The sequence below is a fragment of the Nematostella vectensis genome, chromosome 5, assembly GCF_932526225.1.
Source record: "Nematostella vectensis chromosome 5, jaNemVect1.1, whole genome shotgun sequence".
Classification (NCBI taxonomy): Eukaryota; Metazoa; Cnidaria; class Anthozoa; order Actiniaria; family Edwardsiidae; genus Nematostella; species Nematostella vectensis.
In genome coordinates, this window is record NC_064038.1 from 17,825,911 (window position 1) to 17,938,497 (window position 112,587).

The 112,587-nt window shown below is 44.6% G+C and overlaps 2 protein-coding genes across 2 annotated transcripts; both read right to left on the minus strand.

Annotated features, from left to right (window-relative positions):
* Positions 1-25,379: 25,379 nt before the first annotated feature.
* On the minus strand, positions 25,380-91,450 carry LOC5503087 (laminin-like protein epi-1). The gene is made up of 55 exons (XM_048727682.1): positions 91,072-91,450; positions 89,612-89,857; positions 89,245-89,304; positions 88,455-88,532; positions 87,891-88,113; positions 87,208-87,417; positions 86,081-86,175; positions 85,523-85,628; positions 85,126-85,287; positions 84,017-84,116; positions 83,362-83,422; positions 81,709-82,174; positions 81,388-81,531; positions 80,179-80,315; positions 71,013-71,077; positions 69,204-69,354; positions 65,593-65,733; positions 63,763-63,840; positions 63,532-63,624; positions 63,339-63,431; positions 63,143-63,226; positions 62,179-62,309; positions 61,836-61,947; positions 61,467-61,586; positions 58,721-58,845; positions 57,465-57,542; positions 56,810-57,110; positions 55,960-56,137; positions 54,602-54,748; positions 54,371-54,525; positions 53,530-53,634; positions 50,301-50,412; positions 49,836-50,179; positions 49,393-49,509; positions 48,420-48,589; positions 46,983-47,121; positions 46,358-46,469; positions 45,384-45,707; positions 44,451-44,605; positions 44,086-44,244; positions 42,433-42,569; positions 42,154-42,307; positions 41,710-42,012; positions 35,571-35,842; positions 35,186-35,477; positions 33,943-34,091; positions 33,588-33,776; positions 33,174-33,413; positions 32,325-32,526; positions 30,967-31,125; positions 30,625-30,704; positions 30,303-30,403; positions 27,336-27,469; positions 26,110-26,350; positions 25,380-25,784 (listed from the first exon to the last, which is right to left on the minus strand). Exons 1-55 carry the CDS (start codon positions 91,411-91,413, stop codon positions 25,630-25,632), a joined length of 9,027 nt encoding a protein of 3,008 aa, XP_048583639.1. The 5' UTR covers positions 91,414-91,450; the 3' UTR covers positions 25,380-25,629.
* An 8,492-nt stretch (positions 91,451-99,942) lies between these two features.
* On the minus strand, positions 99,943-103,318 carry LOC5511801 (galanin receptor type 1). Its single transcript, XM_032381136.2, has one exon. It carries the CDS (start codon positions 102,177-102,179, stop codon positions 101,184-101,186), a length of 996 nt encoding a protein of 331 aa, XP_032237027.1. The 5' UTR covers positions 102,180-103,318; the 3' UTR covers positions 99,943-101,183.
* Positions 103,319-112,587: the final 9,269 nt, after the last annotated feature.

A 112,587-nucleotide genomic window follows, 5' to 3' on the forward strand; every position in this document is an offset into this window, starting at 1 on the left:
AGCGCTATTTAGTACCCCATCACGATAAATATTCTTTTGCTTTTGAATTCCTTTTGAATCCAGGCACTTGCTAGTTCGTTTGTAATGTTTGTATACTTCAAACGCGTCGTTTTGTCCCCTTTTTGCGAGTGTGCAAAGTATGACAATTTTATCCGGACTTTATTTCACTGTTTCGTATGCTTGATATAAATAGGGCTTTATTTAACTCAATCTCTATGATCTAAAGTCAACTCGCCACCAACAAACCATCCCGATAAAATAAAACAAATTTGGGTAACACCAATTTATAAAAGTAATCAGATAATTTTTAAACTTCTGCAGAACAATATAAAGCGAGATTTGACTGCATTTATTCAACAAAAAGAAGTCTTGAATCGAGAAGAGTTCGGCACAAATGTTGGCGTTTATTACTTCAATTCATAACAAACACTATCCGTAACGTACACAGAGTAGGTCCCTGAAGTATATAGACTAAGGATCTCGTAGTTATTTCCAAGAGATTTCTGCAAAGGGGCTGAGATAAGTGATTTTCTTGACGGCATATATATTCGTTTGTTGTTTTATAACAAGTTAAGGGAAAACAGAAGTCGAAAGATTCCAGCGTTTCGCACTTTACTTGCCTGCTGGCAGTCCTTCATCAGGGCGGCTACTAAAAGCCTTTTAATATGTTCTAAAAGTTTCAATTTGAGCCAATTCTTTTCTTTTTTTGTTTTATGGAATCAATGTGTTAACGTTGAAGACAGCGCGGATTACACTAAGGCAAACTGTAAAAGGATTACAACGCCTGGTCTTCTAAATCCCCGAAGGGATGCGTGTATACCATACACGCATTCCGAAGGGATCCCCGAAGGGATGCGTGTATACCATACACGCATTCCTTTCGGGTACTTACAGTTAAAGCCGCTCGCGTCTCGTCATGCTTTTATACGAACATTTCCCTTGAACTAATTTCGCGATTTTGAGATTGCGATATTTCGCGGCACTTTATTTTCGCGATTTCGCTTTTTTCGTAAAACTAGATCGTCGATTTCACGTGACCCAGTAAATCACAGATGGCCGCCAAGTCCCAATCCAAGATGGCCGCCAAGTCCCAATCCAAGATGGCCGCCATTGTATAATAATCTCCTAAACAGGACTTGGCTCTATGTTAACAAAATTTTCCTTTCAATTATAATTCATGATGTACGGTTGAAATAAAGAACTACATTCAAGCATACAATTTAAAACATGATATATCTAGGAAAAAATCCCTTCTGGTTTTCAGCTTGGTATACTTTTAATCTCACGATATAATCTGAAGTATTATATAAATCTTATCCAGCTTGTCCTACATCATCGAACTGCTAAAGCAATCAAGCGTTAACACAGTTAATTAGGTCTTTCTTTTCACGCTAGTTATTATATATAATAATATTTAACTTTTCAGGGTAATTATACAATAGAGGCCATCTTGGATTGGCGGCCATCTCGGATTTTCTGGGTCACGTAAAATCGACGGTTTGCTTGGGTGGATTAAGGCGAAACTCTTTATGTGTCATAAACTATTGTTAATAAACAAATCCCCGGTAACAAAACTCCGTTAAAATGTTTTCCAACCTCGCCATATGAAAAATCGTTTGCTTAATGAACATGCCTGTAAAACTGTAAGTAACCAAACTTGGGCGTGGCATCCTATCAAAAACTGTTCATGGCATAGATGTAAATCCATATACAACAGTAAAATCATTAACTAGCATATTTAGTGTGTTTTATATTCATTTTTATTATAGTAATCGCACCTCTATAACACTGGAAGTATTGTTGAGAGGGCGTTATCCTTGTACAGATTATATGAAATATATTAGCCTTGATCTACCTGAGAAAGTTTGGGCCAGTACATTACCATTAAGTGTATGTTTCCTTCATTTTTGTGATAATCGATTCCACCCCTATAAAACTGGTAGTACTTGTCTTTGCGCGTGGCATCTTATCTATAATTTATCGTGGTGCAAAGATCTATCACCCTGCCGAATTTCATAACCCTACTATTAATTTGAACAATTCTGCACAATTTCCCTGCACTACAATGCGTGGCGGGGGGTACTCGTCCACTAGCAATTAGGGGTTGACTGTGACCTTAAAGTTCTTAAAACCTTTCACTTATACCACTCTAGCCAAAACAAAGCATAGATAAACTTTCAAATTCTGAAAAGGGAATTAAATTTGATTAAAATTTGAATTCTCTACAGATCTTTGAAAATTTTCCTGGCCGCGCGAAAGGAGATTGAATCGAGTGAATAATTCCAAGTTTTGGCGGGAAAATCTAAAACAACGTGTTTTCCTTAAATCCGTTAAAATTCAGAGACGCACAAAATATTGGCGAATTGTTTTCCATTGCAATGCTACCCACAATAAAGCGAAGAATAATTTAACCCATTGACTCCTGGCTTTTTTTGGAGCTGAATTTACAAAAAAACAGACTGAAAACAGATACCTCCCCCCCTATTCTGGGTTTTATACAGCCCGTCAAAGTCAAACACAGCTGCACCTAGTCAGCGGTATCCAAGCTTTCCAACAGTGCTTTGCGGTCCCCACTTTAAATCCCTCGTCGTTGTGCGGAAGCCAGCACAAGTTGATGGTTGCTTGTATTTTTCATCAAAAATACAGCTATTAGCATATTAGGAGAGTGTCTCAGGACATCATGAAGTCTTTTGGGGCATAATTGAGTGCTTTATGGATATTTGCAAGCAAAGGTGGATTCATGATGATTTTTTCTTGTTTGGCTTTGCCCGGATGAGAAAATAATTTTATAATGAATCACCACAGCTCTCCTAAATGCTGTCTTTTCTGAAACCAAATTGATTCCAAAATTGTTTACACTGCTATTCTGGGTCTGTATGACCTGGAATTGATTTGTTTGGCTTCGGGGTGAAAAGACTTATAAAAAACCATCTGACTTTGGGGAGAGGAGTGTTGACTGGCCCTCCCCTCGTGAATTTTCCCCTGGATCTCCCAGAATGCTTTGCAATACGTAAATATATTTTCGTGGTTGTACAATCCTTCAAGGAATGGACATTGTGTTTTGAGGCCAAGGAAATGTACCTGGAGGATCAGAATAAAGGTATCTATTTTTGTCTTGAGCTGTGTTTGCTGATCTCTCTCCCTTGTGTGGTATTTTGAGCGTTTTATTGAGAGGGGTGACTCTGCTTTTCTCTCCTTGTTCGATTTGAGGTTTGTCAAAGAACCTGTGCTATTATTTGGCTTAAGAGTAGATGCCAACACCTTGGTTGGATGCATATCTGCAAGACCATTTATCCCTTACACTGATGCCTGAGTATCTTCATCTTGTTGTGTTTATTTTGAATTTATAAATTTTTTGGGTTGTGGGTACTTCCCAAAGCCGGTACAGGCCGGTTGAGGGGTCAATGTGCTAAAGTCGAGAATTGTATGCGAAAAAAGAAAATATCGTTTTGTTGTAGTTTTCAAAAACAGCGCGCGCTCGTGAGAATGTCGCCATTCTTGATTGCGAATGCAGCGCGCGCGCACAATGCAAAAACAATTCAAAGACTAAAAAATATCTGCTCTGTGCTAAATTTTGCAGATTTGTTTCCTAAAGTTAAATAAAGTTAAATAATCATTTGACTACCAGGTTGAGATATAAAGATGACGGTAAAAGTTGTAACCACACAACGTTCTTCATAGCAATAACTAAGAAGACATGAAGACGGGAACCGGTTTAGCGCGCTCATATGTTTTCTCATGTAATTTGGTTGACATCTCGACCTACGTCACAAATGACTGGATCCGGGCCTTTCAGTTCACGGCCTTTTTTACGAAGGTTGACCAAAATACCTCAATATTACAGATTTAAGTTATTCGCGCGAACGCGTGTTTTATAGGGTCCATAAGAACCACACACCATTTGGAAGATGAAAATATAAAGATTTGACAAAGTCTATCAACTCTGAAAGGTTATATGGACTTTAAAGTTCCCACAGACCCGCACCTCTCCATCCTTCTTGAATGGGGTCACAATTGGGGCCGCCCAGTCACAGTGGTCTACCTTCTTAGATATTCCTTGTGCTTCTAAAGCTTCCAAACCACGCTCCACAGCAGGCTTCCTGGTCAGGGGCCGGTTCCTGAAAGCTCAGTTAGGAGTTATCGGCAGATAAATCGAAACTTTATCCCCAGATAAATATATCCGTAGATAAATTGGATTTCTCAAACATGCGATATACTTATGCTCTGATAAAGTAGCAGATAAAATTAGCATAGGTCGGGAGGACCCGATAAGTCGCTATCTTCCGATAAGTCATGCAATTCAAGATGGCGGATGAGTTGTTGCCATGGTTATTGGAAGGACACAGGGCTCCCCAAGCCTGGAAATAAAACTCGGACGGACCATTGGGGTTTAAGAGATATAAAAACGTCAAATAACATTAGATTTTAAACCTTCCAATATTTATCTAGTCATTTTAGTCCTAGTGTGTCGCTCAAAGATAGTTATTAGCGCTTATAACATATTGGTTGCAAATGACGATATGGAAAGCCTGTGGTGATTCAAAATGGTGTTCAAGTTGGTGTTAATGGGAGACTGAAATTGCATGCAAGTCGAACGAGCGCTTTTGAAACCAGTTAAAAACAAATTTGGGACTGAATGTAGGCGATTGCAGACCACATAGAGATGTTATGAAGATTATCCAGTGAAATAAAACGAAAATTAAAGTAAAACTGGGCCCATATTTGCTGATTTAACCGGGTCTTTTGTGTACAATTTTCTCGTCAAACCAGTTTTCTTGTCGCTTATCTACCGCTAGCTGTCGGAGGGAAATTGCTTTCAGGAACCAGATTTTATCGGTCGGATAGCTATCCACCGCTAAGCAAATTTAACCTACGGATAAGTTCAATCGGCAGATAAAGTTATCTGACTTTTCAGGAACCGGCCTCAGCGCAACAGATAAAGTTATCTGACTTTTCAGGAACCGGCCTCAGCGCAACAGATAAAGTTATCTGACTTTTCAGGAACCGGCCTCAGCGCAACAGATAAAGTTATCTGACTTTTCAGGAACCGGCCTCAGCGCAACAGATAAAGTTATCTGACTTTTCAGGAACCGGCCTCAGTGCAACAGATAAAGTTATCTGACTTTTCAGGAACCGGCCTCAGCGCAACTGATAAAGTTATCTGACTTTTCAGGAACCGGCCTCAGCGCAACAGGGCGAGCCTTGAAAAACTTAGGGACAGCGTCGTCTTTCAACTGGATACTGGCCGTGATTCCCTTAAGTGTTCCAAGGTCTTCCTTGAAAACTGAAGCATGGCTGCTAAGTACACCCTGTAAATTCTTGCTTGCGGTTAGATTCAACAAAGGGCAGTTCAGGGTGATTGAATGTAACCACTCCCTGCCGAACGGGGTGGGTCCATTCCCGGGAATGACATATAAGGGAAGGGAAGTATCTTGGTTTCCGTAGCGCACTTTGACTGTTATGGCTCCCAGCGGAAGCAAGTTCTCTTCTGTGTAGGTATGTAGTTTTAGATCAGTATGTTCCAGGGGCACATGTAGCAAACACTCGCGGTATTTGGCCTCGCTTATAACTGAGACAGCAGCCCCAGTATTCAGTTCCATTTAGAACCCAATCCCTTCTGCCTCTATGTCGACACTGATGGGTTTCCTAGATTCCCCAATTCATACAATCCATGCCACCCGTCGTCACCCTCTGTTTCTCTCCTATAGTTTTTGTTCATAACCTTGACCCCTGTATAGGTTGCCTGTGGTTTCTCATTGGGCTTGACCTGCCGGCATGCTCTCTTAATGTGCCCTTTTTTTTACCACAGGAGAAACACTTGGATTGACTGAAAACGCAGGACCGTGGGTCGTGCTTTCAGTTCCGTTTGCCTGTTCGACCGCTTTGCCCTTTCTCACAGCATTTTCAATGTTCAAGTCGGCGAGTTTCTCTTTCAGTAGTTCTCTCAACATCTTGTCGTCTCGAATTCCAGACACTAACCTGTCTTGCAATCTTTCGCTTCTTACTTCATTGGAAAACTTGCAATCCCCAGCCAAGTGCTTGAGCGTAGCCACGTACTCGCTTACGGACTCCTCTGGTTTGCGATAACGGTTATCGAACTCGTATCGCACTACAAGGGCAGACTTCTCTGACTTCGTGTGTTCCTTTAGTGTTTTCACAATAACATCATACGAAAGGGGGGGGACTGGGGAGTTTCAGTGAGACCGACGGCGCCCGCCGCCCGGCTCGCCGAGTCTTCCAGCCCATTTTCGTAGTTTTTTTCTTGCCCCCGATACCACACTAACCATGAGGGCATAATGCCCGGTCCTATAACAGGGGTCATTCCAGTGAATCCGGGTACTGGCGCACGCAAAAAGGCCCCGCCCCAGCTGCAAAGGGCTTTTTCGCATAACCGGAATCTTTAGCAGAAGCCTAAAAAAAGCTATCGTATGGGGTCGTTCAGTGAAATCGACTGGCACGTACCGCCAAGCCCGCCGCACTCCCCAGCCCGTTTTCCTGCATTTTTTTTTCTCCCGTTGCTCGGTATACAATATAGTGTCTTTCAGTGAAATCGGGTAGCCTGCGCAAAAGGCTCCGCACCAGCCACAAAGGGTTTTCACATAATTAGAACCCGCAAAATAATACAGTGGAACCTCTATATAACGGACCTCTATTAAGCGGACACCATCCAAAGTCCCGATTTTTTTGCCACTTAAATTTAGTAAATGATACCTCCATTAAGCGGGCACCTCTATTAAGCGGACACATTTCACGGTCCTGTCTTAAACAATCTCTGTATTTTTTACCTCTATTTAGCGGACACCGTGGTTACCTTTTTCGAGAATTCTTATAATAATTTCATGGAACCGGCCAAACGACATAACCATTAACGATACACTTTGCTTAGAAACTTTATTTTACAAAAAGTAAGCAAAATACGCTGAGACTTGTAAAGCTCGAAGTGATGACAAAATGGTCATTAATGCTGCTTGGTTCTTGTGTTATGCAACCTCAAACCCTTCTTTTTGTAATTTATCTTGCAGCCATGTTGTTGAGAAATTGTCTCCCTTGAAAATAAACATGGCTGGAATCTCGAGGCCGTAACCGCCGCCTCTGTTGACACACTTGCCAGTTATTTTAAGTCTCGCCGTGTAATGTGATCGCTTCAAATATCTAGATAACCAAAGGGTCATAAATCTTGGTGCATGCCCAACAACCTCCATATCACTATCTCTTGTCTCATTTGGTGAGAATAAGGTTTGTTTTTGCGACTTCTACCCCGCCGGGATCTTTTTACGGACCACTGCTACAGCATTTGAATCTTGTTTGTTAAAAGGTTCACGTTTCAAATCGTACTCTTCGTCGATACTTGGCTCCCATAATTCTTTGTATTCGTGATACCCTCGGATGAATGACGGTACTTAAAAATCTTCATTAGACATATTAGAGGGGATTTAAGATTACCATACTCTGTCAAAGAAAGACACTAACGTGCTTCAACAAACGACGTGTGTTGTCCTCACGCGGTTCCTGGCATTGTATTTTAATAGCAACAATAATGCCGCGTGCTATCTGAGCTGTCAAAAAGGTGTTTGCAAAATTCCCAACGCCGGATGGCATTTCATGTGAGGTTTAACTTGTTATTTCTAGCCATGGCTAAACGAAATCGAACATGCATTGACTTGAATAGAAAAATCGAACTCTTAAACTATGCAAAGGACAACCATATGCATGGTGTTCGAGTTATTGCAGCTAAATATGGTATCGGGAAAACTCAGGTATCGAAAATTTTGCAGAATAAGGAAACGATTCTCGCGAGCTATGAAAACAACAATGGTCATATCAAAATTAAGAGAATCAGAACGGGAAAGTATGCCAATGTAAACGATGCTGTTTGGGATTGGTATCAAATGTGCCCGAGATAGGCAGCACGTATGTCGATATGCGGGTGAGTTTGCTTGCCGTAATCCTTTCCGCTGTTCCACACTTTCGACTCGACTTCGATTCTCGCGAGCTATGAAAACAACAATGGTCATATCAAAATTAAGAGAATCAGAACGGGAAAGTATGCCAATGTAAACGATGCTGTTTGGGATTGGTATCAAATGTGCCCGAGATAGGCAGCACGTATGTCGATATGCGGGTGAGTTTGCTTGCCGTAATCCTTTCCGCTGTTCCACACTTTCGACTCGACTTCGAAGCGCATGCTTCCAGACATCTCGATATTTGAGGGGTGTAGGCTTGATGTCTTCCCTGTGTAACCACTTCTTGAAACGACACCATATTGCCCCGCCCATCGAGTGCGTAGCTTCGGTGTACTCTTGGTAGACTAAGTGATCATCAGGGAGCCATTGAGGATCATGTCCCGTCTCGTCTATAAACGCCCGGTAGATAGCCACGTTGTTCCGTCTTGATCGGTACAGTTTGCCTTCGTGCGTGACTATCACGTGACCACAGAGCCACATGCGGGTGCTCCTTGGGTTTGTTCTATTTATGAAGCAGATAAGTACTTCCCGTATTTTTGCGTCGCGTGTTTTCATGGCCGCGTGACCTGTCCTCATAAAATTCTTGCAACTCTGTTTCGGCCTCGGGATCGATCCCATGCACGCTTGTGATGACAGGCGGGTCCGTCAAGAGCTCGGTCCATGCGTGGTTGTTGTGACATGGGATGTAGATTTGTGTGTATCCTCTCTTGTATTTTCAGGAATCCCAGAGAGTGTTACCAAGGGCATCTCAAGCTTTCTCTCCAGGCGAAAGAGATCTTCCTTTGTGCATCCCGTAGGCGCTAATTTCTCGTCGAAGGTTTCGAGTACCTTGGCTCGTTTAGTCGTTTCTTTGTCATCTATAAAGAACGCGCTGTGCACCGATTCCTCAGGTAGTCGGCCACGTAGGTGACAACACAGTTGACCATCTCTTTGTATTCCGCAGGCTCGAGCATGGGGCCCGGGCTCTCCCTTTTGCTCTGGCAAAGGACGAAGTTCGTAACGTACGTACACCAAGTACTTCCTGCATTTCTCCCATATGCCAGTGTCTATGCCCTCTAGAGCGCCAACTGTAATCTCGTCGCCCCTTTTCACCGAGGACCCGCCCATTCTGTGTTCTGAGCGTCCCTCCTCTTCTGATATTAGAGCTAGGGGCTCTGCGGGTGCCTTACCAACTACTGTGAAGAGTCTGTAACGATGATCCGGGTCAAGCATCTCCATCACTCCTGGCAGCAGAGCGTTCCCACGCAGTGCTTCTTGCTCGTGCGAAATCCACCAAACCGAGCCGTCGTCGCCGATATCGGGGCCGCGCACCATGGGCTTCGGCTCAACGACGCCTGCCTCACCGAGGTCACGGATCTCTTCATAGGTATGAGACGTAATGCTTCTTCCTAACTTTACAGCATTTCCGTCTGGATAGAAACGATGAACACAGCCGACAAACAGCGAGTAATACTCGTCGCCATCCAGCTTTTCTGGGCCCTTTTGCTGCAGCAAAGGGTTGAACTCGCTCCAGACTTCCTCCCTGGGTGCCTCTGGCTTTTGGCCTTTTACTGGCCGCGATTTTGCCGGTATGAGCGGCATGAACAGCGTGTGCTTGACATCCTCGGGGATATCCAAGTCGAGAATATTCTGCACCACCCCTGCTACTACATCAGGTGCCTTTTCATCAGGCATATCATTGAGAATCTCTTCTGTGTAAGCGCCCATATTATTGGGTATACTCTCTGGGTGGCATATCTCTAAAACGAAAATCTCGACGTAGCTAAAAACGGGGATGCGGATGCTACTGCCTAAAGCGACCTCTCAGCTCTGCTAGGACAAAGGGGAATATCCTTCCAGCCCGCTGTTCTTTGTAAACAAGCTTGTGTTTTACAGGGTTATTACCACAGGCCTCGCAAAGCCGAGCTTCGGACTGGGTCCCCACTCATTTTCTACAGGGATAAGACTCGATTGCGCCCTTCCTCAACCTAGTGCGATGTATCTTGCAACGCTCATAGATGCAACTTTTCCCGCAATGAGCTAAGCTCCCAATCGTGAGCCACTGACACAGGCTTTCACCTCTCATAGTTTGCTCACATATACCAATCCAAAAATAGGTCTAAATGGGCGTATGGTGTGTGAGAATTGACTGTATTGCGCGTGCGACACGCCCTGCTAAGCATAGCTGGGTTCCCACATGTTACCCATCAAGGGGGTATCCTTAGGTTATCCCGATTTTGTCATGTTACTTTGCGGAGCCCCCCTGATTCTTTCACTCTAACGGGCACATACGATAACACTTTCAGGTTTATTTCAAGCTATTGCTTTTGCGGATTCTAATTATGTGAAAACCCTTAGTGGCTGGTGCGGAGCCTTTTGCGCACGCTAACCGATTTCACTGAAAGACCCTATATTGTATACCCCGGTATTGCATTACCCATGGAGAGAGCATCGGGAGACAAAAAATGTAGGAAAACGGGCTGGGGAGTGCGGCGGGCTGGGCGGTGCGTGCCAGTCGATTTCACTGAACGACCCCATACGATAGCTCTCTTCAGGGAGAAAAAGCCCTTTGCAGCTGGGGCCTTTTTGCGCGCGCCAGTACCTGGCCTCACTGGAATGACCCCTGTTATAGGACCGGGCATTATGCTACTCATGGTTAGTGGGGCATCTGGGCAAGAAAAAACAAGGAAAATGGGCTGGGAGACTTGGCGAGCCGGGCGGCGGGCGCCAGTCGGTTTCACCGAAACTCCCCAGTCCCCCCCCCTCATACCTTTACCTTTGTCGTCCTTCGGTTTCGCAGGCTGTATCAAATCCTTCAAGAGTTGGAACGTATCGGGATTCAGATTAGCTAAAACAATTGCTTTCTTGGTCTTCTCTTCCGTTACGTTGTTCTCAATGAAATAAAAATCCAACTGTTCAGTGTACGACTCCCAGTCGCCACCCGGGTGAAAATTGTTTACTTTACCGAATGACGCCGTGTCTCCCATCTCTGACTCAATTTTTAGGGTGTCTCTTGCTCTTTTTTCACCAAATCCTTTTCCTCATCGCTTAAAAACAAGTCCCAGATGCTCGTCGCCAATTGTTATATCCTGAAGATACAATTCTGAGCGCTACTCTAAACACAACACTGAGCTTTTACTTCTCTGAGCAAGCACGCTCCATGGTAACATCAGTCAATGAACAATACATAACAACAATCAGATACGCTTATTCGAAAAACTTGTTGCTTTTAGCAGTAAGTGAACAATTCGACTAAAAAACTGCACATCTGCGCTTCGTGTTCTACAAACCAAGTCGCTAGCATGCGTGGGTCATCCAGACCAAAGATCGTACTAAAATACTTGTCGTCGCCGATTTTCAAGAAATTCCGTCTTTTTATTATGCTCGAAAGTTTTTCGAGCGAATTCATGAAATGTGAGCTTCAAAACATTGAGCAAAGCACAATGGGATTGGGAGTAACACCTAGTTCTTACTTCGTTATGTCCAGCAAACATCAAATTTCTTCAAGTTCATATGCAAATTTTCGTCATTCGCCTCGCCGCTCAAGTTTCACTCGAGCTTCTACAAGTATAGAACTCAAACCAAAGAAGGATTTTCGCTTTTATAGGTTCATTTGAAGCATATCACAGACCTTTCAACTTCACCACTCTGTGAAATAAACCCAATAAACAATCGAAACCCGCATCTTCCCGCTAGGAAGCTCAGAGGACAAGCCTTCCGAGCGTAGGTCGCTTTTCAGTTTGCGTGGTTCAAAGCCAAATCGTAATCCAGCCAAAACACCACAAACTGACGAAGCGAATTGCACAACCGTAATTCTATGTTTTGTTGCTTTGATCTGTCCGTTTGTTTACGATGTACAGGGGGGGACTGGGTGGTTTGAGACAAACATTCGGCGAAGTTAATGTAGGCCAAATCGATTTCACGTACATAAACAATCGGCAAAAGCTAATGTAGGCCAAACCGATTTCACGTACGTAAACAATCGGCAAAAGTTAATGTAGGCAAAATAGGTTTCGCGAACACGAATAATCGATTAGGGGCGGGTGTTTCGCGAACACGAATAACCAATCGGCTGCGGTGTTTCGCGTTCATGAATAATTAATTAGGCGTTGGGTTTTCAATTAGACATTCGTATGTCCTTAGTATACCGGGCGTTCGAAGGATGGGGCGCGGAAAAGATTACTGCGGGTGGCTAAGGATCGGCCGCGCAAACACGTGCGGCCGGAGGTGCTTGGACACCTACTGCAAGGTGCACCTCCAAAGGCTCCGTAAGGGCAGCCCCCTCCCCGTGCCGTGCAGGGGCTGCGGCATAGGGACTCAGTCGGAGACGCGGCTGTGTTGCCCCTGCGGAGCGAATCGTGAGGGGCAGAGGATGCGCGGCGTCGAGAGGCGCGCTCGGAAGTTGTTCGCACCCGTCTTATCTGACATCGCAGCCCGCGGTGTGGTCAATTAGAGATTGGGTGGCGCGGGGTATGCCCAACTCTCAGTTAGAGACTGGGGTGGCTCGTGGTGTGCCCGAACATGGACGCCTACATAGAGGAGATTCTCGATAGCATGCGCGGCAAAGAGGCGCCCGCCGTACTGGCAGGGCTGGTAAAAAACATCCTGGACGAGGGCATCCCCGACGATGTCAAACACAGGCTGCTTAAGCCGCTCGTACCGGAGAGGGTGTGGATGGAGGAGGTCCGGCGCGAGTTCGGCCCTCTGCTGCCGCCCCGGCAGCAGAAGGGTCCGGAGAGCTTAGACCCCGAGACGTACTACTCTCTCTTCGTCGGCGGCGCCCATCTTCGGTTCCCAAGTGTGGATGCCACTCTACGGGGCCGGGACATAAGCGCCGGTGTTTACCAGGAGATGCGAGATCTTGGTGGGGCAGGTGTGATTGCTCTAAAGCCGGTTGTGCGGGGGCCTGATATTAATGACGACGGCTCGGTGTGGTGGGTCTCGCACGAGCGAGAGTCTCTGCGGGCGAACGCAGTGCTTCCGCTGGTGCTCGAGATGGTAGACCCCGACCGGCGTTACAGACTCTTCACGGTCGTTGGTAAGGCCCCCGCAGAGCCATTGGCGCCAATCACAGAGGAGGAAGGGCGCTCGGAGCACAAGATCGGTGGGTTGTTAGTCAAAAGGGGGGGCCAAATCGCAGTCGGTGCCCTGGAAGGTATCGATGCGGGTATTTGGGAGAAGGGGCGAGAGTACCTCGTCTACGTGAGATACGAGCTGCGCCCTTTACCTGAGCAAAATGGTGAGCCTGGGCCAATGTTTGTGCGAGAGGGGGGTGACGTCTTCGCCAACTGTGTTGTGAGCTATGTTGCCGACTTCTTGAGGAATCGCGGCACCTCGCGCTCCCTTGGTCTAACCAAGACACGAGGCAAGATCCTCGAGCGATTTGACAAGAAGCTGGCCACCACGGGGTGCACCAAAGAAGACCTCTTTGAGATGGAAGGGAAGCTCAGGATAAAGCTGGTAGCCGTGGACGCCCTGGGCAATGTCCTGTGGGACTCGGGGAAGTACGAGAGGGGGTGCACACAAATCCGCATCCCTTGCCACAATAACCACGCCTGGGCGGAGCTTCCGACTGAACCACCTGCGATCGCGAGCGTCCACGGCCTAGACTTTGAGGCTGAGAGGGAGCTCCGGTCGCTATGTCAGGGAGAGGCGGCGCCTCGCGCTACCAGTGCCGCCGCAAAAACTCACGAGGCGAAGGTGCGGGAGGTGCTCATCCGCTTCATAAACAGGGCGATTCCCAAAAGCACGAGGGTCTGGCTGTGTGGGCGTGTAATAGTCACGCACGAAGGCAAACTGTACCGGTCGGGACAAGACGGATGGGCTATCGACAGGGCGTTTACAGACGAGACTGGACATGATCCTCAATGGCTCCCTGATGATCACCCAGCCTACCAAGAGTACGTCGAAGCTACGCACTCGATGGGCGGCGCAATAGGGTATCGCTTCAAGAAGTGGACCCAAAGAGAAAACATCAGGCCGACGCCTCCTAAATACAGGGACGTCTGGCGGGCGGCGCAGGTTGAGTCCAAGGTGTGGAACAGCAGGGAAAACTTAGGGGCGTGGCCTCATGAGCACATCGACATGCGTGCGGCGTACCTAGGATGCGAGGACAGTGTCTTCGGCGGCGCCTCGGACGCCATTGATCTGGTACGAAAATACGGCTTCCCTACGAACGTGTATCGTATCGCGGATGTTGCGGGACGGCCATTGAGCGAGGTTCTTCAACTGACCGGGGCCATTCAGTTGACCGAGTGGGGGTTCTCTGAGGCCTGCCACCCCTACACTTCCGGGAGGGTAGGGCAGCACTTGGAACAAAACGAGGGCTGGATCACCACGCCGGAGCTCAAGGACCTGCTAGACTCGGGTGACCTCGCCATGGCCGCGGCGAGGGAGGTGTTGTATACCGTCGGAAAAAAGGACTCCATCAAGTTCCCCCACTCCGGCCCCGGCGGCGAAGACTCGCAGGGTCGAGATCTCGCTGTGCGTTTCGTAGGCAAGTGCGCTCGCCATGGCGACGAGTCCTCGATCGTAGTCCGCGACCGTGAAGAGGCCGCGTATCTGACAAACCTCCTTGCGGGCACCGACCACTTACTCAACTTCGAGCATGCCGACGAGGTTCATCTGATCCAATACAAAGACGGACTCCGGCGCTCACAATGGTACCACATCAGGGCCTTCGTCTTGGCGTACACAAACATAGCGTTGCGACGCATGTTGAGGCGGTTCCCTCGCGAAGACGTCCTCCGTGTGTGCACAGATGCCATATACGCAAAGGCGGTGCCCAGTGGTGTGAAGCTCGTGGAGCGAAATCCGAGGTATGGAGAGTGGCGCCACAAGAGGCCTGGGTACGAGTGGCGGCCCGAGGCGGCTTGGGGTCCGAAGAGGTCGGGGTGCTTGGCTAGGGGGCCGAGCACTGCGCCGAGTCTGCCGTGCGATCTAGTGGCCGCGGCCTCTGCAAGGATGTATCTAGCCGGCCAGGGAGGATCGGGGAAGACCGAGTGGGCGGTGAGCATGTTCCGCGGCCGCAACGCTGTGGTGCTCACCCCCGAGAACGACCTTGCCCACGACCATCGCAACAACCCGCGCCTCGCGGTGAAGGCTCAAACCTACCACCACTACCTCTGCATACCAGCGGAGAAGCCGATAGAGGAGTGGAGACCTTCCGAGCTGGGGCACAAACTCGACCGTCTCGCAGAAGTGATCATCATTGACGAGTGCTGTAAGGTGCAGACTAAAGTGCTACGCGCCATCCTAGGGTATCTCGCCACGCGGCCGTGTCAGGTAGTGTGTTGTGGCGACTATGGACAGGTCCCGCCCTGGGGAGACAAAGAGGGGCCTCACGATATGCTCAAGGAGTGGGCACAAGGGAACATCCGCTGGTTCGAGTCCGACTACCGTTGCCTGTGTGAAGACTGCGGAAATCCGTACAGTACATGCGACTGCGGCTCTGCCGCCCCCTCCTCCAGGCTCCACGACATAAAGGGCCGGATTTGGTGTCAGCCAGACTCCCAACAGCTTGAGGTGTTTCGAGAGGAGTGGGGTGGGGTGGCGTTCGACGCGGCGATCGAGCGGGCCCACCCAAGCGATATGTGGGTGTGCTCGACCAACAAGATGGGGGCCCTTGTCCAGCAGCGATTGGTCGAGCACCACAGGAAAAACTACCCCCGACTGCCAGCAACCATCCGCTTTGACCCCGATCCTAGCGTCGCGCATCGTTATCGCAAACAAGGACGGCCGGTGCCCGTGCCAGGCAAAAGGGGCGAGAAGGTCGACGCGTACAAAGGCACGGTAGTCGAGGTCCCTCTCGGCGTGGTCCTCAACGGGCTTCCCCTCGAGTGGAAATACGCGGGTTGGGGGACAGTCCACCGGGTGCAGGGCAAGACCATCCAGAACCCAAGACGTCTGTTTATCATAGACCACAGCTTAGAGGGCTGGATCACGAATGCTGTGTACACCGGCATCTCCCGCGTGCGGCTCGCCGAACAGATAGTCCGCGTGATCCCCCCCGATGACACCCCAGGTGCCTTGGTTCCCACAGGACTGCAGGCTACGCCCAGTGAAAAGCTCATTATAGCGCGAATCAAGTGATACGCTATAGACGACAGGCAAAAGGGTCGCACAAAGTACACTGGATCGCAGCACGTTCTGACGGTAGACCACGGGCCATTACGTGCGTATCGCGACGGGGGAATCAGTCTCCAACAGGCGGATGCCGTCTGCTCAGCCTTCGGCGTACGTATACGCGCAGCATGGAAAAAGGCCGCCTAGACGCATACGCACGTATACGCGTTTCGGTGGCAGCTGCATCACAGCAAGCGGCTGGCTGCGTAGCCGATGGCGAGAGCGCCGGCGCCTATGTACGCCAACTCGGCGCTCTCCTGCGTTTTGCTGGGTACGTAGTAGTCGGACAGCTCGGGGGCCCGCATCGACTCCAGGGAGGTCTGGTTGTAGAGTTTGAGCGCGTAGTCGGTGTCGGTGAAGTTCTGCTTTGCGAGGGACCCTCTCTCGCGACTTTGAGCTTGCCAATCGAGGATTTTTTGTCGCCGCTGTTGGTAGCGTCCATAGTCTTGTTGGTATTTCTCTAGGGCCTTGTCGTGCCTCTCCTTCTCGGCTAAGGCGGGGCTCTCATCGTTCGACAGGAACTTTGCGAGGTAGTTGCCACCAACGAATGCAGTCGCGTTCAGGACGGCGCCACCAATCAAAATCGCGACAGAGGCCATGTTTATGCGAAGCACACTCCACGTGCTGTATGTATGCGCAGGGCGCGCACGAGTTTAATACACGGCCTACATGTACCACGGTACACTACACGGGCAGGATCTTCTGGTCCTCAAGGTAACCCTTCAAAGCGACAGCACCTGCGACGGCGGCAGTCATTTTTGCGTAGTTCATGGCGTTCGCGGAGGGATCTTTGGTGAAGTCCTCGCGTAAGACCTTGCGCCCAACCCAGCCGATACCGGCGACGAGGCCGGTTATGACTGCGGCGTCGGTGATGGTCTTTGTAATCTTGCTCTGCTGCGTCGTCGACATCGTGCGGATATGGGTGGAGTGCACTCTCGTGTCTAAATGTCTGCTTACTCCATGGATAGCAGCCGAGACCCGAGAGCGCGAAGCGCTGTCGCCGGAACGCGCTCCTTGGTCTGCTGTGCGGCCGCCAGCGGCGGCCTTGTGGGCGGAGTCCCGCCGTCGGCCACTGTGTGCGGATCGGCAGCTCGCTCGGCCCCGGGGCCACCAGCTGGTGTGCGCGTGAACGCGGCAGCTAGCTCCCGCCTACGTGGGTAGAGGCCGATCAATGACACTAGAAGACCAACGAGCCCGATGATCGAGCTGGCCGACCAGGCAGAGTTGCTCTCCGGGGCAGGTGTGTGTGCCGAAGGCATGCCAGCGCTTGCCGCATCGTCGGCGCGCAAGCGCCGTCCCGGCTGCGGCTCGCTCGGCCCCAGGGTCACCGGCAGCTGCTGCGCAGCGGCGACACGAAGCGCCTCTTTCTTCGCTCTGTTGATTCGGTTCCACTTTGCCAAGCGCCTTCCGGCTTCGACTCGTCCGGGGTGAGGTCGGGTCGCGGGCGGTTCGGGGCTCGTGACGCGCGCCGCTGCCGGGAGCGCAGCCACAGGCGTACGTGCAGGTTCTCGGCGCTGTTTGCCAGGTTCTTGGGCAAGTTCTTGAGCAAGTTGTTCGTCAGGCTGGGCACTGGTACTTCCTTGGGGTTCCCCCATCTGCGTCGACGTGCGAACACGCGGTGTCAACCACTTGGAACCAAGTACTTGGTACCATGTGGTAGGAGAAGTGGCGAGCTTTCAAATGAGCGTCTACTCTGGGATGGAGGGCTCGACACTGTCCGCGGCTGCTACCTCGCGTTGGCTCCGCGCGTCAGCGCTTGCCGTTCCGGTGTCGGCACGACAGTCCACATGACGCGCAATGTGTAACGCCCCGACGGCTAAAGCCATCAAATGGCCGCAGCGTAGAGCTAGGTTTCCGCACAAAGCGCGTAGCTCGTTGTTGATGATGTAGTCGGACACTAGGTCGTTGTGGAGATCGGCCACGCTGTCTATCGGCAGCGCCATGCCTACCAGCTTGGTCGTAAGCTTCAGAAAGCTGTCTGCCAGGGCGTCTGTAGTCCGGCTGGCTAGAGCGGTCTCGTATCGCCTCTCGTACTTCCTCACCTCCTCGGCGCTCATGCGTTTGACGTCGCCGTGGGTCAGGGCTTTGCCTACCATCTCTCCCGACTTCCCCGAGGCTACGAGGATCGCGAGTTTCTCCCTCGCGTCTGCTATCTCGGTTTGCTCACCGGCAGCCGGGACGGCTTGCGTCGGGCAGTCCAACGTCTCGACGGCCGAGAGGTCGGCAGGCTGCCCCCCCTCGAGAAGACTCTCAAAGCATTCGTCGCTCATCATCGTTCGACTAGGGCGATGGTATAAGGGCCACGCAAGCAAAACTCTAACTTCGAGAACTTTTTCGTCTTGAGGGCCTTCATGTACTCTTTCATCTTCTCTTCTGAAAGCTCAGCACCGTAGTCATGCAGGATAGCTTTCATGTCCGCCTTGCTCGGGGTATAGAAGACCACCAGGGCCGCGATGTTCTCGCGGAACGGCTTCGTGATGCTAGTGAGCTGCTGCGTGATCACCCACACGCTGATACCCACGTGGCGCGCGCTGAACGCCAAGTTGACGAGCTGGTCAGAGCGCCTCTTTACGTCTTTCGAGGCCGCACAGTCGTCGAGTATGATTAGCGTATTAGTGCCTTCGAAGAGAGTGGAGACAAACCTCAGCAGTATGTCGATCTGACCCGCCTCAGGTACGATGACAAACAGACGATTGTCGCCCTCGCCGAAGCCGTCGTATGTTTTGTTGTAGACAAAGGTGGGGCACACGAGTACGATGTAGTCAAACTTGCCCCGGAAAGGGCCGCGCAGTCGGTCCACTACGAATTGGGTCTTCCCGCATGACGTCGGGCCCACGATGAGAGCGTTAAATGGGACGTTTTTCGGGTCCATACCGCTCCAGCGTATGTGCTCAGTATTGTATGGACTCTAGTTGTCCGTTCATAAGGTTCATCTGGGCGTCGGCCACTACAAACACGTGACAGTTTACGCTACCCAAGCCGCCTACCGTGCGTTTTATCTCGAGGTGCACGCCGTCGCGGGTATTGACCAATCGGAGACCACCCCCATGGATGGCGCTGTCGTCCGTCGTTCGAAGGTCGATCCACAGAGCAAATTTGTTATCGCCATAGAACGACTCGGGGCCGATTGCCGGGGCGGCGGGCGCTCCGCTGTGCCCCCCCGGGGAGGGGCGGACGAACCGCCTTTTCGCCTCCCTCCAGAAATCCGTGGGGCGCAGGCCCTGGCTGAAGACTTTGTTTGGCGTGCCGTCGATTGTAACGCGAACGCTCTTGATGTCGGGGTACACGAACTTCTCAGAGTCGCGAGTCCCTGCCGTGTATGGCTCCACGAAGAGGAGCAGCAGACCACTCATAGACCTTCGCGGCAGGTTGACACTCTCGTTGATTATGCTGTCCGTCCCTTTGCTAATCACGAAGGTCTTGTGAAGGTTCACTTGCTCGTAGAAGAACGTTGTGCCGTTGTGGTAGGCGGCGGCTGCAGACCGGGCGAGGTTGTCGTCCCTCAGGCTTTTGTACTCCAGCTCTAGATTTTTGATGCCATAGGATAATTTGGTGGCATCGGTTCCGACTACTACCTGGTCAGCCGATGCGAACGTAATCTCGAAGAGCAGCGCCTCGGAGAGCGCCCTTGGGTATAGCACGCCGTGGTCCGTCAGCAGAGAATGGTCTAGCGGGATGGTGTACCTCGCCCCGTGGGTGGCGCTTAGAGCGTTCTCCTTGGCGTTACTGGTCGCCTTATCGCCAGCCTTGGAGCGAAGCTTGCGCATGTTTTCCGACTGTATGCCCTGCTCCAGGCGGTCCTCTCTCTCGACCTTGGACAGGTAAAGCTCCTCATACGTCTTGAAGACGTCGTAGCGGTTGGTGTCCTGGAGCATTTCTCCTGCAAACGTGATTTTCAGGCGGCTCACGAGATTTCGGCCGACGTTGTTCACGACGGTATTATTCGCATGGCCTGAGACGGAGAGTTCGAGGCCGACCCTCAAGGAACCAGGCACGAGCGTGACGCCTTCCGATAGCTTTGGGACCGCCACATATAGCGACTCCTCTGGGGAGGCCGTCGACGGGTTGAGAGTGACCCGGTGAACAGTTCTCTCGGCTTTCAACCCCAGAGGGATTCTGGGTGTTCGCTGGGGGTCGAGTTTATCGCTGACTGACATCGTGTTTATATGCACATAAAGTACGAAGTCGCGAGGCTATGGTGCGGACTGTTAGACATGTCTAACATAGCATAGCACGAGTTATGCGCGCGCATCATGGGTGATGTTGACGTTGACATTGACGATACCTTGCCGGGTGCGTCCGCCGATCGCGGGGTGGGGGACGACGAGACAACGCCCCTTATCCCGTTCGACCCCGACGATGGGGAGTCGATCCCAATGACGAGCACGTCGTCGCGTACGCATGCTGCGCATAGGACGGCTTCGCAAACCGCAGGAACGGCAAGCGCTGAAACCTCGTTCATCACAGAGGGTTCGGCGAGGAGACTCGGTCTCGAGTCCCTCAGGAAGGAATACCCAGACCTTGACGAGAATCTGTTACGGTTCCAGTTAAGCCGGAAGGGGAAGACGGAAATACAGGTTCACAACTACGGCAGAGGAGGAGGTTGGACCAAACCATATCCGCTGTTTAACAAGGATGGGAGCATCCAAGAGTACGTTAAAAATCTGAAAGGCTTCAAGCTGGCGATGGGGCCCGTGGCAGAGGTAGACGCGGTAATCCAGGAGAACGCAGAACGAGTACAAGAGCTGCAAGGGGCGGTAGCCACAGACAGGGAGACCATCGACGACCCTAACACGCCAGAGAGTCGCCGCCAAGAGGCCCGCGAGCGCAACGAGGAGAGGCTATCCGAGATTGACGAACTAGGACGCGAAAACCGAGAGCTCGAGAACCGAAAGCCGCTAAGGGAGCGCATCAAAGCCATCTTCAAAAAGTACGGCTTCACCGCCACCGCTATCGGGTTGGCCGTAGCGACGACGATCGCGGCCATTGTGACGCCGCTCGGCAAGTCGCTCTCCTCCGTGGCCAGAGGGGTCGGTAACGGGCTTAAGGCCATCGGGAAAAAGCTGGGCGAGCTTCTCCCCGGGCTAGTAGGCAGCATCGCGAACTTCGTGTTTAAGGCTGCGGGGGAAGCGGTGAAATTCCTTGGCGAAAACGCGTGGCTGCTCATTCTAGCCGCAGCCGCGTTCTTGGTTCGTCAAATGCAAAGCAGTCATCGGAACAAGTAATACGCCACGACCGCCACGAGCACCGACAACCCCACCTTGAGGGCGGTGTGGTCACTCTTTTCGCCCGACGTGCTATGCGCAGCCTGTCGTGCCGACGCCGGAACGGCACCGGCGCCGCCCAGGTCCGGAGCAGCCGCGCCCTCCGCGTGCACTTTCGCAGTGGCGCTTTGCCGCCGGGGCGGCACGTGGTCAGTCGCGTGATGCAACCTAGGATGCCCACCGGCCATGTTATGAGCACCGACTGGCTTTGTCTCGGTGTTGATCGCGTTTGCGCCGAGCTTCATGGAGTCCGTGGCTTTCTGCAGCTTATTGTTGTACCCCACGACGCTTTGCGTGTTTATCACCAGATCGCTCGGCATCAGCCACACTCCTGGTGCAACCGCAAGACTCAGTCTCACCTTGGCCTCCTGCACGGCTAACTGGTACCTTTGCACGCTTTGAGCGATGTCGTTTTCTATGATCGCGTCTTCGAGCAGCTGCGTGAACTCCGCCTGCGCCTCCATGGCCGGCCCACCGGCCCCTGCGATGGAGGAACGGACGTTTACCTGCGCGCCAAGCACTGTGTAGACGAACGCCTCGACCGAGCGGTCGAGTCTCCCTAGCCCTGCTTTTGTCAGCCCCTCGCCTTTGGGAGGCGCAAACCAGCTATATTGCACGCCCCCGTGGTCGTCGTTGCGTATGTAACCCACCTGCTTCCCACTATTGTACGTCCCACCTTCGTCGCGAAACAGATTGAGGTGGCTCGGGTACTCATCCGCCGCCGTGTCGTAGCCACGGATCGCGTGCACGTTGCGATACCCCTCCTCCGGGTAGAACACAAACACATCGCCTAGCCCATGGTTCCGCCCGCCTTTCCATCGGAAGTCCGGCTTACGCGGCAAACCGAACTCTATGCATAGACGCTCGAAAGCGGCCTTCTTGTAGGGGTTGCCTCTTTGCGCGAACGGGTTGTCGCCAGGCAGGGGGACGCCGAGCTCGTAGAGTATCCTCCGGGTGGTGAAGTAGACGTGAAACCTTAGAAATCCCCTGATGACAGAGGGGAGCGTGGTGAAAGTGGGGTCAGTTAGGGACACCCCACAACCGGCGGTTGCGCACCAGACCGCAAAGTTGAGTTGCTGTGGCCAGTACCCATAGGAAGGCTCCGATAGCCACCGGCGAGACTCCTTGGCGGACTTGTGCGTGACTACTGTCTCTTTGAATATGTCTCGGACCCTAGTCGTGAATGATTTGTCCTCAGCCACATGTATCTCCAGCTGCGTGAGTAGTGGGGTGATGTCTGAGGCCGTGCTCTCCACGGGGGTCGCGGGCACGGCGTAGAGCAGCTTTTGCGCGAGGGTCAGAGACCTAGGGAAACCTAGGGAAACCGGTTTTTTGGCTTGTTCGGCTATAGCGTGTTCGATATGTTCGGCTATAGAGGCTCCCGCCGCAACTGCCGCCTTCTTCGTCTCCTCCTCCTTCCTTTGGGGGACCTCGTTCAGCATCTGCCAGCCTTCCCAATCCATGCTCAACCCTATTAAACACGAAGGCGGGCTATGTTCAACACAATGGTGGTCCTACACGCTGAGTTCACCGGAGGTGAACTGACGCTCTTCTTCGGGCAGCCGATAAGACGCCCACGCTTTGTGGCGCTCCGGCAGTGCTCGCTGTTTAACAGCTGGTATAATCTCGAGCGGGAGCAGCAGATAACGACTATAGCCTCCCTCCCGCCCATCGCTACTCTGCCAGCCGGGCACCACACGGCCGAGTCCATCGTGGAAACGATCAACCACGCTAAAAGCCAGATTCTGACCGCGAAGCAGGACCCCCTCACCGGGAAGATCGTGCTCGTGTCCACAGGCGTTGTGTTCCTGAACATCGAGCTTTGCGCACTATTTGGCCTAGAGGCTAAAGACGATCAGATGGGGGAGCGGGGCCTCGCAATGCCCGTGGGGGCCCCCCCACTTGAGGTGGCTTTGCCGAAAATAGAGGCCATCTACGTCTTCTGCGACATCGTAGACCGCTCGCAGTGCCTCGCCTTAGACGAGAACTCAAACGTTCTCGCTTGGCTAGAAACCCGCGGGAGGCCGCACGAGAAAGTCGTCTATGGGCCCGACATCCCCATTTGCGTCGCAGCGTCTTCCTCTGAGTTTGTCTCGAGTATCCGAATATGGGTCAGGGATGACAGTGGTAGACGGGTGGACTTTAAGGGCAAGCCTGTTCGCCTCGTATTAGAGCTAACCTAGGTCCGACATAGCAGGCATGGCGGACAGCGACGTTAGCAGCGGTGGCATATCCATATATCCCCCGCTTCCCAGTGCCCATCCCCCGCAAACCCCTACCGCTCCGGCAAGCACCGGCGGCGACGCGCAAAGTTTCCGACTCCAGGTAATACGTGACACTCAGGCGGTTCTAGACAACGAGATAACGCATTATCGACAGGTGCGGAAGAAATATAAGCGCGCCTTCGCCGTTACCCATGCTGTGTCTGTGGCATCCGGCATCGCCGCAGGGGTGCTTTCCAGCGCCGGGCTGGGAGTCTCTTTGAGTGGGATAGGGGTTCTGACCGGCGCTCCGCTGGCAGGAGTCGCTGGGCTGGTCGGTGTCGTGGGCGCGGGCGCGAGGGTGGTCTCTAGGGGTCTTACGAGCAAGGTGGCTAAACACGAAGACACGATGGTTCTAGCGGAGAGTAAGAAAAACTCGATCAGCGAGCTGGTCTCTAAGGCTCTGCAAGACGGGCGTATCTCAGACGAAGAGTTCCGGCTGATACTTCAGGAACAAGAGAGATACAACGCACTCAAGACCACCATCAGAGCTCGACACGGCCTCGCACCGCATGATAAAAAAAGCGGGAAGGGGCCCTCCCTGGTGGCACGCGAAAGGATGAAAAAGAGACTGCAAAAAATCCGCGAGGAGTTCGGGAGCGGGGTGTTCGAGTAGAACTCAGGTTTAAACGCCACGCAGGCGGCTTCGAACTCACGGCCGAAAAACGATTATTCCACGCCCCGTAGGTTGGCGGCCCTCCTCGTTTTCGCGGCCCCACCACTATTTGCCCCAAAAGGTCGTGTACGCACAAGTCCTTGGGCTTGCACGCGCCCGGCCTACACCCTAATTATCTATGTATGCAGCCCTGGTTGGTTATTCATGCACGCGAAACACCGACCCCTAATCGATTATTCGTGTTCGCGAAACCTATTTTGCCTACATTAACTTTTGCCGATTGTTTACGTACGTGAAATCGGTTTGGCCTACATTAGCTTTTGCCGATTGTTTATGTACGTGAAATCGATTTGGCCTACATTAACTTCGCCGAATGTTTGTCTCAAACCACCCAGTCCCCCCCGTACAGTAATAAGAGGTCTTGTGTCACCCGATACATGTCTCATGCTGCGAACTGGGCAAACCATCCATTCGCACCTCAAGTCAGTTTCCCGCCAAACAAAGCATGCTGTAGCTCGACCATACAAGGTTTATAGGCCCATATAGAGCAAAAAATATCACAGCTCAAACTTGGTAAACAATTTCCGGGAAATAGCCTCCGGTAGAACCTTAAATTGGAGGTGAATAACGGGGTTTGTGGCAGTTAAAAGGATTTTTGGATACTTCAAAGGTCGGAGGGTAAATTGGGATCATTTTAAAGTAAGGAAAGTGTACATTGGCTCAGTTCACTAGATGCACACAAATAACGATCCGATTGGAATTCAAATTCAAATACAGAAATACTGGGACTATCCAAGCGCCCGTGCGCTAAATCACAACTTCTATTACTCTGAAATGTACCGATGATCGCTGAGGGCAGCACTGCTTGACTGAATACACCATGAAAATTGTAAATAAACAGGAGTTTTGGAATCGATACCGTCAAAAGGGTTATTGAATATATATATTGTATATATATATATAAAGTATATGGATGCTTGCGATTTTCATATCCTTTTATATATCAATACATAAAAAAAGATATATACCTTTTAGAGGGTCAACATGCCATTCCACTGCTTGCTTGGTTTGAGTTTTTTAAAGAGAGTTTTAAACGATCTGACTTCTCAATAGCAAAAGCAAATGCTATCAAATAAAATGTTAGGAAATAAAAAAAAAAGCACGCACATAATATCATAATTGAAACATTTATTATACAATGCTTGCAAAGTCTATATGCTCTAGTATAAAATAATCGTGTTTTTAAACAATGCTATTTCACCTGCGGATCTGACCATGTGGCTTTATCACGTGATATATCGCGTGATGTTGAAGGCAGTGATCACGTGCTCCCTATACCGGCGCACGGCAGCCCCGCGTGACCCCTTATCCTAGCACACGTGGTCTATCGCGTGATGTTGAAGGCAGTGATCACGTGCTGCCTATACCGGCGCACGGCAGCCTTGCGTGACCCCTTGTCCTAGCACAGCAGGCGCACGTAGCAATTCCACGAGCTTTGTGTCGATGCGCAGGCTCTCAACGCACCCATCCAGACGGACTTTGGAGAAGCCGATATGAGAATCGGCACCTGAATTATCTTCAATGGAAAACAAATTGTCAGAAAATGCAAGTCACGCCGCACAATATCGAGTGACACGAAGCATCCATTATTAACTATGAATTAACCATGTACAATTCTACTTATATACTATTAATGCCGTATCAAAATTCGTAAAAATGGTCACATCTTGTATCCTACAATATTCAACCAAATAGTGCCAACTCTATACTACAATATTCAACCAAATAGTGCCAACCCTATACTACAATATTCAAGCAAATAGTGCCAACTCTATACTACTTAACTCGAAATTATGCCCCCTTGCCACACAATACTCAACCAATGGTCCCATGTTTTGTACCTGGTACTCCGCCTATGTAGAACTTGCCAGTGAGTAGGAATAAGTCGGGTAGCGCGTACGTGAGAGGTGAATGCTTATCCACTGAGAGGGTGATGTTACGCTCAGCGCGCTGTAACCGAATCTCATGGAATTGATTGTCGCATAATTGATAAGAAGCGTTGTACTCTCTTTCTGGTGGGATCGCCGGGTCTGTCCATCTCATCACCGTAGGTTCGCTTTCTGACGTGAAGGACAGCACGATCTGGGATCAAATTACACAGTTAGAAAAACACAATATCATAAACAAGTTTAGAGGGGGGTCTGGGGCGCAGCTTTCAGAGCGATGAAGTTGGTTGGTTCTCGCCCTTGCTCCAGGGGTTTATCTCATAGTTCTCCGAGTTTTTCTCCCTCGACAAAAAAAATCTCGATCCTAGTCATCCTAAGCTGTGTTCCTGTGTTTCTGTTCAGTTCAGACATGTACCATGTTAAGACATGTTTCTGTTCAGTTTAGACATGTTCCTGTTCAGTTCGAACATGCTCCTTTTCAGTTCAGACGTGTTACTGTTCAGTTCAGACATGTTCCTGTTTAGTTCAGACATGTTCCTGTTCAGTTCAAACATGTTTCTGTTCAGTTCAGACATGTTTCTGTTTAGTTCAGACATGTTTCTGTTCAGTTCAGACATGCTCCTGTTCAGTTCAGACATGCTCCTGTTCACTTCAGACATGTTCCTGTTCAGTTCAGACATGTTCCTGTTCAGTTCAGACATGTTCCTGTTCAGTTCAGACATGTTTCTGTTCAGTTCAGGCATGTTTTTGCTCAGGTCAGACATGTTCCTGTTCAGTATGTTGACTCGACTACGTTGTATCTGCGCCATTGTTATTGAGTATTTCAGCTAGTGCATTTTTACCTAGTGCATTACGGTATAGACTTTTCAATCGTCTAATGTGATCGCTGCAAAATTATTTGCTCCGTTGGCGTGCACTTGAGCTCGATGGTTAAGACCCCTTTCTCGACAATTTTCGTACCCGTCCAACCAGTTCCCAGTTCCTGTTTGCCCTTAGGCCATTAAATACAACAAATAGGTTGACCATAGGTCCATTTAATACCCCTTATGGGCTGGCCAGAGGTCCATTTAATACCTCTTATTGGCTGACCACAGGTACATATCTCACAAGGTATACACGATGACTAAAGCAAGACGACTTTTATTAGCCAGGTGTTCCTGGAATGAAGTCACGTGACCCACCTGGCCCTCTAGTTGTTCTAGAGTGACAGCTCCCTTCCCTGTGTGGTTTGTGATGACCAATAGCAGCCCAGAACGCTTGACTGTGCGGAACTTCAGCGACATGTCAAATGTACTAGGAAGTGTGAAGTCATTATCTGAAATACAAAGGCGTTTGTCGAAATTTGAGTCATGTTATATTTATTAATTCAGTTGAGGCAAGTTTTTAAAGTTTGCTTTGCGCAACAAAATATTATTCCCTTTCTGACCAAACACGAGAACAAGATGACGACATGTGACCGTCAGTCAGGCATATTTTGAAATCATTAAAAAGCGGCAAATGACTGAGATTTTATTAATCAAATATCATTTAAACGATTCCCCGAGGTTGTATTTCCAAAACAATACCAGAGAGGTGTCTGATTGAGATGATTAATCAAATGACGTTAACAAAGTATAACACTTTAATCGAGGTTAGTTGAAGTATTCCACTCATATGTTGTATTTGTAGATGTAAAAAATGGACCAGGCTGCAAATTACTTACCAAAGTACAGTTTCTAAAAAGGCCTACATTTGAGTAGAAACTGTCGTACTTATAAAGTAGAATCTGTCGTACTTACAGAGTAGAATCTGTCGTACTTACAGAGTAGAATCTGTCGTACTTACAGAGTAGAATCTGTCGTACTTACAGAGTAGAATCTGTCGTACTTACAGAGTAGAATCTGTCGTACTTACAGAGTAGAATCTGTGGGTCGTACTTACAGAGTAGAATATGTCGTACTTACAAAGTAGAATATGTCGTACTAACAGAGTAGAATCTGTCGTACTTACAGAGTAGAATCTGTCGTACTTACAGAGTAGAATCTGCGGTACATACAGAGTAGAATCTGTCGTACTTACAGAGTAGAATCTGTCGTACTTACAGAGTAGAATCTGTCGTACTTACAGAGTAGAATCTGTCGTACTTACAGAGTAGAATCTGTCGTACTTACAGAGTAGAATCTATCGTACTTACAGAGTAGAATCTGTCGTACTTACAGAGTAGAATCTGCCGTACATACAGAGTAGAATCTGTCGTACTTACAGAGTAGAATCTGTCGTACTTACAGAGTAGAATCTGTCGTACTTACAGAGTAGAATATGTCGGTCGTACTTACAGAGTAGAATATGTCGGTCGTACTTACAGAGTAGAATCTGTCGTACTTACAGAGTAGAATCTGTCGTACTTGCAGAGTAGAATCTGTCGTACTTACAGAGTAGAATCTGTCGGTCGTACTTACAGAGTAGAATATGTCCTACTTACAGAGTAGAATCTGTCGTACTTACAGAGTAGAATCTGTCGTACTTACAGAGTAGAATCTGTCGTACTAACAGAGTAGAATCTGTCGTACTTACAGAGTAGAATCTGTCGTACTTACAGAGTAGAATCTGTCGTACTTACAGAGTAGAATCTGTCGTACTTACAGAGTAGAATCTGTCGTACTTACAGAGTAGAATCTGTCGTACTTACAGAGTAGAATATGTCGTACTTACAGAGTAGAATATGTCGTACTTACAGAGTAGAATCTGTCGTACTAACAGAGTAGAATCTGTCGTACTTACAGAGTAGAATCTGTCGTACTTGCAGAGTAGAATCTGTCGTACTTACAGAGTAGAATCTGTCGTACTAACAGAGTAGAATCTGTCGTACTTACAGAGTAGAATCTGTCGTACTAACAGAGTAGAATCTGTCGTACTTACAGAGTAGAATCTGTCGTACTAACAGAGTAGAATCTGTCGTACTTACAGAGTAGAATCTGTCGTACTAACAGAGTAGAATCTGTCGTACTTACAGAGTAGAATCTGTCGTACTTGCAGAGTAGAATCTGTCGTACTTACAAGGTAGAATCTGTCGTACTTGCAGAGTAGAATCTGTCGTACTTACAGAGTAGAATCTGTCGTACTTACAGAGTAGAATCTGTCGTACTAACAGAGTAGAATCTGTCGTACTTACAGAGTAGAATCTGTCGTACTAACAGAGTAGAATCTGTCGTACTTACAGAGTAGAATCTGTCGTACTTACAGAGTAGAATCTGTCGTACTTACAGAGTAGAATCTGTCGTACTTACAGAGTAGAATCTGTCGTACTTACAGAGTAGAATCTGTCGTACTTACAGAGTAGAATCTGTTGTACATACAGAGTAGAATCTGTCGTACTTACAGAGTAGAATCTGTCGTACTAACAGAGTAGAATCTGTCGTACTTACAGAGTAGAATCTGTCGTACTTACAGAGTAGAATCTGTCGTACTTACAGAGTAGAATATGTCGGTCGTACTTACAGAGTAGAATCTGTCGTACTTACAGGGTAGAATCTGTCGTACTTACAGAGTAGAATCTGTCGTACTTACAGAGTAGAATATGTCGTACTAACAGAGTAGAATCTGTCGTACTTACAGAGTAGAATATGTCGGTCGTACTTACAGAGTAGAATCTGTCGTACTTACAGAGTAGAATCTGTCGTACTTACAGAGTAGAATCTGTCGTACTTACAGAGTAGAATCTGTCGTACTTACAGAGTAGAATCTGTCGTACTTACAGAGTAGAATCTGTCGTACTTACAGAGTAGAATCTGTCGTACTTACAGAGTAGAATCTGTCGTACTTACAGAGTAGAATCTGTCGTACTTACAGAGTAGAATCTGTCGTACTAACAGAGTAGAATCTGTCGTATTTACAGAGTAGAATCTATCGTACATACAGAGTAGAATCTGTCGTACTTACAAAGTAGAATCTGTCGTACTTACAGAGTAGAATCTGTCGTACTTACAGAGTAGAATCTGTCGTACTTACAGAGTAGAATCTGTCGTACTTACAGAGTAGAATCTGTCGTACTTACAGAGTAGAATCTATCGTACTTACAGAGTAGAATATGTCATACTTACAGAGTAGAATGTGTCGTACTTACAGAGTAGAATCTGTCGTACTTACAAAGTAGAATATGTCGTACTTACAGAGTAGAATCTGTCCTTCACCATTGAAGGAAGCCTGGGCTTGTATCGTGGAATAGCATGTCTGATTCGTGACTGACGACAGGCTAATGTCTCGTTCAGTTCTAGAAAACAGAATATGGTTTAGATCAAGCCTGAAATAGGAATGACGTAATTAAATCGCTAAAGCATAAAATGATTCGTGTGAAGCGATATTTGTCAAGATGCTATTTTAATAAAGAAAATAAAACCAAAACAACAGTGTCATAGCAGAATAATTCTTGGACTGTTAGAATTGAATAGCTTAGCACAGCGACTACTAGCGCATCCGAACCGCTGGAAATACCTTGGGTTGAGGGTCTCGGTCTCGTTTGAGGACTGGATGGACATCGTCTTCATGCACCCGATAAAAGATACACCTCCGCTCTGTGACAAAAAAAATCACCGGGTTATTTAAGCCTATGACTACTAACTGTAAAGGAGTTTTTTTTATTAAAACTATATTAATCGTTAGCTATGTTAACTCCGCTAGCGTGTATTTAGTTGTAAGCAATGCTAGTGACTATGTTAGCGCCGCTAGCGTTTATTTAGTTGTAAGCAATGCTAGTGACTATGTTAGCGCCGCTAGCGTGTATTTAGTTGTAAGCAATGCTAGGGACTATGTTAGCGCCGCTATGTCAATCGGTACCTCTAACATGGAAGTGTTGACCCCTGGCGGAACTCCGCCCATGTAGATGGGTGTGTTTATGGTGAGGAGCTCCCTGGAGTCGCCCTGCCGAGCATTCTTGTAGTCTTTTGTATCAGGAACAAGGATCACACCAAACTGATTAATTCGTAGTAGATGCACCTGGAGGGCATGACAATAAATACAATACAATATATACGATAAACAACAACAACAACAATAATAATTATAATAATATTAACTATGATGCTAACATAAAGAGTCAAACTGATCAACTCACACATTGCAATAACAAGACAATAGACAAGTGGTCTTATGTTCATTGCCATAACAAGACAATAGACAAGTGGTCTTATGTTCATTGCCATAACAAGACAATAGACAAGTGGTCTTATGTTCATTGCCATAACAAGACAATAGACAAGTGGTCTTATGTTCATTGCCATAACAAGACAATAGACAAGTGGTCTTATGTTCATTGCCATAACAAGACAATAGACAAGTGGTCTTATGTTCATTGCCATAACAAGACAATAGACAAGTGGTCTTATGTTCATTGCCATAACAAGGCAATAGACAAGTGGTCTTATGTTCATTGCCATAACAAGGCAATAGACAAGTGGTCTTATGTTCATTGCCATAACAAGACAATAGACAAGTGGTCTTATGTTCATTGCCATAACAAGGCAATAGACAAGTGGTCTTATGTTCATTGCCATAACAAGACAATAGACAAGTGGTCTTATGTTCATTGCCATAACAAGACAATAGACAAGTGGTCTTATGTTCATTGCCATAACAAGACAATAGACAAGTGGTCTTATGTTCATTGCCATAACAAGACAATAGACAAGTGGTCTTATGTTCATTGCCATAACAAGGCAATAGACAAGTGCTCTTATGTTTACAAGGTTTGAATTTTTAAATAAGAGCAATGAGGAGCGGATCGATATATATTATATATATCTTAAATATTATACATATCTAATATATATTTAACAATTATACCATTTCCATTGAGGTGGATAGTGGCGAAATATCTACCAAGATCCGAAGGCTCGAGGTAGATATTTTTTCAAAGCCACTATCCGCCGAAATGGAAATGGTATAATTGTTTTAGTATATAAAACAAGCTCTATAGCAATTTCCTTTTCTGAAACACTTGCAAATCGGCTGTTACACCCGCCATTTTGCTTGATTTCGGGGCGCAGGAAAATATCCACCCCCAAGGAAGTGTATATTGCATTTTATCCCGAGTTTCCCAACCAATCAAATCGTTTGTTCTTGCGAGGTTCCCGAGTTTTATATACTAAATATATAGTATATATATATCTTATTCATATCTTATAGCTAAACATTACCTTGTACCACACACCCCCTGCGGAGTAATAGTTGAAGTTGCTTTCCACTCGTACCAGGCCCGCTCCTGTATCGTACTTGAATACGATTTTACCATTAACAAGCTCCACAGAGATGAACTCGTTGGGGTGGCTGACGTTATCGGCGCCGTACAGCATTACTCCGTTAGGCGACATAGAACGGAATTCCAGGGTCACTACCCCCCTAGGGAGAGAAAAATGTATTTTCACCGGATGTCCCCTTTAAACGTATGTTGAGGCCAGGCTGTGTTTCTGGGATATGATTATCTGGTACAGAAAAGGGACGACATTCACTATTGGTTAGTGCCGGATTGTATTTCTCGACGTTTTGGCAATGCTGCCTTCATCAGGAATAAAGTCGAAAAGTTCAGTCCCGATAAGGATCGAATCAGTCCCGATAAGGATCGAATAAGTCCAGATAAGGATCAAGTCAGTCCTGATAAGGATCGGATCAGTCATAAGGATCGAATCAGTCCCGACAAGGATAAAGTCAGTCCCGATAAGGATCAAGTCAGTCCCGATAAGGGTAAAGTCAGTCCCGATAAGGATCGAATCAGTATTGATAAGGATCAAGTCAGGTCGCGATAAAACAATCAAGCCAGTATCGATCATTAGGAAATCAAGTCAGTCGCAAATAGTGACGAGTCGTTCCCTATTATTAGTAGCCAGTAAATCGTATTATCAACCAAATCAGTTAAAGTCATTATATAATTTCGAGCATTATAAAACATTATTCATGTTCAAAGGACTCAATAAGGTGTCACTGAATTTTGGTAAAACATTCTTAGACCTTTCTAAATAGACGTTTATCATGCAGCAGGCAATACTTACTGTGATTTGATTAAGCGGAGCACTCGCTCTGACGGAGAGAAAGCAACATAGTTCCCAGGACCTAAATTGATCTCATCGGGCTCCTTTGACCGCGTGAGGCGTGGGTACCTATCTCCACAGGTAGGAGGGGGCTGAGTGGGGGGTGGTATGGTCGGGAGAGGCGTGGGCACGACGGATCGCTCCGGGCTACCGCCTGCGAGGGAGACCTGTTTTGAGTGACCGGAAAATATATTCTGCGAACTGAAACAACAACAGTGAGCGTGAGCGAAGATAGCCGAGGTATTTACTTAGCTGAACATCACTATCACCACCACAACCATCATGATAATCATTATCATCATTATCATCATTATCATCATCACCAACCATCACCAACCATCACCACCACCATCATATAATCATCGTCATCCTTACATGCCGTTGATGTTGATGTACTTCATGTCTCCCACAAAAGGCAGCACCACAGGCACCTGTAGCGGCAGGACGGCTCCTGGTCTGACTCCACCGACATACAGGGTCCCGTTCAGCCTGGCTGGCCCTGCTGCCACTGTGCTGAGGTCAACAGACCGCGTCCATCTTCCTTCGTCCAGATCGAGGCGAAGGCTGTACGACAAACAAACAAAGGCTTGATTAAGAGTGATTCAAGCGCTGTTTAAGCTTTAAAACGAAATTGTACGGAATTACCAAAATAACCATGAAGGTTCGTTTATTTGCATTCAATATATCAGAAAAATAACCATAAACAGAAGCGTGGTGCCATGGGACCCACCCTGCAGCAGTGAAGGTGATGACGACAGTGTGATATGCGCCGTCATTGAGGGTCTGTTGTGCCGTGGTCAGCGGCGTGTATGCTGATGGTGTCTTGGTGCTGGCCAGGAAGAGGTTACCGTGGAATAAGGCCAGGAAGAAGTAGTAGCCCTGCAACAGAACATGGTATCAGCAAGTGGGCCAGGCTGTCTGTCTGTCTGTCTGTCTGCCAGGCTGTCTGTCTGTCTGTCTGCCAGGCTGTCTGTCTGTCTGTCTGTCTGCCAGGCTGTCTGTCTGTCTGTCTGTCTGCCAGGCTGTCTGTCTGTCTGTCTGCCAGGCTGTCTGTCTGTCTGTCTGTCTGCCAGGCTGTCTGTCCGTCTGTCTGTCTGTCTGCCAGGCTGTCTGTCTGTCTGTCTGTCTGCCAGGCTGTCTGTCTGTCTGTCTGTCTGCCAGGCTGTCTGTCTGTCTGTCTGTCTGCCAGGCTGTCTGTCTGTCTGCCAGTCTGTCTGTCTGTCTGTCTGCCAGGCTGTCTGTCTGTCTGCCAGGCTGTCTGTCTGTCTGTCTGCCAGGCTGTCTGTCTGTCTGTCAGGCTGTCTGTCTGTCTGTCTGTCTGCCAGGCTGTCTGTCTGTCTGTCTGCCAGGCTGTCTGTCTGTCTGTCTGTCTGCCAGGCTGTCTGTCTGTCTGTCTGCCAGGCTGTCTGTCTGTCTGTCTGTCTGCCAGGCTGTCTGTCTGTCTGTCTGCCAGGCTGTCTGTCTGTCTGTCTGCCAGGCTGTCTGTCTGTCTGTCTGTCTGTCTGCCAGGCTGTCTGTCTGTCTGTCTGCCAGGCTGTCTGTCTGTCTGTCTGTCTGCCAGGCTGTCTGTCTGTCTGTCTGCCAGGCTGTCTGTCTGTCTGTCTGCCAGGCTGTCTGTCTGTCTGTCTGCCAGGCTGTCTGTCTGTCTGTCAGGCTGTCTGTCTGTCTGTCTGCCAGGCTGTCTGTCTGTCTGCCAGGCTGTCTGTCTGTCTGTCTGTCTGTCTGTCTGCCAGGCTGTCTGTCTGTCTGCCAGGCTGTCTGCCAGGCTGTCTGTCTGTCTGTCTGCCAGGCTGTCTGTCTGTCTGTCTGTCTGCCAGGCTGTCTGTCTGTCTGTCTGCCAGGCTGTCTGTCTGTCTGCCAGGCTGTCTGTCTGTCTGCCAGGCTGTCGGTCCATCTGGTTGTTTGTATGTCTACTTCTTTGTGTGCGCATACGCGTGTCTGTCTGTCTGTCTGCCTGCTGAGCTGTAGCTTACCGTGCTGACGTCGCCACTATAAACAAGGAGACCGCTGGGCTGAAGAGTCTTGAATTTCAGGCTCAAGGAGTTCATGTCTGTAATCCCGGATGACAAACCGGCATACCCGTCACCACGGAAACGGATGGCTTCCTCGACACTCGACAAGACGCCACAGAAATCAACTTGGCCCCAGGCCTGCGTGAGCGCCTTATCATCCAGAGACCTGGGCACTACACCCCCCGCACTGCTAGAGACGTTAAGGTGCCGAATGGAGCCCGCGAAATGTACGTTAAGCGGTGCTAGGAATGGGCTGCAGACACAAAACATGATCCATGATGAACGTACGGCGGCATGCAATAGGAAACGAGAATCAAAATTCACCACAAAGTGAAAAGCAACCCACCTCTGTGGTTCTTTGCCTCCAAATATCAGATACCTGCCAGTAGGCATCAATAGAGGGGACGGTAGATTAATTGACACGCTGTCAATCACTCCTTGTGAGTTCACAGGTGTTACGGTCAGGGTTGCGTTAGCGAGTCCACGTGTCAATCTCAAATTGTACCAGCGGCCATCGCTGTAAGAGGTCTTGTTTGTGGAGAGTGCGTAGGACTGGGCTCCACTCTTAAAGTAGAATGTCACTCCACTCATGTTTAAATATACTCCGTAGATATAGCCCTGCAGAGAACAGAACCAAGTCACTCACGATTAGCACTGAGTCACTCACGATTAGCACCGAGTCACTCACGATTAGCACCGAGTCACTCACGATTAGCACCGAGTCACTAACGACTGGCATCGAGTCATTCCCGTATGTCACCGAGTCACTCCCGAATAATACCGAGTAATTCCTTTACAGTCAGAGAGCCGCATTACGAGTATTCATCTTGCTCTTTTCATGTAAAGAGTTTGGTATGTAGCTCCAGGACCCCCCCCCCCCCCCTCGTAAAAATCACCGAATCAATAGAGTATATTCACTAGGTTATCAAAATGACACACGAATCAATAGAGTATATTCCCTAGGTAATCACAACGACACACGAATCAATAGAGTATATTCACTAGGTTATCAAAATGACACACGAATCAATAGCATATATTCCCTAGGTTATCAAAATGACACACGAATCAATAGGGTATATTTCCTAGGTTATCAAAATGACACACGAATCAATAGAGTATATTCCCTAGGTTATCACAATGACACACGAATCAATAGAGTATATTTCCTAGGTAATCACAATGACAAACGAATCAATAGAGTATATTCCCTAGGTTATCAAAATGACACACGAATCAATAGAGTATATTCCCTAGGTTATCAAAATGACACACGAATCAATAGAGTATATTCCCTAGGTTATCACAATGACACACGAATCAATAGAGTATATTCCCTAGGTTATCACAATGACACACGAATCAATAGAGTATATTCCCTAGGTTATCACAATGACACACGAATCAATAGAGTATATTTCCTAGGTTATCACAATGACACACGAATCAATAGAGTATATTCCCTAGGTTATCACAATGACAAACGAATCAATAGCATATATTCCCTAGGTTATCAAAATGACACACGAATCAATAGAGTATATTCCCTAGGTTATCACAATGACACACGAATCAATAGAGTATATTCCCTAGGTTATCACAATGACACACGAATCAATAGAGTATATTCCCTAGGTTATCACAATGACACACGAATCAATAGAGTATATTTCCTAGGTTATCACAATGACACACGAATCAATATAGTATATTCCCTAGGTTATCACAATGACAAACGAATCAATAGCATATATTCCCTAGGTTATCAAAATGACACACGAATCAATAGAGTATATTCCCTAGGTTATCAAAATGACACACGAATCAATAGAGTATATTTCCTAGGTAATCACAATGACACACGAATCAATAGAGTATATTCCCTAGGTAATCACAATGACACACGAATCAATAGAGTATATTTCCTAGGTAATCACAATGACACACGAATCAATAGCATATATTCCCTAGGTTATCAAAATGACACACGAATCAATAGAGTATATTCCCTAGGTAATCACAATGACACACGAATCAATAGAGTATATTCCCTAGGTTATCAAAATGACACACGAATCAATAGAGTATATTCCCTAGGTTATCAAAATGACACACGAATCAATAGAGTATATTCCCTAGGTTATCAAAATGACACACGAATCAATAGAGTATATTCCCTAGGTTATCAAAATGACACACAAATCAATAGAGTATATTTCCTAGGTTATCACAATGACACACGAATCAATAGAGTATATTCCCTAGGTTATCACAATGACACACGAATCAATAGAGTATATTCCCTAGGTTATCACAATGACAAACGAATCAATAGAGTATATTCCCTAGGTTATCAAAATGACACACGAATCAATAGAGTATATTCCCTAGGTTATCAAAATGACAAACGAATCAATAGAGTATATTTCCTAGGTTATCAAAATGACACACGAATCAATAGGGTATATTTCCTAGGTTATCAAAATGACACACGAATCAATAGCGTATATTCCCTAGGTTATCACAATGACACACGAATCAATAGAGTATATTTCCTAGGTTATCACAATGACACACGAATCAATAGAGTATATTCCCTAGGTTATCACAATGACAAACGAATCAATAGCATATATTCCCTAGGTTATCAAAATGACACACGAATCAATAGAGTATATTCCCTAGGTTATCAAAATGACACACGAATCAATAGAGTATATTTCCTAGGTAATCACAATGACACACGAATCAATAGAGTATATTCCCTAGGTAATCACAATGACACACGAATCAATAGGGTATATTTCCTAGGTTATCAAAATGACACACGAATCAATAGGGTATATTTCCTAGGTTATCAAAATGACACACGAATCAATAGAGTATATTCCCTAGGTTATCAAAATGACAAACGAATCAATAGAGTATATTTCCTAGGTTATCAAAATGACACACGAATCAATAGGGTATATTTCCTAGGTTATCAAAATGACACACGAATCAATAGCGTATATTCCCTAGGTTATCACAATGACACACGAATCAATAGAGTATATTCCCTAGGTTATCAAAATGACACACGAATCAATAGGGTATATTTCCTAGGTTATCAAAATGACACACGAATCAATAGCGTATATTCCCTAGGTTATCACAATGACACACGAATCAATAGAGTATATTTCCTAGGTTATCACAATGACACACGAATCAATAGAGTATATTCCCTAGGTTATCACAATGACAAACGAATCAATAGCATATATTCCCTAGGTTATCAAAATGACACACGAATCAATAGAGTATATTCCCTAGGTTATCAAAATGACACACGAATCAATAGAGTATATTTCCTAGGTAATCACAATGACACACGAATCAATAGAGTATATTCCCTAGGTAATCACAATGACACACGAATCAATAGAGTATATTTCCTAGGTAATCACAATGACACACGAATCAATAGCATATATTCCCTAGGTTATCAAAATGACACACGAATCAATAGAGTATATTCCCTAGGTAATCACAATGACACACGAATCAATAGAGTATATTCCCTAGGTTATCAAAATGACACACGAATCAATAGAGTATATTCCCTAGGTTATCAAAATGACACACGAATCAATAGAGTATATTTCCTAGGTTATCAAAATGACACACGAATCAATAGCGTATATTCCCTAGGTTATCACAATGACACACGAATCAATAGAGTATATTTCCTAGGTTATCAAAATGACACACGAATCAATAGCGTATATTCCCTAGGTTATCACAATGACACACGAATCAATAGAGTATATTCCCTAGGTTATCAAAATGACACACGAATCAATAGAGTATATTCCCTAGGTTATCACAATGACACACGAATCAATAGAGTATATTTCCTAGGTTATCACAATGACACACGAATCAATAGAGTATATTTCCTAGGTAATCACAATGACACACGAATCAATAGAGTATATTCCCTAGGTTATCACAATGACACACGAATCAATAGAGTATATTCCCTAGGTTATCAAAATGACACACGAATCAATAGCATATATTCCCTAGGTTATCACAATGACACACGAATCAATAGAGTATATTCCCTAGGTTATCAAAATGACACACGAATCAATAGAGTATATTCACTAGGTTATCACAATGACACACGAATCAATAGAGTATATTCCCTAGGTTATCAAAATGACACACGAATCAATAGAGTATATTCCCTAGGTTATCAAAATGACACACGAATCAATAGAGTATATTTCCTAGGTTATCACAATGACACACGAATCAATAGAGTATATTCCCTAGGTTATCAAAATGACACACGAATCAATAGAGTATATTCCCTAGGTTATCAAAATGACACACGAATCAATAGCGTATATTCCCTAGGTTATCACAATGACACACGAATCAATAGAGTATATTCCCTAGGTTATCAAAATGACACACGAATCAATAGAGTATATTCCCTAGGTTATCACAATGACACACGAATCAATAGAGTATATTCCCTAGGTTATCAAAATGACACACGAATCAATAGAGTATATTTCCTAGGTTATCACAATGACACACGAATCAATAGAGTATATTTCCTAGGTTATCACAATGACACACGAATCAATAGAGTATATTTCCTAGGTTATCAAAATGACACACGAATCAATAGAGTATATTCCCTAGGTTATCACAATGACACACGAATCAATAGAGTATATTCCCTAGGTTATCACAATGACACACGAATCAATAGAGTATATTTCCTAGGTTATCACAATGACACACGAATCAATAGAGTATATTCACTAGGTTATCACAATGACACACGAATCAATAGAGTATATTTCCTAGGTTATCAAAATGACACACGAATCAATAGAGTATATTCCCTAGGTTATCAAAATGACACACGAATCAATAGAGTATATTCCCTAGGTTATCAAAATGACACACGAATCAATAGAGTATATTTCCTAGGTTATCACAATGACACACGAATCAATAGAGTATATTCCCTAGGTTATCAAAATGACACACGAATCAATAGAGTATATTCCCTAGGTTATCAAAATGACACACGAATCAATAGCGTATATTCCCTAGGTTATCACAATGACACACGAATCAATAGAGTATATTCCCTAGGTTATCAAAATGACACACGAATCAATAGAGTATATTCCCTAGGTTATCACAATGACACACGAATCAATAGAGTATATTCCCTAGGTTATCAGAATGACACACGAATCAATAGAGTATATTTCCTAGGTTATCAAAATGACACACGAATCAATAGAGTATATTTCCTAGGTTATCACAATGACACACGAATCAATAGAGTATATTTCCTAGGTTATCACAATGACACACGAATCAATAGAGTATATTTCCTAGGTTATCAAAATGACACACGAATCAATAGAGTATATTCCCTAGGTTATCACAATGACACACGAATCAATAGAGTATATTCCCTAGGTTATCACAATGACACACGAATCAATAGAGTATATTTCCTAGGTTATCACAATGACACACGAATCAATAGAGTATATTCACTAGGTTATCACAATGACACACGAATCAATAGAGTATATTTCCTAGGTTATCAAAATGACACACGAATCAATAGAGTATATTCCCTAGGTTATCAAAATGACACACGAATCAATAGAGTATATTCCCTAGGTTATCACAATGACACACGAATCAATAGAGTATATTTCCTAGGTTATCACAATGACACACGAATCAATAGAGTATATTTCCTAGGTTATCAAAATGACACACGAATCAATAGAGTATATTCCCTAGGTTATCACAATGACACACGAATCAATAGAGTATATTCCCTAGGTTATCACAATGACACACGAATCAATAGAGTATATTTCCTAGGTTATCACAATGACACACGAATCAATAGAGTATATTCACTAGGTTATCACAATGACACACGAATCAATAGAGTATATTTCCTAGGTTATCAAAATGACACACGAATCAATAGAGTATATTCCCTAGGTTATCAAAATGACACACGAATCAATAGAGTATATTCCCTAGGTTATCACAATGACACACGAATCAATAGAGTATATTCCCTAGGTTATCACAATGACACACGAATCAATAGAGTATATTCCCTAGGTTATCAAAATGACACACGAATCAATAGAGTATATTCCCTAGGTTATCACAATGACACACGAATCAATAGAGTATATTTCCTAGGTAATCACAATGACACACTAATCAATAGAGTATATTTCCTAGGTAATCACAATGACACACGAATCAATAGAGTATATTCCCTAGGTTATCACAATGACACACGAATCAATAGAGTATATTCCCTAGGTTATCACAATGACACACGAATCAATAGGGTATATTCCCTAGGTTATCAAAATGACACACGAATCAATAGAGTATTTTCACTAGGTTATCACAATGACACATACCTCAGTACCAAGCACGTTGAACATGGACGAGATAGGCAGAAATGTTCTGAACTCCAAATTAATCTCCGAGTCACGTGATATGTCGAACGTTCCCATGTTTTGCTTGATGTAAGTATCCGGACTACCAAACAGGCTTGTGCCGGAAGTGACGTCATAGAACAGAGGAGTAGAGGCGGAAGTAATACATTTTGAGCAGGCATATCTGTTGCCATTGACTTGCTTGGGTTTCCATAGCGACAGAGGTTTTTGATTGACTACGACGTTATCGATACAGCCGCGGAAGAAGCGCTGAGTTTGGTTGGGCTGCGAAGGCAAGCGTTTGTTCATTACAAAAGTTTAGGATAGAACAACCTATAGATCCTCTGCTATTCGCCCTTTCTCGCTCATTCAACCCCTTTGTTTAACTTTTGCTCAAGATAAAACCCGCAACAGCTGTTATCTTACCATGACGCCCTCAGGCAGTCCTCCTATGTAAAGCGGACTTGCGGAAGTAAAGTTGATATTGGTATTAGGCACGATCTGGTTCGTGTTGCTCTCGTACGTTCTGCTGTAGTTCATAGAGTAATCAGTCACCGACAAGCGTCCATTTTTGTTGTATCTAAAATAATGATAGGTGGTATAAACAAACGATCAGACTCATTTTTACAGAACGATAAGAATCATTATTATAGAACAAACAATCAGACTCATTATCATAGAACAAACGATCTACTTCACACTCACCTGGAGGCATAGACTCGGTACCAGTTCCCCTGTCGGACCGTGACTTCCCAGTTGGTGATGGTGATTGGGCCCGGGCCGAGGTCGAAAGTGAACTGTACGTACTGATTGTATACCAAGGTCAACGCCAGGCTTTTCGCCTACGGAAATATAACCACACAGAGAATACTGTAAATCAACAGATGCGGATAAAGGATTTCTCGATAAGGGAAAAGGGGAGGGGGGGGGGGGGGGGGAGGTAAGTAAAACATGTCGGAAGGTAATTTTGAGAATTTTAGCTCCTATACATTGCTTTTCCAATTGCCAAAGGGTTCGCATGGCCCCCTGGGTCATCCACGGAGCATGGTAGCACGTGTCACGTGTCTTAAGAAACATGTTTTCATCTCTTACCGGTAACACATTCACGTGTCTAGCTTAAGTGTCATGTTTTTATCTCTTACCGGTAACACATTCACGTGTCTCAGTTAAGTGTCATGTTTTCATCTCTTACCGGTAACACATTCACGTGTCTCAGTTAAGTGTCATGTTTTCATCTCTTACCGGTAACACATTCACGTGTCTAGCTTAAGTGTCATGTTTTCATCTCTTACCGGTAACACATTCACGTGTCTAGCTTAACACATTGACCCCTGAACCGGCCTGTACCGGCTTTGGGAAGTACCCACAACCCAAAAAATTCATAAATTCAAAATAAACAAAGTCAGATGGTTTTTTAGAAGTCTTTTCACCCCGAAGCCAAACGAATCAATTCCAGGTCATACAGACCCAGAATAGCAGTGTAAACAATTTCGGAATCAATTTGGTTTCAGAAAAGACACCATTTAGGAGAGCTGTGGTGATTCATTAGAAAATTATTTTCTCATCTGGGCAAAGCCAAACAAGAAAAAATCATCATGAATCCACCTTTGCTTGCAAATATCCATAAGCAAAGCACTCAATTATGCCCCAAAAGACTTCATGATGTCCTGAGACACTCTCCTAATATGCTCATAGCTGTATTTTTTGATGAAAAATACAAGCAACCATCAACTTGTGCTGGCTTCAGCACATCGACGAGGGATTAAAAGTGGGGACCGCAAAGCACTGTTGGAAAGCTTGGATACCGCTGACTAGGTGCAGCTGTGTTTGACTTTGACGGGCTGTATAAAACTCAGAATAGGGGGGGAGGTATCTGTTTTCAGTCTGTTTTTTGTAAATTCAGCTCCAAAAAAGCCAGGAGTCAATGGGTTAAGTGTCATGTTTTCATCTCTTACCGGTAACACATCCACGTGTCTAGCTTAAGTGTCATGTTTTCATCTCTTACCGGTAACACATTCACGTCTCTCAGTTAAGTGTCATGTTTTCATCTCTTACCGGTAACACATTCACGTGTCTAGCTTAAGTGTCATGTTTTCATCTCTTACCGCTAACACATTCACGTGTCTAGCTTAAGTGTCATGTTTTTATCTCTTACCGGTAACACATTCACGTGTCTAGCTTAAGTGTCATGTTTTCATCTCTTACCGGTAACACATTCACGTGTCTACCTTAAGTGTCATGTTTTCATCTCTTACCGGTAACACATTCACGTGTCTACCTTAAGTGTCATGTTTTCATCTCTTACCAGTAACTCCTTCACGTGTCACGTGTCTTAAGTTGCATGTCTTTATCTCTTACCGAGTTCGCAACCCCGTCCGCGTAATATAATAGTGGTCCCATACTGCTGTCAGCTCTGAAGTCCAATGCGATGTCATTAAAAGGCGAGTCTTGTACTTGTCCGCCGACCGGTGTGTACTCTACTGAAGTATTACCCTTGAGGCTCAGCGCGTGCCTGATCTAAAATATACAAACTGTTAGACAAGACAAGTCCTTTCGATATTTGCGAAATAATATGATGTAAGCAATTTTAGTAAGGGACGGAAGATGAAGAAAGATAAGGTAAAGGTGAGGGGAGAGGATGCGGATGTTTCCCGTTGTGTTGTCTGTGGTGCATCAATGCAATGTGGTGAAATCTTCTGATGGCTTCCACATGACGCGCCCACCTTGGCCACTTTCTCTTTGACAAGTCTGAGTTTCTCTTGAACACGTGTCATATTCCCTTGCAGCTGTTGCTGTAAACTTGAGGTGATATTCCGCTGACCTTCAGCACTTCGTACAGCAGACACCACATTTGGCAACATAGCGCTCGCGTTTTGCACTGAACGAACAAAATCAATGTTAGTTACACTGCATAGATGCGACTCTGAAATATCGACGACAGTATTGACAGTGTTGAGGGAATGAGCGTGGAAATGTCATGACTTTACAATCAAAGAAAACCACTCACACCGGCATCATTCTACAGTCCCGCGGTGCCTGAGGGTAACTAAGCGATTCTCAGTCAAATAAAGGTAATAATAACTACTTACTAACCGAGAGTGAGGTCATGCCGGGAAATATCAAACTGAGGCTTGGCGTATCGACCGAGGCTTTGCGAGGTCGATGCGCCAAACCGAGGTTTAATATTTTCCGGTATGGCCGAACGGCCGAGATTTTTGGTGGCTTTGGTTTTTTGGTCGATTTTGTTTTAGCGAAATTCGTGCAACCGAACAAAGCAACACAAAAAAGCTCACAAAATGTCCCGCTCCGGATACGGAAAAAGACTGCCCGCCAACCAACCATTTCTGTTTATTCTGGGTGTTAGAATTCGCTACTCGAATGTTCGCTGTCGCTCATTTTGCAGTTTGAAGGTGGAAAAAATTCAACAAACAGAAGATTGTGAATTTTTTTTTTCGTAGGGCAACACGGAATTCCGTAATGCCCTCAGAGACGGGCAATACGGGAATGTCACGACTACCAATTAGCCAATCACAGCGTACTATCGTAGCCATATAATAAAGTATCAGACTTTACTCATTGATGGTTATCATTAAGTTTGCCTGCAAATGTAAACGAGAACAAAGCAGTGGCTGATCTCTAACAGGAGAGAAACGCACCATTCGCAAACGCCTTTTGCATCAGCTGCTGCGAGTGCTGGGCGGAGTGATTGATGTAAGCCATTGACGCATCAAGCCTGCTCACTTCCGCCTGGCATGCCTTTGCATCCGTCATGAGCGGGGAAGAGATCTTCTCTACGAATCCCTTGTATGTCCACACACTCTTGCTCGCGGTAACTACGGAGTGCTCCCGCCCAGGTTCCGAGGCTTCCAACAAAAGCGAGCTCCGCGCAAGGAGAACCTCGTGGTACGTTGCCACGCTCTGTCCCACGCGAGTTGCGACGACATAGGTCTGATTGGAGGACGTTAGGTTTGTCTGCAGGCCTAAAGGGTAGCATGAAAGGCATATACATTTAGCGTAAACAGGAACTAGAGAATGCAAACCCCTACACATACAGCATACAGTAAGGACAGTTGTGTATAATTAAGGCTAAGGCAAACTTGGGTTTAGAGGGGGCTAAGGCGAGCTTGTGTATAGAGAAGGCTAAGGCGAGCTTGTGTATAGAGAAGGCTAAGGCGAGCTTGTGTATAGAGAAGGCTAAGGCGAGCTTGTGTATAAAAAAGGCTAAGGCGAGCTTGTGTATAGAGAAGGCTAAGGCGAGCTTGTGTACAGAGAAGGCTAAGGCGAGCTTGTGTATAGAGAAGGCTAAGGCGAGCTTGTGTATAAAAAAGGCTAAGGCGAGCTTGTGTATAGAGAAGGCTAAGGCGAGCTTGTGTATAGAGAAGGCTAAGGCGAGCTTGTGTATAGAGAAGGCTAAGGCGAGCTTGTGTATAGAGAAGGCTAAGGCGAGCTTGTGTATAGAGAAGGCTAAGGCGAGCTTGTGTATAAAAAAGGCTAAGGCGAGCTTGTGTATAGAGAAGGCTAAGGCGAGCTTGTGTACAGAGAAGGCTAAGAGCTTGTGTATAGAGAAGGCTAAGGCGAGCATGAGTGCTAGCGTGTAAGAGGAGTTAAGTTCCAAGATAACGAACAATACCTGCAATGTCAATGTTTCTAGCTTTGGTTTTATCCAAAAGAGCTTTGCTGAGGTTGTATGTTCTCTGTGCTTGAGATTCCATCGCAGAAAATGTCAGAGTGAAGTTTTTCAGCTGTAGAAAAATGCAATCATCGTGATAGCTTAATCACAAGCAAAAAAATGCTTCGTCTCTGGTGACAAACTTTCAATTAAAACCCTTTCCACTGATTGGTAGACAATAAAATCTCACCGAAAGCCCAAATACAACTTTCGAGAAAATATTATCCAAAAAAAGATTTAAATGACGGAAGCCCGAAGACCGTTTAAATTGTTGGCAAAATATTAACCCAAAAAAGATTTAAATGACGGAAGCCCGAAGACCGTTTAAATTATTGGCAAAATATTATGCAAAAAAAGATTTAAATGACGGAAGCTTGAAGACCGTTTAAATTGTTGGCAAAATCAAATTGAAGTAAATCTCGGTAAAAACATAATCCAATCTAGACACATATATTAACCATGTTTCCTTTGAAGTTCGACCTTCAAAGTATACACCTGGTAATCTGGGGTTTACTCACCGAATTTGCACCTGGTAATCTGGGGTTTACTCACCGAGTATGCACCTGGTAATCTGGGGTTTACTCACCGAGTTCATGATGACGTGGAGAGAAGCGTTGACTTTGATTGACGTGTTCACCGACTTGCTGACAGTCTCGACAACATTCTCGTATTGTTTAATGGCCTGGACCGCCAGACGGCCGTGGTCACTGACAGATTCAAATTCCCTGGGTACGGGAGGAAAACTTGTTAGACTTATACAGAGCACATCAAAATCTTATCCACCTCGAATCTGTAGCTGTATGTTGGCCATCTTTTTCGACATTGTGGGCGTAGTAAAAAACACCCGATGAATTTCATTTAAATCCACCACTATTAAAAAGATTCCCCAACACTATCAAATAGATTCCCTATACTATTAAAAAGATTCCCCAACACTATCAAATAGATTACCCATACTATTAAAAAGATTCCCCAACACTATCAAATAGATTCCCTATACTATTAAAAAGATTCCCCAACACTATCAAATAGATTCCCCATACTATCAAAACGATTCCCCAACACTATCGAATAGATTCCCCATACTATCAAAACGATTCCCCAACACTATCGAATAGATTCCCCATACTATCAAAACGATTCCCCAACACTATCAAATAGATTCCCCATACTATCAAAACGATTCCCCAACACTATCGAATAGATTCCCCATACTATCAAAACGATTCCCCAACACTATCGAATAGATTCCCCATACTATTAAAAAGATTCTCCAACACTATCGAATAGATTCCCCATACTATTAAAAAGATTCCCCAACACTATCGAATAGATTCCCCATACTATCAAAACGATTCCCCAACACTATCGAATAGATTCCCCATACTATCAAAACGATTCCCCAACACTATCGAATAGATTCCCCATACTATTAAAAAGATTCTCCAACACTATCGAATAGATTCCCCATACTATCAAAACGATTCCCCAACACTATCGAATAGATTCCCCATACTATCAAAACGATTCCCCAACACTATCGAATAGATTCCCCATACTATTAAAAAGATTCTCCAACACTATCGAATAGATTCCCCATACTATTAAAAAGATTCCCCACCAATATCGAATAGATTCCCCATACTATTAAAAAGATTCCCCACCAATATCGAATAGATTCCCCATACTATTTAAAAGATTCCCCATCACTATCGGATAGATTCCCCATACTATTAAAAAGATTCCCAATCACTATTAAAAAGATTCCCCATCACTATTAAAAAGATTCCCCACCCTTATAAAAAAGATTCCCCATACTATTAAAAAGATTCCCAATCACTTAAAAAGATTCCCCATCACTATACAAAAAGGACGGGTCAAAAGGCCAAATCTACTTAATGATTTCCACCGAAATGCTTGTTTATATTTTAAAAGAGGATTAGCCAAAACTCACTTTTTAGAAAAGGAAAAAGACGTCACTACATAAGCTTACGAACAATGCCAGAAACGAGGAGCCACTCACGTTGTTCGTAGACGCGCCTCTCCCGTGAGGTCTGCCGCGTGCTTTGTACCATTAACAGCCACAGTGCGATTCGCTCGGCCTAGAAGTACTTGGGTCGGGGCGAAGCTGCTCGTTAAGTTCGTTGATAATTGCTGTAGCCCAATTGAGCCTTTAAGGATTTCGGTAGTTTCCTGGAAACATAATCGGATTTGCCCTTAACATTTAGTAGCTATGCTTGACCATAAGTATGAAGTAATAACAACAACAATAACAACAATAATAATAATAACAATAACAATTGAGCCTTTAACGATATAATAATAATAATAACAATAACAATAATAATAATAACAATAACAATAATAATGATCATAAAATAGATTCATTTAAAAAAGGCTACACGATTATCTAATACCGGCCAGTCCTTTCTGGAAATCTAAATTCAAGTCCTGTAAGTTATTTACTTTTCTGGCTTTACGTGACCTTTTAAGGCATAACAAGGCAGATCTGATAATAGCGAAGCAGACCTAAGCAGTTCTAATCCAAGAAGTGGTGGTAGCATAGTAACTAAAAGCTATTGGATTGCTGATTAACTTACAGTAATTAACTAAGGATAAGTTGAAAAATAAATATCGTATTATTGGTTACCTAACTGAAATACTTAATAAACTGTCTAATGGTTGCAGTCTGGATCATGCCAAGGTAAGTTCATTTGCCATCTCTTAAATGTATGTTTCTTGCTTCTACAATACACCAAAAACTGGAATTTGACTCTGGCAAATGTTCGTCTTTAATGTGAAACCTAATTAAAGACGAAAATTTGGCAGAGTCGAATTCCAGTTATTGTTGTATTGTATTCATTGTTCTGGTTCACAAACACGACTATTTCGGCTTTTTGTATTTTTTTTTTGTGCTTCTACTGTACATTAACCCCTTGGGGTTGTTACCACCCCCCCCCCCCCACCCCTTTGAGGTTTTATTTTAACCAGCTCACCTTGTATGACTGTTGACCTTGGCTTATTTGCGTCCACGTGTTGCTAAGTATGCTGGTGGTGTTGTCCAGGACGCGCTGCGCATGCGCAATTATACTCTTTCCCTGGTCTATCAAACTCTGGAACATAATTGCAGAAGAATTATGAATAAATCATAAATGGCAGCTAAGTCTTTTATAGGTTTCCTGTGCTGAAAAAAGATCAGCGAGGAACTGGGACGGGCCCACCCGTAGGGGAGATTCCCCTTTACTAGGTTGGCTCAATGCATGTAGTTATTTTTGATTCATGGTAGCTCGTATTCCAATAAGATGAGTTCTACAAGCAGAGCTATCTACCTACACAACTAAGCTGGCGCAAAATAGATTTCTGTACTTCCTTTGCTAAACGTCTGTAGTTAGCTGTGTTATCTGCTGTATTGTGAGCTACCTGTGGCGTTATGAGCTACCTGTGCATCGTTGACAACAAGTCTGACGCTCTCTGTAATCTTTGTGACGTCATCAGCGTGTTTAGCGTTATCCTGGATCTCCGTCTGTCTTCCATGGAATTCGTTCTGATTTCTTGTGATACTCGTGTTCAGTGCCTTCATTGTTTTCTGTTGTGATAGCGTGTCATTATTGCCCTGCTGAGCACGCGTTGACGCCTCGTTCGCACTGGACAGTTCTTGGTCCACACGTGTAAGTTCAGGGGCAAAGTTACGGGTTACAAAGCTGTAGCTTGCTAGCATGGTGTTCGCGGAGGTCTTTAGGTCGGCGAGCTGGGTCGAGATGCGAGTTACTTGTGAAGACACAGCTACAAAAACACGGAACGCATAAGAAGGCCACCTTCATGAGGTTTCGCTCTCGGAGGATGTTGTTATAGAAAGTGGACTTACTGTTGATAAGGTTTCGCTGGTTATGGAAAGTGGACTTACTGTCAATGAGGTTTTGCTCTCGGAGAGTGTTGTTATAGATGGGCAGGATCCGGTTCATTTCTTGTGACGTGTTGGTCTGCAGACTTTTTGCTTCTGTTGTTAGCGATGAGATCTGAAAAAAGACGACCCAATGGTAATATTTAGATAACTGAGCTTGCCTCTTGTAGAAGCATCCTCGTTATAAGTATAGTACGAGTAAGTGTTATAAGTATAGTACGATACAGAAAACGCATAATTCCTTGTAAAATTCATCATTTATGCGTAAGGGCGCAAGCCAATCCCAGCACAGTATTCAGGTCACATGTACACAGCTGTAAACCCCAACACAAGTCTACTGTATTCAGGTCACATGTACACAGCTGTAAACCCCAATACAAGTCTACTGTATTCAGGTCACATGTACACAGCTGTAAACCCCAAAACAAGTCTACTGTATTCAGGTCACATGTACACAGCTGTAAACCCCAAAACAAGTCTACAGTATTCAGGTCACATGTACACAGCTGTAAACCCCAACACAACTCTACTGTATTCAGGTCACATGTACACAGCTGTAAACCCCAATACAAGTCTACTGTATTCAGATCACATGTACACAGCTGTAAACCCCAAAACAAGTCTACTGTATTCAGGTCACATGTACACAGGTGTAAACCCCAACACAAGTCTACTGTATTCAGGTCACATATACACAGCTGTAAACCCCAACACAACTCTACTGTATTCAGGTCACATGTACACAGGTGTAAACCCCAACACAAGTCTACTGTATTCAGGTCACATGTACACAGCTGTAAACCCCAACACAAGTCTACTGTATTCAGGTCACATGTACACAGCTGTAAACCCGAACACAACTCTACTGTATTCAGGTCACATGTACACAGCTGTAAACCCCAACACAAGTCTACTGTATTCAGGTCACATGTACACAGCTGTAAACCCCAACACAAGTCTACTGTATTCAGGTCACATGTACACAGCTGCAAACCCCAACACAAGTCTACTGTATTCAGGTCACATGTACACAGCTGTAAACCCCAACACAAGTCTACTGTATTCAGGTCACATGTACACAGCTGTAAACCCCAAAACAAGTCTACTGTGTTCAGGTCACATGTACACAGCTGCAAACCCCAACACAAGTCTACTGTATTCAGGTCACATGTACACAGCTGTAAACCCCAACACAACTCTACTGTATTCAGGTCACATGTACACAGCTGTAAACCCCAAAACAAGTCTACTGTATTCAGGTCACATGTACACAGCTGTAAACCCCAAAACAAGTCTACTGTATTCAGGTCACATGTACACAGCTGTAAACCCCAACACAAGTCTACTGTATTCAGGTCACATGTACACAGCTGTAAACCCCAACACAAGACTACTGTATTCAGGTCACATGTACACAGCTGTAAACCCCAACACAACTCTACTGTATTCAGGTCACATGTACACAGCTGAAAACCCCAAAACAAGTCTACTGTATTCAGGTCACATGTACACAGCTGCAAACCCCAACACAAGTCTACTGTATTCAGGTCACATGTACACAGCTGTAAACCCTAACACAAGTCTACTGTATTCAGGTCACATGTACACAGCTGTAAACCCCAACACAAGTCTACTGTATTCAGGTCACATGTACACAGCTGTAAACCCCAACACAAGTCTACTGTATTCAGGTCACATGTACACAGCTGTAAACCCCAACACAACTCTACTGTATTCAGGTCACATGTACACAGCTGTAAACCCCAAAACAAGTCTACTGTATTCAGGTCACATGTACACAGCTGCAAACCCCAACACAACTCTACTGTATTCAGATCACATGTACACAGCTGTAAACCCCAATACAAGTCTACTGTATTCAGGTCACATATACACAGCTGTAAACCCCAACACAACTCTACTGTATTCAGGTCACATGTACACAGCTGTAAACCCGAACACAAGTCTACTGTATTCAGGTCACATGTACACAGCTGTAAACCCCAACACAACTCTACTGTATTCAGGTCACATGTACACAGCTGTAAACCCGAACACAACTCTACTGTATTCAGGTCACATGTACACAGCTGTAAACCCTAACACAAGTCTACTGTATTCAGGTCACATGTACACAGCTGTAAACCCCAACACAAGTCTACTGTATTCAGGTCACATGTACACAGCTGTAAACCCCAACACAACTCTACTGTATTCAGGTCACATGTACACAGCTGTAAACCCGAACACAACTCTACTGTATTCAGGTCACATGTACACAGCTGTAAACCCGAACACAAGTCTACTGTATTCAGGTCACATGTACACAGCTGTAAACCCCAACACAAGTCTACTGTATTCAGGTCACATGTACACAGCTGTAAACCCCAACACAACTCTACTGTATTCAGGTCACATGTACACAGCTGCAAACCCCAACACAACTCTACTGTATTCAGATCACATGTACACAGCTGTAAACCCCAACACAAGTCTACTGTATTCAGATCACATGTACACAGCTGTAAACCCCAACACAAGTCTACTGTATTCAGATCACATGTACACAGCTGTAAACCCCAACACAAGTCTACTGTATTCAGATCACATGTACACAGCTGTAAACCCCAACACAACTCTACTGTATTCAGGTCACATGTACACAGCTGTAAACCCCAACACAAGTCTACTGTATTCAGGTCACATGTACACAGCTGTAAACCCTAACACAAGTCTACTGTATTCAGGTCACATGTACACAGCTGTAAACCCCAAAACAAGTCTACTGTATTCAGGTCACATGTACACAGCTGTAAACCCCAATACAAGTCTACTGTATTCAGGTCACATGTACACAGCTGTAAACCCCAACACAACTCTACTGTATTCAGGTCACATGTACACAGCTGTAAACCCCAACACAACTCTACTGTATTCAGGTCACATGTACACAGCTGTAAACCCCAACACAACTCTACTGTATTCAGGTCACATGTACACAGCTGTAAACCCCAAAACAACTCTACTGTGCTCAAGCACGGGGTGGGTTTGAATAGATGGCAGGGAAAGACTGGGGTGGATGAATTATTAAACAGTACCATTAAGTTTTGATACAGATCCCTGCTCAGCTAATTAGTATGCTGATTAACATAGAAAACACAACGACATATGTCCGTCAAAGCATTTACTTTTATGTAACAACTAGCACAAATTGTACCTATTACTTATTTACCTGTCGCTCGAGATCACGGACACTGTTGTTCAGAGTGTTAGACTTCATCAACTCGAGGCCACTGCGAATCGTCTGAATCCGTTTATCGAACTTTTCAATCAGGGCCTGAAAAAAAAGACACGAAATTAGTTAACAAGTCGGCTACGAGTTTCCGATCACCTGCTGATCACGTGTTTCCGATCACTTGTTTCTATTCACTTGCTGATCACGTGTTTCTGATCACGTGTTTAAGGACACGTGCTCATTTTCAAGTGTATGTAGTTTCAAGTGTAGTTATGATCACGCATGTGCGATCACGTGACGGTTAAGGTTCCAGATCATATGCTGATCACGTGTTTCCCGCGTTTGAGACTTTCTTTTCAGACCACGTGTCCCAGACTACGTGCTTGAGAACACCACCAGTCCACACTATCTCACCCTGTGTTATACCACCAGTCCACACTATCTCATCATGTTATACCACCAGTCCACACTATCTCACCATGTGTTATACCGCCAGTCCACACTATCTCATCCTGTTTTACCACCAGTCCACACGATCTCACCATGTGTTATACCACCAATCACCACTATCTCACCCTGTGTTATACCACCAGTCCACACTATCTCACCCTGTGTTATACCACCAGTCCACACTATCTCACCCTGTGTTATACCACCAGTCCACACTATCTCACCCTGTGTTATACCACCAGTCCACACTTTCTCACCTTGTGTTATACCACCAGTCACACTATCTCATCATGTTATACCACCAGTCCACACTATCTCACCATGTTATACCACCAGTCCACACTATCTTATTATTAGTTATACCGCTTGCTAATCATGTATTGCATACCTGAGTGTTTTCAATCTTAGTGTTGAGTTTTTCAAGCTCTGGTTTCAACAGCTTGAGCTTCTCAACCTCTCGCCCCTTGTTGTCTGCCCCCTGGAGAGTGTCCTGGGTGCTATTGATGATCCCCTGGAGTCCAAGCCTCGTACAAATATCGCAAGCTGTGGCCCAAAATAAACAAAGGGTTTAACCATGCATTAAATGCTAATAAAAAGATGTAATCTTCGCATAGCTTACCAATACAGCCTGTGTCAGTGAAGTTGACGTGTTGCACACTGCAGCGGTCACAGTTTTGACCGGCCACGCCAGGTTTGCATTTGCACTGGCCTGTCTCGCGATCGCAGGTAGAGCTGTTGTACGATCCAGTCTTGTTACACGCGCATGCTGAAAAAGGATGAGTACGCCAATCAGGCACAAGAAGGAATCTATTTCCTTCCGACAGTTCAAGCAAGGAACCAGATATGTTAAATCAAATGTAGTTTATGAAGTATCTTAAAAAGTGAACTTAAAAAAAGTGCTGGGCTATTTTGAAGTTTTGAATAACTAAATATATCATTTTATATTCAAATTAATCAGATCGTGTTCATTAACCAGAGTATAAATATGATTCACCAAAACCTGGTAGTCAATTTTTTAATAATATTTAACAAATTTAATAAGACTACTTCAGGGCAATCTGTCAACGTGACATGGGAGACCGTTACACACTAATGCCAAAAGAAAATATGTACAAAGATGAGCCATCTGCTTTGCGCAGGGTACTGCGTGTTTTACTCACGTTGGCACTCCTCTTTTTGCAGTGTACTGCGTGTTTTATCCACGTTGGCACTACTCGTTGGGCAGTGTACTGTATGTTTTATCCACGTTGGCACCCCTCGTTGGGCAGTGTACTGCATGTTTTACTCACGTTGGCACTCCTCGTTGCGCAGTGTACTGCGTGTTTTACTCACGTTGGCACTCCTCGTTGGGCAGTGTACTGCGTGTTTTACTCACGTTGGCACTCCTCGTTGTGCAGTGTACTGCATGTTTTACTCACGTTGGCACTCCTCGTTGCGCAGTGTACTGCGTGTTTTACTCACGTTGGCACTCCTCGTTGGGCAGTGTACTGCGTGTTTTACTCACGTTGGCACTCCTCTTTGCGCAGTGTACTGCCTGTTTTACTCACGTTGGCACTCATCTTTGCGCAGTGTACTGCGTGTTTTACTCACGTTGGCACTCCTCGTTGGGCAGCGTACTGCATGTTTTACTCACGTTGGCACTCCTCGTTGGGCAGTGTACTGTGTGTTTTACTCACGTTGGCACTCCTCGTTGGGCAGCGTACTGCATGTTTTACTCATGTTAGCACTCCTCGTTGGGCAGTGTACTGTGTGTTTTACTCATGTTGGCACTCCTCGTTGGGCAGTGTACTGCGTGTTTTACTCACGTTGGCACTCCTCGTTGGGCAGTGTACTGCGTGTTTTACTCACGTTGGCACTCCTCGTTGGGCAGTGTACTGCGTGTTTTACTCACGTTGGCACTCCTCTTTGCGCAGTGTACTGCATGTTTTACTCACGTTGGCACTACTCGTCGGGCAGTGTACTGCGTGTTTTACTCACGTTGGCACTCCTTCTTGGGCAGGCCAAAAAAGCCCCATTCACACCACTCGCACTTTTCACCGGTTGTGTTGTTCTTGCATTTACACGTGCCGGATTCGTTACACTGTTGATGAATGGAGCCAAATTTGTTGCACTTGCATTCAGTGCAGCCGGCAGAGGTGAAGTTATAGCTGAATTCCTGTGCGAAACAAACAAGCGAAAATCAGAGCTGTCATGACTTGAGATGTTTTTGTCGTTGACTGTGATGATGATGATATTGGTGATATGATGGGGGCGATTTTGACAGTGGTTTTGGTAATGATTTATATGACTTGATGATGATGGTGATGATGATGGTGATGATGGCGATGATGATGATGATGGTGGTGATGATGATGGTCATGGTGATGATGACGGTGATTGTGATGCTGACGATGACGGTGGTGAAGATGATGATGATGATAATGGTGATGATGCTGGTGGCGATGATGGTGATGATGATGATGGTAATGATTGTGATGATGTTGACGATGATGATGATGATGGTGACGATGATGGTGATGATGATGGTGATGATTGTTATGACTTGTTATGATGATGATGATGACGATGGTGATGTTGGCGATGGCGATGGCGATGGTGATGATGACGATGGTGATGATGACGATGATGAAATTGGTAGTGGTGATGGTGATGATGATAGTGATGACGATGATGACGATGGTGGTGATGATGATGATGGTGATGATGATGATGGTGATGACCATGGTGATGCTGCTGCCCTTTTGGTCACAAACCGTATGACACGAGGGGCGGTAGTTCTCACACTTGCAGCAGCTCTTTCATTTTAAATTGGGTTTAACCAACTGACCTCACACTTGGAGCAGTTCCTCAATCCAACGTTGGGTTTACACTCGCACTGCCCAGTCTTGTAGTCACACACATTGTTATATGAACCAGTACTGTCGCACAAACAATCGACACACTGCTGTTTTTTGGCGTCCCCATAGGTTTCATTCTGGCACCTTTCGCAGTGGAAGCCCGTCGTGTTGTACTGACAGTTAGTGCACTGCCCGGTTGTCGTGTTACATATCTCTGTGTTATTGTTGCACTGACACAGCGAGCAGTTGCCACCGGGGTCTAAAGGCTTGCCGAAATATCGAGACTCACACCTGCAAACACAATGATAGAACCTTGATAAAGAGTATCTGTTACCCACCATTTTGCTGTCCAACCAAATAATTAAGGGTGAGAAAGGAACTATTTTCATCGGCTTATTTGGGGAAGCCTTGTGATTTTTCCGATTGAATTTCGTAAATACGTATTGTAAGTCATAGTAAGTATTGTTGATTTCTATAGCGCCTTCTAGCATGACAAGATGGTCAAAAGCGCTTCACCTTACTATTACGTATGCATTAGGAATGTCCCGTCTTGGAAGTGAGGAACACAAGAGGTATGGATGATAGGGCTTTAATAGAGGTGACTAGGGCTCTGTGAGCAGATATAGGAAAACAACGTCGACTTACCTTCCGCAGATATCTCCCTCGTATCCCTCAGAGCAATTGTGACAGACGGGTCTTCCAGCATCTTCCATACACATTGATCTAAATATAGCAGAGTGATCTGAATATAGCACAGTGATCTAAATATAGCACAGTGATGTGAATATAGCACTGTGATCCATATACAAGTCTGAGCAGTATTGTTCTTGTCGAAGGAGCAAACTATTTTATCTTAGAGAATCAAACCAACATTGTTTGTGAACATGTCCTTGTTTGAGTACATGTCCTTGTTTGTGTACATGTCATTCAATGACAGCAACTTCAGAGACTTGGCCGAAACATGACATGGACGACAGAAGGCAACCGGCATCCTCGGGAACCCAGGGCGTCGCGGTGATCAGGCACACAGGGAGCACGCGATAAAGAAAGGGCACTGAAAGACGCCCTGGGCAACTGCTCTGTAAAATCCATTTCTAAAAACCATTTCTAAAAACCCATTTCTAAAAACTACATTTCTAAATCAAACTCGCTCTCTGATTGGTCTTATTATATAATCAGAGCAATCCTTGTAAATTAGAAAAGCAGACAGACCTCACGCTCAGAAACACTTCACAAACACATGCTCGGTTCCGGATCGGATTCCACGATCAGATTTTGCCTGGAGTCTGCGTACATCGGAGAATGCCCTGTAATCGATAGGATTATCGACGAGTGGACCATAATTTTTGGTACCGAGATTCTTGTTAGAAATGAACGATTTTGTGCATCATTGCGATACGAAATGTGTAGCAGAAACGTCGTAGTACTTCTAGTCTGTGACGAGGCTAATACTCATTTCGAATGCGCTAGATTTCTCGATCGGAATTATTTTGTACATCAAAAGTTAATTAAATAAAGAGTTCAAGTAAACCCTTGAATTATGTCAAATAATTTAAGCCTTTTCATAAAAGCGTATAGTTTTTCTTTACCCTCTTGATATGTAAATTTCGAGACTGTTTTACAGGCGCTATGTGGAAAAAGGCGCCAGGTCTAGTCGGGCGACTAATTGGATTAGAAACCCTTTGAGAAATGGGTTTAAAAGAGCAGTCGCCCAGGGCGTCTTTCAGTGCTCTATCTTTCTCGCGCCCTCCCTGTTTGCCCGATTGGACATCAGGAGGAAAAGACGTCTTTTTCCCTTCTTTCCCCGAGGATGGTGTTTAAAATGAAATCTTCAAAATTCTGATTGCCATCCATGGCCCAGAGATGTGTTTGCAAGGTGCTCATAATGGAATCTGACTTACGTGGTGGTTCGTGGCGCATCACATGGGCATTGTTTACAGTCGCCAGGGGTTCCGTCTGCCGCGTTTCCATAGAAACCGTCATCACACAGCTCGCAGTGCTCCCCAGCCGTGTTATGCTTACAGTTCTGATAAAAGACAGGACAAGACACTATAAGGGATCTGATAAAAGGCAGAACAAGACACTATAAGGGATCTGATAAAAGGCACGACAAGACACTATAAGGGTTCTGATAAAAGACAGGACAAGACACTATAAGGGATCTGATAAAAGGCACGACAAGACACTATAAGGGTTCTGATAAAAGACACGACAAGACATTATAAGGGTTCTGATAAAAGACAGGACAAGACACTATAAGGGTTCTGATAAAAGACACGACAAGACATTATAAGGGATCTGATAAAAGACAGGACAAGACACTATAAGGGGTCTGATAAAAGACACGACAAGACACTATAAGGATCCTGATAAAAGACAGGACAAGACACTATAAGGGTCCTGATAAAAGACACGACAAGACACTATAAGGGTCCTGATAAAAGACAGGACAAGACACTATAAGGGGTCTGATAAAAGACACGACAAGACACTATAAGGGTCCTGATAAAAGACAGGACAAGACACTATAAGGGTTCTGATAAAAGACAGGACAAGACACTATAAGGGTTCTGATAAAAGACAGGACAAGACACTATAAGGGTTCTGATAAAAGACACGACAAGACATTATAAGGGATCTGATAAAAGACAGGACAAGACACTATAAGGGTTTTGATAAAAGACACGACAAGACATTATAAGGGATCTGATAAAAGACAGGACAAGACACTATAAGGGGTCTGATAAAAGACACGACAAGACACTATAAGGATCCTGATAAAAGACAGGACAAGACACTATAAGGGTCCTGATAAAAGACACGACAAGACACTATAAGGGTCCTGATAAAAGACAGGACAAGACACTATAAGGGGTCTGATAAAAGACACGACAAGACACTATAAGGGTCCTGATAAAAGACAGGACAAGACACTATAAGGGTTCTGATAAAAGACAGGACAAGACACGATAAGGGTTCTGATAAAAGACAGGACAAGACACTATAAGGGTCCTGATAAAAGACAGGACAAGACACTATAAGGGGTCTGATAAAAGACACGACAAGACACTATAAGGGTCCTGATAAAAGACAGGACAAGACACTATAAGGGTTCTGATAAAAGACACGACAAGACATTATAAGGGTCCTGATAAAAGACAGACAAGACACTATAAGGGTTCTGATAAAAGACACGACAAGACATTATAAGGGATCTGATAAAAGACAGGACAAGACACTATAAGGGGTCTGATAAAAGACACGACAAGACACTATAAGGGTCCTGATAAAAGACAGGCCAAGACACTATAAGAGTCCTGATAAAAGACAGGACAAGACACTATAAGGGATCTGATAATAGACAGGACAAGACACTATAAGGGTCCTGATAAAAGACACGACAAGACACTATACGGGATCTGATAAAAGACAGGACAAGACACTATAAGGGATCTGATAAAAGACAGGACAAGAAACTATAAGGGTCCTGATAAAAGACAGGACAAGACACTATAAGGGTCCTGATAAAAGACACGACAAGACACTATAAGGGATCTGATAAAAGACAGGACAAGACACTATAAGGGATCTGATAAAAGACAGGACAAGAAACTATAAGGGTCCTGATAAAAGACACGACAAGACACTATAAGAATCCTGATAAAAGACACGACAAGACACTATAAGGGTCCTGATAAAAGACAGGACAAGACACTATAAGGGTCCTGATAAAAGACACGACAAGACACTATAAGGGTCCTGATAAAAGACAGGCCAAGACACTATAAGAGTCCTGATAAAAGACAGGACAAGACACTATAAGGGATCTGATAAAAGACAGGACAAGACACTATAAGGGTCCTGATAAAAGACACGACAAGACACTATAAGGGTCCTGATAAAAGACAGGACAAGACACTATAAGGGTCCTGATAAAAGACACGACAAGACACTATAAGGGTCCTGATAAAAGACAGGACAAGACACTATAAGGGTCCTGATAAAAGACACGACAAGACACTATAAGGGATCTGATAAAAGACAGGACAAGACACTATAAGGGATCTGATAAAAGACAGGACAAGAAACTATAAGGGTCCTGATAAAAGACACGACAAGACACTATAAGAATCCTGATAAAAAACACGACAAGACACTATAAGGGTCCTGATAAAAGACAGGACAAGACACTATAAGGGTCCTGATAAAAGACACGACAAGACACTATAAGGGTCCTGATAAAAGACAGGCCAAGACACTATAAGAGTCCTGATAAAAGACAGGACAAGACACTATAAGAGTCCTGATAAAAGACAGGACAAGACACTATAAGGGTCCTGATAAAAGACACGACAAGACACTATAAGGGATCTGATAAAAGACAGGACAAGACACTATAAGGGTCCTGATAAAAGACACGACAAGACACTATAAGGGATCTGATAAAATACAGGACAAGACACTATAAGGGATCTGATAAAAGACACGACAAGACACTATAAGGGATCTGATAAAAGACACGACAAGACACTATAAGAGTCCTGATAAAAGACAGGACAAGACACTATAAGGGATCTGATAGAAGACAGGACAAGGCACACAGGAAACAAAAATCTGAAAGCAAAGCAAATAAGACGTAATACTCACGTAGCAGAGTCCAGTGTCTGCGTAACAATCATTTGTGTGATTGTTGCAGTTGCATGGAATACATTTGCCATAGAATGGGTCACCAGAAACATTCACCCGGTGGTGGCCTGGGGCACAGCGCTAAAAATAACACATTGGAGAAATCATTTAACAATGGAAATCCATAATTCAGTAAACACAGAAATCAGCATTGGAGGAAACCATGGTAAAAATATGGAATGGTGTCTGCTAAAAATAGTAATCTAGGTAAATTTTATTCTTATAAAGTGCCTGTGAGGTTGGGTTATAGACAATACCACACTAATAATGTTGAGTGATACCAAAACAAATTCAAGACTTCAGCAAATGTGAAGGGGATGTTTTTCTCACCTCGCACGAGAGGCCGCTGTACTCTGGCCCACAGGTGCACTGTTCTACTTCAAGTGCTCTGTCACCGACAGGTGGACTGGGACGAGTGGCAGAAACTTTGGCGCCGCCAAAACTAAATACACGGTAGTACAATGAGCAGAAATATTTTAGCGTCCAACTTATGCCGCCATTATGGATTTGGACTCTATCCAAATTAAGGAAAAGTGAGACAATACAAAATGTTACAAAACCTGAATAACTCTATTTAAGAATAAAATGAAACAAGCAAAGAACCTTCCGCTGACCTATTTTCTCTAATTCATTCCAATGCCTGTTCTGCAAAACAATTTGATGCAGTCTGTACCTGCTGAAGTAGTCCTGACCACCGCTGGTATAGAGCGACGCGGTCACGAGGATAGCACGTGGTGTAGCCAGTACTAGCATGAAGTGTGCACGTGATACAGGCTCCGATGACCCTCGGTACAACCAGGATATCTGCAACAAAAAGATGATTATGAGCCGTCGCAGGGGCAAACCAAAGACGGGGTTTAGGGGTTTTAGACGTCCTCCTTACTATAGCCACTGATATAGGAGGGTGTGGAGCAAAGTGGACCATATAGGAGGGTTTGGAGAGCAAAGTGGACCATATAGGAGGGTGGGAGAGCAAAGTGGACCATATAGGAGGGTGGGAGAGCAAAGTGGACCATATAGGAGGGTGGGAGAGCAAAGTGGACCATATAGGAGGGTGGGAAAACAAAGTGGACCATATAGGAGGGTGGGATAGCAAAGTGGACCATATAGGAGGGTGGGATAGCAAAGTGGACCATATAGGAGGGTGGGATAGCAAAGTGGACCATATAGGAGGGTGTGGAGCAAAGTGGACCATATAGGAGGGTGGGAGAGCAAAGTGGACCATATAGGAGGGTGGGATAGCAAAGTGGACCATATAGGAGGGTGGGAGAGCAAAGTGGACCATATAGGAGGGTGGGAGAGCAAAGTGGACCATATAGGAGGGTGGGAAAACAAAGTGGACCATATAGGAGGGTGGGATAGCAAAGTGGACCATATAGGAGGGTGGGAGAGCAAAGTGGACCATATAGGAGGGTGGGAGAGCAAAGTGGACCATATAGGAGGGTGGGATAGCAAAGTGGACCATATAGGAGGGTGGGAGAGCAAAGTGGACCATATAGGAGGGTGGGATAGCAAAGTGGACCATATAGGAGGGTGGGAGAGCAAAGTGGACCATATAGGAGGGTGGGATTTTGCATTTTTGTAGCTTCTTAGCTGAAGGCGGTGATTATGTAATTTGTTATGGTTTATTGTATCACCTCTCTCATAAACACACTTCTTGTGGTAGGTACGGCGACAGGAATGGATGCTACTGCTGCCTCAATAGTAACATTGTGCAATCCCTAAAGATTAAAAGAAAAACAAAAGTATAAATGTCGCTTTAATGTAGCTGGGTGCAATTTACTCTTTTTTCCACAGTTATGCATCTTTGGCAGAGGGAGACTGGGTACTCACCTTCATGATGATCTTGACATTGGGCCCTATAGTGTTCCCTGATTGGTTGGACATGTGGAGCGTGAATGACAGGTTTCCTCCGTATGCTCCGACCTGATGACAAACAATCAACAACATTGTAACAATTGGAAGTCATCCTCTCCCTTGGTATTCATGTGAATGATGTGGGGGGTGGGGTGAGGTAGGGACTCACCAGTGAGGTTTGAGTGAAGTTGGAATGAGCTTTCCAGTACAGCGTCTGGGAGGTGGAAACATTACCTCTTAGCATTTCCATCCCGCTACCAGGCTAAGAAAAGAGAAGGAAGATAAAATATCAAGTACAGTTAAGTTACGTGTGGGTTAGAGTGACATAAGACGTGATTGCTTGTCACAACATAGTGTGCCATACAGTAGGCAAGGACAAGTATGGGTATCTGTTACATACCATGCGATATTGCAAAACTTGTAGGCCTGCAACACTGTCTTCTTCCCCGAGTGTCCACAAATCAAGGCCCACAGAGCGCTATGACACAATAACAGGAAACAAGTAAGGTAACCTCTCTGGTTTGGTTTGCATGGTGAGAATGGTGGCATGGCGTGGTGTGGATGGTGGTATGGCATGGTGATATAGCATGGTATGGATGGTTTTGATGGTGGTATGTCATGGTATGGATGGTGGTATGTCATGGTGTGGATGGTGGTATGTCATGGTTTGGATGGTGGCATGTCATGGTTTGGATGGTGGTATGTCATGGTGTGGATGGGGGTATGTCATGGTGTGGATGGTGGTATGAAATGGTGTGAATGGTGGTATGTCATGGTATGGATGGTGGTATGTCATGGTGTGAATGGTGGTATGTCATGGTGTGGATGGTGGTATGTCATGGTGTGGATGGGGGTATGTCATGGTGTGGATGGTGGTATGGCATGGTGTGAATGGTGGTATGTCATGGTGTGGATGGTGGTATGTCATGGCATAGATGGTGGTATGTCATGGTGTGGATGGTGGTATGTCATGGTGTGGATGGTGGTATGTCATGGCATAGATGGTGGTATGGCATGGTGTGGATGGTGGTATGTCATGGTGTGGATGGTGGTATGTCATGGTGTGGATGGTGGTATGTCATGGCATAGATGGTGGTATGGCATGGTGTGAATGGTGGTATGTCATGGTGTGGATGGTGGTATGTCATGGCATAGATGGTGGTATGTCATGGTGTGGATGGTGGTATGTCATGGTGTGGATGGTGGTATGGCATGGTGTGGATGGTGGTATGTCATGGCATAGATGGTGGTATGTCATGGTATGGACGGTGGTATGTCATGGTGTGGATGGTGGTATGTCATGGCATAGATGGTGGTATGTCATGGTGTGGATGGTGGTATGTCATGGTGTGGATGGTGGTATGTCATGGTGTGGATGGTGGTATGGCATGGTGTGGATGGTGGTATGTCATGGCATAGATGGTGGTATGTCATGGTATGGATGGTGGTATGTCATGGTGTGGATGGTGGTATGGCATGGTGTGGATGGTGGTATGGCATGGTGTGGATGGTGGTATGTCATGGTGTGGATGGTGGTATGTCATCGTGTGGATGGTGGTATGTCATGGTATGGATGGTGGTATGTCATGGTGTGGATGGTGGTATGTCATGGTGTGGATGGTGGTATGGCATGGTGTGGATGGTGGTATGGCATGGTGTGGATGGTGGTATGTCATGGTGTGGATGGTGGTTTGTCATGGTGTGGATGGTGGTATGTCATGGTATGGATGGTGGTATGTCATGGTGTGGATGGTGGTATGGCATGGTATGGATGGTGGTATGTCATGGTGTGGATGGTGGTATGGCATGGTGTGGATGGTGGTATGTCATGGTGTGGATGGTGGTATGTCATGGTGTGGATGGTGGTTTGTCATGGTGTGGATGGTGGTATGTCATGGTATGGATGGTGGTATGGCATGGTGTGAATGGTGGTATGTCATGGTGTGGATGGTGGTATGTCATGGTGTGGATGGTGGTATGTCATGGTGTGGATGGTGGTATGGCATGGTGTGGCATGTGATGTGGTATGGGTGTTGTTTGGCGGTGGTATGATATGGTAGCAAGGTGTTGAAATCAGAATTGGTATTGCATGGTGTGGTATGGCATGTCGCTTGCAATAATAGGGTTTTGGCAGTAGATAGTGGAGCTGTTTTTCTGGTGTGTTTTGGGAGCATGTTGTTGCTGTGAAGTTAATGGTAGTTTGTTGTGATGGCATGGTGCAACACCTTACCTGGTAGACAAACTGTGTGGTGCTTCTACAGTTGGTAGTTATGCCACTGCATATGCAGTCCAAACATCCAATAGGATTAGACTTAGTCAAGTAGAACGAGTCCGCATCGCAACGATCGCACAATAAGTTCACTGTGTTATTCTGCGAATAAGTAAACAGGTGTCAGCATTCATTGGTCAATACGCTTTCTTAGCACTGAAATTGTTAAATGCTTTCTTAGTACTGTAATTGTTAAATGCTTTCTTAGTACTGTAATTGTTAAATGCTTTCTTAGTACTGTAATTGTTAAATGCTTTCTTAGTACTGAAATTGTTAAACGCTTTCTTAGTACTGTAATTGTTAAATGCTTTCTTAGTACTGAAATTGTTAAATGCTTTCTTAGTACTGTAATTGTTAAATGCTTTCTTAGTACTGAAATTGTTAAACGCTTTCTTAGTACTGTAATTGTTAAATGCTTTTTTAGTACTGAAATTGTTAAATGCTTTCTTAGTACTGTAATTGTTAAATGCTTTCTTAGTACTGTAATTGTTAAATGCTTTCTTAGTACTGAAATTGTTAAACGCTTTCTTAGTACTGTAATTGTTAAATGCTTTCTTAGTACTGAAATTGTTAAATGCTTTCTTAGTACTGTAATTGTTAAATGCTTTCTTAGTACTGAAATTGTTAAACGCTTTCTTAGTACTGTAATTGTTAAATGCTTTTTTAGTACTGAAATTGTTAAATGCTTTCTTAGTACTGTAATTGTTAAATGCTTTCTTAGTACTGTAATTGTTAAATGCTTTCTTAGTACTGTACAGGACCCGAAATGATCCCAGGACCCGAAACGATCCCAGGACCCGAAATGATCCCCAAAAGTACCCCAACTGATCCTCGGACCCGAAACGATACCGAGGAGTCACCGAAATCAACCCCAAGGAATTGCGGTAATGGACAAAGGAAAGCAGAAGAAATACTTGCAATTCTTGAAGCATAATAAAGGGTTAACAGCGAATCGATTTCTAAACAACGTGACATAAAAATATTAAATTCCAACACAATACTTCTATTTATTACATTGCCCGGCGTTAAACCCATAAACAGAGTCCAAAACAAATACACAACTTTAAATTGCTACTGAAAGGAATATAGCATAAACATAGCACAGCTTTGCTCAGATCAACCAAACTTTTGACCTTCCATCACACTCTTAACATTTTGCGGTTCCGACACATGACTCCGACACTATAAATATCATTTCCGGTAAACATCACCCCTAAAAATTAATATTCATCTGACAACCAAACATGTATTTCACCACGAAATCCTTGTTGACACGAGCGAATATTTACCGACACATTTTAGGCAGCCGGTTTGGCCGAGAAGATGGAATGACAAAAGCACACTGAGTAATACACTCGAACAACCCTTCTACTACCGATGCAAAATATTAAGGGGATGTGAAAGCAATATTATGTGAGTTTTGAATTTCCTCATGTAGTCGTGCGTACACCCCGGCATGATCTCATATGATGGGTCTTTCATTCACAAAAAAAAACAACCAAAAAATAACTTTAAAACATTTCGCTTCCTATGTAAAGCAGCATGTCCCATCTGTAAAGACTTTCTTTTATGGCTTGTTATGTAAAAATGATTTATCCACGCCGGGCTCCTCAAATTACTATCACAGGAATTGTTAGTTGACCCCAATTTCTGACTCAACCACTGTATTTCCCCCGCAGTCGTATATAAAAATCTTAATACTTAAATCTTAAATCTTAGTTAATGTAAATTTCCTTTTAATAACACAAACAAAGCTAAATGTTTCCTATGCTTTTAAAACTGAAAGCCAATCCTTACACATTCATTTAGTTGTCTATTACTGTAATTCCTTGGGGTTCATTTCGGGGACTCTTGGGGATCGTTTCGGGTCCCGGGATCAGTTGGGGTACTTTTTGGGATCGTTTCGGGTCCTGGGATCGTTTCGGGTCCTGGGATCATTTCGGGTCCTGTACAGTACTGTAATTGTTAAATGTTTTCTTAGTACTGGAATTGTTAAATGCTTTCTTAGTACTGTAATTGTTAAATGCTTTCTTAGTACTGTGATTGTTAAATGCTTTCTAGTACTGTAATTGTTAAATGCTTTCTTAGTACTGAAATTGTTAAATGCTTTCTTAGTACTGTAATTGTTAAATGCTTTCTTAGTACTGTAATTGTTAAATGCTTTCTTAGTACTGTAATTGTTAAATGCTTTCTTAGTACAGTAATTGTTAAATGCTTTCTTAGTACTGTAATTCTTAAATGCTTTCTTAGTACTGTAATTGTTAAATGCTTTCTTAGTACTGTAATTGTTAAATGCTTTCTTAGTACTGTAATTGTTAAATGCTTTCTTAGTACTGTAATTGTTAAATGCTTTCTTAGTACTGTAATTGTTAAATGCTTTCTAGTACTGTAATTGTTAAATGCTTTCTTAGTACTGTAATTGTTAAATGCTTTCTTAGTACTGTAATTGTTAAATGCTTTCTTAGTACTGTAATTGTTAAATGCTTTCTTAGTACTGTAATTGTTAAATGCTTTCTTAGTACTGTAATTGTTAAATGCTTTCTTAGTACTGTAATTGTTAAATGCTTTCTTAGTACTGTAATTGTTAAATGCTTTCTTAGTACTGTAATTGTTAAATGTTTCCTTAAAGATTGTAATATGCTTTTGAAAGCTTTTCTATTTCATTTTCCGACTTGGTAAACTAAACATCTCAATAGGCTTGCATATTGATACATTTGCGTATTGACAGATTTTATTTAAAAAAATAAACTGGAGTAGTTAATCACTCTTATTGCAGCTAGATGCTGAATTACGAGAGCGCAGATTCAGATGTGGTCTGACCACGGATCACAGCTTAGATCGAAGTTGTTGGTTTTGTGGAGGGAGGAAAACCGGAAACCCCGGAGAAAAACCCTCGGAGCAAAGGCGAGACCAACATTTCTCACATCGTTATACTATAGTTTATGGCAAAATTAAAGACATTCCCCCCAGCCACTTATTTGCATTTGATCGTCTATCAGGGGCGGTAAGAGGGGGCCCCTCACGTTTCACGAGTTTCAAAAATCCGAAATCACGTTTCACGATAAACTGATAAATTGACGATGAGGATCAAGGAAATCACGATTCATGATTTTTAAAGAGTATAGATCACGAATCAGAGTGAAGGTAGCAATCACGGATCAAGGTTTTTAGTTTGTCCTTTTCACGATTCAAGATAAACAAAATAGGCCTTTCACGGAGTTCGAAAATAACCCTTCCCACCCCTGGTCTATTTGGACTATGCACTATGAGGACGGAGTTTCTTATCCAGGGACGGACTGAAGAATGTAACTTAGCCATTCTTAGCATCAATCTTTATCGGCTCAATCAATCAACAAACGTAGTTTCTTCAAATCAAACATTCTTTTTCAAGATATTTTTAATGGTTAATGGTTAATTCTTTTAAAAAGATTTAAGCAATAACAAAAGGGTGGTTCATCGACGTCTGACAGTGGCAGGGTGCGTGACAGGGTGCGTGACAGGGTGCGTGGCAGGGTGCGTGACAGGGTGAGTGGCAGGGTGCGTGACAGGGTAAATTCATTGATAACACAAACCTTGCAAGGACACTGGCCACTCGTCTTGTTACATACTCCACTGCGTGACCCATTGACGTCACAGTCACATGCAGCACAACCTGCACTTGAAAAGTTCTTGTAGCCATCAGCGCATTCGGTACACTTGGTCCGTGTCACTCCGGGCTTGCAGCTGTAAGGCAAGAACTTCTCATTAAAAGCGAGAGCACAATTCCAGCCCTGCCCCCAGGTATCACTGTCGCGAGGCTAAACAAACTAAATATAATCATGCAATTCTTTCTGTCTAGTATTATTGAGTCAGTGTGAGGTGGAACCAGGGTAGTATTGTGGAGTCAGTGTGAGGTGGAACCAGAGTAGTATTATGGGGTCAGCGTGAGGTGGAATCAGGGGTGTATTATGGGGTCAGTGTGAGGTGGAACCAGGGTAGTATTATGGGGTCAGTGTGAGGTGGAACCAGAGTAGTATTATGGGGTCAGTGTGAGGTAGAACCAGGGTAGTATTATGGGGTCAGTGTGAGGTGGAACCAGGGTAGTATTATGGGGTCAGTGTGAGGTGGAACCAGGGTAGTATTATGGAGTCAGTGTGAGGTAGAACCAGGGTAGTATTATGGAGTCAGTGTGAGGTGGAACCAGGGTAGTATTATGGGGTCAGTGTGAGGTGGAACCAGGGTAGTATTATGGAGTAAGTGTGAGGTGGAACCAGGGTAGTATTATGGGGTCAGTGTGAGGTATAACCAGGGTAGTATTATGGGGTCAGTGTGAGGTGGAACCAGGGTAGTATTATGTAGTCAGTGTGAGGTGGAACCAGGGGTGTATTATGGGGTCAGTGTGAGGTGGAACCAGGGTAGTATTATGGGGTCAGTGTGAGGTGGAACCAGGGTAGTATTATGGAGTCAGTGTGAGGTAGAACCAGGGTAGTATTATGGGTCAGTGTGAGGTGGAACCAGGGTAGTATTATGTAGTCAGTGTGAGGTGGAACCAGGGTAGTATTATGGGGTCAGTGTGAGGTGGAACCAGGGTAGTATTATGGGTCAGTGTGAGGCTGAACCAGGGTAGTATTATGGGGTCAGTGTGAGGTATAACCAGGGTAGTATTATGGGGTCAGTGTGAGGTGGAACCAGGGTAGTATTATGGAGTCAGTGTGAGGTGGAACCAGGGTAGTATTATGGGGTCAGTGTGAGGCTGAACCAGGGTAGTATTACGGGGTCAGTGTGAGGTATAACCAGGGTAGTATTATGGGGTCAGTGTGAGGTGGAACCAGGGTAGTATTATGGAGTCAGTGTGAGGTAGAACCAGGGTAGTATTATGGGGTCAGTGTGAGGTGGAACCAGGGTAGTATTATGGGGTCAGTGTGAGGTAGAACCAGGGTAGTATTATGGGGTCAGTGTGAGGTGGAACCAGGGTAGTATTATGGAGTCAGTGTGAGGTAGAACCAGGGTAGTATTATGGGGTCAGTGTGAGGTGGAACCAGGGTAGTATTATGGGGTCAGTGTGAGGTATAACCAGGGTAGTATTATGGGGTCAGTGTGAGGTGGAACCAGGGTAGTATTATGGGGTCAGTGTGAGGTGGAACCAGGGTAGTATTATGGAGTCAGAGTGAGGTGGAACCAGGGTAGTATTATGGAGTCAGTGTGAGGTGGAACCAGGGATGTATTATGGGTTCAGTGTGAGGTGGAACAAGGGTAGTATTAAGGGGTCATGGTAGGACATGACCTTACCTGGCACCCAGTAGAATTCCATGTGCGTGCTTACCTGCAGATGCCTGTTGTGATGTGTTGTGTTGTACATTCATACCTGCAGATGCCTGTTGTGTTGTGTTGTGCGTGCATACCTGCAGATGCCTGTTGTGAGATTACACTGGAGATCCATAGAACCCATTGAATCACAGCGACAAGCCTAAACAGATACAAAATGTCAGAAAAAAATTGGGAAATTTCTGCAATTTTTTGTCAGGCCCGAATCATGGTTTTCTGGTGAGATAGCTTTCAATGTTCCTCGATAAGAGCTGCAAGCTCATCGTTAACTAAAAACCTATGTTCAAAGCACTGGAGCTAAGGTCATCATGAGGGCAGTGTGAGGTGGAACCAGGGTAGTATTATGGGGTCAGTATGAGGTGGAACCAGGGTAGTATTATGGAGTCAGTGTGAGGTGGAACCAGGGTAGTATTATGGGGTCAGTGTGAGGTGGAACCAGGGTAGTATTATGTAGTCAGTGTGAGGTGGAACCAGGGTAGTATTATGGGGTCAGTGTGACGTGGAACCAGGGATGTATTATGGAGTCAGTATGAGGTGGAACCAGGGTAGTATTATGGGGTCAGTATGAGGTGGAACCAAGGTAGTATTATGGGGTCAGTATGAGGTGGAACCAGGGTAGTATTATGTAGTCAGTGTGAGGTGGAACCAGGGTAGTATTATGGAGTCAGTGTGAGGTGGAACCAGGGTAGTATTATGTAGTCAGTGTGAGGTGGAACCAGGGTAGTATTATGGAGTCAGTGTGAGGTGGAACCAGGGTAGTATTATGGAGTCAGTGTGAGGTGGAACCAGGGTAGTATTATGGGGTCAGTGTGAGGTGGAACCAGGGTAGTATTATGGGGCCAGTGTGAGGTGGAACCAGGGTAGTATTATGGGGTCAGTGTGAGGTGGAACCAGGGTAGTATTATGGGGTCAGTGTGAGGTGGAACCAGGGTAGTATTATGGGGCCAGTGTGAGGTGGAACCAGGGTAGTATTATGGGGCCAGTGTGAGGTGGAACCAGGGTAGTATTATGGGGTCAGTGTGAGGTGGAACCAGGGTAGTATTATGGGGCCAGTGTGAGGTGGAACCAGGGTAGTATTATGGAGTCAGTGTGACGTGGAACCAGGGATGTATTATGGAGTCAGTATGAGGTGGAACCAGGGTAGTATTATGGAGTCAGTGTGAGGTGGAACCAGGGTAGTATTATGGAGTCAGTGTGAGGTGGAACCAGGGTAGTATTATGGGGTCAGTGTGAGGTGGAACCAGGGTAGTATTATGGGGTCAGTGTGAGGTGGAACCAGGGTAGTATTATGGAGTCAGTGTGAGGTGGAACCAGGGATGTATTATGGGGTCAGTGTGAGGTGGAACCAGGGTAGTATTATGGGGTCAGTGTGAGGTGGAACCAGGGTAGTATTATGGAGTCAGTGTGAGGTAGAACCAGGGTAGTATTATGGAGTCAGTGTGAGGTGGAACCATGGTAGTATTATGGGGTCAGTGTGACGTGGAACCAGGGTAGTATTATGGAGTCAGTGTGAGGTGGAACCAGAGTAGTATTATGAAGTCAGTGTGAGGTGGAACCAGGGTAGTATTATGGGGTCAGTGTGAGGTGGAACCAGGGTAGTATTATGGGGTCAGTGTGAGGTGGAACCAGGGATGTATTATGGGGTCAGTGTGAGGTAGAACCAGGGTAGTATTATGGGGTCAGTGTGAGGTGGAACCAGGGTAGTATTATGGAGTCAGTGTGAGGTAGACCCAGGGTAGTATTATGGAGTCAGTGTGAGGTGGAACCAGGGTAGTATTATGGAGTCAGTGTGAGGTGGAACCAGAGTAGTATTATGGGGTCAGTGTGAGGTGGAACCAGGGTAGTAATATGGAGTCAGTGTGAGGTGGAACCAGGGTAGTATTATGGAGTCAGTGTGAGGTGGAACCAGGGTAGTATTATGGGGTCAGTGTGACGTGGAACCAGGGTAGTATTATGGAGTCAGTGTGAGGTGGAACCAGAGTAGTATTATGGGGTCAGTGTGAGGTGGAACCAGAGTAGTATTATGGAGTCAGTGTGAGGTGGAACCAGGGTAGTATTATGGGTCAGTGTGACGTGGAACCAGGGATGTATTATGGGGTCAGTGTGAGGTGGAACCAGAGTAGTATTATGGAGTCAGTGTGAGGTGGAACCAGGGTAGTATTATGGGGTCAGTGTGAGGTGGAACCAGGGTAGTATTATGGCGTCAGTGTGAAGTGGAACCAGGGTAGTATTATGGGGTCAGTGTGAGGTGGAACCAGGGTAGTATTATGGGGTCAGTGTGAGGTGGAACCAGGGTAGTATTATGGGGTCAGTGTGAAGTGGAACCAGGGTAGTATTATGGGGTCAGTGTGAGGTGGAACCAGGCATGTATTATGGGGTCAGTGTGAGGTGGAACCAGGGTAGTATTATGGAGTCAGTGTGAGGTGGAACCAGGGTAGTATTATGGGGTCAGTGGTGACGTGGAACCAGGGATGTATTATGGGGTCAGTGTGAGGTGGAACCAGGGTAGTATTATGGGGTCAGTGTGAGGTGGAACAAGGGTAAAATTATGGGGTCAGTGTGAGGTGGAACCAGGGTAGTATTATGGGGTCAGTGTGAGGTGGAACCAGGGTAGTATTATGGAGTCAGTGTGAGGTGGAACCAGGGTAGTATTATGGGGTCAGTGTGAGGTGGAACCAGGGTAGTATTATGGGGTCAGTGTGAGGTAGAACCAGGGTAGTATTATGGAGTCAGTGTGAGGTAGAACCAGGGTAGTATTATGGGGTCAGTGTGAGGTAGAACCAGGGTAGTATTATGGGGTCAGTGTGAGGTGGAACCAGGGTAGTATTATGGGGTCAGTGTGAGGTAGAACCAGGGTAGTATTATGGAGTCAGTGTGAGGTAGAACCAGGGTAGTATTATGGGGTCAGTGTGAGGTAGAACCAGGGTAGTATTATGGGGTCAGTGTGAGGTGGAACCAGGGTAGTATTATGGGGTCAGTGTGAGGTAGAACCAGGGTAGTATTATGGGGTCAGTGTGAGGTAGAACCAGGGTAGTATTATGGGGTCAGTGTGAGGTAGAACCAGGGTAGTATTATGGGGTCAGTGTGAGGTGGAACCAGGGTAGTATTATGGGGTCAGTGTGAGGTGGAACCAGGGTAGTATTATGGAGTCAGTGTGAGGTAGAACCAGGGTAGTATTATGGAGTCAGTGTGAGGTGGAACCAGGGTAGTATTATGGGGTCAGTGTGAGGTGGAACAAGGGTAGTATTATGGGGTCAGTGTGAGGTGGAACCAGGGTAGTATTATGGAGTCAGTGTGAGGTGGAACCAGGGTAGTATTATGGGGTCAGTGTGAAGTGGAACCAGGGATGTATTATGGGGTCAGTGTGAGGTGGAACCAGGGTAGTATTATGGGGTCAGTGTGAAGTGGAACCAGGGGTGTATTATGGGGTCAGTGTGAGGTAGAACCAGGGTAGTATTATGGAGTCAGTGTTAGGTGGAACCAGGGTAGTATTATGGGGTCAGTGTGAAGTGGAACCAGGGGTGTATTATGGGGTCAGTGTGAGGTGGAACCAGGGTAGTATTATGGGGTCAGTGTGAAGTGGAACCAGGGGTGTATTATGGGGTCAGTGTGAGGTGGAACCAGGGTAGTATTATGGAGTCAGTGTGAGGTGGAACCAGGGGTGTATTATGGGGTCAGTGTGAAGTGGAACCAGGGGTGTATTATGGGGTCAGTGTGAAGTGGAACCAGGGTAGTATTATGGAGTCAGTGTGAGGTGGAACCAGGGGTGTATTATGGGGTCAGTGTGAGGTAGAACCAGGGTAGTATTATGGAGTCAGTGTGAGGTAGAACCAGGGTAGTATTATGGGGTCAGTGTGAGGTAGAACCAGGGTAGTATTATGGGGTCAGTGTGAGGTGGAACCAGGGTAGTATTATGGGGTCAGTGTGAGGTAGAACCAGGGTAGTATTATGGAGTCAGTGTGAGGTAGAACCAGGGTAGTATTATGGGGTCAGTGTGAGGTAGAACCAGGGTAGTATTATGGGGTCAGTGTGAGGTGGAACCAGGGTAGTATTATGGGGTCAGTGTGAGGTAGAACCAGGGTAGTATTATGGGGTCAGTGTGAGGTAGAACCAGGGTAGTATTATGGGGTCAGTGTGAGGTAGAACCAGGGTAGTATTATGGGGTCAGTGTGAGGTGGAACCAGGGTAGTATTATGGGGTCAGTGTGAGGTGGAACCAGGGTAGTATTATGGAGTCAGTGTGAGGTAGAACCAGGGTAGTATTATGGAGTCAGTGTGAGGTGGAACCAGGGTAGTATTATGGGGTCAGTGTGAGGTGGAACAAGGGTAGTATTATGGGGTCAGTGTGAGGTGGAACCAGGGTAGTATTATGGAGTCAGTGTGAGGTGGAACCAGGGTAGTATTATGGGGTCAGTGTGAAGTGGAACCAGGGATGTATTATGGGGTCAGTGTGAGGTGGAACCAGGGTAGTATTATGGGGTCAGTGTGAAGTGGAACCAGGGGTGTATTATGGGGTCAGTGTGAGGTAGAACCAGGGTAGTATTATGGAGTCAGTGTTAGGTGGAACCAGGGTAGTATTATGGAGTCAGTGTTAGGTGGAACCAGGGTAGTATTATGGGGTCAGTGTGAAGTGGAACCAGGGGTGTATTATGGGGTCAGTGTGAGGTAGAACCAGGGTAGTATTATGGAGTCAGTGTTAGGTAGAACCAGGGTAGTATTATGGAGTCAGTGTTAGGTGGAACCAGGGTAGTATTATGGGGTCAGTGTGAAGTGGAACCAGGGGTGTATTATGGGGTCAGTGTGAGGTGGAACCAGGGTAGTATTATGGGGTCAGTGTGAAGTGGAACCAGGGGTGTATTATGGGGTCAGTGTGAGGTGGAACCAGGGTAGTATTATGGAGTCAGTGTGAGGTGGAACCAGGGGTGTATTATGGGGTCAGTGTGAAGTGGAACCAGGGGTGTATTATGGGGTCAGTGTGAAGTGGAACCAGGGTAGTATTATGGAGTCAGTGTGAGGTGGAACCAGGGGTGTATTATGGGGTCAGTGTGAGGTGGAACCAGGGGTGTATTATGGGGTCAGTGTGAAGTGGAACCAGGGTAGTATTATGGAGTCAGTGTGAGGTGGAACCAGGGTAGTATTATGGGGTCAGTGTGAAGTGGAACCAGGGGTGTATTATGGGGTCAGTGTGAGGTGGAACCAGGGGTGTATTATGGGGTCAGTGTGAGGTGGAACCAGGGTAGTATTATGGAGTTAGTGTGAGGTGGAACCAGGGTAGTATTATGGAGTTAGTGTGAGGTGGAACCAGGGTAGTATTATGGGGTCAGTGTGAGGTGGAACCAGGGTAGTATTATGGGGTCAGTGGTGACGTGGAACCAGGGATGTATTATGGAGTCAGTGTGAGGTGGAACCAGGGTAGTATTATGGAGTCAGTGTGAGGTGGAACCAGGGTAGTATTATGGGGTCAGTGTGAGGTGGAACCAGGGTAGTATTATGGGTCAGTGTGAGGTGGAACCAGGGTAGTATTATGGAGTCAGTGTGAGGTGGAACCAGGGTAGTATTATGGGGTCAGTGTGAGGTGGAACCAGGGTAGTATTATGAAGTCAGTGTGAGGTGGAACCAGGGTAGTATTATGGGGTCAGTGTGAGGTGGAACCAGGGTAGTATTATGGGGTCAGTGTGAGGTGGAACCAGGGTAGTATTATGGGTCAGTGTGAGGTGGAACCAGGGTAGTATTATGTAGTCAGTGTGAGGTGGAACCAGGGTAGTATTATGGGGTCAGTGTGAGGTGGAACCAGGGTAGTATTATGGGTCAGTGTGAGGTGGAACCAGGGATGTATTATGGGTCAGTGTGAGGTGGAACCAGGGTAGTATTATGGAGTCAGTGTGAGGTGGAACCAGGGGTGTATTATGGAGTCAGTGTGAGGTGGAACCAGGGTAGTATTATGGGGTCAGTGTGAGGTGGAACCAGGGATGTATTATGGGGTCAGTGTGAGGTGGAACCAGAGTAGTATTATGGAGTCAGTGTGAGGTGGAACCAGGGTAGTATTATGGGGTCAGTGTGAGGTGGAACCAGGGTAGTATTATGGGGTCAGTGTGAAGTGGAACCAGGGTAGTATTATGGGGTCAGTGTGAGGTGGAACCAGGGTAGTATTATGGGGTCAGTGTGAGGTGGAACCAGGGTAGTATTATGGGGTCAGTGTGAAGTGGAACCAGGGTAGTATTATGGGGTCAGTGGTGACGTGGAACCAGGGATGTATTATGGGGTCAGTGTGAGGTGGAACCAGGGTAGTATTATGGGGTCAGTGTGAGGTGGAACCAGGGTAGTATTATGGGGTCAGTGTGAGGTGGAACCAGGGTAGTATTATGGGGTCAGTATGAGGTGGAACCAGGGTAGTATTATGGAGTCAGTGTGAGGTGGAACCAGGGTAGTATTATGGGGTCAGTGTGAGGTGGAACCAGGGTAGTATTATGGGGTCAGTGTGAGGTGGAACCAGGGTAGTATTATGGGTTCAGTGTGAGGTGGAACCAGGGTAGTATTATGGAGTCAGTGTGAGGTGGAACCAGGGTAGTATTATGGAGTCAGTGTGAGGTAGAACCAGGGTAGTATTATGGAGTCAGTGTGAGGTGGAACCAGGGTAGTATTATGGGGTCAGTGTGAGGTGGAACAAGGGTAGTATTATGGGGTCAGTGTGAGGTGGAACCAGGGTAGTATTATGGAGTCAGTGTGAGGTGGAACCAGGGTAGTATTATGGGGTCAGTGTGAGGTGGAACCAGGGTAGTATTATGGGGTAAGTGTGAGGTAGAACCATGGTAGTATTATGGAGTCAGTGTGAGGTGGAACCAGGGTAGTATTGTGGAGTCAGTGTGAAGTGGGACCAGGGATGTATTATGGGGTCAGTGTGAGGTGGAACCAGGGGTGTATTATGGGGTCAGTGTGAGGTGGAACCAGGGGTGTATTATGGGGTCAGTGTGAGGTGGAACCAGGGGTGTATTATGGGGTCAGTGTGAGGTGGAACCAGGGGTGTATTATGGGGTCAGTGTGAGGTGGAACCAGGGGTGTATTATGGGGTCAGTGTGAGGTGGAACCAGGGGTGTATTATGGGGTCAGTGTGAGGTGGAACCAGGGTAGTATTATGGGGTCAGTGTGAGGTGGAACCAGGGTAATATTATGGGGTCAGTGTGAGGTGGAACCAGGGTAGTATTATGGGGTCAGTGTGAGGTGGAACCAGGGTAGTATTATGGGTCAGTGTGAGGTGGAACCAGGGTAGTATTATGGGTCAGTGTGAGGTGGAACCAGGGATGTATTATGGGTCAGTGTGAGGTGGAACCAGGGTAGTATTATGGGGTCAGTGTGAGGTATAACCAGGGTAGTATTATGGGGTCAGTGTGAGGTGGAACCAGGGTAGTATTATGGAGTCAGTGTGAGGTGGAACCAGGGTAGTATTATGGGGTCAGTGTGAGGTGGAACCAGGGTAGTATTATGGAGTCAGTGTGAGGTGGAACAAGGGTAGTATTATGGAGTCAGTGTGAGGTGGAACAAGGGTAGTATTATGGAGTCAGTGTGAGGTGGAACCAGGGTAGTATTATGGGGTCAGTGTGAGGTGGAACCAGGGTAGTATTATGGGTCAGTGTGAGGTGGAACCAGGGTAGTATTATGGAGTCAGTGTGAGGTGGAACCAGGGTAGTATTATGGGGTCAGTGTGAGGTGGAACCAGGGTAGTATTATGAAGTCAGTGTGAGGTGGAACCAGGGTAGTATTATGGGGTCAGTGTGAGGTGGAACCAGGGGTGTATTATGGGGTCAGTGTGAGGTGGAACCAGGGGTGTATTATGGGGTCAGTGTGAGGTGGAACCAGGGTAGTATTATGGGGTCAGTGTGAGGTGGAACCAGGGTAATATTATGGGGTCAGTGTGAGGTGGAACCAGGGTAGTATTATGGGGTCAGTGTGAGGTGGAACCAGGGTAGTATTATGGGTCAGTGTGAGGTGGAACCAGGGTAGTATTATGGGGTCAGTGTGAGGTGGAACCAGGGTAGTATTATGGGTCAGTGTGAGGCTGAACCAGGGTAGTATTATGGGGTCAGTGTGAGGTATAACCAGGGTAGTATTATGGGGTCAGTGTGAGGTGGAACCAGGGTAGTATTATGGAGTCAGTGTGAGGTGGAACCAGGGTAGTATTATGGGGTCAGTGTGAGGTGGAACCAGGGTAGTATTATGGAGTCAGTGTGAGGTGGAACAAGGGTAGTATTATGGAGTCAGTGTGAGGTGGAACAAGGGTAGTATTATGGAGTCAGTGTGAGGTGGAACCAGGGTAGTATTATGGGGTCAGTGTGAGGTGGAACCAGGGTAGTATTATGGGTCAGTGTGAGGTGGAACCAGGGTAGTATTATGGAGTCAGTGTGAGGTGGAACCAGGGTAGTATTATGGGGTCAGTGTGAGGTGGAACCAGGGTAGTATTATGAAGTCAGTGTGAGGTGGAACCAGGGTAGTATTATGGGGTCAGTGTGAGGTGGAACCAGGGTAGTATTATGGGGTCAGTGTGAGGTGGAACCAGGGTAGTATTATGGGTCAGTGTGAGGTGGAACCAGGGTAGTATTATGTAGTCAGTGTGAGGTGGAACCAGGGTAGTATTATGGGGTCAGTGTGAGGTGGAACCAGGGTAGTATTATGGGTCAGTGTGAGGTGGAACCAGGGATGTATTATGGGTCAGTGTGAGGTGGAACCAGGGTAGTATTATGGAGTCAGTGTGAGGTGGAACCAGGGGTGTATTATGGAGTCAGTGTGAGGTGGAACCAGGGTAGTATTATGGGGTCAGTGTGAGGTGGAACCAGGGATGTATTATGGGGTCAGTGTGAGGTGGAACCAGAGTAGTATTATGGAGTCAGTGTGAGGTGGAACCAGGGTAATATTATGGGGTCAGTGTGAGGTGGAACCAGGGTAGTATTATGGGGTCAGTGTGAAGTGGAACCAGGGTAGTATTATGGGGTCAGTGTGAGGTGGAACCAGGGTAGTATTATGGGGTCAGTGTGAGGCAATTCTGTAATAAAGCCTTCCTCAATCGCGTGATAACAAATAGCCCCAATTTCTGAATAGCAGGCCTCATGGGGATTGAAGGGCAAAATCAGTCAAACTTTTGAGTTAAACCTGTCCGTCCTTCAAGAGCCCCTGAATATGCCCCCATGCCAGACATCACCTAAAATCATCTAAAATATGGAAGGATTGTAAGGAGGGCAGGGTATAACCTTACCTGGCAGCCAGTAGTAGAATTCCATCCCCAGTAAGTTGCGTTACACCTGTCACACATTCTCCCTTCTGTGTTAGTAGGGCACTTGCACTGGCCTGTCACGTGGTCACAGACCTTATCATCAGCAGCACAGTTGCAGGCTGTAAGCATCACATCATTGATTAGAATAACGCGATCATTGGATTACACTCATGCGCGCGATCATTAGATTACACTTGTTTTGTTGTTGATTTAGTGCGTAGGTGCGTATGTTTTTCTTGTCTGTTTTCCTGACGCCTGGTGCTTTTCGGCGCTCTCTCATTGGTATGAGGTCTTAAGGCCCCCATAACTGTGAAATGGCTCCTCTTAGCAAAAACCAGTCGCGACTTGGAAACTCGTACTCGTGTGACTGAAAACAAGTGTCATATCATGTGCCCGTTGACCTTCGCTACAAGTGTCATATCATGTGACACGTTGACCTTCGCTACAAGTGTCATTTCATGTGACACGTTGACCTTCGCTACAAGTGACATATCATGTGACATGTTGACCTTCGCTACAAGTGTCATTTCATGTGACACGTTGACCTTCGCTACAAGTGTCATATCATGTGACACGTTGACCTTCGCTACAAGTGTCATTTCATGTGACACGTTGACCTTCGCTACAAGTGACATATCATGTGACATGTTGACCTTCGCTACAAGTGTCATTTCATGTGACACGTTGACCTTCGCTACAAGTGTCATATCATGTGACACGTTGACCTTCGCTACAAGTGTCATATCATGTGACACGTTGACCTTCGCTACAAGTGACATATATATCATGTGACATGTTGACCTTCGCTACAAGTGTCATTTCATGTGACACGTTGACCTTCGCTACAAGTGTCATATCATGTGACACGTTGACCTTCGCTACAAGTGTCATATCATGTGACACGTTGACCTTCGCTACAAGTGACATATATATCATGTGACATGTTGACCTTCGCTACAAGTGTCATATCATGTGGCACGTTGACCTTCGCTACAAGTGTCATGTCATGTGACACGTTGACCTTCGCTACAAGTGTCATATCATGTGACACGTTGACCTTCGCTACAAAGTGGATGGTGATGGCCTATTAAAATTTTCAGGAAAATCCAGCGACGATGGTTATGGTGATAACAATGATGAAAATGACAGTGATGGTAATGATAATAGTTGATGATGGTGATGATGGCGTACCTGAACACCCTGTCGTAGTCAAGTTGTAGAATCCCTGTTGACACTGGTCACACTTGCGTCCGGTAACACCAGGCTTACAGTGGCACTGGCCGGCATATTTCTGACATGTCAGGTTCACTGAGCCTACGCGGTTGCACTCGCAGGCTAGAACAGAGAACAAAGAAATGAAACAAGACTTGAAAGAGGAATGAATAGAAATTCTGATGAAAACATTACCCAACACTAGTGTAAACATTGCCAAAATATACGGGGAGCTTTCCTCTTTCTCCGCTCCACTGTCCTGCTATTAGAAGTGTTGCACTTACGTCTTTCTGCACTTACCCAAGGCTTGGCCAAGGTAGTCTGTGGTAAGAGTGAAAACTCCAGCTTTGCACAAATCCTCAGCATCTTCCCCGACTCTAACACTGTTAGTCGTGACACTGCAGTTACCAATAAACGCGTCACGTCTATCACCCAGTGCGCTAGCTTCGTAAAACTCCCTTGGCACCACAGAGGCGCGAACACCGCGGAAATCATCATTCGCAGCAGTGACATTCACGGTCACTTTACCAGTGAGGCTCATTTCGCCGAACACGGAGAGGTTTTGATGGCAAGTCTGATTGCAGGGGGGTAGGGTGACTTGCTGGGTGGTCGTCCCCTCAGGGGAGGTGACGGACCCGGTCACCTCCTGTCGGGTCGCTGATTGGTAGGAGATGACGAGGGAGAAACTCCCCGATGTCTTGTTTGTTCTATCGACGACTGTGAACGAGGTTACCCAGGAGACAGAGGATTGACCCACTTCGCTTTTCTATACACAAAAAACCGTGAACACACTTTGTATGCTGGCGGGACTCTCGAACTTGCTGGCTGGCGTCTATTCTATAAGCGTGTTTTGATCTTGCGAGACCTTTTCCCTTAGTCCTATATATCGCAACCTTTTTGCTAAATGGGTGCCAAGTACCAGGACCGAAAACAGAACCTTTCCAAAAGGATGACGTCATTCACTAAAAGCGCGCGATGTAAACAAGCGAAATGGTAATCTCGTGCCCACGTACCTTTGAGGTACAAGGCTCTTGGATAATCATTTTTTTTACCAACAGTTGTTCGACGAGTAGTTCGTTTTCACTGATCGATCGAAATCGCGAATGACAAATAGGGAAAGTCGAAGATTTTATGATAAAAGAAATCCAATCCCAGATTTTGAAGTCAATCATCGTTTATAGAAAGGATGGCTTTGGTGTATATATTGCCAACCGGTAATGGTAAAGCATTCCTAATTCACGAAGTGCTTGGATTCACCCACGATTTGTTTGTGTCTAAAGGAGAGCGCAAATCCAGTTCTATTATTTTACTGATTTTGCCCTTGAATGCTTCAATGGAGGACAAGATTGAAAAGCTTTGCTCACGCATGATTTCCGTGCCCAGGCATGTGAGGACTCTATTACTTCACGATGTAAATACTTTATATTTGCCTCGAGTTGTCTCTTGTCAAGGAGCCAACACATACCGCAGAACTTTTTCAAAGAGTTATTCCGCCGAGAACATGACCGGCATATATATTACGACTTCGCGCGCTTCCACATTTCCCGTAATTTCCCACAAGCTTTACGCAAGTCTTCCCTCTATGTTGTAAAACCCCAAAAGCTACAAATGATTATTGTAAGGTACTAAACGTTTGTAGCAGCAATTAAAAAAATTGATTTTAAATGTATACACTGGTTTGTGGGAGTTTTCTCTGCAATTTTATTTTCAAAACAGGTAATGACAGAATAATGTGTGACAAGCGTCGTAAAGCTTTTCCATTGTTCTATTCACTTACGTTTTATTTGCGCGTGCTCACTGAAACAAGCTGGAGAGCCAATAAGAATCGCCCTAGGATTATCCCAGGGCCTTGTAACTTATCGCTGGCACAATTATACTGGGATCTGGGAACGAGATTGGTGCATGCGCGGTAGAGCATGCTTTTAGGTTTTCATGAAGACATGTTTAACATACCTGGTGTGAGAAATCCGCACCAATGAAATGAAGATCAGGGAAGTAGTATTCATCTAAAGGTCTAGGAAGAATAGGGAAAGAAAGTATATAAATACTAAAGGTCTAGGAAGAATACGGAAAGAAAAGATATAAATACTAAAGGTCTGGGAAGAATACGGAAAGAAAAGATATAAATACTAAAGCGCCTTCTAGGCTTGAGAAGCTAAAGCGGGTTAAATACTTTAAAAAATATCAATCAACTACTCCTTTGTTATTGTTTACAATTGAAAATATATCGGTTTATGGAAGAAAATATTAAAATAACCACCCACGATTGAAGTTTAATACCTTATTAATGATATTTCATGGAAAGCATCCCGCCGATGGAAATGGATGTTTTGTGTTCATCGGGGCGTAAAATGGCGGCGTTATTTATTAATTCACTCACTCACTCGCGATCATCACCCGCGACACGCAATAACAATATTAGCAGTTTTTCATTTTTTTAGAAAGGCTTTACTTGATTTGGTCAAACATGGTTGATAAAAGAAAATGTTTATCACAAAAAAAATGAATCACAGGGCTTACGGTAAGTTTTCCATATGCTTTCCATATGACCGCACACGATCGCAATGCGGTCATAAGAAAACGAGCCTTTAGTTGTCGCATGGATTACCTGTCGCACTGCCTGCCATCAATATTTGGCAAGCACTTGCACTGACCATCGGTCTTGTTACAGACGGGGCTTGAAGAGCCACCATAGTCACAAAGACAGGCTTTGGACATGAAAACAGCAAACAAGATTATTCCATTGGCAAACATTGACAAACAAACAGTACAATCACTAGCTGTAAATCTCTGGCAAGAAATTCCCTGTTATCTAAAATCTTCACGTCATGACTTTCCTAAGAAAGCAAAAGAGTTTCTCTCCAAAAAACAATTTAATTTAGAATAAACTGCCAATGCTTGTTTTTTGTTGTTGTTGGTTTTGCTTTTGTTTGCAGTTGTTTTTAACTGTAATCTTTTTTCCCAAAAATCTGTAACCTTTACTGTGAAAAATAAAATATGTAATATGTAATGTAATTCCAAGGAACTGCAATAGAAAAGATAAAACAAACACCCGATAGATATGGTGGGCTAAAACACTATCTAACGGGACACCACGTCTAACAGGACACCACATCTAACCGGAGACAATATCTAACGGGACACCTTATCTGATGGGACCACTGACCGTGCCCTATGCGCCGTCCCTAGCCATGGGCGTGGGTCACTGACCGTGCCCTATGCGCCGTCCCTAGCCATGCGCGTGGATCACTGACCGTGCCCTATGCGCCGTCCCTAGCCATGCGCGTGGATCACTGACCGTGCCCTATGCGCCGTCCCTAGCCATGCGCGTGGATCACTGACCGTGCCCTATGCGCCGTCCCTAGCCATGCGCGTGGATCACTGACCGTGCCCTATGCGCCGTCCCTAGCCATGCGCGTGGATCACTGACCGTGCCCTATGCGCCGTCCCTAGCCATGCGCGTGGGTCACTGACCGTGCCCTATGCGCCGTCCCTAGCCATGCGCGTGGATCACTGACCATGCTCTATGCGCCGTCCCTAGCCATGCGCGTGGATCACTGACCATGCTCTATGCGCCGTCCCTAGCCATGCGCGTTGGTCACTGACCGTGCCCTATGCGCCGTCACTAGCCATGCGCGTGGATCACTGACCGTGCCCTATGCGCCGTCCCTAGCCATGCGCGTGGATCACTGACCGTGGATCTAGCTTTCTACTTACGCCGGCAGCCGTGCGTGTCTTGTCTGCTTAGCCCGTAGTACGTGTTGTTACACGTATCGCAGCGCAGACCTTGCACGTTCTGTTTACACGGGCATTGACCATGAGCGTCTCCTTCGCAGATGTTGGACGAGTTGCGCGCGCCAGCCGTGTCACAGTCACACACTGAAGATACAAGAGAAAAGGCTCTGTCAGCCGGAAAGTGGCCATCCAAGCAGACTGTAATGAAGCATCCATTTCCAAAAACTGGTTTTGGAAATTTGATAAATGAAGTACAGACTGGTTTTGGAAATTTGATAAATGAAGTACAGTATGACTATTTTTTAAATTTCGAGAAATTATGGGTTATCTCCGAGTAGTACCATTAATAGAGCCATTCCCGAGTGGTAACAGATATTACCTTGACAGCCTAAAGGATTATTAGAAGTAAGATTGAAGAAGCCTGGTTTGCAGAGATGGCATCTTCGGCCCATCGTGTTGTTCTTGCAAAAGCAATCTCCAGGTTTCTTAAAGATTAAAAATAACGTTATCATGATGTCAGTTTAGATTTTGTTATAATAAATGTATATGCGAGTATAACAGACAATCCAACGAAGCAAGAACTGCAGAAGGGATTCGTGCAAGATGGAAGAAATAAACCCTTGGTGTAAAATTTATACCCGAAAGCCCCCCCATAACACCCTAGAATTCCCTATAGAAAAACGACCCCCCATAACACCCTTGAAAGATACGTAAGGCCTGAAGCTAATCAGGTTTTCATGATGTGCAACATTATACAGGCCTAGTATTTTTCATGAAGTTTAAATGAAGAGTGCGCAAAAGAGGTGTGTCAAATGAAAGATCCAAAGCACGTAAACAATTTCACTCCCGTTCCTATAAAATGAGCCCCACTCTCCCACGGGCTCCTCCCTCCTCCCCCCAACCCTCCCTCAACCTTGATCCATCAGCGGTTACTAACCATCGTCTCTGACACGTTTACGTCACGCAGACAGTCCAGGTGAAGCACTCCTGGAAGGGCGTGGTCTCTTGAGCCAGCCTCGCTGCAGTTGCACGCTGAAACATTTGAATACTCAGAGGGGTGGAATATACACACTGATCATTTAGACATTTACTAGAGGGGTGGATATAAAACACACAGATAATTTAACCATTTAGAAGGGTGGAATATTTAAAACACACAGACAATGCTCTGAAAAGGTGAGTCATCATTGTCATCATTGTCATCATTGTCATCATTGTCATCATTGTCATCATTGCATTCTATGCGGTGTAGACACTTGGTTCAACTGACGGAGAATGCATTGGACAGAAAGGGTGGAAGGAATTCGTGGTATTCACTTCAAATCTGTTAATTTTGACATTTTTCACGCCGCCATTTTATGCTCCCGCTCAATGCCAAGTCACACAAAGCATCCATTTCCATCGGCTAATTCAAGCGAGTAACAAAGATAATTTCAATCAAATATTGTTAATAACTTATGAAAATTCATTTGTAGATTGTGTAGATTTTAAAGTTTCCTTGTGAATAAACTGTCTTATTTTCAATGATAAACAATAACAAAGGAATGGTTGATCCACATTCTTTAAGGCATATTTTTCTTTTAAGCATTATTATGGTATTTGCTATTTTTGGCTGTTTGGTGCAATATGCCTCCTCCCCCTCCCTTCATTTGATGGCATCTGCAGTTCTGAAGAGCAGTGTAATCAGCCAATCAGAATTGAGGATTTGTGATAGACCTCTAGTTGTTGAATACACAGGGATACATAAACTATGTATCCCTTCTTCAATTGGATGCATTTGCATTGGCTCAAACGGCTAACTCTGACCCCCAGCGGCACGTTATTTATCTTCAGTGGGGAAGATAAAAACCTATTACTACAGGCCACTTACCTAAGATTGGGTGAGGGACAATACAGAAATCATTGGGGGGCACCTATATTAATCAATATTAGGGGGTGGGCATGTGCCCCCAGTGCCCCACCCGCTGTTACAGCCTTGGACTAAAAACTAAGACTATGCACTAATCCCAAACAAGACAAGGGCTTGGATTAGAATATCTGCATAATCACACAGGTTTTACGTACATTCACAGGCATCGACTGCATTCTGACTTCTATTTTCAGGCCTGTAGTACAGCGGTCGGCACCTTTCGCAGTTGATCCCTTCTGTGTTGTGTTTGCAGTCTTGGCACACGCCGCCACCTGAATACTGTCTGCTCATGTCTAGACTTGCGTTCATCCTTGCCACAGTCTCATTATACACACAGACAAAGCTATGATCATGACAGTTACAAGCTGCAAAGAAAAGTTGAGAGTATAGATCAGTTGAGAAGACAGCTGAATATTGGTGTGGCAAAAGGAAGGTGTAGATAAATTACTATGTGTGATGTCCCAGACATGACTGATTACTATGTGTAATGTCCCAGACATGACTGATTACTTTGTGTGATGTCCCAGACATGACTGATTACTTTGTGTGATGTCCCAGACATGACTGATTCAAATTATTTGGTTCTCGGCTGAATGCATTCCTGGTGATGCTCTGGGTCAAAGCTTTGGGGCAAGAGAGCTTGGGGACAAGAGGCAAAAAAAAAAATGGGGACAGAAGAGTGGGCTAGGTAAGATAGCAAAAAGATGTCCACCCACCCCACCCCCCTATTTCTAGGCCTTGCCTTGTCTTTGTGCGCTCACCCCCAAAGTTAGTTTAGCTTAAATGGACACCTAATAAACAAATCTATAAAATAAAACCTAATGTAATGATCACTTACGTTGACATGCAGCTGCGGTATCCACTATAAGGGGTCCTTTACCCCCTTTTTTCCATGGATACTGATTATATGCTGGACAACACTCATCGCAGTAATAACCACAGGAACCAGGCTGACAGACGCACTGAAAATCTCCCACTGTGCTGTTGAACTTGCAACCTGTGCCTTGTCCGTTACACGCACAGAAGCCAAACACCCTGACTTCACTTACAGCATAATGATGCTGAGAAAAGAAACAGGTCAGGCTTATTACAAATATCACAGTAACCATGATCCCTAGCTATAGAGGGTGTGATTAGTTGCTACAAGACATAATGTGTATCTTATGTCAATTCTGTGGTGAAGGGCATTTTGAAAGATGATGATTTTCTTAATAAAGAGCTGCATGCTCTTATCAAATAGAACTCCAAATTTTCAACATTTTAATTTTGCTGTTTCTTGTTAATGAGCAAAAATCCACACTCCATCATCACGGATATCTGTATGAACTTCATCCTCTTTTTATTTCCCTTGAGTGTTGGCATTAATGGGGTTCTACCATATAAGCGAGAAATTAAAACTTACCCATTTAGCAGCTAGAACATCAAAGACTCTCTCCATTGTTATAAACTCAAGTCTTATGTCAGTGACATTAATCCATTCCTATGGAGCAACATAGTCAAATTTACAATTACGTGGAAGGGCTTACCAAAGAAGAAGGCTAAACCGTATAGTCAATGCTCAATTAATCTCACTTGTACCCTCCATGTCATGTGCCACGCTTGAATGGGTGAACAGAGATGAGAAGGCATAGCCTGGTGAAAAACAGCCTTGCACCCAGGGTAGCCTATTTGGGAACTGCACGCCAGGACTTAAAACTACCAAAACACCAACTACCAAAAAAACTTTTGCTTAAGGTTTCTGGATTACATATTACCATACATGTCAACTCTCCTGCATTCAGCAGGAGTCTCAAGATTTTGGACCCCTTCTCCCGCTCTCGTCATTGTCATTTTGCCTATTTTCTATCAAAATATTTGAAACAATAGTTCCCTTGCATAGCATTCCCTTGCAAAAAATATTCTATACAAAATTGTCTTTTTGCCTATTTTCTATTAAAATATTTTAAACAATAATTCCCTTGCATAGCGCAATTTATCTAACACCCTCATGAGATCTATAAGTGGATTTGTTCGTGAGAGCTTTCTATACTGCAAACACCTGCAAGGTTAAACCTACTCCTCCCCCCAAAAAATGAATATACCCCACCCCTCCCCCAAAAAATTCTCAAGACTTGAGATATTCAGAGGTTGACAGGTTTTACCCACCAAAAGTACTTTTGCTTAAAGTTTCTGGATAGTTACATATTACTTACCAAGAGTTTTTGTGAGGGGTTCTCAAGCTGCCCTCTCAGAAAATGTGGTTTCCACTCAACCTACAAACAAAAAGCCATTGTTATTCATTCACCTAGTCTATTCATCTATCTGGGAAAACAAACATGGGTCCTCAAAGTCAAGGACGCCATAATGGGTGGGAGAGGTCCTTCTCTAAATCAAGTGACATTGAAGGTTTTTAGACATGAAGTCAGGATAGACCAAGGAAAGGAGGGGGTGCACAGCCATAAATACAGGTATCATATGCAAGAAGTTTACTTTTTTTTCAATAAAATGACTATGTTATGACGGCATGCACTCCCCAGTTCCAACCCATACTTTATGTCAGGTTTCCATGGTTACTCTTACCACTTGACCTATTGATTGTGAGTTCACATCTGGATAACCAGTGCAGAGGACATCATTTTCTTTGCTGGGTTGCGTCTGGAGAGTCTCATCAAATTTCTCTTTACATTGCTTGTCTGGGTCAGGGTAAGATACAAAGTAATGCCAGTCATCGAAGCTCTGCCCATTATTAATGGACTTTTTCAGTGCCATCTGGCGTGGGCGGTAATATTCTCCAAATTTGATTTGGATTGTGTCCACATAAAATTGCTAAAATAATAAGATAAAAATGACAACTTTTTATTAATAAAATCTTAGGAATAGGCATTATATCAACATAATGACCTCCCCCCCTCTCCTATCACAAGCAGAGAAAGAAATGCAGCCACGACTGAAACATAAAAAGCCCTTAAACAATAGGTACCACATTAATCCAACACTTTTTTAATACTTACTTGATACCTTATATGATATAATGTATTAGTACTGTATATGAACCTTTATTCTTTAATAAAACAAGTATGAATCACAAGTAAATTGGATTGCTATATAAAAGATAAATATTTCATAATAACAATTATTTTTTGCTTTTTGTAGTAATCAAAACTACATGAAACAAAACAAAAAGTTTAATTATCCGGAATTTTATTCTCTAAATCTCTTGTTGACATCTTTGGAACCAATTACATCCTGACAGATGAACCATTCCCACTCACCTTTTAAAATACTTATCAGAAATAAAAACTCTCAAGAAATCGCGATAAAGTAGGCCCACTTTTATAAAAAAAAATAGTTAATAAACTGAAAGCACCCAAGAAAGCACCCTTCTTTCAGCAAACACATTGTGTAAACAATCGCATGGAGACTTTAAAATTGCCATGGGACATCTGTATTGATAAAAAACGTTTATAAAACACGACATTTTCACGAATACTATATATAGAAAAGCCAAATAGTTAAGAGACTAAGAGTTTGTGAAGGTTTAAGAGACTTCTAGTGTGTGGAGTAGGAAGGTTTTTTTGTAGCGCCATGTTATGGTCGACAAGCACTGTTGCTACGATATGGCTTCCCAGGCGATAAACCATTTGAGTGCTAGCGATGGTATTCATGATAAAGCAAGTTCGAGCTCTCGCAATCATAAGAAGAATATTTATCATTAGCAGTCAAGAGCCATACTTTCTTGACTTAGGAAATATTGAATTGCGAAGTAGAATTCATTAAAGTTGTTTTAAAACCGTAGACGGAAACGCAAAGGAATTTGAATTTTGAATGCATCAAACCGCAGAGCATTAAAAATGAAAATAAAGCGACGACAACTCAATTCTAGCACCAGGAACCAAACCAAATATTAAACACACTGAATAGAGGGGGATGGTTTTTTTTTTGTCAGCACATTTAGGTTTATGCAAAATCCTCAGCTGTTTTCATGTTATTGACTGGTGCTTTTCGAGAACTCGACGCGATCGTTGTGAAATGGATCTCACCTTGAATGCAGGCCCTGTCAGACGGATAGTGATGTTGGCTGTACCAACACTCGCTGTACTTTGCCACCAAGTTGACTCGTTGTTATCAACTAAATTCGACGCGTTGTGTGAAAGTTCTGGATCGTAAGCATCACAAGTCGACTCTACACGATTCCTAGGAGACTGACTCATTTGCGAGACTGCAAAATACTTCTCTCTCGCTCGTAACCCGCAAGTTATTTGAGCTTCAGCTTGCTTCATGAAAGCCACGTTAGCCGTTCCTTGAGAAGGATTCGCTAAATTTGTAGAAATTTGTTGTAAAATTAGAGCAAAGCTCGCCACAAGCGCTGCAACGGCCGCCATCGTTAGCAAGCTAGTGTGCGTCCCGAAACTAAGGAAATGCAGTTTAAACAATGATTGACATATGGTAATAAGCAATCTCTTTGTTTGTAACAATGGTGTTTAGGAATTCAAACGGTAAACTTCTAACGGATTATTCACTGCTATTTTTGGAATATTATAAGCTGTTAATCAAGTAGAGTTTTTGAATTTATTAATGTAAAATGAGCGATATTAGTTTTGCAAAGTGTGAAGTCGCATTATTATTTGGCTTCTGGATCCAGACCAGGTGATGTCGCTGGTGAATATGTCACATGTTGATCAGACTACCGTGACACATGCCTGCACGTCATATGATCACGCGGAATACAAGGGGAAACAGAACAACCTAACTCTCGAAATGCCGGCCCATATGGCTTGAAACTTAACCCAGACTATATTTAAGACCCCACTGTCTAGTCAGAGTATTATTGGGAGTTTAACGATTTTATTTCGTAGTAAAGTGAACGGCTTATTTCAATCACACAACGTAATTTATTGATACACCTAGTGACTCGGGTTACCTGTGGCGGAACTCGACCACTCGAGTCGTAAGAAAATATGACAAAGGTAATACAAATGAAAATAAAACGATTTTACGAGAAAATTCTCTCATATTTGAGTGCTTTTCAGAAAGGTCTGTCCGAGAGATAAGAAAAGATAGTTATGAAAATAACAATAATCACAGTAGACCAGTAGAACCGTGAACACCACAGGCAGCCCAATGCTGTATGGGGGAATTTATATGTTATGCCTAGTGCACACTATCGACATAACGACATGGACATAACGACATAACGACATGGACATAACGACATGGACATAACGACATAACGACATGGACATAACGACATAACGACATGGACATAACGACATGGACATAACGACATAACGACATGGACATAACGACATAACGACATGGACATAACGACATAACGACATGGACATAACGACATGGACATAGCGACATGGACATAACGACATGGACATAACGACATGGACATAACGACATAACGACATGGATATAACGACATAACGACATGGAAATAACGACACAACGACATGGACATAACGACATAACGACATGGACATAACGACATGGATATAACGACATAACGACATGGACATAACGACATAACGACATGGACATAATGACATGGACATAACGACATGGACATAACGACATGGACATAACGACATAACGACATGGACATAACGACATAACGACATGGACATAACGACATAACGACATGAACATAACGACATAACGACATGGACATAACGACATAACGACATGGACATAACGACATGGGCATAACGACATGGACATAACGTCATAACGACATGGGCGCGCGCACTCTTATCCTCGAAATAACGACATGGGCATAACGACATAACGACATGGACATAACGACATGGACATATCGACATAACGACATGGACATAACGACATAACGACATGGGCGCGCGCACTCTTATCCTCGACATAACGACATGGGCATAACGACATAAGAGAAAAAACATGTTTTTTCTTTTATGTCATTATGTCCATGTCGTTATGTCGGGCTAAACATAGTGCGAGTGCCCATGTCGTTATGTTGTTATGTTGCTAGTGTGCACTAGGCATTATTGAAGACCTTTGGCAGTTCATTTACAATAAACTGAATAAGAGGCATCAGTCAGAACACATAGCACTAACAAGTTACGTTTACATATATAGATTTATAAATTAAATTTAGAAGTACAAAAATCGCTTATGCCTAGTGCACACTAGCAACATATCGACATAACGACATGGGCGCGCGCACTCTTATCTTGTTTTTTCTTTTATGTCATTATGTCCATGTCGTTATGTCGGGCTAAACATAGTGCGAGTGCCCATGTCGTTATGTTGTTATGTTGCTAGTGTGCACTAGGCATTAGTCTGTTTGTGCGAGGCCTTGGAGTGAGAGCATTGGTACTTCCTGACCTGAGAGAATACCCAAGATAGTGGATACCATGCGCGCTTAGCACGGATTTCAAGGGCTCTGACTCGCGCGCGGACAGAAGAAACTTATGACACGCCGCGTGTAGATGTTCTGCAGGCCAGTTACTTCCAGAGCAACCTGATAACTCAAGCCAGGGAGTATATAATGCGAAGGGCTCTACGTTGTACACCCTCAATAACATGTTCAGGGTAGACCGGCAGGGCTGACCATATGGGCGAGGCGTATTCTAAGACTGACCTTATCAGCGAGATGTAAATACTGACCAGATCTTCAGTAGGTACTGACCTTATCAGCGAGATGTAAATACGGACCAGATCTTCAGTAGGTACTGACCTTATCAGCGAGATGTAAATACGGACCTTATCAGCGAGATGTAAATACTGACCTTATCAGCGAGATGTAAATACTGACCTTATCAGCGAGATGTAAATACGGACCAGATCTTTAGTAGGTACTGACCTTATCAGCGAGATGTAAATACGGACCAGATCTTCAGTAGGTACTGACCTTATCAGCGAGATGTAAATACTGACCTTATCAGCGAGATGTAAATACGGACCAGATCTTCAGTAGGTACTGACCTTATCAGCGAGATGTAAATACGGACCAGATCTTCAGTAGGTACTGATCTTATCAGAGAGATGTAAATACGGACCAGATCTTTAGTAGGTACTGATCTTATCAGCGAGATGTAAATACGGACCAGATCTTCAGTAGGTACTGATCTTATCAGCGAGATGTAAATACGGACCAGATCTTCAGTAGGTACTGATCTTATCAGCGAGATGTAAATACGGACCAGATCTTCAGTAGGTACTGATCTTATCAGCGAGATGTAAATACGGACCAGATCTTTAGTAGGTACTGATCTTATCAGCGAGATGTAAATACGGACCAGATCTTCAGTAGGTACTGATCTTATCAGCGAGATGTAAATACGGACCAGATCTTCAGTAGGTACTGATCTTATCAGCGAGATGTAAATACGGACCAGATCTTCAGTAGGTACTGATCTTATCAGAGAGATGTAAATACGGACCAGATCTTTAGTAGGTACTGATCTTATCAGCGAGATGTAAATACGGACCAGATCTTCAGTAGGTACTGATCTTATCAGCGAGATGTAAATACGGACCAGATCTTCAGTAGGTACTGATCTTATCAGCGAGATGTAAATACGGACCAGATCTTTAGTAGGTACTGATCTTATCAGCGAGATGTAAATACGGACCAGATCTTCAGTAGGTACTGATCTTATCAGCGAGATGTAAATACGGACCAGATCTTCAGTAGGTACTGATCTTATCAGCGAGATGTAAATACGGACCAGATCTTCAGTAGGTACTGATCTTATCAGCGAGATGTAAATACGGACCAGATCTTTAGTAGGTACTGATCTTATCAGCGAGATGTAAATACGGACCAGATCTTCAGTAGGTACTGATCTTATCAGCGAGATGTAAATACGGACCAGATCTTCAGTAGGTACTGATCTTATCAGCGATGTAAATACGGACCAGATCTTCAGTAGGTTCTGATCTTATCAGCGAGATGTAAATACGGACCAGATCTTTAGTAGGTACTGGTCTTATCAGCGAGATGTAAATACGGACCAGATCTTCAGTAGGTACTGATCTCCTAAGGAGCCTGAGTGCATATAGGCGCTTGGAGCGTCACGGTAACTCGCAAGACGGGAAGCCTGTGTACTATTTTTCAAAATAGCCAATCGGAAACGCCCATTATACGAGAGTATCGGGTAACGAAGATTGCAAGAGAATTGCGCTAGCTAATTTTACCGGCATTACTAAAAAGCGGAACCAGTATATTTTGTTTAGTTATAGGGGTAGGGATATCATACTAAGATCACCATTTATTTACTTTCCAATCTGCAAAAAACGCAAGGCGATTAAACATTCCGTTGTGAAATGCTCCGACAACATCACTAAGCGCAAATGTGCTACGTTATTTCACGCATATTTGACATTCTGATTCAATTTGTATCCAATTTCCGTTGAACCTTCCTAGTATCCGGATTAGTAACAAAACCCCTTGTTTAGAAGCGCGTCTTGTTAGAGGTATCACGTGCAAGCGTTCGTAGATTTAGCGTCGTAGTTTTCGTATTAGAGTTCCGTTTACGTCGAAAGTTCCGAATAAGAAACAAAAAAAAAAATCCCTGTTTAGAAGCGCGTCTTGTTAGTAGCGTTGCCCATAGTGTCTTGTTAGAGATAACGCTAAATATCATACTGTAATACTGCAAGCGTGCAGAGGGCACGATTGATGCACTAGTCAATTGACAGCCCCCGACCCCCGGGGCATACCGGGGAAGTAACGCGGTCACGCGGGGGAATTAACACCTGTTTAACACCTAAAATCCACCGGGGGGGGGCGGAGATTTAACAGAAGCCCTCAGCAGGCCGGGAAAGGTGAGATCGCGAAGAAATGAATTGAATCTCTCGCCAAGAGCAGCGACGGAGGGGATTTCTTCGCCAATCATTTGGTGCCACCATTCGCTTGATTGAGTCTTACCACTCAAACTTTTCACCTCCTTCCACCACCGGGATATGTTAGTCTCCTGCAGGGCCGATACTTTGGTTGAATTGTACTTAACCTGAGCAAATTTGCACGCCCGCTGTATTCGGTTCCGTAGGTCTATATACAAGACAGGAGAGATTTGTGTCTGCAATCGCATAATGAACTCCGCGACCGATCTTGGGTAGTTGGAGAGGAGGTTTAAAATACTTAGGCTTTTTTGTGAGATACCAATCAAGGATTTCATTGTCTCTAGTCAACACGGAGATTATTTGTTTCAGGCCAGTCCTTTAAGAAACGCACTGCACTTTCAACCCAGTACTAGTGGGACTGGAATCCCCAGTGATCGCTACCAGGCCATCGGGGTGGGCGGTGAGAAAGGTGTCACAGTTCTCAGTTATATGTTCGACAAGGTGTTGGTTCGTGTGACCATTGTCTGGATGGTGGTAAATGACACCAATTAATATGTTAGAAACACACCGAGGGAGCCCTGAACGGTTTAACGGTAATCCACAACGACTCATGCTGAGTCATACGCGTACACGGGAATTGCGAATCAGCGTAGACACAAATTCCACCACCTCGGCGAGCTTCACGATCTTTCCTAAAACACAGGTAGCCCGACATATGAATAGTGGAGTCAGGGATGGATTCGTTGAGCCAGGTTTCTGTTAGACAAATTAAGCCGACAGCTGGAGATGACTCGGTTATGGCAAATAGCTCGTCTAACTCCGGGCAAAGAGATTGCATATTTGCAACAATGGTGGTCGGAATGAAGTTTCGCTTTTTCCTGTCCGTTAGATTGGACTCGGTATGCCTGTGGTGTGGTTGTCCACAGGGGTCCCGGTGCCGGCATGGTCAATTCCACTGAATTCTTCTTCTTCTTCTTCTTCTTCTTCTTCTTCTTCTTCTTCTTCTTCTTCTTCTTCTTCTTCTTCTTCTTCTTCTTCTTCTTTTTAGATCTAACCGGCTTTCGGATCCTCAATTCGCCAAAATTCTGCCATAGATTTGAGGGAAGTCGCTCTCTAGGCATAGATTTCCTAATTGATTTAAGTTCCAGGTTGGTATACGAGGTCAAATGATGCGAGTGGCCGGTGGAGCAAGATGGCGGCCGTTCGCAACGGCTAACCAGAAGTATGTCCAGAAAGTCCAGCATAGAAGGAACCTCCCAGATAGAAACTGCCCTGGAAACATTGCAGAGGGGTTCGCCATCCTCTTAGATAATTCCTGTGGCCAGTGGGACACACAACACAACGATTTTGTACTCAAAGACACGGAGCTACAAACTATGTGGCAGCCATTGACGGCGCCGCTGACAAAGCTAACGGCCATCATACAACTACTTCGATGCCAGATAAAACTTTCAAAAATCAACCAGCCGCCAATCCAGCACACAAACACTTTGAAAGCATACCTTATTATAGGAAATTAACGTTAATTCGCGTTAATTAAATATATCCTAATTAAGTTTATTGTTAATTTGTAATACATTAATTAAGTTAAACGTTAATTATTACTGAAATTTTATGAAAGATCGAATACAGAATTAAACAAATTTTAAAACCATACTCTATTTATTAATAAAGAGTGCGACATGTTTAGTTGTCTTTATTCATCACGTTAGGAAATTTTTCAATTGGGTCGTTGTTCTCTCTAGACGTAAAAGCTTTTATGCTTGATGATAATAGTATTTCGTTAATGGAATATTTCCGAGCAGCAAATTACCAAAAAAATATTTTTTTCAGGATCCGCGTTAATTAAGTTTATTTGAAGACATTAGGCCCAAATTCGCGTTAATTTTATTTGTTTTGACACAAGTTGTCAAAAAATTCGCGTTAATTTGATACCCGTACATTTAATTATTTTTAAGTAAATATCTACCAACGTTTTTTTTAAGGTATCTTAGCTTTCTCATGTCACCGATTTGCGAATTTTACTCATATATCAGGCCCGTAGCCTGATATATGAGCAAATTTCCGGTATACCCCTCTACTCGCCTTATAACATTAGGCAATCAATTAAAAGGGTTTTTTTTTAACATATAGTGATAATAATAAAGATATTTTTTATAAAAAGATTTTTATAGTTATTTTAAAGACATATTAATTTGCACGGTATATCTCCAGCCAAACGTTATATATTTTTGTTTGCTCTGAGCGGATCTTCAAGCCGGGTGGAGGGGTGGAGGGGTGGAGGGGTTGGTCCGAACCCCCCCTGGCTACGGGCCTGTTATTTTATTCAAATCTTTACCGCCGACTGTCGAATTCACCATGTGTGGCGGGGATCGTGTGAACTTTTAGTCCAGACCTGGCGCAATGAGCGTCCCAGGTGTGGACTAGTGCACCTTCTGACCGAGGGGCTCTAGGAACAAGGCGACACAACTGCCGCGCCGACTAAGTGTCTACTGTCCGATGTCGCGCCGACGACTCCTCGAACACCGAGACGAGGCCTGTTTAGAACATATGAGGGAGCAACTAATATAAAGATTCCAAATTCTGTTGCAATCGTAAGAGAAAAAGCTGACAAAACAGTGATGGTTGAAGATAGTCACCCAAATACTCTGACGAATCTTTTGACAATTCCAAAGTTATCGGGCATATTCCCAAACTGATGTTATCGTGGTTCGCAGGCATCTAAAAAGACGAACGAACTGTGGGAGAGTCGTAGTCAAAGGGAAGCGAGTAAACAGGTCTTTGTTCTCGAGATTCCTTGTGAATTACTATAGGAAGGTGACAGGTTTTCTTCTAGCTGGCTAGAAGGCCAGAATTTGAATCGACTGGTATGCACACCGCTCAAGTCACAATGGGCGATTGAAATCAGTTTCAGGTTGTACTTTAATGAACTACTGAAAGAAATAGAAAAACGTAGGAAGAAACGACCGGACAGCCTCTATCTGCTGGTGTGCGTCGGACCTTGTGGTCTGCGTCGACAGTTGATTAATTAATAAAACCTTTAAAAGAAAAAGTCGACAACAACGCAGATTTATGTTTCTAAAACCTATCTATTTTGCTGCGCCCCCTCTCTATTTAACGCCCCCTACCCTCCTATATCCATAGTTTGTAAAGAACGCCTCTCTATAATAAACGCCTCCTATCCATTGAACTCAGAAAATCGAACTCGAAATTTAATAAACGCCTCGGGCGTTTTTTAGATTATTTACGGTATACACATTTTTATAAATGCACAATTTGTTTCCTGTTGTTGTTTATTAGATTGATTTTCTTCAAAGCCATTGGAAACCAGGAAGGGGGGGGGTACTCTATCATGCTGACTCATAGCCGTGGCAGGCCTAGAGTTATTTGAGAGCGGGCACGATACAGAAACTTTAGGAAAACAATGGGGGGCACAGCCACGCCCCTACTAGTCATTTCCTTATAATTTTTGAAAATATTGGGGGGCACGTGCCCCCAGTGCCCCACCCCCTGATACGGCCCTGTTACTAAGAGGAGATGCGGCACACGAAAGGGGTCCGTTTGATGCTACACCCGAAAGGGATCCGTTTGATGCTACACCCGAAAGGGGTCCGTTTGATGCTACACCCGAAAGGGGTCCGTTTGATGCTGCACCCGAAAGGGGCCCGTTTGATGCTACACCCGAAAGGGGTCCGTTTGATGCTACACCCGAAAGGGGTCCGTTTGATGCTACGCCCGATACGAAAGGGTTGCAATTTTGTGATTATTTCACTCTATAAAAGTATAGCAAATTCGAGATTTTCACCATAAAATGGTCAATATATTACCTCGTAAAAATTGAATGGAACAAGGTTTTGTAGATTTCAGCGACGACTTTTTTTTTATCAAATACACCTTTTTCTTTAGTAGTTTTTTCATCCCTTTGTATCCCGAAAGAAGAGCCCCTAAAAACTCTTTTTGAAATACACCGAAATCTATGGATTGCGCCATGTTTAAACATGGCTTGGTGACTGGCTTTTGGAAAAAAAATACCCGTACTCCCGCGTACTACTTCACGTGCTTGACCTATGAGACGAGACACGCAATTGGCTTATAACTGACCAATCAACTCAGCTGATACATTCTCTATTCCTATTACGGTCTTGCATCTCCTTCACAATGTTTCCGTTTCGCAAAAAAAGTACTCACAAACTCACACGTTGTGCTTTTCAAAACATTGTGTTCATTATAACGAAGTTTTCAGGCAATTACAACTCAGAGTCTCCGAAAATATTACTTAACATGGAGATTTAGCGTTTAGCCTGGAGACCTGGAGATTTGCTGCAAAACCTGGAGACTCAGGTCTGAGATAGACGTGCAAAATCTGTTGTCATGCTGGGAAATATTGATGGTGACCGTTTAATAGAGATAAAATAAAAAAAAATCTGCCGATTGGGACCCTCCTTTGGTGACCGCGTCCGCTTAATACAGGTGACCGCTCCATAGAGGTCACATTTACAGTAGAAATGAGGGGGAAAATTCGGGACTGATAAATCACCGTTGAATAGAGGTTGACCGCGAGGGCCACCTAATAGAGGTTCGACTGCATTTAAAGTCCATATGACCTTTCAGGGTTGAAAGATTTGGTCAATTCTTTACATTTTCATCTTCCAAATGGTATGTGGTTCGTGTATGGACTCTATAAAACGCGCTATTTTGGTCAACGTTCGGAAAAAGTCTAGTCATTTGTGACGTAGATCGAGATGTCAAAAACATTACATGAATAAATAATAAACATATGCGCGCGCTAAACCGGTTCCCGTCTTTATTTCTTCTTAGTTATTGCTTGAAGATCGTTGTGTGGGTAAAAGTTTTACCGTCATCTTTATATCTCAACCTGGTAGTCAAATGATTATTTATGAGACACACGCTAGGATGGTCACCTTATACAGTGCGACACACGCTAGGATGGTCACCTTATACAGTGCGACACACGCTAGGATGGTCACCTTATACAGTGCGACACACGCTAGGATGGTCACCTTATACAGTGCGACACACGCTAGACTAGTACCTCGCTCTCACTATGAACAGAACTTGGCAAGCCAATCAGGGCAACGTGTTGCTTTGTTCAGGTCAGAAACAGACGAGACAAATGATTTACAAAGGTTTACCCATTATTCACCGTCTCTTATGTGATACACACGACACTAGCAGATCTTTAAGCAGATCATATTCGTTGTTTGAAGCAGTTCCTTAAACTCAATTGTCTGGTCGCCATCGCTGTTGCCAGTGCTATCCTTTCTGTCGTCGCCGTTGTTAAAGGTCGCAGAGAACAATAGACATTTTAAAGCGTCACTCCGTGTATATGCTCGTGGGAGCGATGGTGAGACTTTGAATGGTGCAACGCCTTGAGCTCAGCATTACAGCAGAACACGAATTTGAAATACCTCGTGTACTCCCGTCGAAAATACTTTGTCAATGTTCCGTAAACGATCGGGTTCATGCAGCTATGTACGTAAACAAGCAAGTCAAAGAAACGAAGAATTATCATAGCGACATTGTTTTCCGACTTCCCGCCGAAGTCTGCCAGCATCCATGCTATGTGCCCTGGTAACATGCAAATGGCGAAAAGTACAACTATTGTTGCCAAAGTCTTCACGATTTGCACATTTTCTTTGCGCCGCTTTTCGCGCCCTTTGCGGTCTTGTGTCGCCCAGGAAGTAGCCATGTATCGCTCCGGTTTCCAGAGGTCCACTCCGATCCATACGTATGCAATAGCAATTGCGACAAGTGGTAACACGTATTGGAGTATTACAAGCGAGGCGGTATACGCACGACGAGATTCTAGATTTGTCCAGTTTTCCTCACAACCCGCGCCTTTTGGATTCTCCTCTGCAACTATGATCAGCGGTAACAACAAAAAGGCGGCAAGAGTCCACGCAAGTGCAATGCTGCGCACAACCGTCGTCTGCTGGATATCCGGACGAAACGCGTTCAAAATCACGTGACACCGGCAGACCGCCATGATGGTGAGGGTGAAGATGCTGACATTATTCGCGATCGTCATCATCGGCCAGACAGTCTTACACACGAAGGCTGTGAATCGAGACTCCTCGTAGAATAACACGGTAATAGGCACAGAAAATATCAACAAAGTGAGATCCGCCACGGCCAAGTTGATGATAAAAAAATCGTTGACGACTCGCCGCGACTTGCGAGCGAGTATGACGAGTACTAACGAGTTACCCGTAACCCCGACTATCAGCGCTATGATATACAGTATCAGCTTGACGAGCTTTTCCGTATCGGTGACAGAAGCATAGTTCGTAGGGTTCGCCATGAAGTCATTTGAGACAACGCGCTTCCACACCCCTCAAAATGCTCTCTATTCACGGAGTGTGATTTATGGTCAATTTCGCGTGCTAAGGTTCTAGCTCTGCTTGAGATTCAATGTATTTATCGGGAGATCTGTCTTTACCTTTAGGCGATTACAGGCTTGCCCACAACTAACTACTCCAGGTGCTATTCTTCACGCTTAGTAAATATCTATTGTAATAAAGCGGCGTTTTTTTAGTTCACTCGTCTTGTTCGAATTTAGGTCGAGCCTGCATATAGGAAGAATAGCAAAGTGTGTTTTTCGTCTTTGATTTTCCCTTAAGCGTTATGGATTGACTTTTCCTGTTAATTAATTCTTTTCCAAAAGGTGTTGTTTTTATTCCATGGTAATTAGGAGACAGTTCTCAAGATGGGAAACGCGGAATTCTCCTTATTATTTGGTGATCTTATTCATCAATTGGATACTTAGTTGTATATTTTCCATTTGTGTACCACCGCTTATTGTTGCCCGTATCTCCCACCAAGCTTCGTCTTAGAATTCCGTATATAAATGTACCGCCATGTGTCTTTATTCCAAAATGAATATCTCATGCAATCCCAGCTATTTTCTTCAATATGGAAGTCTTGTGATGACGTCAATTTAATGGTCCGAATGTTTTCGATTCTCTTCTTTGACTGCGTGACGCTCTTTCACTTGCTTGTGGATAGCAGAAATATGTGTCTGTAGGTTAAAGGTGAGTGGGATTCCAATCCTTGTTTACCTTTAGAGTTCATCTAACTAAAGATTGATGCATCTCCTATTCTTTTGCAATGTGTAGAACTTCCATTCAACTTATTTGCGCACGGCAGATTTTGTTGAGTATGGAGTTCTTTCCAAAAGGTAACCCCCTCATTCAGTGTTGTATTAAATTTGACGTTTTAGCAGGTCATATTGCCCCGGCGATTGGAACTGCCCACGTCCGCGTCCCACTCTATGCTAGCGTCGATGTACATGGGCTGCGAAGTTCTAGTAGTGTTTTAAGGTCTCTTTTCCCTTGACGTACAACACAAACCCTGTTAAGCAAACCCCAAGACATTATGCTCAAAAGGAGTGCGTATTTAATAATACATGGAGTAGCCTTTTAACGGGTTGCTTAGCGATGGTAATAAGTGGAACTCGAGCAATCAGAGGACTGCACCATGCTGGGGAAAACTTGAATTAAATTCGGAATATAGAAAAGAAACGAATAACCCACATACAATCAATTTGCTATGCCTGGTTGTTACATTTTGAACCTAAATATTGTGCTTGCGATCACACGGATCCTTGAGTCAGATAGCGTGTTTTACAGTGGAGCGTTCGCATATTTAGAGCGATAGGAAAAGCTTGGAAGCTCCGGAGCACAAGAAAGAATTAGACTTAATGGTATCATGCTGTGGTTGATTACCTAAAAAGTCTACGACTTGTCGCGGTCAATCAATTCATACAAAAGTCAGGTTTATTTTATCTTTAGCAATTACAAGTCGCCCAAACAAACTTATAGTAGTCAAGTTCGGAAAAATAATGTCTGTTTTTCATCATTTCGTTTTAACTCTAAATCGGTAAAATGTTGTACCATCTAACTGGCACTAAAAGAAACAAAATAACAGTTGTTGCATATATTTAAATATAACAAGACACTATCTGATCGAACACTTCTAAAACTCAAGTTGTCATCTTGATCAAACATCGCGTCATTTGCGCAAAAAGGCGGCCCGAGAGCGACCTCCTTTTTGAGCTAAGTGAACTGAAACACCAATTAGACCTCCCCATAGACCAAACAAACGCTTCATACGTGATAAACGAGAGAGATTTCTGAATTAGCCGTCGAAAGGATGATAACGCGAACTCGCATGGTTTGGCCGCCACTACGCTTTCGTGTGACGTCATCAGCTAAGGCCAAGTCGAAAAGCTTCCCAAGATGACTCCCCCTTAGTGACTGCTCCTTGTCGCTTTAGGAAATTTGCCCTACCATCGCCGTAGGTTGAGATCTTTTGAGATCTCATTTTAATATAAAATGTAAACAGCCTAATTGAAACAAGATTTGGCTGCATTTAATTAAAATTCACTGAATAAATATTCGGGTGCTGGTACTCAATGTTATGACAACTGTATCAAAGCATAGCTGCATCAGATGTAGCTTTTGCGAGCCCGCGGAAAGATTCATGCGGCAATCCACATCAGCAAGGGGATTCAACTACGCCTGGCATTTTTGGATTGGAGAACTATTATACGTTTTCAGCCCTCTTGAAAATTAAAAGTATAATTTAAATAAGTTAATAAATAAATATAAGTTTTATTTAAATTGTAATAAGTCTTAAAGCAAACTCTCGATATTGATCAAAATTTATTTTTGTTACTACATCTTTAGTTCATTCAAATCTACATAGATGGTTTCCTGTCCCTATAGACATAATAGTCAAAACAGGAAAAATAATAATAAACAAATATGTAAACTTTGAAGAAGAAAAAACCCCGGAATATGCAACGTTCTAATTTATGTTTCTTATTGTAGTGACAGCTACAAACCTCTTGTTTGCAATATTTCAGATATAGAGTGAAGGAGCGCGAAGAGGCGCCGAACGATACGCACATCTCCCTTCGTCTTCCCATGTCGACCTAATAGGGTGCCTTTGTTTTTTTTAGGGATCAAAATCAGGCCTTGGGTATCTGGGAGAAAATAGGCTTTTCTACTTGAAATGGTATTTTAGTGGTTCGCAGAGATAGGTGCTACGAGCAAAGGCTTTCTAGATTATTTGATACTTCCGACTTCTAAACAATTAACACCTTGACATTTAGGGTTTTAGAGGTAATTTTTGCTTCTGCCGTATTTCTAATAGTAGCAATTTTGGGTGTTTTAGGGGGATGACCACCCCTACATAGATAGATTTAGTTTATTAGCAGCTCATACACACAAGTACATGGCTGTCACGCTAACAAACAATGAAAATACAAAACAAGTAATACAAGAGTCCAGCTAATTTTAGACCACCCACCCCTAGTTAAAAAACAGTCATATATAAATTTAGCGACCACTCTCTGTGCTGTTATAGGAGGATTTATTAGGTTCTGAAAAAGGGAACTTTTATCAACATATTTTTTTATCTTTCGTGACCTTTAACTTTTGGTTTTAACTTTTAAAACCTCAAGCACTCGTTTTCTTGCAATCTTATGTCGCTTACATTCAATCAGGAAGTGTGACCCGTCTTTGACCTTCCCTGAATTACACTGACAACAGATTCTGTCCTAGGGTTTCTATCGAAGTCTTTAAAAATGTCAAGCAGCTGGGGAAAACGCTAAAGGTCGCTAAAGTTCCGGTATAAAAAACTTAGCCCTTTTGAATTACAAAAGGTAAGAATGGTCTCGGGTAACGTAAAGCAGTTCCGCAGAGGGTATATAGGGTACTGGCATAGGGTACTCGCAAAGGGTACATAGGGTACTGGCATAGGGTACATAGGGTACTGGCATAGGGTACATAGGGTACTGGCATAGGGTACATAGGGTACTGGCATAGGGTACATAGGGTACTGGCATAGGGTACATAGGGTACTGGCATAGGGTACATAGGGTACATAGGGTACATAGGGTACTGGCATAGGGTACATAGGGTACATAGGGTACATAGGGTACTGGCATAGGGTACATAGGGTACTGGCATAGGGTACATAGGGTACTGGCATAGGGTACTGGCATAGGGTACATAGGGTATATAGGGTACTGGCATAGGGTACATAGGGTACATAGGGTACTGGCATAGGGTACATAGGGTACATAAGGTACTGGCATAGGGTACATAGGGTACATAGGGCACATAGGGTACATAGGGTACTGGCATAGGGTACATAGTGTACTGGCATGGGTTTTTTTTATGCATTACTATGTGCTGCGTGTAGGTCATGGCGAAGTTAGCTCCACAAGTTGCAGCTATTTGGAAACTGAAATTCTCCCCTTTTGCCACTTCTGCTACTCCTTCAGGTAAAGGCCAAAACTCTTTTCGTGCCCCCCTCTTCATTTTTACCTTTTATGAAATGTGAGTAATGAAACGGACATTAATAGTGGTGCAAGCAACGGACTGTTAGATATTTCGGGAAGTGAATAGGGGTGGTGTTTGTGTGTGTGTTGGGGGAGGGCAATTATGTGCACAAGTTTTAATAGTTGCCCACCGCCTTCTCCTCAAATATCGAATATTCCGGTCCTGAAATAACTGATCACTTAACATATCGGTCCTCCTAAAGAGACCACAGCAATACTAATATAACAGTATCAAATGTCATATGTCATATGTTTCACATATTTGTAGATAATAAAGTGAAAAGAGAAGTACTTTACATTTTTTTTTTGCAGTACAGCGTACTATATTTGTCTTACCTCCTGGGTGTGAAACAGACGTTGCAAAAGTGTCCTCTGCCCATTCATTCAGCCTGCGAACTTTCCTCTGCCACGGCCTGGTGAAGAGGTTCATGCGGCTGACGATCCAGCGAATCTGTCACTAACTCCAAATACAGGCTTCACAACTTTGTCATGATAGGGTACGCATGTCAAAGTAACTTACCACTACATGGGTATTCTCCTGGACAGCTTTGAAACGTGCATTGTTGTCTTCCAGCAGGTTTACCGTCTCCCTGTTGTATCAAGGATATACTCCTCAATAAGTCGTCTTAGTGGAGGAAAGTAAAACTCAGCACAACTACCGGTCCTAAAAAAGACGGAAGACCATGTTCTTCATTCACCATGAACTGCACCTTTGCCCTCAGCTTTCTCATTATCAAGTTATGCACTACAAATATCCATACCTTATGCTTGGCGAATCTTCCGTCCTGATACCATAGCAAGTGCTCACCCCACTCATGGAGGAGTGTCACCGTTCTAGGTCTATTAATATGGAAATCACCCTTACATGTAGGGAACAAGCACGGGAAGGCCATGGTGAAAAAATATGGTGTCGTAAACTCGGTGGCTGGGGTCTCGTCAGTTGACGGCCACGGAATCACTGGTCTACAGGTACAATTCCTCTAATGTTTATTTTGAACCTGATCTCTAACTTCTTCGTTCTCTTCTGCGATCAACCCATCTATTGCAGACTGGATCCACTCCCATACTCCTGTACTCCAATTTTCCTGTACTCCCATACTCCTGTACTCCCCTATTCCTGTACTCCCATACTCCTGTACTCCCATACTTCTGTACTCCCATACTCCTGTACTCCCATACTCCTGTACTCCCATACTCCTGTACCCCCATCTTCCTGTACTCCCATACTCCTGTACTCCCATACTCCTGTACCCCCATACCCCTGTACTCCCATACTCCTGTACTCCCATACTCCTGTAATCCCATACTCCTGTACTCCCCTATTCCTGTACTCCTGTACTCCAACACTTCTGTACTCATACTCCTGTACCCCCATCTTCCTGTACTCCCATACTCCTGTACTCCCATATTACTGTACTCTCATACTCCTGTACTCTCATACTCCTGTACTCCCATACTCCTGTACTCCCATACTCCTGTACTCCCATACTCCTGTACTCCCATACTCCTGTACTCCCATATTCCTGTACTCCCATACTCCTGTACTCCCATACTCCTGTACTCCCATACTCCTGTACTCCCATACTCCCATACTCCTGTACTCCCCTATTCCTGTACTCCCATACTCCTGTACTCCCATACTCCTGTACCCCCATCTTCCTGTACTCCCATATTCCTGTACTCCCATACTCCTGTAATCCCATACTCCTGTACTCCCCTATTCCTGTACTCCTGTACTCCAACACTTCTGTACTCTCATACTCCTGTACCCCCATCTTCCTGTACTCCCATACTCCTGTACTCCCATATTACTGTACTCCCATACTCCTGTACTCTCATACTCCTGTACTCCCATACTCCTGTACTCCCATACTCCTGTACTCCCATACTCCTGTACTCCCATATTACTGTACTCTCATACTCCTGTACTCTCATACTCCTGTACTCCCATACTCCTGTACTCCCATACTCCTGTACTCCCATACTCCTGTACTCCCATACTCCTGTACTCCCATACTCCTGTACTCCCATACTCCTGTACTCCCATAGTCTTGTACTCCCATACTCCTGTACTCCCTATACTCCTGTACTCCCATACTCCTGTACTCCCATACTCCCATACTCCCTATACTCCTGTACTCCCATACTCCTGTACTCCCATACTCCTGTACTCCCATATTCCTGTACTCCCCTATTCCTGTACTCCCATACCCCTGTACTCCCATACTCCTGTACTCCCATACTCCTGTACTCCCATACTCCTGTACTCCCATATTCCTGTACTCCCATACTCCTGTACTCCCATACTCCTGACTTCCACACTCCTGTACTCCCATACTCCTGTACTCCCATACTCCTGTACTCCCATACTCCTGTACTCCCATACTCCTGTACTCTCATACTCCTGTACTCCAATACTCCTGTACCCCCATCTTCCTGTACCCCCATACTCCTGTACTCCCATACTTCTGTACTCCCATACTCCTGTACTCCCATACTCCCGTACTCCCATACTCCTGTACTCCCATCCTCCAGTACTCCCATACTCCTGTACTCCCATACTCCTGTACTCCCATACTCCTGTACTCCCATATTCCTGTACACCCATACTCCTGTACTCCCATACTCCCATACTCCTGTACTCCCCTATTCCTGTACTCCTGTACTCCAACACTTCTGTACTCCCCTATTCCTGTACTCCCCTATTCCTGTACTCCCATCTTCCTGTACTCCCCTATTCCTGTACTCCCCTATTCCTGTACTCCCATACTCCTGTACTCCCCTATTCCTGTACTCCCATACTCCCATACTCCCTATACTCCTGTACTCCCATACTCCCATACTCCCTATACTCCTGTACCTCCATACTTTTGTACTCCCATACTCCTGTACTCCCATACTCCTGTACCCCCATACTCCTGTACTCCCATACTCCTGTATTCCCAAACTCCTGTACTCCCATCTTCCTGTACTCCCATATTCCTGTACTCCCCTATTCCTGTACTCCCATACTCCTGTACTCCCATACTCCTGTACTCCCATACTCCTGTACTCCCATATTCCTGTACTCCCATACTCCTGTACTCTCATACTCCTGTACTCCCATACTCCTGTACTCCCATACTCCTGTACTCCCATACTCCTGTACCCCCATACCCCTGTACTCCCATACTCCTGTACTCCCATACTCCTGTAATCCCATACTCCTGTACTCCCCTATTCCTGTACTCCTGTACTCCAACACTTCTGTACTCTCATACTCCTGTACCCCCATCTTCCTGTACTCCCATACTCCTGTACTCCCATACTCCCATACTCCTGTACTCCCCTATTCCTGTACTCCCATACTCCTGTACTCCCATACTCCTGTACCCCCATCTTCCTGTACTCCCATATTCCTGTACTCCCATACTCCTGTACTCCCATATTCCTGTATTCCCATACTCCTGTACTCCCATACTCCTGACTTCCACACTCCTGTACTCCCATACTCCTGTACTCCCATACTCCTGTACTCCCATACTCATGTACTCCCATACTTCTGTACCCCCATACTCCTGTACTCCCATACTCCTGTACTCCCATACTCCTGTACTCCCATACTCCTGTACTCCCATACTCCTGTACTCCCATATTCCTGTACTCCCATACTCCTGTACTCCCATACTCCTGACTTCCACACTCCTGTACTCCCATACTCCTGTACTCCCATACTCCTGTACTCCCATACTCCTGTACTCCCATACTCATGTACTCCCATACTCCTGTACTCCCATATTCCTGTACTCCCATACTCCTGTACTCCCATACTCCTGACTTCCACACTCCTGTACTCCCATACTCCTGTACTCCCACACTCCTGTACTCCCATACTCCTGTACTCCCATACTCCTGTACTCCCATACTCCTGTACCCCCATCTTCCTGTACTCCCATACTCCTGTACTCCCATACTCCCATACTCCTGTACTCCCATACTCCTGTATTCCCCTATTCCTGTACTCCTGTACTCCAACACTCCTGTACTCCCATACTCCTGACTTCCATACTCCTGTACTCCCACACTCCTGTACTCCCATACTCCTGTACTCCCACACTCCTGTACTTCCATACTCATGTACTCCCACACTCCTGTACTCCCATACTCCTGTACTCCCACACTCCTGTACTTCCATACTCATGTACTCCCACACTCCTGTACTCCCTAACTCCTGTTTTCCCATACTCCTGTACTCCCATACTACTGTACTCCCATACACTTGTAGCGGAGCTTCAACGCGGCGCGTGAGCGGAGCCCCATACCTAAGAAAGTGGTATATAGAACAAATATGGTAACAAATATTGGTAGCCCATCGACTCGAGTTTTCGTGACGATATGTCCGTCCGTCCGTCCCCAAAAAGCATCGTATGGCAACCAAGCTTGGCAGGTGTCATGTATGTACCAAGGGAGGTGCAAATATGTGGTCACGTGATTTGTCCAAAAATATGCTGACGTCATAAAAACAAAAAATATTTATATTTCACGAAGGAAACGTCATATGGCAACCAAACTCGGTAGGTGTCATGTTGGTGTCAAGGGCAACAATATGGTTACGTGTGGTATGACGTCATCGATGACGTGATAAAAAGCAAAAAAAAATCATATCTCTTTAAAGAAACATTGTTCCACAACCAAACTCGGTAGGTGTCATGTTGGTGTCAAGGGGGTGCTCCAATATGGTCACGTGATTGTGACGTCATCAATAACGTCACTAGACGCAAAATTTGGTGACGTCATCAAAATAAAAAATATTTATATTTCACGGAGGAAACATCATATGGCAACCAAACCTGGTAGGTGTCATGTAGGTGTCAAGGGGGATGCAACAATATGGTCAGATGTTGTGTGATGTCATCGATGACGTGATTAAAAGCAAAAAATTCATATCTTTTTAAAGAAACATTGTTCCACATTCAAACTCGGTAGGTGTCATGTTGGTGTCAAGGGGGTGCTCCAATATGGTCACAAGATTGTGACGTCATCAATGACGTCGCTAGAACCAAAATATGCTGACGTCATTAAAATACAAACATTCATATCTCGTGAAAGAAACATTGTATAACAACCAAACTTGGTAGGTGTCATGTATGTGTCAAAGGCGGTGCCAAGATATGGTCATGTGATGCGTGACGTCATCGATGACGTCACTTTAAGAAAAAACTTTCCGGATGTCATATCTATATTCATATCTCCTGAACAAAACATCATACAACAACCACTCTTGGTATGTGTTATGAAGGTGTCAAGGGGGGTGCACCAATATAGTCACGTGATTGTGACGTCATCAATGACGTCACTAGAAGAAAAAATAGGCTGACGTTATCAAATAAAAAATATTTATATTTTATTAAAGAAACATCGTGTGACAACAAAGCTCGGTAGGGTGTGATGTATGTTTTAAGTGGGTTGCAGTGAGATGGTCACGTGACATCATCGCCGAAACATCGTATGACAACTAAACTTGCTATGTGTCATGTAGATGTGGGGGGAATCGTTGACGACATCAAAAATAGAAATAAAGATAATATTTAATATGTTTTAAATTATAAAGCGAAAATAAGCAAAGATTTTGTCGTTTGGAGTCCGCTTTTAGGCAATGCCTAAATCTATATATTATCGGTATTCATTAATTTGATATATTAAGATATATTATTTATTAAGATATATTATATCTTTTCAGAGATCCTTTATAATGATTATCATTATAAACAATCTGATGACGTAACGCCACAGCTGTGTCCATGCTTTTATATCCCTGTCAAAAACACAACTACAGAAATCATGCCAAAATTCCAATGCAAAACTGCTTTTTTAGAGGATGTGAACGCAAAATGAAAATATTTGATAAAATCAAAAAATTGAAATATTTAATAAAAATCAAAACATGGATTTTCACTTATCAAAAAATGCATGTGAGTTTTTGGCATTACAGACAGTAATTACAAGTACACCCTTGTCTCTCTCTCCGCATGGTACTACCGGCAGGCAAGCGGGGGGAATTCCCTATGAAAGCGGGCTGGGGGCTCGGCGGGGCGCGGGTTTTTCCTATTTTATATGAAAGTCCCCGGTCCCCCCCGTGAGTCGATTTGTACTAAAATGACTCATTTCGTTTCTATTATCAGGAGAATGCAATCAATCAATGAAGAATATAATTTCCGAATTTAGTATTCATTGAAAAATTCTTTGACATTCTTCCACAATCGAATATAAGGTACAAGAAAAAGCGAAATTTTAGAAGTAAGTTTGATGTTTTTGCATAAATTTGAACCCGATATTTCGGTTGATATTTCTTTCCAAGGCAGAGAATATCTTTGCGATTTTT

Excerpts from the sequence above, each read along its gene's own strand:
- LOC5503087 (XM_048727682.1), bottom strand. The coding sequence starts at position 91,413 with ATGGCGGCCGTTGCAGCGCTTGTGGCGAGCTTTGCTCTAATTTTACAA. Across the intron at positions 53,635-54,370 it reads CTAAGATTGAAAACACTCAG|GCCCTGATTGAAAAGTTCGA; the intron begins GTATGCAATACA and ends CTTTTTTTTCAG. Across the intron at positions 48,590-49,392 it reads AAGGTCAACAGTCATACAAG|GAAACTACCGAAATCCTTAA; the intron begins GTGAGCTGGTTA and ends TTATGTTTCCAG.
- LOC5511801 (XM_032381136.2), bottom strand. The coding sequence starts at position 102,179 with ATGGCGAACCCTACGAACTATGCTTCTGTCACCGATACGGAAAAGCTC.